The sequence below is a fragment of the Melopsittacus undulatus genome, chromosome 14 (assembly GCF_012275295.1).
Source record: "Melopsittacus undulatus isolate bMelUnd1 chromosome 14, bMelUnd1.mat.Z, whole genome shotgun sequence".
Taxonomy (NCBI): Eukaryota; Metazoa; Chordata; class Aves; order Psittaciformes; family Psittaculidae; genus Melopsittacus; species Melopsittacus undulatus.
Window position 1 is genome coordinate 5142357 of NC_047540.1, and position 107220 is coordinate 5249576.

Below are 107220 nucleotides of genomic sequence, written 5' to 3' on the forward strand. Positions count from 1 at the left end.
ATATTTTCCTGTGTTGCTAGGTAGTATTACAGTAGGTATGAATTTTCCAACTTCCAAATGTGTTTGAAAGATTGACATAATTCTCAGCAATGGAAAAAAAGCCCAACTTGCATTTAAATGAACTTGCTTGCTGACGGTCTGTTTTGCAACAAATGGATTGCCTTAAAAGAAAGCAACAGGTGAACATCAGGGGACCAAACCCAACAGCTTTCCTTGGCAGAGCTGCAGTGAGATTAAGCGAAGAGCACATCCTCACGTCAGAGATGGGCTCTGAATAGAACTGTATTCACTGAGGATGCAAGAAGGTGCTCAGCTTTGTAGAGGTGATAGCATTTCCACATTGTGGTTCATCCTCAGAACACTAAGGGCTAGCTCTCATAAGGCCAGGTGAATCAGAAGTGTTTTCTAGATAGGGTGAAAAGCGAGGCAGGGTGGTTTAGCCGAGGTCAGGGAGGGAAACCATTTCAGAGCCAGCACTGAGACCAGAGTTCCTGGCCAGATAACTCATCAGTATCTCAAACCTGCATCAGAACCAACCTATTTGAAAAACTCTTCCATTTTGGTCTGAAAACTCCACTTTTTTAGCAGCTTTAAGCCCAAAGGAGCATCTAAGGACACGGGTACTCACTTGAGCACAGCACACAGTCTGTAACAGCCTTCCCTCTCCTAGTACCTCGGTATCAGAGGATGGGGGATCTTTTCTCCCCTCGTACCACTTTGCTAACCCCTTCCATACCCCAGAGACCATGTGGTTTTCTACAGACACCATTACCCTCAGCTGCTGGCAAAACTGGTTCCTGAAGGATGATGTTGAATCCTCACCTCTGCATTCCCACACTTAAGCACACCTCTGTTCCCTGACATTCCCTGCACAACATTCTTCTTGTCCTTACAGCTACCACAGGGGAATGGGGGGAAAGAAGCAATGGAGTGTATGGAAAGCTGCAGGAGCATGGTAAAGAGTGAAGACATTACTGGACAGGCAGCATTCAGATAAAGGCAGAATTAATGATTCTCATTAGACAGAGAAACATGAATTGCAAGTCTACCAGGAATTACGTTTAGTTGATGACATTACTCTCCAGAAGCCACTTCTTTTAAAGGCTTCTCCTCTCTGGGTAGTTCTAATCCATAAGTAATTCAGGGCTCACTTTGATTAAGTAATTCAACACAAACCCAACTCCATCCTGACCAAGGACTTCAAGCTTTAAAAACAGTTCAAGAATAATACTAACCATACTGCCAATGCAAACACAAGTTTTCCCAGTCTGTTCTTGATCTAAAAAGGCACATGCTTGCTCTCAGTGAGCTCAAGTCTGACACCTCAGCTCATGTTTGATGTTCCCATTGATTTCCCTGAAGTGGGAAAATCCTGACATCCACCCAACTCCTACCCAGTCCTTTATTTCTACAGGCTGTTGCTTTCATCGCTATCACACCTCTCCCACATCCAGAGCTGATTCACCTTCCACACAGCCACAGCATCCTCCACACGGCTAGTTCTACACAGGCAGTAAGGGAGAGCATCCTGCCTCAGGGAACAGGGAGGTAGGTAAGAGCTGAGGAAAAGCAGAGCAACTGTAGTGCTACAGCAAAATTAACTCTACAACCGCCTGCTGCTGTTTGTCTCAGTAGCCAGGCACACTTCAGTGTGAACTGCATGAAAACTGCAACCAGAAACCTACCAGAGCATCTGTGTTGTTTGGAGGGGTCAGCTCCTGCTCACAGACCCCTCAGCTCTGCTGTTTCAAATAGCACCGATCTGCTGGAATCTGCGTCTGCTTCAAACCAGGTAAGGTAGAGTCAAGGTTGAGATACAAAACACAGTTTGATTTAGTTATACAGCTGTTACAGGCACTGCCACCTGCTTCTCAGCACTGGCCTTTTAGGAGGTGAACAGGCACTCAAATACAGGAAAATGCTTTTCCCCTCATTTTTCCCCTTAGTTTTTGAAGTAGTCATGTAAGGTCTTTCAGGGTAAACTGTGGGTACAAAGACACACGGTCACAAGGCTTTAGCAGCATGAGGTTTTTGCAGTATATCCAGCTTTTTCAATACACAGACAAGTTTTCTCCTTGCAGGTTTAGAGCTTTTTACTACTGGTTTCATAGCACAGTCACCGCTACCACTTCTCTCCACAAAACACACAGCTCAGTCAGCTTAGCTTCAGGATTAATCCCAGCACCATCTACTGTGAGTAGCATCAATTACAGCAAATCCTCAGTCTCAAACTTTGCCAGGAAGGGGGAGTTAAAACTATCCATGTGAATTAGGTTACTGGGGATTTTTTGGTTTGTTGTTTGGCTTTTCTTTTTATATTTTAAGTATTTTAAGAGAGTATCTACATCTTCAGCAGTTTATTAGCTTGTATTTAAATGGGATACTTTAAATCCCCATGTACCCTCCAATGACTTCAACAGAAACATACAGAACATTTCTACCGTGATTAAACCCATGGGTGCTACAGTTCATCATCACCAAAGCAAGACTTCTAGGAGGAGATCCGTGCCCAACACAAACCAGCATCATCAGATGCAAAGGCCACTTCATTTCTTTTGTAGAAAGAAGAGGCAGCAACTTCCTTCTAAATCTCAACAGCTTCAGGTGTTAGCTAAATGTAGATAGAAAACAAACTGGTTGATAGGCAAGGGAAGAGAGTATTGCTGCAAACAAGCTGATGGTGCAAGATTTTTGGCCCTTTTTGTCTAAAAGATAAAAACACCTACTACTAAAAGGGACAGAAGACAAGAGTTTTGGCTCAGACTTTAGACTGAAAAGATGCTTTCTAAATCCTAGCCTAATAACATTAAGAGATCAGGAATATAAAATAATTTAACATCATTGCAAGCTTAAATACCAAGTGGCATTGGGCACTGTAGTAAGACAAGAACGCTGGTAACAAACTACAAGAAACATCATTTCTCTAACTTGAATCAGAAGAAATCTACACAGCAAAAATACTTGATCCGTAGTCTCGGTGGGTAGCGGGAGTGCTGAGCGTCCCTTTCACCACCGAGGTGTGGGTCACTGCCCCACATGGGGAATGCCTACCCCAAATATTTTATCCATCAAATTAAGAGATGTCAAAACTCTCTGCTAACTCCTAGAAATAGCCTGGACATGAACTTCTTCCTGCCAAGATGCCACTTGCAATAACAGGGGGAGTTTTGCGCTTAAGCTCCTGATATCCAACAATATCCCGCCTGACATCAAGTTATTCCACATGTGAAATGCCCAATACTGTATGAACAGTAATAAAATGAACCTAACCTGATTTCTGTTTTAAAGAAACAAGGTACCAACTGAAGCAGTCTGTCTAGGAAGGTGTTTTATTGTCTCCTCTCAAACAGGACTAGTTAAGCTGGCTTTGGAGAAGAAACCCCAAACATTCAGAAACTTCTCCCTCCTAAAAATAAGTGGTAAAAGCAACACACAGAGCAGACACACAGACCCATGAGCTGCACAGAGATTACCAATAAATATACAGGAACATCACAAGAAACGACAAGGTTCATCATAAAAGAAAAGAAGTCTGATAACTGCTGTTAAGACCGTTACAAAAATGAAAGGTGTGTATTTTTTGCAGGCATGTGCAAGCACATTACAGTGTAATCAAAGCAGAACTTTGCTATTATTATTACTTTATGCAGCATTACAAGGTTACTGAGGTGCAGTGTTTAATAGTCTAGTCTACAACTTTTCCTGACCAGAGGAATGCTCACCAAACTCACCATGGACCCAAGCCCTGAGTGGGGCAGCACTGCCCATCCCACCCAGTGTATCGGTACCCCCAGGCCCATCGATATATGGCACACCACTCCTTTAACCACCCAAGCAAGCTTGCTTAGGACTGACCATCTCCTAAGCCTTAGAGACAGCTTTGAGTTTGTCTACCTCTTTGGGAGCACGTTACATCAAAGAGATGACATCCTTCAGTAGCTATGGATTCCCCTTCAGCACTGATTACATCGCCCAGAGTCCCGTGCTGCTGCTTCTCCTACATTTCCATCCCCAAATCCCCTCACTGCGAAGAGGTGAATTGCATTGACCAAACCAAACCCAATCCTAGCCTACCAGCTGAATTTGGTGATCGCTCCTCAATGCCTCGCCCTCCAAAGGAAAACATCTTCCTGGTTATTCTTGGTCCTGACTCAGAGAAGCTGATGCTTGAAAGTACCTGAAAGATACCATCAAACACTTGGCATTTTCAACAATTTATCTTAGATTTTCAGCCACGTACAACTGGAAAATAAAAATCTACAGCACCATCTTCTAAAAAGGCACTTTCTGAGGACTGTCTTGCTTAAAAAAAATAAAGATCACTCCAAGTTTTAAACAGTGGAACTGCTTGGTTTTAAAAGGACCCTATGTTAACTACCCGTGTTAGGTGAGGGGGTACCTCAGACAAGACAGGAAAAGGCCAGGGCACAAGGATGGCATCTCTCCATCAACACCCTTGTTTCTGTAAAACCGATGCTTCGAGATCTTCCCTCACAAGGCTCTCCCTTAAACTCCTTCCCCTCCACATGCACCTTTGCCTACCTGGGGACAACAATTTGGTTTCGTTGTAGTGTCATAGAGATCAGGATCCTTGAGACTCTGCTAAGAGGTAAAGTGGAGGATCCTGTACCCATCTCACAACTACCAACAGTACAAAATCTTCTACTAGCAGAAAGCATTGAAAAGCTCAAGCTCTAACCATGATCTTTTCAGGTTTACAAAAAACAATGAGTGAATTGGCTAAATGAAGCTTTATTTAAACATGGGCCAGAACAAAGATCATATCTGAGTGCCCAGTATCGGTCTACATTAGAAAAGCCAGACAGGACTCTTTCCCTTTGATACCCTAAGAGATTTTCCCCACTCGATCCAATCAACCTGCCAGTAGCAGCCACGAAAGGCCACAGCATGGAAAGGGACAGTATCTGCCTGGTGTGACCAGAGCCTGGGGTGGCCAGCTAGAAATAATGCTCTCTGAAAACTGCATGTACAGTTTCAATGTACATAACCGGAGCTTTTGATTCCTTGCTTATAAAAGTGCTTTGAGGAAGGTTCTAAACCCTCAGTTCACAAAAGGGAAAATATCGAAAGAGGACAAGATATGAAGAAAGTACATTATATATATATATAAAAAAGGCCTCAAGCTTTTTTAAGCGTAGGCTGAGCTTGGAATTTCTCCACAGTGGATTTCAAGACTAGTAGAAAACCAGTATTGGTAGCTGGAATTCGTACAGAAGTTGACTATCCAGTATCTTACATTGAGCATTTTATAGGACAAAAAGTCATACACAGAGAAGTGAAACTACTTTAGGACCAATAGCGTCTTGAAATAGTTTGACTGACAGCTTCCAGAAACCCATTTTACTCCCAAAAACCATTTCTGTGGCCAAACAAACTTCCAAAAGGATGCCAGAATGAACGCTAGAAAACAACTGCTGGACACGTTTAACCAGATCCCACACTGAACAGTAACACAGCGATCCTGAGTCAAATGGCCACAGCTGAATTGCCCTACAAAGGAAAAGAAAGCTACTTTGAGTGGAGTTCCTCCTTCCGATAGCAGATGTTGCAAGCTGAACACCTCAACCCCAGAACACTCTACTTTCCTCTCCAAATCTGCATCTACAAGTCGCCAGAGCACAGGTTTTGGCTGGCTTTCTGCTAGGTCACAGAGCCCTGCACCGGCCCCAGGGGCAGTTCTGGCTGCTGGCACAGTACCAGTGTGGCTGATGCCCAAAGGCTCCCCTTCCCCAGCCCAGGGCTGGGCCCTTGTGCGTGCTCCCACCACAGGAGCGGTTAGTGGCACTTGTTAGGTACAAGCGAGGTCTCCTGCAGTAACTGGTACAGCAGCCTAGGAGACAGGAACCGTCTGTCTACATTGGCATAGACCCGAGGCCGGGATGTCTGCAAAGGAAGGAGAGAGCTATCAGCCATCACCCACATCCCTCTTTGGACCATAGACAGACAGCTCCCAGGCAGAGGGGGGTCTGGGAATCTCACTCAAGATCTCCCCAAACAGCACATAAGCTTTTGAGATTCATTTTTTTTTCTATTTTTTTAAAGGAGAGCAGGTACAAAAATAAAAGAAATCCATATACTCTGAAAATATACTGGAAACTGCCACCACAGATGAGGTACCATTTATCCCTTCCCCCCACCCCCAAACTGCAAACATCAAAATATATATGTTCTTAAACAAAGGAAGAATATCTGGCTATTTAATCTCAGTTAAAATGACAGCACCCTTTGTTACACTTGATATTTCACACCATTAATTCTCTTCGGAAAAAACAAACCAAGATCTCTAACTAACCTTGATTCCTTGCTTATTCTCCTCATTCCTTAGTGCAGTAATTGTCCATCTCCATTTAAATAAATATAGCAGCTACAGCATCATAAATGTGTGGCCCTCACAACGTCAGTAACTTGATATTGTAATACAAATAAGTATCGGCACTTGACGTAGATATTTGCAAAACCAAGAGTAGAGATTAAAACTTCCCAGTACTCTTCACATGAAAACCAGGTGAAACGCTAGCTCAACAGGTCACCGAAGTCACTTCCCCACTGAAGTTTCCTTAGTTTAGGTTTTGGTGCAAGTAGCAAGCCAACAAGCTTCTCAGATGGTAGTCACTGAGCGTGGGCAGGATGAGAAGCAGACGGTGTCTTTGAAAGGAGCTTTAACAGACTGTTTAAAAAGGAATTTTCATCTGAATGCCAGAAATGCACAAGAAGCCTCTGTAAAATATTTGGTTTTGTTAAAAAAAATACCTATCTCAAAACAATTTTCTGTAGAAAGCCTAACCTGGCCCTTTTCCCAACGGAACTACAAGCTCGAGTGCTTCTGCAAGAGAACTGTCGTGTCACAGACGAGGCAAAACCTCTGAGAGACTGCCTCAGAAACCATCCTGCTCTAGTCCTTTCCTTCCACCAACCTCCCTGCAGCAGCTTTATCTGAAGGGGCTGAAAGGCAAGTGCATTAAGAGGTCAAGGAGCGTGGCTGGGGGTCTGCGGGAGCAGCCCATGAAGGCACACGGCTCCCCAGACCCCAGGGATCCCCAGACACATCCTGGTCTGCTGAACCTCCCTGGATCCTGTCCTGCCTTCTCTCGGAGGCTCCCAAGCTGACTTCCCACTGTCACAGCTATTCCAGTGCAATTTAACGTTGCTAAGTCTTTTTATATGTACATACACTAATTGTTTAGTAAAGCTCTTTGAGACAGTGTTGTGAACAGCATTACGTACACTTCAATACAATATACAAATGCACAAAATACAGTACTTTTGGTTTCTGGCAGAAAAAAAAGGGGGGGGAGATTCATGCCTGTTGAAGCAAAATGGGCTCAGATTTTAGGCTCAAAATACAGTATATTGGCAAACAGCGGATTTCATGAGAATGACAGGAGAGGAGCTACTTAAACCGACCCACTGGTTTTCATGTGGAGAGCAGGTGGAGTTCAGAAGGGCTGGGATAACAGCAATGCCCATACAAAGGATCTGCAGTATATATACTATGAACCAGTGCAAATAAAAACAGTCAAAAATGCAGTTCACGAGTTTACAAAGTGCAAAACTCCCCAGTCCCCTCGCTGAATAAATGCTTGTCTCTGACATCTTAAACATTGTTTTACCTTGAAAGTGGAATGAAAGAGTCCTGTTAATTTGATTCACATTTCAGTGATTTAACGTGTTAGAACTATCCCAGCCCTCTTTATTTGCAAAGTGAAATGAAGTTCCCAATAACTTAATTTTAAAAGGAAAGTCATTATCAAAGAGGAAAAAAGCCTAAAAACTTCTATTAATTCCAGACATTTTAGTGATGTCAAATAGATTTAACTACGCATGTAAAAACTTAGAGCTTAATAAAAAACTCTTTCCATTTAATTCAAATACCCTCCACTTTCAAAGCCAAAAATAAGGCCAATTCCTTTGTTAAATCAAAATCCTGCAGTGACGAGTAAAGCTTGCAGAGGTCTAAAAGCATTTTTGCTATTGTTTTTGATTTAAAAAAGGAAAATTCAAGATTCCTTCTGACTATAAAACTTTCCTTTCAAAATTAAGGCTTTTACTTTGTCCTTTTAAAAGCATGGAGGTGTCCATTCTTCCACAGTTAGTGGTACAAACACTGCTTCAGCACAGCTCAATGGACACGGTTTTCCTTTAGAACGCTTATTGCACTAAAAGATAGCAAAACAAGTTGTCAGTTTCTTTTAAAAATAAACATGGTTACATTTCTAAAAAATAAAAGTTGATGTTGACCATATGTTCTGTCATCATTAAATTAAAGCATTATTATTACTCTAATAAATATAAAAGAAACAAAAGGAAGCTAAACTTCAAAAACACATACATATGAAATCACATTAAGGTGTGAGAGGCAGCAAGTAAACTAGCATTTCTTGGTTTTCCCAGAAAGACCTCAGCTCTAAAGTTTCAGTTCTGGTGTTTAGTAGATGTCATCCCAGGAAACGTGGGACACTGGATCGCACGTGAAGCTTCACCATATTTGACTTGCCAGATAGAAAAGAATTGAAACTTTTGGACTAGGTAAAACAGCAGCTTTAGTAAATTCACCAGGGAGCAAGACGAGTTTGGATCACTACTGCCTGCACATAATACCACTAGCTTCTTTGTTTGCTTTTAGAAAGGGAACTATTGGAGCCCAGAACTCCAAAGCTGTGAAGAAAGACACAGAGGCAGCAGTTGGCTAAACTAGGTTTGAATTGCTGGGTTAGTGTGCAAAACATCTTCCCCCCAATCAGCTGTTTCTAATTAGTGATGTACATTCAAATGTACTTGGATATGTTGACATTCGAATGCTTAATGGCAATATTGAAAGATTCCTCCATGCAGTGGGGGTGTAAAACTCGTTGTTTCAGGGGGTTTTTTTGCACACTTCCCAAACAATCCTTGGGATTGTTCCTCGAGAGATGCTTTTTTAAACTACACCATCAATTTTCTCCTGATTCTTTGTTGGTTTTTTGCAGTTGTGCTGCCGAGCAACTTGAGGTAAAGGCATTTTAAAGAGGGTTAAACTACGAGAGAGTCAAAAAAGAAACGAAACTAAAACATGATGGTGGTGCTGCCTACAGGAGCCCGCACCAAAAAAGCAGTTGGCTGGTTTCATATTGCATAATAGTGCTGTGTTCCTCAATGAAGTAAACAATCTTCCTTGCGTCAATTTAAGGGTTTAGCCTCTCACCCCTGCACAGCATCAACTTCAGCACAATCGGAGGCACACCCCCTAAACCAACCCCACTGGAAACATACATTGTATGTGGCTTAATTGTTCAGTTCTTCCTTTCAGTGAGTATGCTCCCCGTCTATTGATTTAAGCGAAGTACATCGTGCGTAAGGTGTCTTGGTGAATTTGTACAGCCTTCGCGAGGGCCTGCGGGTCTCTCCCATTGCTTTGTCCTGAAACATGGCTTCCTTCAGCACTGCCACAGAACGAGACAAAAACAAGCAGTGAATCGCATTAATTCGGAGCAAAAAGCTGCCTTTACACCTCTGCTTTAGGTGAGCAATGTGGCAGTAAGTCACAGAACTGGATACTGAGCAAAGGCTGCTTTATTCACCCAGCAACCCCAAGGCTTTTGACATACCCCTTTACCTTAGCTGCTCCGTTTGTTCATCTCAAAATAAGCCTATTACAAATATACTGATGGCTTGAAACATATAAAATACTTCTGCTGTACAAAGCAGACTGAGGTAAGTGGAAGGCACTTAACATTGGCTTCATTTGTACATACTCTAATTATATAGCAAAAAAGCCCCTAGATGCGTGGCTTGTTCCCTCAGACCACATTAAAGTAATAACAGAATTCTTCATTAAACTAAACTTCATTCTTTTATTCTGAGTGTTTTTCAGTGGAATCCACCAACCCACTCTCGTCTCACCCTGAACAGCAGCTGTCAGGAAATGAGTGCCTTAAGATTCGTCTTAGAGGTAACAAAAATTAACTGCAAAACAAGCAGTAATTACCTGTAGTCAGGTGGCTTTCTGCCTGACAACGGAGCAAAGACCAACCTCTGGCACATGTTTTCATTTACCTGTCATGTTCTTTGTCCACGAGATGGTATCGTGCTCTGAATGCTACCAGGTGAGCATAATACGCTGGTGCAGGTATAGAAACTGATCGTGTACAGCGCACATATGTGTGGCAGAGCTGGTAAGTCAGCAGCTGGAGTTCATCTGCAGTAAAACAGTTATCATCCCACAAAACATGATAGTGTGACGGACGGCTGGTACCCTAAGGAGAAGGGAACAGCAATTCACTTAGCTGGTTTTTCCATACAATCAAGTCAGATGTTTAAGTTCAGAAAGGGCCAGACTATCGAGTCTGAACGCCTGTGTAACAGCAGAGAGAGAAAATACAGTCTTGGGTCAGCCCTAAATGTGTTTATAAAGGTGAATAAGAAGTCTAACATTTAAATGATTATGTTACCCCTATTATCCTTGTCTGGAAAAAACCACATGCCTTCTAGATAACCCTCAACAACTAAAACCTGCTCCCAACATGACTAAGCCATGATTACACCAGCTCTTAACTACCTTCAATTAAAACTGTTTCTCACCAAAACACATTTCCCAGAGAAATAACTGCTGCTTTTAACTCCTTACAATTCCTTAGGGATTTCTTTTTCCATTTTTAAGCCATATCTTAATCGAATTTGTCATTAAGTTGACTTTCCACTGTACTGCTGGCAATACCACCACACTGTTGGATTGAATTCCACAGCTGGTAATTCACCAGTGTGCATTTAGTCAGCAAATAAACACTGCCTTCAGCCTTTCAAATGGTTTACATCTGAAAACTTGATTCAATGTTAATTTCATTATGGCTATAAATGATAACAGTACTGTGATATCCCTAATAAAACTGAGCTAAATGACATTTCCCTATTAAATAAGTGTCTGTAGACACAAGTGTCACAAAAGGGAGAAAAACATGTTCTAAATTCACATTCACTTCCAAAGAAACAACCGTACCTGTATTCCAGCATGGCTACAGAGGTAAAAATCAAACTCATATGGATGTGTAATGTCTGTGTCTACAGTTGTTCCAGCTGGAATATTGCCACTTCGTCCAACCTAGAGAAAAGGTTTTGTTAAGAAGTACAGCTAACAACTGTTTATCCATCTCACCGTGATTACAAATACAAGTTTCTATTCAACCCACGCAAGGTTTCCAGGAATAAGCTGCCTCAGTACAGTCTGAAGTGCGTCAACAGTGCAGCCAGGAACGTCTGACAAGGACACTGTGTGGCACTTACCATCTCAACACAGAACACTGCACTTAAAGCCCTTTAGAACCTCCAGTCTCAGAAAGGCAGAAGAACTGCACCCACATTTGTATCTGGAACTGTCACCTTGAGTTTGGGCTGACTCGCTCAGAAGAAAAGTTATTTTTCCCTTTTGTATTTTCTTCTCACAGTTGCTGCAGACTTGGTTCTAGTCTGTCCCACACATGTTAGCCACAGTTCACTGACAGAGAAGGGCAATGTGACAAAGCCTGCTGGGGATTATGGGGCTTGTGTCTTTTGGGTTTTTAGCATACTGAAGGTCAACCAGTTTTCAGGTTTGGGCTGCATTTTGTGCTTATCTATTCAACCTTTCCCCTCAATGAAAAGACACTCAGACTCAGAAAAGCTCACACTAATATCTTCCCCAGCAGCTTAAGTGCTTGACATCAAGCTTTTCACATAAGGCTACTATGAGAGAGGGCAATGATTACCCTTTCTGTTCTGTCAGCACAGAACAATCGTGTATGATGTCGCTTCTGCACCACAATATAGGTTATTCCAGGCTGGTAATCCTTCTCCAAACTGATGCAGGCTTCTCTAATGGCTAGCAGTTCATAATACAAAACCTACAAACACAAGAACGGAATAGTTCAGGCTTTCTTTCCATTGTATCCTACACACAACACCAAATAACTAGTTTGTAGTTAATACCAAGTGCATCTTTGCCACACAGTTAGTAAGCTTAGGAAGTAGTTTGAAACATATTTTCCCCAAGTTCTAAGACTTTGCAGTCCCAGACAGGAAAGAAGTTGGAACTTTTCTTACCCAACATGCTTAAGAAATTCTCTCCTTAAGTCTCAATTATTTTGTGGTACCTTGGTGTAAATGTAAGCACCAAAAACAGTACAGCTACTCAAACACGAGAACTGGAGTTGTTCTGTAGTGACAAAGTCCTTGAAGAAACCCACAAATGAACCCACCTGTCGAAACTGTCCTTCAGAGACCCCGTCCCTATAGAAGATGATACGTGTGGGCTTGAACCGTGTTGACTTGTAGAACTGGATGAGGAGCTCTCTCACCATGGAGGCTAGGTCTTGGATGATCTCCTGCCGGGGTCGCTGAACTCTCACTGTGGCACAGTACCGGCTTGGATGAGCATCCATACTACCTACAACCTTCAGGGGAAGATTACATGAGGAAAGGCTTCAGGATCAAATCTATACCCATTAAAATAGCCAAGAAGAGTGATTGTCAAGATATTTATGTTAAAGGATCAACCACAGTAACATGTTTAACTGGGACTTCTAGTAGATACAGGTTTAACACTTTCTGAAAACAGGTATAAAACTTGCTCTCTAAGCACCTCAAAATGAATCTGTAGAATTGGAGTCTGGCATCAATGGCAAGTAAAACACCAAGGGACAAAATAGGAAGGTACTGACCATGCATCCAACCATCACCTTGACCTCCTGAACCGTACCAACACAAAAGGTAAGAATTATAGAAACCAGTCCTGCCAAACCAGGCCTTTAATGACAATTTTCTTCTTTAAAGATTCAAAAGTGTTATTACCTAACATGTGTACAAAGAACTGGCATAAGCCCTGGAAGACACTGACACAGCCACAGTCCCTGAGTTGCATTCACTGTCCTAACCTTTACCTAAGATGAAAAAACAATGCCAATTTAATATAACTTACAGCAGCTATAGAAGGCTTCTTCCCATCTCCAGCAGGAGGGTGAGTGACATCGGCTCCCAAAAAGATCACTGGCTGCTGGAACACAGAAGGTCTTCAAAAAGAAAAAAGGGCTAAGTCACAATGGTAGGTGAACAGTTGGTGCAAGGTTATTGCTCACTGTGGGGTTTTGATTCTCTTTCAGCTAAGCTGCATGGAGAAGCCTCCTTACCAGGTCCTCTGGCCAAACCTAGACAATGAAGTCTTTGTGCACAACACGTGAACTTCAAAACACCACCCTAGCAGTCATTCCAAAATACACTGCCATTTACTGTGGCATGATTCTAGTGGAGAAACACCACAGAGCTACATGTGCACAGTACAAACAGCTTCTTGCAGAAGCTATCATTGTACAAGATGATTACACTAGCACTTGGAGGTTGGCTAAGCACCACCGAGGTACTGCCAGGCTTACATTTTAGGTGCTAAGTAGCCTACGTAACCACATCTGTTAAAGGAAACCCCATATCAGTCTCCACGAAGTCTTACCGTTGATGAGGTACAAGGATGTTGTTGATTCCTCCCAGTTTAACATTAATCTTCAGGCACAGATTTGATAGGGTCTGTGGAGATGTTTTAATGACGTTCTTGACTTGAACGCACTGTGTGGCCATTCCCAAGAGTGTATCTCCCACACGTTTCACCTCCGCTGAGAAGCAAACATCAGGATACAACTTGAGTCCCTTTGAAATTATTGCTCTGTTGTGGGCTTAGCTTAAGTCACAATGATTTAAATGTACATACTCTGCAAAACAACTTCCAACTTCTCTACCTGCTTGCAAGTAATTTTATTTCTGGACACAAAATATTGGTTTCTAATGCCCAAAGAATGATCCTGAAGAACTCTCTAATGTTGCTGGGCAGCAAATTTCTCAGAACAGTACTTGACCAAGAAGGTAAAGACAGAAGCATTCCCTTACCATACACTGGTGTTTTCCCTGGCAGGATGACAATGATGAGCTGCAGCCCTGAATAAGTGTTCTTGAGGTGTCGAAACATGGGCTCCACACTGTCGGCACCCTGGGCGTATTTGCAGAAGCAGGGCTGGCCTTGGATGGGCATCCCTGCATCCTTGGAGATCTTGCGCAGCTGGTCTGTGAAACCCCTAAGGGTGAGAAGTGTTCTGAGTTTTCACAATATCACACAACAATCAAAGCAGAAGGGGACAGAAGAACTGTGCTGCTCAAATGAAGACAATTCCAAACAGCTTTAAAGGCCAGAAGGTGACAAAAAAATAGAGTTCAGAGACATTTAGTGCTTCATTCAAGATGCCAAAAGAAACTCTACACAAAACAGCAATATCACAGGACCAGAACCTCACACTGTACTTGGGTACAGAGTTCTGACTGTAGCGTCCAGTGAGGAAGCAAACCAGAACGGACTCTCTCCCTAATATGTTCAATGGTTAAACCCAGATAAAACACTCATTAGAAGTTCTACATTCATGTTTTTACAAAGATGGCTTCTTCAAAGCCTGAACCATGACATGCCTTACTTCAATATTTCTTCTCTGCATTGTCTCTGTGTTGCAAAGCAAGCTATGGCCCACATTTTGATCTCAACACCAGTGTGAAACTGCTTCCCTCTCATGTCCCATACTCCATGGCTTGGGGTTGCCACTGTTCGATTCTGTGGAAACAAAAGCAACAGATGTATGAGTGAAAGAGGAAAAAACCTACGTGTGTCGAGTTTCAGGATAACAAAACACAAGTTCTACCATTCAAACTCTGATCCCTGTATTGCACAATGCAACTAAAATTGTCAATGTGCACAGAAAATCACTCTTCAAAAGGGAAATAGAAGAAGGAGCAAAAACCTCACCCGTCCTCCATACTGCAGCATGGGAGCTGGGAGCACGCGCCCCGTCACGTGGGCCATCTCATCCCGGACTTTGAACTGGAACTCTTGAACAAATGGATCTGCATCGTAATTTGCACTTCTCACCTAAAAGAAGAGTTTTGCCATGTTACAGAAGTATCCACTTCCAATGCATGGAATAAACTAAAGATTAACAGGATTGCTGCGGAAGGGTTCTACAACCATTCCCTGCTATTGAACAAGGCTCAGATTTAACTGCTTAACACCATCAACCAATTTCCAGTGAAAATAATTAATACCATGAGATACGATACACTGGAAAGGTATTTTTTGTTCCCTTAGTTACTCAAGTGCTCATCTAGCATGCTTATTCAAAAGCATTTTGTCTACTCACAGGACAGATCAAAAAGCATCCTCCTTTACAGACAAGCAAACCCAAGACAAATCAAATCAATTTATTCTATTACTGCACAATCAGGTCTTCTGAATTTTCCAGAACAGCCTTCTTTAACTGAAAAATTATGGCTAATTTGTCAGCTTAAAGCCAGACTGTTTCCAATGAGAGCTACCTGTTTGTAAGAGTATTCAACCAAAAATATTCAAGTTTGATAATTCAAGATAGAAAAACACTGATGTCTAGTGTCTGGATTCAGCACCAAGAAACAATATTGGTGAAAATATGTAGTGTTTACTGAAGAAAGCAGGCAAACATCTCAAGTACAGAAGATGCCACCACCTTCAAACTCTTTTAAGAAGTAATTAAAATCTATTAACTTAAGGGCTGGAAGGAATGCAGGGCCAAGGTTGGTCACATCAGAAGGTTTTGTATACATGTTATCTAGTGCGGTGTCATTTAGTGAGCAGTACCACACCAAAGTGAAAGCAAAGAACTAACCAGTCTGCTTATTTCCTCCTGCCTATCTGGAGCAGATCTTGCTGTGGCCTTTATCATAGTCGATGTTTGATTGTCTGTCAGTTTCTTGATACACCGCTGGCCCGCTACAATATTACATACCTGAAAGGAAGGCAGAAGCATCAATACACATTAGGAGCTCTTAGCAACTGATCCCAACATAACATCAATACACAACACTATCACTACAAAACACATCCCAATGTGTTTAATCAACTGCATAGTCTTGCTTTAAAGCACTAAAGAAGTCTTCAGTGAAACAGAAGAACGAGCATGTAAATATGGGAACATGTTTGTACTGCAAAGCACAAAACTTAACCTCTTGCAAAGTGATACAGCCTACCAACAAGCTGATTTATCAGAGTAAGTTCATTACTTCTAAAGGCAGGTAGGTGTGTTTCTGTTCTTGTCCCACTTGTAGGCAGGGAAGATGAGGGTATTTCAGCTGGAGGTTGTATTTCTCTCTGAAATACTGTGCTACTGTTCTCTCCACTGTCTGGCCATTTTCTAACTGTAAAGGAAAGCTGAAAAGACACACATTTTAATAAAATAGACAGAAATCTTAGTTGGCAAAACACCCTCCAAATTCACACAGTGTTAGGCCCTGTTACACATTCAGTGTTAAGCTATCACAGTTTACACTCTGACAAAAAGCATCTTACGTTTGGTGACTTGCAGGCCTTCTCGTTACATTACAAACACGGTATTTCCTTCTCATCGTTCCACAGTGAGTCACTTCTACCTTGAGACCTGCAGAAAAGTAGCACAGAAAAAAATGTCCTAACTACACCAAAATCTCCACAGGGGACAAGGTTTCACACAATAGAGCATGTTCTAACAGCTTTGATAGGCAGCGTCAAATGGCACAACAGGAGAAATGATGTTCTCTAAGCATTTTACTTTCATTATTAATTGATTTCTGACTAATCGGGCATTATCCTCAAAACCAAATCATAAGGTATAACATTTAACGTTCAATGTCATCTGAATTGCTTGTAGCAGCTTCATTTAACAGGCATGTGACTAATCTCAGACACAGACACTGTCTTCATCATCTTCTTTTGTTCTCGTTCTCAATGCTGAATGTCTCTTAAAACTAGCAGTTCCCATATAACTGAAATTAAAAGGGCAAAACCAGATTTCTACCTTATTGTTCACTTCCCCAACTTTGTGTCCTCATTCAGCCTGTAATTGTCTTTAGTTTCACTGACCAAATTTAACTTCAGCCTTTGAGCAGCTGAAGATCTTGCCTAAAAGCACTCAGCTTTCATACCAGAGGCACGCCAGGCTTATCTCCCTCTATCCATGATAATAACAGCAGCAGCAGCAGTGGCAGCTTCAAGAGGCTTTCAGTGGCTCTTTCTACTGACTGGGCACTCACTGTCTGCACTGTACACAGCAAGTAGACTCAACATCTGCTGGGAGTGCTGAGCTTATCGCACAAGTGCTGCATAGCACTGATGCACTGTTATGACTTTCCCCAGCCCATGGAAAAGAAGGCAGTTAAAAACAAAGCCTTGTTATCCAGAAGATCCAAACTATGGTCTACTAGTGAAGGCTTTTGAGAAAGCAGCTGGATGACTTGTCCTGTTGAGACTCATGTGGACTGTGGGCAATGGACTAAATACCCCACATCAAATCAGGTCCCAGAGTACAAGAAAGCAGATACTGTGTTCAGTTTACCAGGGACACGGACATCCCAAAGACATATCAACAGTATTCCATCGATTCCTGACAACATTAACACCAGCATTAGAGGATGGCATAATCAGAAATAAACTACAACTGCCCTGATAGAGCGCGAAGAGAAAACACAAAAGAGACACCATGAAGGCAAGGAAAAGAGGGTTGTGAATACAGAGCTATCTGGAACCATTCACTGCTCTGTCATTAATTTGCTGTGACACTACAGAAGGCACTACCCTCCCACAGAGCTGCTCACAGACCGCCAAGTCTTTAATGCAGGGTTTGTTTCACTATGAAGATCACATCTTGGCTGGAGTTCCCAAATACTACAGTAGTAAAACCAAATATTGACAGCAAAGGTAACCTCTTGAGGTTTTCTGACTATGGTAACACAGTGTCTGAGGCATCCAAGATCAAGCAGAGACAGCTTCCCATTCTCCAGAATGAAGACTGATGGGCAGATATAAAAATGATGCATGTGAGGACAACTACAAAAGAATTACATCTTTTTCCCCCAATGACTGTTCTATTTCTAAGTTTATTATTTCTAAATTCTAACTTCAAATTTACTTTTTTGCTGCCCAGCATTTCAATCGAATCTAACCCTGCATCAAGTAACACAAGTATTTAAGAGCAGAGCTTTGGAGAGCTATGCCCTTTCAAGGCTTTTCTCTCTACAAATTACACTGGAACAAAAAGAGACGGGAAAACTCAAAGTAAAGTAGTGTATATGGAGTAAACCTACTCCAACCAGCAGCTTATGCAGTTTCTTTGGAATGCAATTTGGCCCTCAGCTGCAAGTGGTACTTGTTTCTCCATAAAGCAATCAGTTACTTTCAAAGAATCAATGATGTTCGCTTGGAAATCAATTTTCTCATTGCCTTGGCATTTAAACAGCAGGAGCTCTACAGAACAAAACCATGGCCTCAGTGACCCTCGCTTATATAAGGTTGGTCATCCAGAGAGGCAGGAGCACTTACCTCTACCCAGGCAGTAAACAACATGCTTTCCTTTGCCCTCTTAAAGCCACTGGGAACATACAGCATTTTTAATCTCTCTGTAGAGCTGCATTGTTCCATTCAGGACAAGAACCACAGACAGGGCACACTGCAGTTCTCTTGGCAGTTCAGGGCTCTTCTGATGTGTGCTAACCAGGGTTCCAGTTAAAACAAACCCCTCAGAATTAGCCTGATTGTGTTACCTGGGACAGAACAGATCTGTTCCTACTCACCCTTTATCTCTTTGGTGAATTTTACCCGATGAGAATCAGTCAGAGGTCTTGGCTGTTCATCAATATTATGAATGTCAAGAACTTCACACATAAACTGAATTACAGGTTGTGCTTTGTAGAAGGCAGTGGCAGAAACTGAAAAGAACAAAACATTCGGTGTCAGAAAGCCCAAGTGAGACTGCTGTGCAGCAGTACATAAACGAGTGCTTTTTAACATCCCACGTGACCCTCAAGCAGACGTGCAGCACACTTTCTTACACAGATTAGCAAGCCTCGCAACAACCGAGTATACAAGAGCCAGCGTGGGGCCCCAGTGAATCAGTCTCCAGCACAGTCATTCTGCAACCACTTTGCATTTCAAGGTTTTGAAAGGCTTTTTCCCCAGATAACATTTATTTCTAGAGAACTGTAATGCCCCAGAGAGACGTTCTCTTTCAACTCGGTGTGGAGCTGCAAGCAGAGGCATTATTAATGTCTCTCTACTGAAGAGTTCACATGAAATGCTCAGATTATTCAATATGCAATATCATTTTGTCAATGATATGATCTGCTAAGTTACTAAAACAATATTTGGTAGGAACACGAGCACTATTTTGACTGTGCATCAATTATGTTAGTGTAGTGGCGAGTGCAACCGTTGATCTACTAAAATCTCTTTCCCTCCCTGCATACTAATGACACATTAAGTGACAATATACTGCTTCTGAACAGGGCAGTTAACTCATTCCATGGCAGGAAGACCATAAACGATCTGCTTGACAAAGTGACAAGCAATGGAAACCGCAGGAAAGGGGAGGTGGCACCAGATACAGCTCAGACCCAAGCAAACTGCTCCCTACTTTTAAAGCTTTAAGTGGCAACAACAAAAAAGAAACACTTGACCAGCATTTTCGGAGCTTTGCAGATCTCACGTCCCCAAAGCACCACATCCCTGCACTGATACACAAAACATTCTTCACACATGTGTCACTTCAGGAGGCTGCCAACTTCGCATGATGCACCCTGCCCACACCTCCGGATGTCGATTACTGAATGAACAGCAGCAGCTTCCCCCCCAGCCCTGGCAGCGTGTGCTTTGTCTCCCACAGCAACATGAGGGACACAAACACATTCTGCACAGAACCTCATACAAGTTAAACAACTAAGCCAAAACTCAAGCACTGGGATTTGGAGGTGATCTTCACAGCCTCAAACCACAATGTGAAGCCAGTGCTCTGTAAACCACAGCTTACACAGGTCTGAAGCTTCTCATTCACAGAAAGGACTGGAACATTACTACTGCAAGAGTTCCTGCTATGCTTTCTAATGCTGGTAAGACACACTTGCTTCATAGAAAGTAATAAATTGATGTAAATGAATACTCTTGTCCCACCTGAACCGTAGTTATCGCAGTCCCTACCACACAGATACAGGTACTAGTTGTTTCTCAGGTAAGATTTCTACATCCATTTCCAAACAATAGCTATGCCATAGCTGCTGACTGAAAGGCAATTTTACACGAACTATAAAGCCACATGGGTACCATCCACAACTGAAGTAAACCACAACACACGGACTTGGAAATCAGCCTGAAAGCTCAGTATCACCTGCACCATGTTATTATGCTCCAAGACAGATGCTAAGCGCAACCTGACAGAATGCTCAGCCTCATGCAAAAAAGACAGACTGTTTACCTTGGGTTTATAAAGCATTTCAAACAGACAGCGAGAACAGCATGTGAATTGGAGAAAACTTTATAGGCAGCACCTGCATCTCAAATGCTGGCATTTTTCAATAGGGGTTTAGCAACTAAATAGACTCAGAGCTCTTAGAGAGCCAGGGAGCCTGACACACGCACCAGTTGATTTCAGATGCATTCATCTGGGGCTTAATAAAGTGGAGCAAAGCAGATCTGAGTTTGCATAAGAAAGCCCTTCTCAATTAGCCCGATTCACAAAAGTGTTTGTGATCAAGTTTACAGAGTTTTCTTGCCAGTATTGAACAACACCTCCTGTGGGCAGCTGCGTGGAGACACATCTTAAGCAACTGGCCTGAACCACTGTGGATGCAGCAACACAGAAATTCAGTAAGGAAAACAAGCTATGCCAGGCTTTTCCTTCCTATGTAGGATTATAGGGTTATTGGGTTTTTTTAATATGGCAGGTAAAATTCTGCCATCACTCACTCAATGACAAATCCAGAGAAAAAGACTGGGATTTCTGGGTAGCCTTTGTCATACTGGTCTGGTCTGAAGGGACTGAACGGGAAGCCAGTGTAGGCATCCTTACACTTCATTATTGCAATCTCACTCTACTACTATCATTACAACCTCTGCAGAAGGTTGACTTCACAGTTAATGTATTTTATAAGGCTACTAAATCTCCCAATTCAGCAATGAGACACGGATTTTTCAAGTGAAAACCCCTTGTGTATAATGCAATTAAGTTTTAAGGTTTTCTTATTCTACTATAAGTTCTAGGAAAATACCCCCGAGCTTCTTTAACTCTTCATACTCTAACTCTTCTAACTCTTACAGTATGAATGAAGAAATCAATGTAGAAGGTAGTTCCTAGTTAGTAAATCCTCTGCACCAATGGCACCAAAAGTTATCACCACACAGAAACGTGGTACCACCAACTCAAGCGAAATGACTGAATGCTGAGATCTTCAGGGCATGGTCACTATTACCTTTATTCCTAACCCTGAATCACAACTTACCATCAATATTGAGCATCATCTTCCACATGGCAGGCCGAACAGACTGATGGAATCCAAACCAGACCTCCCTACCCCCACCCAAGGGGTGATCATAGCCTTCAGGAGCTGAGAAGAAGGAGCGGCCCACAGGGGTATACCTGGCGAAAAAGACAAGCACATGGTCATGCTATGGCTTTCCAAATAAACAGTTCTATCATAAAGATTAGAATATGCAGCATTGTTATTCTGGGTGGGGATTCTGTGCACCAGAAATCCGTGCCAAGAACCAAGTTTAAATGGTAACACTTCAAATGCCTCCGTTCCTGTTGCAGTGCTTTTAAACTGAGACTAAACATCTACTGGTTTCAGCAAGCACTTTTAGTTTTTTTTACAACAAATCAAGGCCTAAGTTAGCTTACCCTTTCTGATCTTCCACTTCAAGAAAGTATCATCTCCATCAGAGCAGATTTTGTACAACAGTGTTGTATACACTGGACTCAAACCTCGTTCTGTGTGCTTTAAAATGTACTCTGAGAAATGGAATAACTATGGTGGAAACAAGAAGTTCCCCTTCTCTCTGACAACAACTGCTAAGGAACCTTTATGCCTCATTAACACCTCTGCTGTTCCCCCAGCATCGTGGGAGGTGAAGCCAGCAACTGAGCTTTGAGAGCACCTTTCACTGACCAAATAAAGCAAAATCACTTTGGCCTTCTCTAATGTTTCAGGGTTCTGAGATAAAGAATCACAGATTTTGTTAGGACAGGTATCTAGTCTCAACTGTGTATTTAAACCATGAGAAGCATGCACCATTTGTGGGTGTTATGGATGAATTAAAGACTCGTGCTTTCAGACAGTCGCTGCCATCAAGTCACCCTACTTGGCTCGAGTTGAGCCAAAAACATCAAAGCAGTGCTACAGCCCCTATTATAAGTGTCTCCTATTTCTTGAGCTGTTCAAATACATCACCTGCTCCAGAGCCTACATGTCTACAGAAACACACACTTGTACATAATTGGCTTTAATCCCCTCAGTCAGTCCAGCTAACCAGCTGTGCTGCATACGGGGAATGGTCATTTTTGTCTTTTCACCTGTGAAGAAACAGGGATGAAGGTCTCCCACTGGGGATACTTCAGGTATAGACAGACTGCAGGAAGACAGTGAACCTACTTCATGGAGGGTAGGTGTCGTAGCACCACATCGACAGCATGAACAGGGTTAGTGCTGATAGGTTTGTCTAGTTCCAGAGGCTCAGGCAAGGTTCTTCCTGTCAAAACTTCATGCAGCAAGTGCCAGCTCACCCGAGAAACAAACTTTATTGACACTTTGAAGGGACGATCTTTTCCACCTTCTCCTGGCAATGTCACATCCAAATCCACCTGCGTGGGAGAGAGGGAGGAAAGAAAAAGGCAGCTGCTTAATCTGAGCCTGATGGCCTTGAGATTCCTCTCCTTCCAAAACTGGGCCAGAGACTCAAACCCTCAGGTATTTAGGACACAGCACATCTGATAAAAGTATGTTATCAAATACACAAAACAAAGAGAAGTGGGTCCTCACCAAGCAGAAGAGGATCACATAACTTTTTGCCATCTCGGATCAGAAAACTCTTCATCCCAGAGAAACTGTGGTTTGGTTTTTTTAATAGGACTTCATAAGATAAAGTATTAGTCTGTAAAACTGAGCATTTGATAGATTTTGCTGCAGAAAGAGGCTACTAAATTCTCTCTCAATGCAGCTATTGCATGCATATTTACATACACTGGTAGTCGCAGGAAATACATCAGAAGAACTCCATTTCCACACGGATGCTGTAAGTCAACTCCAGTTTTTCTGAGCTCAGCAATACTGGAAGTTGGGTTTGTTGCTTTTTCTTTCCTACGAAGCTATTACAAGTACATTTTTGTTTCTAGTTCTTACCCCAGTAGTGGCCACAGGCAGTGGATTGGCTGTATAGAGGCTTCTTTTCCCATCATAAACTGGTCTACGGTCCCCAAATATTGTCACTTTAAAATGCTGCACCATTGAGTCCACCACCTCCCTGGAAAAGTTGATATTTACATTGAAGATGTTTCCAAAAACGTGTCAGAGTGGAACTGGCTCATTTCAACAAACATTACTTGAGTGAACTACAGAACACCCACTGGTGCTTCAAAAAGGGGCTTCACATACATCAACTAAAATCACAGATAAACACTAGAGAATTAAATCAGAATCAATGCAAATGGCTCCAAGACTGGAAAATATTCTTACTGAAATAATTTCAGAACGTCCTAGAACTGAGACCTTCATGTAACCTTTATTATAGGAAACAAGGACACACTTACCTTGGAAGAAAACCACAAGATAGCGTTATGAAAAACCAGTACAAACTCAGGACTGAAAGCTCTGCCAGTTCATGGATGCAGTAAATTGCTATGTCTACCTAGTAATGTCCATCTGCTCTTCCATTAAGTTATGAATTCTGCCCACATTGTATACAAAAATGAGGTACCCTAAAATGTCTTGGCTTCAAATCCTTAACCTGAGTTTTTACTTCAAAATCAAGTAAACGCCTGACCAAATTTGCACGTAATTACAGATTCTCCTAAATCACTTTAGTATAGGCTGATGGCAATAAAGAAAATAGCAGGTTTGCTGCCTGCATCCAACCAGTTTTCTCAGTTAACCTTGACAAAAACCAGAGGACTGCTTGTACCAGTTGATAACATGAATACAGAAGACAATGTCTTTACTGGTAGAATAGAAAGTTGGTGAGCTTCTGGACAAAGTTACATGTGCATCTGAACTACATCTATGCTATAGCAACCAAATCTAACAATAAGAAACCTCAAAAAGCACTTAAAACTAACTCTGGTCTAGGGGAAACAACCAACTGTCACACAATCTAACAAAAGCCTAAAGGAACAGTTAGAATCTCAATTGGAGGCTCAGAAAAGGCATGCAGAGGTTTTATCAGCTGTAAACATGCTCTTCAGCAAATGACCATTATTTAGGTGAGCAGAACACTCAGCATTTCACAAAGAGTTACTTTACAAACCCAAACCAAATGCATTGAAAACTTCAGAAGATGCAGGCTTTATCTAACGCATACCCAACCAAAGCAAGCTGTGAGGAACAGCAGTTCTGGGTCTGGAAGCGAACTGGAAATCACCCAACAAATGGCACCACAGAGGGATTTTTTTCCTGCACACTTTCAATAAAATCGAGTTGCCATTTTAAAAGCAACTTATTTCAAATGCTCTTTCTTTCAAACATCTGTAATTTCTCCCACTGTTATGGAAACAACTACACAGATTCACAGACTGCAGCTGCTGGAGCTCTCTTCCACCTTTGTCTCCCTCAGTCTATTCTAATCAAGCATGGCCATAGAACAGACAAAAAATGGGTTTAGATAACTGATTGTAAGTGAAATGATACTGATCTTCATTACAAGATCACACTAGAAAAGAATCAGGCATACAGATCACTGAGTTTAGAGCAGTTGATACTCTCTTTGTATCCCCATGGACATGGCTTCACAAGCATCCCTCATTTAACAATACAAGCGTAAATGAACCCTTGAGAACTGTAAGATTATATTAAGTATTAATTCACACAGAACTATTCTATCCCAATTTTAGCAATTTATTACTCTCCTTTTAACAAATCAGTTATTTGAACAGCCTTCATACCTGCAGCATGCAGGGGAAAAAGAAATCACCAACCAAAATCATCAACCATGTGAGATGATATTGTTAGAATGTAAAAGTTAGAGATGAAAGAGGAAAAAGCTGCTTTTCAGCTACCCTCAACTTTCACTGATGAAATGGATTTCACAATACAGGAAATACAAAATGTTGTAATCTTTCTGAAAGCAAGAAATATTTTATCTCCAATGTCAGGTTTTCAGTTAACTGCTCTTTCTGAGGTTTCTCTGGCTCCCAAAATGTGTAAGGTTTAGGACAAAATACACAAAGACCATACATAAACAGCTGTACTGGCAATCCAGCACTCACTAAATGATCAGAGATACAGAACATGACAATATTCTCTCCATTTAACCAGCAATCTAGACATAAAGTGGCCTAGCATGGGATTTAACTGATCCTGATATACTCCAGACATGAAAATAAGATGAGATACAATGTGCTATATGGAATGGTATAGCAGAAACAGGACATTAGTGAAGCTTAAACCCAGTCTGACCATTTCAAATATACTGATTGCACAAAATATCTATTAACAAAGGGAAAACCAGTTTGTTGCTCAACTGTTTCAATATAACTTCCGATGCAAATGCCATCTTCTTACCTGTTCACCCTCCGAGGACACTTATCTGGTTTGATATCCACCTCATAGAGGTAGACATCAATCTTTGGGATTTCAACTTGGAAGCAGTTGGCCAGCAGTTTAATGGGTTTGCCCATGGTGCCATAGCCGGGACGTCTGGGCACCATGAGGAGGGGCTGGGCCCCGACGGGTCCTGTGGAAGACAAAACCAGCACTGCTTAGAAGGGAAGGACAACAGAAGCTGGGTTGCAAAGGCACCACCTGCTTACATTTCTGCAGGTTAAAATACATAAGGCTCCTTGTGTTTGCAGGGACACATACTTGCACCCCATTGAGCTTACTAATGTATCCCCTTTTTCAGTCTCAGGCAATTCCCTGAACCAAGGCATTGGACAACCAGGAAGACACCAGAGCCAGCATGCTGGAAGAAGGGAAAATTACCTGCATCAAACAGCACACATCAAACAGCATGATAACCTATTACGTTCCAAGCACTTGCCTATTTTAACTCCTTGAGCCTCCACCCACATCTAGCCTGTTTTCTTCCTGAGGAGTTTCAGCTCAGATTCAGATTAGCATGAAGAAAACCACATTTCCCTAACACACAAAAGCAAGGTTGCTTTTCCTTGGAACACTTTACTATTGTGGAAAGCCATTAAAAACAATAAACGTGTTACAGATCTCTCCTGAACACCCCACTAGTAACAGCGCTGTGCAGAATAAAGACTGATGCACACTGTTGTGATGAACTCCTCATTTCATTGTCATCATTAGCTTAGTTTTGGAAGTCAGATTATTCCTGAACTTTGCTGGTTGAAAACGGATGCAGAGTAAACCCATTGCCTCCTGAATAACCGCACGGATAAAGCCGACTGGCCAGAAGAGCAAAGACACAGATTAAGATACAGGATTGTAAAACTCTTGATTACTTCTAAATTAGGGAAGAATTCCCACATCTGCCTAGAGAAACCAGCAACATCTGCAGTAAGGGACGGGTATTTGAAAGGCAGCTAAACCCACTTGCCCTGTAATAGATGTTACATTCTCCTCTGGTTATCTGTTTAACTCACTTTGCATCATTCAGATGAGGATGCTCAGCTCTGGGTTCCTTCTGCCTCACAAGACCAACCATGCTAATAAACGTAGTCCACTCTCAAGAACTTCTTCCTGGTATTTCCACTTTGGAACCTCGCTTTCCAGACCAGAAACAACAACAACAGCAAACTGCTTTGTAGCCTGAGCTTTCACAAAATTACTCATTGTACAAATGCCATGATTTAGAGAGCATTCGATTAAGTTACTTGAAAGTTCTCCCCTCTACTCCCACTCAGTGACGCAGACAGCAATTCCACCCCCTCATTTTCCCGGAAAAGTTAAAATGTCAAGTGCTGTAAAAACGTTGGATTTGCCTTTTTATTAATCCCCATTCCCGGAAAAAAAAAATCCCTGCCTTATCTTGAAGGAAACCACATCCTGAGAACAGGTGAACAGCAAAGCTAAGTGGGAATCTGTCTGGCTTTACTCAGAAACCTCCCCAAAACTGGTGAGTGAGCTTGGCTTGGAGCCACGAAGCAAACCCATGAATCAAGCAGCATGGTTTAAACCTCCCTCACAGCCCATGCTTACACTGAGCTTGTTCCAAGCATCTGTGCTTTTCAACTTTTTCTCCATTTTAATACTGTCACCCGAGTAAAAGCAGCTCGACAATTTACTCCAGATATATTTTCAGAATATAAGCATATGCAGAAAGTTACTACTAAACATTTGAGTGACACAAATGACTCAATAGCTTATTTTAATACTACGAAGACATACAAACCATGGTTTATATTTAGTTCGTATCTGTAGGAAATGCTAACAAACTGCTGGGACACAGGTAAGGTGAAAAGGATGCTGTAGTCTCTGCCCTGTCTACCCCCTCAAGGAATGAAAAGTGCAAAACCAGTTGCTAAAATATGTAAGCACAGAAGAAACTAAATTCAATCTTCATGAGGGTTAGGGGACGCAGAGCATGGGAACCACAGTGTGGCTGAAGCCTTCCTCACCATCTTCCTCTGGGAGCTGCATCAAGTAGAACTTATTAACTGGTAAGGTCTTTCCTGGGAATGCTATCCCGTTGTTCACCCCTCGAACAGAACCCTAGCGATCAGCTGCACAGTGGCAAGATCCTGATCAGAGGCACGATGTGAGGCAATGCACTTCAGAATCCTGGGCCACAAAAGAAACTCTCTACCCATAGCCAAGTACGTGAGCAGGCTCCTTGGCAAACAGCAGTGAGCTAAACTCGAAAACACCAGGAGTGAGACAAAGGCTTTCTTCAGCCTCCCGTGTTCAGCTGCACCACACAGAGCTCCTCAGGAAACAGCTCACCCTGGAAGAAGCCAGAACCCAGACTGTGGCAACCAGGGCTGAAATGCCCAGTAAATGGGGCAGAAGTGCAGGTCCACACACCATTCAGGAAGAGTTTTTAAGCATTAATCTGATTTCGCTATCATTCTGTGTGATGCACACGCTTCCTTGAATCAGCTATCTTAAAACCCAAGGAGTTTGTTGTTAATCCAATTCTGCTCTCACTGCCCAAATCCACTAGCGCCCACTCGGAATATCCTGCTTTCAGAGCACACTGCATTGCCAGATTGTACATTGTGAAAGTCTGTGTCACCGGCTTCAAACCTGTGACTCAAAGCCCAGGAAAACATAAATAACAAGCGATGCTCTTCAAGGCCAGCTACTGCTCCTGTATCGCAGCAGTGACTCACTCACCCTCATGCCTAAGTCCTGTGTCAAGCGAATGGAAATAACCACACCACCCAAAAATACTAAAAGTCGTATTATTCTAACTATCTCAGGCTATGATTGGCAGCCTCATTAGTCTGTATTATTTAACCACTGCAAATCCAAAGTCTCTAAAGCCCAAAAGCACCTTTGCAAAAGCATTACAGCAGAGCGTGCAGCCTCCTGATGCCTTCGGAAGAGAAGCCTTTCACTGCTGAGTGGCCCACAAGTTTTAGAGGGGAAACGCCTTTGGCTTTAAGAAACTATTGTTAGTCTGCCATTAGATGCCTAGTGTGTTCTTAAAAACCCAAGATAAAACATAACCCGAGCCTGTTCAGCCTGCCAGAACAGCACTTAATGCCTAACACCAGTTAAGGAAAGTCCCCAGTGTTGACAAGTCAACTGATTTATAACACAGAACAACAAATACTCAGATAGGAACTACAATGAATGCTTCACATTCTTGGAAGGCAGAGAAGTACGTTTCAAGAAGATACAAGATCCACCACTAAATAACTTGAACCGTCTGAATTTTATTCATTACAGAACATACTGGAAAAACCTGCAATGGAAATACTGAACTAAGCATTTAAATCGGTAGTAACATAAGGCAAGAAAAAATAACCTCTTTGGGAACTAAAGGTATATCGATTTATAAATTACCATTCCTAGCATTTGCTGAAGTTATTCATGGAATCATAGCGCAGTTTGGGTTGAAGGGACCTTAAAACTCCTCCAGCTCCAACCCCTGCCACGGGCAGGGACCCCTTCCACTGGAGCAGCTGCTTCAAGCCCCTGTGTCCAACCTGGCCTTGAGCACTGCCAGGGATGGGGCAGCCACAGCTTCTCTGGGCACCCTGTGCCAGCGCCTCAGCACCCTCACAGGGAAGAGCTTTGTCTAATACCTACCTAATCTAAACCTACTCTCATGGGCATCTACCTCTAAGTTCATTATGAACACCAATCACCAAGGCCAGAAGACTTTTTTCCCTCACAACTCAATGCTCAACAGGCAAGGAGAAGCAAAAGCACTTACAAGATATCAGCAAAACAGACAAATACTAAACCAGGACTGTTCCATCTCCTCCATTTACCAACAGCACCAATGATGTACTGCATGACCATGCGCTATTCCCTGCCACACTCTAAGTGGGTATCTTGAGTCCCTGTTGCATATTGCAGGGGATTCACATCGGTATTTCCCATGGGCGTATATGGAATATTACTGCTCCAGCCCAACACACACAGGACCATGATCTGTGCTGGTCATTTACACATCAAAGGTCTACATCCCACAGCTGTGTGGCTTGCTGCTGAGAGAGGGAAGATATTGCTCTGATTGAATCTACCATTCCAACAAGACCCAAAGAGAGAACAAAAAAGAACCGTCACTTTTCGAGGGCTTCATCAGGAAAGTAACGTTTCAAAATGGTAAAGAACACTTCCTAAAATGAAGTGGATTGGTTATGAAATACATCCTGAAGGAAACGCTCATCCCAATGCTGCTTTTTCAAAGAGCTGAAGTTTGGAGCAACATTACTAATACATGGACAATGAAACTCATTTCAACCATGACTATGTGGCACCTCCACCAACAGACCCATTTACTCCAACAGAGCTTGAAACCAGTGGGGATTTGCAGTTGTCAGTGTTCAGACCCACAATTCCCATTTAAAACTGATAATATTCCAGACCAACATGGAAGTCCCTCTAATGGTTGAAATAAGCTTTGAATCAGATCCTGTTCCTCCATGGAATTATAGATGTTATAATAAAGATTAAACACAACAAAAATTGACTGTAATCTCTATGGCAATGCAGCCAGCAATATAGAACACATCTGGCATGCATCCAACACACAGGCTTGAATCTACCTAGCAACCAAACGAAGCCTTCATCGGAATAAAGCCTGAACAGAAAGAGAAGCACAGAAACCTGCAAATACTTTCAACGAACCGTTTTACAGCAAACTGAAGCTCTTGGCATGCAAGAGGGTTTTACAGCATGAAGCAAAACGCTGATTTCTAACAAGAGGCTAATAGGAAATACAGATTTCGTTCCATGAGCCTTTCCTTACAGAGACAGCACCACACTTCTAGAAAACAAAAATCCTCTCTCCTACTGTGGCTTCAGCGTTATAAAACCCCAACATATGAACAGATGATTACTTACAAGTTTTGGGTTTTGCCTATAAACCAGTTCTAAATCTCTAATTGAATGGGTGACTGAGCAGCCCCGAATGCATGATAGAGAACTTCACAGGTGAAATAGTATTTACGCTCTGGCTCAGTAACACAGGCAGATTTTGTCTATCAGCTCCTGTCCTCACTCAGGCTGGAGCCTGCACATGAGAGAAAGCTCTCCATGGAGAGGATGGAGGGGGAAAAAGAGTGATTCCCTTTCAGAGGGCCCCTGGCCTCTGCTTGGGCTCAGAGGCCCAGGCTGTGGAGCTCAAAGAAAACCCTTTTGCTACCAAAAAATCATTTGAGATTAAAAACATAGATGGGGAAGATGATATTTAAACATTGGTTTCAATAATGGCGCTCTTCCTCATGCCAGAACTCATAAATTGCCTCGCTCTGTAGCTGCAGCCTCGCTGGGTGGCATTACATTATTGATGAGCAACGCAATCCACGTTTCCTCAACATTCCTACTCGCAAGTTGGACACTTTTTGCTTTGGAGGTTTTAGATAATAAGTCATGTTAAACCCCATCAAAAGCCAACATTTTGCTGCCATGCTCAGTAACAGCCAACTGCACAAGTAAATACCAATGTGCTGCCTTGCTCTGGCCTAACGAAGCTGAAGCGTTCAGGAAGGATTTACAAGATAATAAATGCTTCTGAACCATTGAAAATCTTGTCATAAATAACTTTAAGCTCAAAAAAGCCACTTATCTGCTCCTTGTAAAGTTAATGGGTGAAGAGAAAACGCAATGCTTTTCCCTTGAACCCATTTCCACACACCTAACTCAGGAAGTTAAACTGACACAATCTTTACTGTTGTGCGTAGGTATACCACATTTTACCACCAAATGAAACCTTTGCAAATGCACTTGCATTTACACTAAAGAAAAAAACCCAAACCACTTTATAAGTAAATACACTGATTTTCATGCACTCATTTGTATTTCCCTGGTTTCGTATTTACTGTTTTGAAAACTACATAATTCCTTCCTGTACTCACTACCTCTGAACTGCTGCTCTGCAGAGTGAAATGCACTGTCCATAGCATCCTGGAATGGTTTGGGTTGGAAAAGACCTCAAACCCATCCAGTTCCAAGCGCCTGCCATGGGCAAGGACACCCTAGGCTATTTAGGTTTCAAGATTAAATGCAAGCAGTCCCCTTGTTTTCAGTTTACTGCCTGAGAAATATCTAAGAGCAGAACATGGGGATCTGAGACACAGCCATAACACTGAGTTTAGAGAGCGTCTTGCAGCATAAAACTCAGCTTTCTGTTATCTAAACATAATACTAACATTCCCTTTAGCTTCCAACAAGTTCTGCATGTGAACAAACTTGAAAGAAACAATAAATTCATGGCAAATGTCATCTTCTTCAGAGGAACCCACTGCAGCACAAGCAAATGAGATCCTGTGACTGAAGAACCCGAAGAACCAAACTGACTTGTGTCCAACTAGAAACACTTCTTTAATTAAGAGGCAAACACTTTGCATGACAGTTTGGTTATACAGTCTAATGAGAGAGAAAAATGTCTTCAGTTATCAAGACATCTCTGATCACTTGGCAGCTCTCCCCGTCTGCTGCTGCTTCTCGCTCCCAATTCAAGCCAGGTCTTTGGACTCTCAGTTGAATTTTCCTGTTACCCACTGAAACTGCAACCCATGGGCTTCAAGCTGACCCTCAGCTCCTCACTGTAGGAACTGCCTGGAGTTAGCTACAGTGGGGAGCTATGAGTCGATCAGTGTTGTTTAAACATGTACCAGATTTGCTGAAAAGTAGACAACCACATAGTCCTGTCGTTTCCTTCAGTTTCTACTGGAAATCGGCTCAAGAAATACCCCAACACCTTCACCACTGAGGAAGTGAAGCAACAAGGATGAAACACTTGTAAAGTTCACCCTGTGAGTCAAACAGCTTCCATCACAACTCCAGAGGAAATCTTCCATTGTATCTCACACCACACAGAACAACTTTTGATGGCTTCTATGAATCATTCCTCTTCCCTCCTCTACCCCACCCACAAAAACGTGGCTTTTAATGGTCCTCCCAAATCACTACTTTTTGCATGGAAAGAGAAAAGCAAGTTCTCAGTGGTTCATCTGCCCCAGGTTTGTATAGAAAAGCAAACAGAAGATAAATGGGTCTGTAGTGCTTCGTTAAAGCACACCACACTAGTAAGATAACCCAAGCACAACAGCTTGACACTTGCAACACAAAAAGCTATGAACACTGATGGAACAAGCTATGAAACCCCAAGGAGGACATACAGAGCACTCTTATTTGACCCATTTATACCCCAGAGCATCCACAGGCCCACTCTTTCAATGCACCTGCCTTTTGGAGGCTTACTCAGCACTCTCCTGGTGGAAGTGCCATGCATGGCACTGAATGGAGCTCTTACCAAGAGCTGCTTTTATTGCACTTCACCTTTTCGCAGTGAGCATCTTACAGCTGTTCCTCAGTTTCCTTGACTTCACCATCACCAGCTCCCCAAACAGTCAGCTTCACATCCTTCTCCTACTTTAACTATGTTCAAGGCACACGGACTAGAGGAGGCACACTGCCTAGATTGCACAGACCAAGCCTGCCACACAAAGAGGAAGACACACACAGCCCTGCTTCACCCAGCACATGCTTCCATTCTCTGCTCCAGGTATACTCACAACCCTATCCTTGTTTCACCACTCTAATTCTACCCCATATTTTCCCTTCACAGCCATCAATGCTGTTCTCCTTCCATGACAGAACTCAAACCCTTACTTGCTCCGCCAAGGATGATCTGTGCTCCCCTGTGCCAACACTGTAGGTAGGTGGTTCCCCAAGCCATGGAATGTTAACATCCATGTTAACATTACCTTGCAACACAGCAGATGTGGAAGGACCATCCATGGTGCTGGACACGGCAGTGAGCAGGCTGGGCCCCTCCGGAGCACTGCTCACAACCTGCTTTCCTAAAACCTGGTGCACTGTAGCCTAATACAGGTGAGCTCACATCAAAGAAAACCACAAGGTTTACAGGCTACCCTTGCAAATCTCTTGCTTATGAGTCAACCAGAACCGCACCAGTCTGAATTAAAAGTTTATTTAACAGATGAAGTTTAAGGCTCAATTCCACCGGAGTGCTAAAAATCCAGCGGCTTCCTAAAACAGTTCCAACCCCAGCACAGCTTAGGTGGCAAGTTTCTGCAGGCAAACCATCATTTACTTCAATCTCCGTGTGCCTTACAGAGGTATCTACACAGGAGGAGGTGAAAACGCACGACCTGCATCGGCACCTTCAGTCTCAGCTCTTGGAGTGACAGACACAGAACCCCAGGGAACCCTCACCCTTCCCTTCGCACTCAGCTACATCCCCAACACTGCCCAAACCTGAACTCCCCTTCCACTGCTCCGTCAGACACGGACGGAAATCCTCTTGTAACCTTAAGTTCCGACACTCAAAGCACGTTTTAACCGTGGTTTGTGACTACCGGACGCTGGTGTCCCGTACACAGGGCTCAAAGGACTGCAGGGAACCCCCTGAACCCCTCAGGCTGGACACGGTGCAGCCTGAAAACCCCCGTGCCCAGGGCCCGAGCGCACAAGGGGCAGGTACCGGGAGAGCTCCGGTGCTCAGAGCGGCATCTCCCAGGTACCCTCACTCCCCGGTTATGCAAGCGGGCCTGCAGCCGCCGCCCGACGAACGCGGCTTGCGAAACACGGGCAAACCACGTCAGGAGTCCCCTCAGCACCGGGCCCCGGTGACCGGATCCCCCCGACGGCAACAGCGGCTCCTCCCGGCCTCGGTTCCCCGCTCACCTGCGCTGCCGATTTCCATTCATGGAGCTGGGCGCAGCCGCCGGGGGCTGCGGGCTCCGCTGCTCGGCCGGGCCCGGCGCGTCCCCGTGCGCGGCCCCGGCTCCCCTCAGGCGGCGGCGGCGGCGCGCCCCCGACCGGAAGTTGCGTGTCCGCCCCCGCGGGCCGCAGGCGCCGATCGGAGCCGCTTCCCCCCCCCCCCCCCCGCCGGAAGTCCCGCCCCCGCACGCCGGGCAGCGCGCGCGCGCGCTGCCCGGCGTGCGGGGGCGGGGCTTCCGGCGAGGGAGGAGGAGGCGGGGCCGGAATTGGGCGCGGTTGCCTGGCAACGGGAGCGGGGCTGGCACTGCGGCTGCGCAGGCTCCGTGAGGGGAGAGCTGAGGGGACTGTAGGGACATGGAGAGGGGCTTGGGATGAGGGATGGAGGGACAGGCCAAGGGGAATGGCTTGAACCTGCCCAAGAGAGGGGAGACTGAGCTGAGCTCTGAGGCAGAAGCCGTATCTTGTAAGTGCTTTTGCTTCTCCTTGCCTGTTGAGCATTGATTTGTGAGGAAAAAAAGTCTTCTGGCCTTGGTGATTGGTTCTCATAATAAACTCAGAGGTAGATGCCCATGAGAGTAGGTTTAGATTAGGTATTAGACAAAGTTCTTCCCTGGGAGGGTGCTGAGGCACAGGGTGCCCAGAGAAGCTGTGGCTGCCCCATCCCTGGCAGTGCTCAAGGCCAGGTTGGACACAGGGGCTTGGAGCAGCTGCTCTATGGAAGGGGTCCCTGCCTGTGGCAGGGGTTGGAGCTGGAGGAGCTTTAAGGTCCCTTCCAACCCAACCCAAGCTGTGGTTCTGTAACCCCCCCCTTCAGCCTCCCAAACAGACTGATCCGGGCACACTGAACCAACCCAGCCCCGATAACCGCACACTTCATCACCACAGCAACCGAACCACTGTTTGTTCTCCTGTTGGGCAGTGTTTGTAACCATGCTCAGCACCGCTTCACCACAGCCCTGGCACACAATCTGCCAGTGAACACGCAGAGCCTGAAACGAGCAGTGCAACTGAGGGATGCACCAGGCTCAGCACCAGGTCAGGCACTGGCACCCTCTACCCCAAAGCATCACTTCTGGGGTAAGAGCTGCCCATACAGTCCAAGCAGGTTTGAACCTGGTACTTGGTATGAAGAAATTATATCCCCTCCTGTCCTGGTGGTGAAAGGGGCATTTCCCCATACAAATAGCTGAGGAGCTACTAAAGAGCTGGGACTTTGGGCCAGCAGAAGAGGAATTTGAGGTTCATTCCCTAGGTTTCAGAATCATGATTGAGAAGGATCATCCCAAGACTGCCCTTTATGAAGAGTCAATGTAGTTATGGGTTCCAAACCCACGCAACCTGAAAGTAAATGACTAATATTCATTTCCTGTCTGGAATCCTGAGAGGGAAGGGGAAATGTGATCCCCGAGATCAAGCAGATACAGCAGAGGGAGGCATCTCTGCAGAACACAGACTTTGGAGGCAGGTGAGCACCTCTGGTTCTGCTGTAACCAGAACCCCAGGCCGGGGCTCAAATGCCAACTTAACATCCGAAACCCAGGAGCCCGACCTGTTTTCTGGTCTTCAGACCCGGCTGCACAAGGCACCTCTCACAGGAGCTGCAGGAGATGATTTCTGTTCTATGGTAAGACTCAGTTTACAATAAGCTATAAGGTATAAAATAAGCTATAACCTCAAAACCAGTAGCAGGATGTGTGTGGAACCCATACAAGTGCTCGGTTTGGAAGCACATGTTCTGATGCTACAGTGCAAATCAGCAGAATTGGCTCCCATATTCCAAGAAGTTTTAAGAAGTATTTGTTCACTGAAGTGTTTCCCTCATTATGGGATGGGGTTTGGATCCTCTGCAGTACCTGACGCAATCCAGCTACAGTCAGCGCTTCCCTCTCCGTCCCCAGGCCTTTCCCAAGGGCCGGGGCTGCTCATGAACCTTCCCCACGCAGTCTGACTCAGGAGGGTCACCCCAACGTGTTCACATTGCTTTTATTTAGGTCTTCTGCCAACAGTTACAGGGTAACAGACACTTGGGACTGCGGAGTCAAAGTTGCAAGCAAAAACCAGGACCAAGGCAAAAAAGAAAGAGAAATCCACAAAGGCAATCAAATCAAATCAAACCAAATCAAATCAATATAAATACAATGTTCTGGAGCTCTTGAATCATACTGTTTTCTTTAATAAAGAGGTGGTTATGATCTTACAGCATTTTCGTTTGGCCTAATCCAAGGATTTTGTTACTCTTCACCAGTCTCAATTCCACGCATACAAAAAGGAAAACTGAGATTTGACCTTTCAAATATAAGCCGTATTTTCTTAATAAAATAAGTTTTGTGCTGCTGCTTGTTCAGTAAGCACTGTACATCAACTGGTCACGTCTATTGAACAAAGGGACCATACAGAGCTCAAGCGAAAGCCAAAACAAAGTAACCCACAAGGAAAATAACAACCCAAACAGAGCGTCTCGTAAACACCCTATGTACAGTTCAACACTTGCTTGTATAAAGGAGGTACGAAAGGGGCTAGAAATTGAACACAAAAGCACTGGAGTCCTGCAAATTTTCTTTCACAACTATTGAAGTGCAAATCACTCAGGCAAGATATGGATTTCACTTGGTTATTGCTCTCCTGCTGTCTGGCTTTCTCTTCCTGAAAGAATCACATTCTTTTATGTCACACTCATTTTTCCAAGAAGAAAACTTTCCACGAGGCAACGTTGAATGCTTGGGCTTTTGGACACTCAAGACATCAGGTTTATGCTTGTGAATACCAGAACACCCCAACTGCCCCGGAAAGCTTTCCCCCCCCCCCCCCCCCATTATACTCACACAGAAGATAAGGGAATCAAACAGCATTCAACAGCTGATGGGTAAATCAAAGTTACTCCTCTTCCCACAAAACGGCAGGCACCCGGAGATGCTTCCAGTTGCAGAAGGAACACGTGCACATGGAGAAGGCAGAGACTCGGGAGCCATCTGGGATGTCCATGTGGGGTTTGTGACTTTGTGTTTGCAACTACAGATCCTGATATGTATCTGGGTTAACATCTATCCGCTACGGGTAGCAAAATGCACAGCACCTCAACATGCAGTTACTCGTTTGCATCTTGGACAAGAAAAGGGCAGAAATGCTGAATGCTGGAGCCGTGTCGAAGGTACAGTGCATAGTCCATTATACAAAACGTGGGTAACTCAAACCCCTTCTAAATGTCTTCAGAATGGAAACGGGGTTTAAAGGGCACAGCAGCTACTGAGTTTGGCTTTTTTGATTCATTCAAACCCATGAAAACCCAACGCAGAGGGTGAAATAAGGGCAGAACACGATCTGCAAGTCAACAGCTGCGTTTCAGAAGCTGTGAAGCTGTCGCGTAGTTAAAACGCTGTTAAAAGTAGGTGCTACATCAGCAAGTCTTCATTCATAGTTTCCTATGAACCGCCACCTTACAAATGAGTGCAAATCTTAAAGGTCCATTTTACATTTCAAGTCTCAAGGTTACAAAAAATTGTTACAGAGCAAGAAGCTGTTTCTGTAAATGCCCGCACTGTCTCTTCAAATGGTTAAAAATGGCACGTGCGATGCCACAGCTACGAAAAGACATTTCAGAATCCTAGACCCAACTAAAACACAAAAAGAAAACACTAGAACCCAAAATACCTTTGCCCCTCGCTGCCCAACAGCAGCCAGGGGCTTTCCATTGTAATGCTGGTGAACAAACTGATTTGCAGTGAGAACCTTGACCTCAACCCCGATCCTATCCTTATAACGAGGAGCTTTCTAACAGCAGGTGAGTGGGTACAGCCCCTCTGGGATCATTTTGCTTGCAAGGAACATGAGCCAGAGTTCTGAGGATGAGATGGAGAGGTGCTGAATTTGTGTCACTATGCAGGCACTTGTGTACAGGAATGTAGGCTTCTCATGTTGGTGCTTAGTGTTGATGCGTTCCCTACTCTCTAAAAGCCTTCCTAAGAGTTCGCTACCCTACTGACCACAAATAGTTCCTGGTCTCCTCCCCGTCACCTTGCAGATATACAGCAGTGGAGGTTGACACAAGGTGCAAAGGAGAATACAAACAAAATACTGTCGTCTTGAGGCAAAAAACTGGACTGTGCTAAACGTAGGATCTTCACAAAACGTGGCATCAGTGGGTCAGCACTTAGTTTGCATAGCATATTGATGTCTTCACTTCTCACAAACACGGTGCCCGAGAAAGAAAACGGGTCGAGTCAACTCCCACTGCTGGGACAGATCAAGGGGCCAACATGACCAACGTGGTTCTTTTCATGAAGGCAAGTTTAAACATCAGAGAGTACAAACCAAAAAGGTGTGCTTCTATACGCGCGTACTGACATGGGGCAGTGCTGTAGTGGGTCTGCCTCGGAAACGTGCTCATGGCTGGCAGGAGAGTGATTACACTTCAAGCTCTTCCCTTGAAGAGCGCAGGAGGAGCATGCCCATCATTTGCTCTCTTGCAGGGAGCGCTGTGCACACGTTCATGGAAAGAACCCAGATAATCTGCCCACATGGCATTGGGAATGAGTTGCTACTACTGCCCCACTGTGCACAACGGCCATTCTGTGCGGCAAAACGAGTCTGAAAAGCAGTCACTACGTTACTGTTGGGGAAAAAGGCTTTTTTTCCTGTTACAGACACAACTCAGTAGGAGTTTCCCCCATGACAAAAACAAGGATTTCATCATTCTGACTAAAGGAACAACCCTGGTGTGCTTTCAGAATCAAACAAAACCCCTGTGCATGAGATCAGTGACACCGTGACATGAAGAGCAGCAAAACCTAGCAGCAGAGGGGGGACAGTTTGGAGGTGCTGGATTTGGGGTACATGGTACTTCGGGAAGCAGCCGACCCGGGCAGACACGTGCTGAACGCACATGGGAGGTGGGTGCTGAGGAGCACCCAGCGCTGCACGGACTGTGGTTGGTAACACTCATGGGCCAGGGAACGTTGGAAACCTCTGGTGTGAGCGCAGAGCCTCGGGAAGCGTGGTGATGTAAACTCTGACAATGTGAATGACTCGTGTAGTTTGGCAACAGACTCGGTCTCGTAGAAAAATAATGTTTAGTAAAAAAATCCCGGTGTCCATTGTAAAAATTCAGGGAAAAAGAAAACCAAAACCAAAGGGGGGAACCAACCGAGAGCGATTTCTGTCCTCATGGGATGGAGATGCCCCCATTTGTCAGAAACAGTTTTAAATAACAAGTAGTACATTGGAAAACAAAAAAATGGGTCAGCAGCCATTAAACGTGTCCTGTATGAAAGTGCAACATCTTTCAATGGAGTTTAACCACCATGAGGTTGTGATCTAACATAAACTGCAACTTAGGACCATAGAAATCAACTCCTTCCGATGGAAATATGGACCACCATCAAGACAAGATTACTGTTTTCCTCACAAGATTAAAAACATGGAAATTTTGCAGCATCATAGTAAGGCACTCACCCATGGAAAAGTCTGGACTGTTGCTTCAAACGGCAGCAGCTAACTAGCTTTTAACACAAGGAAGACAGTTCTCAGTTCCGAGCTAAGTGCTAGGGTGCCTTACATTATACAGGGGGGAATTATTCACGGGGCGGGGAACCGTTAGTGTTAGAATTCTCCTATAAACTAGTTGGTTTCTTTCCCCTTAACCCATTAAAGCATCTCATATTCTAAAATATTAGTTTTATAAATCTACTCTTCTGTTTTAAGGCTCTAAAAATCCCCTCCCCCCAACCCACACAAAAAATACCTACCAGCGCCTGGTGGGCAACGGAGGACCAAATCCGCCAGTTCACAGTCAGGAGTCTATAGTATTGCATCTCATCAGTGCCAAGGCGCGTGGGCCTCGCGGGAGGAGCTCTCCCTTCCTCCAACGCCTTCGTGTGTTTGGTCAGGTCAAAGTTTTGCAAAGCCAGAAAAAAATGATCAAGAACATAACCCCCGGTTCCTTGCGATGCTCCAGAGGTGTTGGCTCTTCCCTGCCCCGTGGTGCTGGTCTCCTGCCTCGACTCGACGCTGCCTGCCCTGCAGTGAGCTCTCATTGGAAAATAAACAAGGTGTCCCAATGCTTCCTTTTTTGTATGGCTCCTACAAATCTGAAAGCTTTCTTGAGTGAGGTAACAAAAGGCTTTCAAGCAAAGTACATGGTACGTAAAGTGTCCTGATGAACCTGCACAGCCTTCGCCAAGGCCTGGGGGTCTCTGCCGTTGCTCTGTCCAGATATATGGCTGCCCTCACCACTGAAAATCAAGGAAACCAATGTGTCATTATTTCCCTTTGCCCCAGGAACGCTGAGAAAACCCCTTGGAGAGCAGAGCCTGGCAGCACAGGAAGGCATCTCAGCAGTGTACAGGGATGCGGTGCGTGCCAGCTACTGTGCTTGCCACTGCAGAGATTCCAGTACCCCGAGGTGGCTGGTAATGCTCGCACACCCCAGGCCGAAGCTTAGCTTGGGATGGGATTTAACCCTCCTTTAGCCCCAGTTCCCCCTAGGCCAGGAGCTAAAAGGATGCAGTTAGGTGCAGATTTCCCCTCAAGCGAGGGTTTGCTGCAGCACTGCTTGGATTCAGGCACTTTTGAACACCCCTGCAGCCTGAGAGCCCCTCACCTATCGTGCTCCTTGTCCACGAGATGGTACCGTGCTCTGAATGCCACCAGCCGCGCGTAGTAGGCCGGGGCCGGGATGGAGACGGAGCGGGTGCAGCGCACGTAGGTATGGCACAGCTGGTACGTGAGGATCTGCAGCTCATCCGCGGTGAACCGGTTGTCATCCCAGAGGACATAGTAATGGGATGGCCGACTCGTACCCTGGGAAGGAGAGGGGGCAGCATGAGAGGTGCTGCCTTGTGTCCCCATCATCCCCTCCCCAGTCAAATCAACCCATCAGACTGCCTGAGCAGGACAGATGCCTGCGCTTCCCTAATGTGAGAACCCCATGTGCACCACAGGGCAGGAAAGCCCTTAGCACTGATGTGCAAACCAGCATCACTGCCACTGCCCCGTGCCCATGCCCTGCCGCTGCACAGCCCATGGCATCGCACCAGCTCCCTGCTGTCCCTGCAGCAGGAGAGGAAGCCAGGAAGCCTCCCCTGCGGAAGCAGCTGTGGATTAAATGAGTGCAGTTTTTGCAGTACAGTCTGACTAATCTTGGCTGCCTGAAGAAAGGCAGCTGCAAAGCAAACCAGCTCTCCCGCCCACAGCCAGACAACAGGTCCCTGCTGACAAGCAGGCGCCCCAGCGAGCCCGGCACGCTCAGACACCAGCTGACAAGCTGCTGAATTGGCCACTCTGAAGGAGGAATATCTCATTAGAGAGATCCTTGGCTCCAAGAGAAATCAAGTACGTGCCATATAATGCAGCAGCAGGGCAGTCCCAGCACCGGCTCGCCAAAACCACTGCAAGGGCAGTTTGGATGGAGCTGCCCATGTCTCTGGAGCTGCAGGGAGCTCTGACAGGGCTGGGTCAGATGCAAGAGAGCACAGCCTGCAACAACAGCCAAAGAAAACCAGCAGCACCACAACAGCCAGCTCTGCAGTGCAGTACCTGAATGCCTGCGTGACTGCACAGGTAGAAGTCGAACTCAAAGGGGTGGGTGATATTTGTATCCACTGTTGTTCCTGCTGGGATGTTCCCACTCTTTCCAATCTACAGGAAATAGAGAGAGAGATCCAAGCACTGCAGAGTTTGGTTATTTCCAGCTGCCTAGAGCACCGTCCATAACGCACTCGCCCTGCACCAGGGCCGCAGTGCAGCATCCCCATCTCAGCATCTCAATTTGAGAGCACTATGCAGAGCTGCTCCCCACGTGCTCCTAACAGCAGGCAGCAGCAGCTCATCCTGCTCTGCTCCCTGCTCCCACAGGCTTGCTGGCATTTCCTGCAAGCAGTAACAGCAGGCATCACCTGGAGACAGAGCAAACAGCATCAGAAGGAAAGCAGGCAGCTGAGAGCTGGGCACAGGCCCATCCTGCTGCAGAAATGGGGATCAAGTGAGCAGAACTCCAAAGATCCATGCAGAGAGTGCCAGAGTCTCTGCCAGGAAATACTGGGGCTTCTGCACTCTGATCAAAACCTGTCCTCAGTTCCCAAGATTTAATCTTCATGCTCAAGTAGAGCCAGAGTTTTGTTAGATTGGATCTAACCACTAACTTTAGATCAAATCTAGGAAAAGCTACAGCAACTGATGCTACTGCACAGCACACACGAACAGGCTGTGAGCAAGCAAGGGGTTATTCATCCTGTCACGTCAGTGGCTACAGCTATCACCAAAACAACAGATGTTTTCAAGCTGACAAGGGCTATTTCCAGAGAGCCACCGGGATCATCAGCACTCAGTAACTCATCATAACAGCAAACAGCTGTTTGGGTTTCTGGAAGCAGCCTAATCCTCATGGATGCAGGTCCCAGCTGAGCAGCACGTTTCAGTCAAGCAGGAGCTCTCTGCTGCCACTGGTGAGCTTTGCCCTCAGCACAGTCAGGGCTGGCTCTTCCTAAGGGATGTGGATGAATCGGCCTCCTGCAACCCCGGCACCCCATGGCACTCACCCTCTCATTCTTGTCTGCACAGAAGAGACGGGTGTGATGCCTCTTCTGGACAACGATGTAGGTGATGCCGGGCTGGTAATCCTTCTCCAGTTTGATGCAGGCATCTCGGATCGCTAGGAGCTCATAGTGAAGGATCTGGAGAGACGGTGGGCATGCAGGGTGAGGGGACACACTGGCACCCAGCTAAGGGAGCCGACAAGGATCTGAGGGGTCCTCACCTGCGGGAGCTGTCCCTCAGGAACACCATCGCGGTAGAAGATGATCCTGGTGGGTTTGAAGCGGGTGGATTTGTAGAACTGGATGAGGAGCTCCCTCACCATGTAGGACAAGTCCTCAATGATCTCCTGGCGAGGACGCTGCACACGCACCGTGGCACAGTACCGGCTGGGGTGGGCGTCCATGCTGCCCACAACCTGCAGTGACAGAGGCCGAGGTTACAACAGCAAGGATGGAGGGGACACGGGACATTCCCAGCCTCTGCACGCTTCCAACACCCACAGCTGGCAGTGGGCAGAGCACCCGAGCTCACAAGGGATGGGACAGTGAATACTGTTCAGGTAACTAAAGCCCAAAAGGGACATCCCCAGTCGTGGCCACATCCTGCTTTCACCTTGCCAGGCCCTTTGCAGCATTTATGGGAATTTCCAGGGAGATAACTTGGCTGGTGCCATCGAGCGGCTGTGGGGCTGCTGCTGCTCTGCCCCAGCACGACAGGGCAGGGCAGGGACCCCTTCCACTGGAGCAGCTCACTCCAAGCCAGCCTTGAGCACTGCCAGGGATGGGGCAGCCACAGCTTCTCTGGGCACCCTGTGCCAGCGCCTCAGCACCCTCCCAGGGAACAGCTTCTGCCTCAGAGCTCAGCTCAGTCTCCCCTTGGGCAGGTTCAAGCCATTCCCAAATGGAGCTCTCAAGTCTGGGCTGCACCATCGGAGCTCATGTGCACAACAGAAATGTTTCCTTTGGCTTCAGCCACAGACCCCCTCCCATTGCCCAGTTAACAGCGCAGCGAGGACGAGACGAAGGCCACGTGAAGGTGCTGCCCTCCTCCTCCTCCCCTGCAGCTTCAGAACAGCCCTCACAAAAACGAAGATAAAGAAAGCCCTGCCGTGGTCCTGCACAGAAAACACCAAAGATGTTTGCAGAGCAGCGCTGCGCCAGGAAACAGCCTGTTCTGTCCCACCCACACCTACAGCACGCAGTCAAAAGCCATTCCCAACCCCTGCTAATGAATCAAAAACCCACTCGTTCCAAAGAGGCATTCGCATGCCAAGGAAAACCTGAGCTGGGAGCCCTGGAAAGTTAAGAACTTAGTAGGAAAATGCTGACGTGCTTAATTAAACCTGACACTCTCCCTCACTGTAACAACGTCCTACAGCCTGGCGAAGGGCACGAGCTGCCACCCAGCCCCACCAGCATCCCAGTGGCACTTCATGGATGGATGCTCATTACTCGGTTGAGGTGAAGGCAAATCCTTCTCCCCAAAAGGCTCAGAAGCAGCTCAGCTTCCCCCCATCTCCAAAGCCCCAGTTCTCCCAGCTGGGGAAGGTCCCTCCTAGGGCTGCACTGAAGGATGGGGATGCCCAGGGATGACTCCAGGGAGCACGGTGGCCGCCCCCAGCTCCCTGCACACCCTGGCCCTGTCTGACAGCACTCATGGGGTCTGCACATCACCAGCCCCATCTGCTGGCAGCTGCCAGCTCTCCCAGTGGCTCTTCTGCAGAGAGGCAGGAAGGGATCAGGGACCCACCTCCCCGAGAGTGGGATCAGAACACCCAAAAGAGCATGGAACCACCTCAAGAGGTGTCACCACAGGGACCTCATGGGACACACGAGTCCCACTCCAGCTCCTGCGTCCCTGCAGGGCTCTTGGGCACCAAGCCTGGCTCTGGACAAGGAACTTACAGCTGTTATGGAGGGTTTCTTCCCATCTCCTGCCGGTGGGTGAGTGACATCGGCCCCGAGGAAGATCACCGGCTGCTGAAAGACAGCAGAGCTGGTGGGAGAGAAGAGAAAGCAGCAGTCAGGCATCTGGGGCCATGGCAAGGTGAGGCACAGCCTAATGGAGATGAACAGATCACACAGATAACACCTCCCGACTTCCAGGCTCTGGCCTGAGCACATCAGTAACTCATTACTAGGCGAGACAGGCTGAAAAGCTCCATTTCAAAGAGCTACTTCACACAAACACCCACAGGCTCCCTCTTGCCCACATAAATCCAAGCAGGCAGCACGGGCAGGGACTTGGGAATCACCCATGCGAGGCAGGAGCCATACACACCGCTGGTGAGGCACAAGGATGTTGTTGATCCCCCCGAGCTTGACGTTGATCTTGAGGCAGAGGTTGGAAAGGGTCTGCGGGGAGGTTTTCACCACGTTCTTGACCTGGACACACTGCGTGGCCATCCCCAGGAGGGTGTCCCCAACACGCTTCACCTCAGCTGCGGGCAGAGGAAGCAGATGAGCACAAGGCAATCAGCACTGTGCCCCTGCCAGCAGCATCCTTGGAAACAGGGAGAGAAACCCCAGCAGGAGGAGCAGAGGGGAGAGCCCTCTCCTGTCCCCGCTCGCCCCAGCCCCACACGCACCGTACACTGGTGTCTTCCCTGGCAGGATGACAATGATGAGCTGCAGCCCTGAATAAGTGTTCTTGAGGTGTCGAAACATGGGCTCCACACTGTCAGCACCCTGGGCGTATTTGCAGAAGCAGGGCTGGCCTTGGATGGGCATCCCTGCATCCTTGGAGATCTTGCGCAGCTGGTCTGTGAAGTTCCTGTGCCAGGGAGGAGAAGCAGTGAGCCCGGAGCAATCCTGCACAGCACTGAGTGAGGAGACCCCCGGCTGGAGCGGGGCAGGACAGACACAGGGACATCACCTGTGGCTCTGCAGCATCCAGCAAGGGCAATGGTGCAGGAAGTGCAAGACCAGCACATGTTAGGGCTGACCTGTCCCCTCTTGGTGCCTGCCTACCCCAGCACTGACTCTTCCTGAAGTGATGGGGCCATCCTCTGTTTGAAGGCTGGTGAAGGGGGAGCAAACCTGCTCATCTCCAGGTGATTTGCAAAACCAAAGTGTTCAGCCACCTTTGGGGTTTTGGATTACCAAGGATAAATCGGATGCAGAGAGAGCTCAAGGGAGAACAGGGCTCCCAGCTCTGCCCCAAAGGAGTCAGAAGAGGAGTGCAGGGTCTCTCCCCACTCGGTGTCACTTTGCTAACAAAGCAGAGTATGTCTAAGCTACCAAAGCTTTTCAGAAAGCCTCACAATGCTCAGTACTAAAAACCCATGGCAAGTTAGGATGCTTCCTACATGAATTATGGTATTTCAGACAGAGTATGGGGAAATCTAATTCAACATCCCTCACAACCCCATCTCTCTGAGGGGATCCAGCTTCAAAGAGTGCAATACAGCTTTTGGGCTGGCAGTATCAGATCACAATGCTGCAGCTACCTGATGCAAAGAGCAGATCGAGGAGAGCCTGACTGTCAGCTCACACATGCCAATGTGCTCACCTCACCCTGGCAGGCTCTGTAACGGCTGTTTGCAGCCAGCATAAACAGTCAGGCTCCCTGGATAAACTAACAGAGACAAGACTGAACACCCAAGTGTGAACCCAGATCAAACTGGTACCACGAGCAATTAATGCAGCTGCATACACACCAGGTATCAGTGACAGAGGATGCACAGCCCCGGGCTGGGAGCAGCAGGGTGGGACCCCACGAGCCACAGCTCCCCCCACCCCACAGGCTGCCCCTTTCCTTACTTCAGCACCTCCTCTCGACACTGCTTCTGTGGGGCAAAGCAAGCAATGGCCCAGACTTTGATCTCAATGCCGTTGTAGAACTGCTTCCCTCGCATGTCCCACACGCCCTGGTTGGGAGTTGCAATGGCCCGGTTCTGCAAGGCAAACAGACAGTCAGAGCACTGCCCCATTGCCAGGCCACATGCCCTCACCAGCTCCCTGCCCTGCCAGGGTCGCCCATGGGCAATTCCCCAGCTCAGCTCCTCAGCAGAGATGGAGAATTCACCCAAGCTGCTTGCCCTGAGCATCCCTCTCCCCTTCAGCTCACACTTCTGACTCTTGCTTACAACTTCACAACACTTGTATTGATAAAACAACCCCAAACCCCAAGCCCTGGGGTAAAACACTCCTGCTCTACCCCACACACATGAAGGCAGCACAAGATTTGCTCAGCAACAATGTTTTCTGGTGTGAAGGCCTCTCTCTGCACAACACAGTTCAGCACCCAGGCACTGCAGCCCTGCTTACCCTGCCTCCATACTGCAGGATGGGTGCTGGCAGGACCCTCCCCGTCACCTCTGTCATGTCATCCTTAACCTTGATCCCAAACTCTTGAATGTATGGATCCAGGTTGTAGCTGGCATTCTTCATCTGCAAAGGGAAGGAAAGGCCATAGGAAGGAGTGAGACAAACTGCTGCATCCCACCCAGAACCTCAAGTCCTGCTCCCTGCAGAGCTGCAGACCTCTCTGTAAGGAGAGGGCAGGTGGTTTAACACAAAGGGTCAAACCAAACTGACTCATGGGGACCTCATTTGGGAACACACTGACCAATGCAGAGCAGAGCTAGGTTTGCTTTCCCCTGCCTTGCCCCCGGCTGACCTGCAGACAGAGCTCCCGTACCACAGCCCCACAACACAGCCCCACATTCACCCACAGCCAGGGTCATTTCTCCAAGTTGTTTTCCTATTTTTAGTTCCAGCTGCCTTTGGATCAGGTTCCATTAGCGTGAATCTGCTGTACACGAGTTTCCACAGTCACTTGGGGCTGGGCTCCTCTATGCATGTGTCCATTACCCCCATGCAGGCATCTCTGACCAGGAATTTAGTGGGAAGAGGGGAATAAACGCAAGCCATTAATCCCACCAGCATCTCCTGAGCCAGCTGCAGCGCTCAGCAGCTGAGGAGCAGGACCACAACAAGGTGCATCACAGACATGATGCTGTACCCGCTACCAGAGCCACAGCCCAAACACCAGCCCTCCCATCCCTCGTGCCACGCACCAGGCGACTGATTTCCTCCTGCCTGTCTGGGGCAGACCTGGCTGTTGCTTTTATCATGGTTGACGTCTGATTGTCTGTGAGCTTCTTGATGCACCGCTGGCCTGCCACGATGTTACACACCTGCATGGCAGGGGAGAGACAGCAGCTTCGTGTTAGGGACAGGCGAGACAAGGGGGACCACCGCTGAGCTGCCCCATGGGCACAGCACTCAGGCCCTGCAGCGAGCCCAAAACCAGCCTGAAGCTCTTGCCAAGCCAACACTGAGGTAACTGGTGCTCCCAACACATGAGCTGATGCTCACCTCTAAGGGCAGGTAGGTGTGCTTCTGCTCCTGGCCAACCTGGAGACAGGGGAGGTGTGGGTATTTCAGCTGCAGGTTGTATTTCTGCTTGAAGTACTGAGCCACTGTGCACTCCACTGTCTGCCCACTCTCCAGCTGCAGGGGAAACCTGGCAGGGGCAGGACACGAAGGGGCACCTGCTCAGAACAGACACTTCCAGAGCTCAAGCACTGCTTGCTCTGGCTGGGAAGAGAGGGAACAGGCTCCCAGCCTGAGCTACCGTGAAAGAACAAAGAGCACACCAGTGGTGTTTGCAGAAATGGAGTCAAGAATACTCTGACCCCAGTGTGGGACTCGGGTCCCAAATAAAGCTTTCCCTCACTAATCCAGCTAATCAGGGCAAATGTTGACTGCAGGACATGCCCCTGTCAGGTACAGCAGTACAGCACACTGGCACTCAGGAGGACTTCTGTGCTTGGTGCCCTCCCTGGGAGCCGAGCTGAGCTCCAGGTTAACCACCCTCTCCTGGTACAGGGCAGCAGCTCCAGGGTGGGCAAAGCTGGGGGGGCACGAAGCCTGTTAGAGACAGCATCCTCTGCTCTCCCAGTGTCCCCTGCATCCTGCTCGCCTTCACCACAGCCCACACTGGCTGCAGAGCCCCAGACACATCTCCTTCTGCCATCACAGCCTTTCCCTAATGACACCAGCAGGTGCCAGAAGGGAAGAGCTCAGGTTTTTCCTTACGTCTGGTGGCTGGCCGGCCGCCTGGTAACGTTGCACACGCGGTACTTCCTCTTCATCTGCCCACAGTGGGTAACCTCCACTTTCAGACCTGATGGGAGACAGGGAGACAGCAGAGTAAAGGGCTGTTCAATGTGCAGCTCCTGTTCCCCTCCATCACTGCAGGGGCTGAGCAGATGAGCCACAGGCAGGGTCTGGGCAGCATCCAGCTGGGGACAGGTCCCCACTGCTCTACCTTTGATCTCCTTGGTGAAACGCACTCTCTGTGAGTCCGTCAGGGGCTTGGGCTGCTCGTCGATGTTCCGGATGTCCAGGACCTCACACATGAACTCGATTACGGGCTGGGCTTTGTAGAAGGCGGTGGCCGACACTGCAGACAAACACCACGATGTGTCTCTGCTCTCCCGCAGCAGATGGACCTGGCCAAGGCTCGGCTGGATCCAGCCCCCCTCAGTGCACCCGACCCAACCACTGCGGTTCCCCAGCATGAATGAATACATCACCATCAATGTTGAGCATCATCTTCCACATGGCAGGTCTGACCGACTGGTGGAAACCGAACCAGACCTCCCTGCCGCCTCCCAGGGGGTGGTAGTAGCCTTCGGGAGGGGAGAAGAAGGAGCGACCCACAGGGGTGTACCTGCAAGCCAGGGCACACCAGGTCAGACAGCACTCACCAGCAGTGACCACAGCACCCATCGCCTGCTGCATCAGCCTGGATGCACCTTCTTTAGCAGGAGCACCTGGAGCAGCACAGCCACCTCCTCCCAAAGACCATCAAGGCCAGGCCCAGCCACAGCAGCAGCCAAGAGCAGCCGGTTCCCTCCCTCTATGCAGGTACCTCATGGAAGCCAAGTGCCTCATGGCAACATCCAGCGCCTGGACAGACTCCAGGGGGACGGGGATCTGCCCGCTGACCAGGGCCTCGTGCAGCATGCGCCAGCTCACGATGGCCATCCATTTGATAGAGACCTTAAATATCCTGTCCTTGCCTTCCCCCGGGATCGTCACCTCAAAGTCAACCTGTGTGCAGAAGGGAAGAAGCGATCACAAGGGTCTGTAGGGTCAGGGCAGGGGGAATGGCTTGAACCTGCCCAAGAGAGGGGAGACTGAGCTGAGCTCTTAGGCAGAAGCTGTTCCCTGTGAGGGTGCTGAGGCGCTGGCACAGGGTGCCCAGAGAAGCTGTGGCTGCCCCATCCCTGGCAGTGCTCAAGGCCAGGTTGGACACAGGGGCTTGGAGCAGCTGCTCCAGTGGAAGGGGTCCCTGCCCGTGGCAGGGGTTGGAGCTGGAGGAGCTTTAAGGTCCCTTCAACCCAAACCAGGCTGGGATTCTGTGATCATGGCATTCCCACAGGCACAAGGGGAAGGGATCAGTTTTAGCTTGTCCCTCCCAGCCTGAAGGCAGGTCACGCTGCCAGCATGGGGCTTATCACCCCTTCTTACCCGCTCGTTTCCAATGGGTAAGGCTGTGACAGTGTAGATGTTCTTCTTCCCATCGTAGACTGGCTTTCGGTCACCAAAGATCTGTGGTTTGAAGTGCTGTACCATGTACTCCACAACTTCCCTATGCAGGTGAGGGGGCAAGGAAAAGGGATGGGGGAGAGAAGGAACAGGTTCATTTTGCTGGTTTCTTTACAGCCTGGTCCCTTCTCATGGCCCTGCTGAGCCATGGGGCACCAGAGAGCAGAGCTGATTCCCCCTGGGGCAGGAAGGCCTTGCTCTTGCCCTGCTTGGCTCATTGGCTTCAGCACACACAGGGTGGGAGGGGACAGGCAGAGAACAGGACATCAAAAGGAAAACAAAGAACAGAGAAGTACATCATGACCCGAGGTCTGAGCTGCTATTTTTAAACTAGGGATCACTGCCAAAATAGCACAGCTGCTTTGAAGAAGCAGGGACAGGAGCTCCGAGGCTGCCAGGGGCAGGAACCAGCACTGCTGCACACACACGGCCGGTGGGGACCAGCCACACGTGGGCACTGGACATCACTGTGGCCCTGCCACAATGCCACCCTGATGGCTTCCACTGGTGAAGACAGAGACAGGCACTTATGGAGCCTCCACGAGGAAACTGGAAGCAGGGAATGAGTGCCAAAACCTCTAATACTTGCCTTACCTGTTGACTCTGCGTGGGCATTTGTCTGGCTTGATATCCACTTCATAATGATACACATCAATCTTGGGAATGTCCACTTCAAAGTAGTTGGCCAAGAGCTTGATGGGCTTCCCAACAGTTCCTATCCCAGGCCGACGTGGCGCTTGGAATACCTGCTGCAAGGGGGGCAGGTATGCGCCTGCAGCTGCAAGGAGAGAGCCGGTCAGGAGGACAGATGGACACTGCAGCCCCAGCGCTCTGCATCCCTGCATCCGAACCAGCTCTCCCACTCCCTGCTCCTGGCAGCAGGTGGTGGTGGCAGAGTTTGGACCAGCACAGCTGGAAACAGCTCCCCTGGCACCATCTGGCAAGCGCCGGCCCCAGCCGAGCTGTCCACGGCAGTGCCAAGGCCTCTGCTCCGCTGTGCTGTGCATCACACCATCCTCCAGCATGGAAGTAATCCCTGCTTTGCCTCACCATGTGTGGCAGCAGGACAGACCTTCAGAGGCCAAGGGACTCCTGACCACACACACCCCCATGTCCTGGTGCACCTCCCTATGAATGATGAGAGGCAGCAAAAAACCAACCCCAAATCCCCACCTCAAGCAGCACGGCCCCAAACCCATGAAGAGGGAAGTTCACTTTTTTCCACAAGGCCCATTATAGACTAAGGAAGCTCTGGAGACGCAGGGGTGGGTACCAGTGCCCAGCCCTGGGGCTGAGCTGTTTCTGACCTTACAGCACCTGTGCACTCAAAGGTATCTTACAGAATAACCCCAAAGAAGCTCTCAACACTGCTGCTCTCCGAGGTGAGATCTGCCCTTCCTGCGCTGGTCCCATGCTTCCCATCTCCCCCTATCCCAGTTCCCATCCTCTGCTGTCTCTCAGAGCCCATGAGGCCTCAGCCAGCTGGGCTGGGTGCGGGGAGCGCTCCATCGGGTTGGCCACCATCAGCCCCGAGCAGCATCCCGGCTCCCATTCAGGCTCCTGAGCACACAGTGCTCTCAGCACCCCCTGCTCCCATCCACTTGCTTTTGCAATCCAGACTTCAGCTCCAGGCTAAAACTATCAGAAGTGGAAAACCAGAAGAGCAGCAAACCTGAGCCTCGGAGCTGCCTTTTGCTTTTGCACCCCACCTTTCCCTGCTGACGGAGGCCACCAAGGGGCAGGACACCGAGGGGATAGGATGAGCCCTGGGAGCAACAATGACTTTTCCCTTCTAATTCACTTCCAGATCCAAAAGGCACAGCCTGGTGCAGTGCTGCCTACCCAGGACATGGCCATGGTTAGAGTGGTGACATGGGATCAGCCAGCACAGGGAGGGGGACCAGGGCTGATGCTCAGTGCCTGATGGGAGCTGCAGGATGCGACTGCAGCTCTGGCCTGGCTTTGGCTGCTTTGGCCCAGGTGGGAGAGATCCCAAAGCCCTTTGGTGAGCAGGCAGGGTGGGCTCAGCCCTGACCACACCGGGATGCTCAGGGTTCCCCAGTGACCTGCCTCAGTGCAAGTCCTCCCACAAGCCACCCTCTGCCTGGCTCAAGGATGCTGTGGCAGGCACAGCACAACAAAAGGTGCTGGTTCCTTTTGGGAGGAGAAAACTCCTTCAAACCCACCCAAACCACCCATAGACGGGGGGGGGCTCCTGCATATCTGGACTCTCCATGGCAAAGCTGCACAGGCTCCCACTTTGTCATGTAAATGTGTGGGGCCGGGGGCTGGAGGGGCAGCGCGGTTCCTGCGCACAATGCGGGCACTGAGCAGGATGAAATCTGCTGCCATTAGAAATGCAGCAGCTCGGCAGGAATCACAGACTCTGGCACACAAAAGCCATGGCCTGGGGACGTGCCGGCAGCAGGAGCATCGTTCCCATCACTCCATGGCTGGGAAGCGCCATCGGGCAGAGATGCTGGCGAGGGCAGCACTGCCAAGGGGCAAGGAGTTAGCTCTGGAAGATGCTTTGTGGCTGTTCTTTATGGCAACAGCTGGGGAACAGGACCCACTGCCCAACAGCTGCCTGTGCTTACCATGCCATTGAAATCCTCGCCAGCGCCGCATTCAGGCGAGGGGTCACGGGAACAGGGTGAGACAAAAGGGAGTTTGAGTGCGGCGGCGGCAGCGGGTCTGTGATGGCCCCTTCCCCACGCACCCAGCCCCAAAACACAGCCAGGAACCGGGGGGAGCAGCACAGCAACGGCACCGGACACACAGAGCTCCCTCTGTGACTGACCCGAGCCACCTCCAGCCCTAAACCAGCCCCTGGAACCCACCTGAGCAGTGAAAAGCCCCATCAGGAGGCAAAGCAAGCGGCAGCACCAGAAGGAAAGGCAATGGCAAGCGGGATGAGCAATTGGCTTGCCCAGTCTCCAGGCTCCACATCTTCAATCCTGCTGGCTCCAGGTGACTGATGCTGTCCCACAGAGCCCAGACTTCCAAAAGCACCACCTGATCTCTGCCAACCCAGCCATTGCAGCGGCCGCCTGCTCCTTCCCGAGTCACCCCAAGCAGGTTCATGCAGCTGCAGGGGCTTGGTTCAGCACTACACTGAGTTTAGGTGGTTCATGCCCACATGGGGCAGAGGGCTCTGACTGCGTTAAATCCATCCTGTGCACCAGAATCCATCTCCTAAGGGAAAACTTGAGCTGCCCAAGCACTGCTCCTGCCCTGGTTTACTACAGTACTTACTGCTGAAAACAAGATAGCTCTTCGTACCTTCAATGCCAAGTGCTGCAAAGGGCATTTCTGTGTGTGTCAAACCTCAACTTCCCACTTGGATATCATGGGTGACAAACTAAAGTGTCAAGTTATAAACCTGCCCTGACGCAGCTGATGCTGGACAATGGAATGACCCCACGGATGCTGTGACAGAGCACAACACAGCAGCAAGAGCATCACCACCTCCATGGCACCATTCCCTGGGATCACAAACAGCACCTTTGGCTCCAAGGGAGAGCAGTGCGGCGATGCCAGCAGCACGGGCACGGCTTTGACCCATTGGGATGAGCCCACATTGGGATGTGCCCAGCAGCTCCATGTCCCCCTTTCTGGTACCTCTGATAGGGTGCAAGAAGCCCCCAGCACCGTGACTGCCACCTCTGGTGGTCACCACAGGCTGTGTGACCCTGCACCGCAGCAGTGCCCAGCCTGGGTGCAGGCTGAGACCCCTCCTGCATACCCACAGGGTCTCATTCTGCTCCCACACACATCCAGGCAGCAGCCGGGGCTGTGCAGAGCCAGAAGCACCAGACAAAGGCAGCCCCCGGTGCCAGAGGGGCAGGACAAAGGCAATGCCAGCTCCTCTCCATGTCCCCACACCATGGGCAGCCTGCAGAGCCCAAGGCTGGGGTCTCCAGTGTTAAACCCTCCTGTAGCCCCACCACAGGTCACCCTGCGGAAAGAGCAGCACTTCCTTGCCTGCTTTGGCTTCTTTTTAGTGTCTGCCATCTTAATAATGTGTCCCTGTTTTGTTCATCCTGGGGTTAAGAGAGAGGCTGCAGAAGTGTGTAGAGATAACCCATATGTGCCATGTCTCCAGGCAAGGTGCTTCTCCCAGCTCTGTTTCTTGGTACAGCCCCATCCCATTCATGTTTCCTGAAGATAAAGAGATCCAACAGACGGAACAGCTTCGGGGGCTTCGCAGGGTTGAGCACAGGAAGACATCGGTTAGGATTAACAGCATGGAGGAAGTTTGGGAGGGATAAAGAAAACTAAAAGCTGAGGGAGGAACTGAGTTTAGTTTTAAAGCCACTGCACACACGTGTGCCCCTGAGCGGTGCCTGTGGGTCACAACATGTCCCACGTTCCTCCCCTGCCTTTCCAGGCATCTTCAGGTCAGGCACATGCTGGATTCCTGCTTTATCCCAGTCCTGCATCATCAGAGCTCATCCAGGAGCCTCAGCCCTGCACCTGGAGTCCACCAGCAGGCAAAGGGATGCCAAGGCAGGGTGGGATCTGCAGGAGCTCCTGCAGCACAGGGAACACATCTCCCCTGGATGCAGAGGAACACGGGTGGGAGCAGACATCCCACAGGCAGATATGGGGAGGAAAGGGGAAACTCCAGGAGAGCAGAGTCCCTGCTCCCAGTACAGCCCCATCCGTGGGACTGAAACCCAAACCCAAACCCATCCCCATCCCACCCAAGATAACAACATCCTACAGCACCCGAACAGAGTAAGCCCAGGCTGGCAGGAAGGTGCAGGCAGCGTTATCTCCATTGCCCCACGCAGCAGCTCCACTATCGCCCCGAGGCACCAGCAAAGCCCATGACGCCAAATCTCAGCTCCCCAATGCCAATAAATCAGCCCCAGGCACAAAGCGCCGGCAGGCAGAAGGCAACAGACACGACGGGATCTCCGTGCTGCCCTCAGGGAAGGACCGGGTTCGGTTGTAAACGTGCACACCTCTGTCAAACCCTCCCGCTCCAGCGCGTTACAGCCGGCAGCAAACGCACTGCACGGCAGGGCCGAGGCCCCGGTGCCCACCGCTCCCGTCGGCCTTAGTGCAGGCACCAGATCCCGTCCGCAGCACCGGTTTGTGATGCTCACACCGGGCACAAGAGGCTGGATTTCGGGGAGCAGCGCTCCAAGCCCCACACAACGAACGGGTGCAGGGGTGCAGGCAGCGCCGTGGCCGGCCCCGCTGCAGCCGGGGGTGTGCGGGGGCACCGGGGGTGACTCCGGAGCCCGGCCCCGCCGGCAGCCGCCACGCACGGCCCCGGCTCCGCGCATGCCCCGGCGCGGGGTGAGGACCCGCTCGGTGCTGTCACGACGCGAGCATCGCCGGCCCCACGCCCGCTCCCGGCCTGCGGCCCCAGCACTGCACCGGGGGACAATGGGGAGCGGGGGGGATGCTGCTGCTCCGCGCACCGGGGCCGCTGTGGGGTACCCGGGACCGCTATGGGGTACCCGGGGCCGCTATGGGGTACCCAGCACCCCATCCAGGCACGACCCCGGCCCTGTGCCCCCGCTCGGCCCCGCACGGGCCCCTGCGCTCCCCACACCAGACCCCGGTACCGCACCACAGCCCCCCCGCTCCCCACAGCATCGCCCCCCATTCCACACGCCCCGACCCCCCCGGCTCTCCTTGCACCCCCATGTCCCCGTTCCCGACCCCCGGCCCCGCCGCGGGGCTCCCCGGCCCGCCCCTCGCAGGCTCCCTCAGCGCACGCTGCTCCCCCCTCACCCCGGGGATCCCCCCCCCAACCCCCGGTACCTGCTCCCGAGGGTCCCGCTTCCATCCCATCCACGCGGGCGCCGCTCCGAGCCGTGGGCCGCGGGCAGGGGCCGGGGCCGGGCAGGGCCGGAGCCGGGGCCGGAGCCGGGGCCGGGGCCGGTTCCTCACCGCCGCCCGCCGCAGCCGCCTCTGGCCGCGCCGCACCGCGCACGCGCCGCCGCCGCCGCCCGGCCCCGCGCCCAACAAAGGCGGCGCCCGCCGCGCCCGCCGCCATCTTGGGCCGCCCCGGGGCTGTCCCCGGCGGGCGCCGGGCACCGGGGGGGGGACGGGAGCGGAGCCCCACGATGGGCCCCGCACGGACACGGACCGGGGGATGCGGGACCGGATCGGACGAGCACCGAGAACCGGGGCCGGAGCACACGGTCCGGTGCGCACCGGGACTGAGGGGGCCATGGGGATGCTGTGAGGGCTGGAGCAGCTCTGCTCTGGAGCCAGGCTGAGAGAGCTGGGCTGGGGCAGCCTGGACAAGAGAAGGCTCCTGAAGGGGAGACCTGAGAGCAGCTCCAGTGCCTAAAGGGGCTGCAGGAAACCTGGAGAGGGGCTTGGGACAAGGGATGTAGGGACAGGCCAAGGGGAATGGCTTGAACCTGCCCAAGGGGAGACTGAGCTGAGCTCTGAGGCAGAAGCTGTTCCCTGTGAGGGTGCTGAGGCGCTGGCACAGGGTGCCCAGAGAAGCTGTGGCTGCCCCATCCCTGGCAGTGCTCAAGGCCAGGTTGGACACAGGGGCTTGGAGCAGCTGCTCCAGTGGAAGGTGTCCCTGCCCGTGGTTGGAGCTGGAGGAGCTTTAAGCTCCCTTCCAACCCAAACCCATTCGGGATCCTATGAAATCTTCCCATGCTTTGTGATCTCCTCAGGTTGGGCTGAGGCTCACCCAGCTCAGTTCAAATGAGTTAAAACCTGGGAGCTGGGGGTTGCTGCAGACAGGTTATTTTAAGCAATTGCATGTCCTGAAGTGCAGTTGCAGCTCATCCAAAGCTTTCTCTGTCCTTAGCATCATCCTTATAGTGACTCTGTTGTCTGAGTAAACCACAAACCCCCACCTGCAACAGAGAAGATGAATAAGCAAACAGCTCTGGTTTATTAACTGGTAACTCACTAAGCTGGAACTAAGAGGCTGTTAACTCTACACACTGCCATACACTTTGTGAGGACATTAAACACCCATCCTGCACATCTGCCCCTGGGCAGCTTAATCCCTCTCTTAGCATCACACGGGAGGGCACCCATGGGTAACTCTGGCGTTCTGCACCCTAGCACATCAGGAATGAAGCTGGTGTGGCAATGAGGTCCACAGCTTACACATAGTGTACAAGGTTTAATTAAAAGTTAAATAATTTAAGACATTTGTTTACAGGCAGCAGTAGCAGTTGCTCACTCTGTACATTGCATTTATTAGACAGCAACAAGGAAAAACAACATTTGGCACAAGAATGCCTTTTTTTATTCTTATTCTTATTCTTATTCCTTTTTTTTGGACACATGAACACAAAATATCCCTGCAGGCTAAAAAAAAATACATTGCAAGTTGTACACGACCAGCATCTTAGCGCAACGTGGGGCTGTCACCTGCCCAGGACAGTTCAGAAAGAGTACCTCGTATTGCTATAGACATACATCCAGTCCCCATTTAGTAAAATACAGGTTTCAACATTACAAGTCCAACAATATAGAAACAAAAAGAATTACATCGTAAGTCCAAAGGAACAAATGCAAACATCTTACATTGAAGTTTCAGCTCTAGACATAGAAATATGAAAATGTCAATAGCAAGGTATAAGAAAATCTGTGATATTTCAAGGTCTTTCCTCCAGTGCACAAGGAAGAAGCCTTGTAGTCAGAACAGGATTGATACAATGCCCTCCAAACCCTGCCTTCCAAAAATGAAAGCAGAGCGACTCCCTTGCTATTGAGCAAGAAAACTCCTACAGCACATCCACAAAGGGAGCTTGGGGGTGGGTTGTGTTAAACACTGGATCTGAACAAGGTCCCCAATGCACAGAATAGAGCTGCTGGTGGGGTTTGACCTGGGAGCAGAGCTGTGCTGCGAGCAGCCACCTCCGGTGCCCTTCGGATGCAGCCAACTGCAGTACTTAGAGCACAGATAAAGCACCAGGCCCTTCAAAACCATCACCAGCGCTTGTTCAGAATGCAGCTGTTCACAAAGCAAGCAGAACTGCTTGAAAACAGGATTTCTGCCCCCCTTTTGTGGTTTCAAACACCAACCACCCCCTGCCCAACTCGTTAAACATTGCTACATTTAAACTCTTTCACACCACAGAGCTAAACAGTGGCCAACAGGCTTTATTTAGTTAAAAAAATAACAAAAACCAAACCCAAAACACCCTAAGAACTACATCTACAGAATGCACATCTTCCCATTGATTGACACATGCATAACGATTCAGTCAGGCCCAAGGGGCTAATCCAGATGTCAAGCCCAACCTCCATTTGTGGCCTCAGACCTGTGCAGGAACTGCCGCAGTGTTGGTCTTACCGGTACCACCATGCCACAGTCCTGACTCTCCTCCCAAGGCGAGGTCTAACAACCCACCTAGCCTGAGGTTAAACATCGAGTCCGGTCCCAGGCAAACAAAGGAGAGGCTCTCGCTTCACTCAATCCGAACTAGGAGTGCTTGGCACTGGACAACTACAAACTACATCTTCCTTACGCACCCTCCATTAAACCAGCCACATTCTTGCCTAGTGCACAAACTCAAAATAGTGATCCTTGATCTTACCACCTAAAAAGGGCGCTCAGTTTCTTTTCAAGGTGCCAAAGTTCTCTGGTTTGTGTTGGGTCAGTCAGAGTTCATTCTAACAAGGGGGGTTTTTTGTGTTCTCCCTGAACGAGTACTGAGAAAGCAGCCATCCAGCTGAAGCAGCGGTCAGTCTCCCACCCACGTCCTGATTTTATTACACAAGTGAGGTATTCTTTAAACAAAAAAGAATTAAAAAAACTTCAAAAAGAATCTTTTTTCCTTTCAATCTAACCCTGCCCTCAGCATGTGCCAGGAGCAGAGTTTGCTTCAGTCCCATTTGCAACAGAAAGGAATAAAAGTTTCAACTTAATTTCATGAGACGTCCTACTTGAAAGGTGGTTATAAAACTGTCTGAAGTCTAAGTTCAGTGTACTCTGGTACAACTGAAAGTAACCCCCAGCGGCTAGAAATGTAAACTTTCATTTATTTACAAGCTTAAAGATTGAAGGAAACAGCATTTCATATTGCTGAAATTTTGAGGGGGCTGGTTCCTATGCTTTGGAACAGCAGACAACTTAGCAGCAAACCCCACACGAGCATCAGAGCCCACAGTGCAATCCTTGGACTTCAGCTCCCGTTACTGAAGTAGTGGTGTCGGCTCTCCTCAGTTTAGGAAGAAGGTTTTAATCTGCACTAGCTCAGGTTAACACTAAGGGGGATCTAGTCTTAACACACCATGTTCACGGATTCCGAGAGCATCCGGTGAAACCGAGCCCCTCTTCTTTATTCTACACTGCAGCTGAAACAAAGCCAAGCAGATTAACCAAAACCCTAACTTCTAGGCTGGGACAGAATCAGTAGATGAGAGTTACGTTGGTTAAACATGCTGTTGGATGCAGTTGTGTGCGCAACCTAGATTTCCAGGGGAAGAGAAAACCAAAGAGTTGAAAATGCTGGTAGCAAGTAGGTTGCCGGTCACACAATACATGTAGACTGTACAGATTGGCAAGCCTTTCCTACACGTAACACCCAGTTTCCAAGCTTATAAAAAATGCTGTAGACAGGACACCAACAGTGAATATAAAACAGTTAAAAATAAGTCTTAAAAAAAGCATGGAAATGCATCTTTCCCAATTCGTTACCGAAACTGCCAAATTGTGTGTTCAGAAAAACGACACGAGAATGTCGGTTCGACTCATGCACAATCCTCAGCTAGAAAATTACACTGTTGGGGGGGCTTAAAAAACAAAGATTTATTGCCAAAGTTAAACCCTCTAGGAGAAAAAAGTTTTAAAATCCCTTAGATTTATCAAACCACACAGCAGCATCAAGTGGGCACTTCTGTAAAAGTCTGCAAAATACCTAAAAGCTAATTTTTTTGTGTTTTCTTTTTTTTTATCATTTTTAGAGGGGGGAAATGATGGTTCAGTACTTGTTACGATACCATGGCAGTATTATTTATAACCATTAGAATTAAGATCTACTGACAGGCATCACTATCTGTTTATATTACACATTCACAGAACAAGAACCACCTAGTCGAACTCGCAGTATAGTGCAATTGCTTCGCAGCCGAAGTCTGCAGAGATTAAAAAGATACTTAGTAAAACTGACAAAAAACTGCAATACCTGTGAAAGTTACGTTCCATAAAAGGCATTTACAGTAGTGAAGTCTAAAATCTCCATTAAAAAATCTATGGCCCCACACAATAGAACAATTACATTGAACCGGAGAAAAACATTTTGCCATCAATATGCATACTCACTAAGCAGGGCGTGAAGACGGGGAATCAAGTCGTCATGTTAAGCTCATGGGATGAGAAGAGAACTCAAAAACGATAGCTAGCAAAATATTCAATAGAAACCTTTCGTGCCAAATCCTTTAAAAATGTCAGGATGATCGGCCTTTTACACTTTTGAGGTAAAAATTCAGTCCAATGCATCAGAAAAGACAAGTCTATGAATTTCTATTACAGAAAACAATGAAACAAATGGCTCAATTATGTTGGTGCATCAGACATTGCTGTGAAGTACAGATTCAGTGCGACTGGTCAGAGCTGCTGGTAATGGGCAGCCTGAAATCAACTGGGCCCCAGCTATAGCAGTAGGCATTCAAAACATTTCAGGACTGCACGGGTTGTTGGTTTTGCCTCATCTTCCCAGATGCTCTCAAGCAAAATACATCGTATGCTGAGTGTCATGGTGGATCTGCACTGCTTTTGCCAGAGCCTGAGGATCACGGCCATTGCTCTGTCCTGACACATGGCTGCCTTCAGCACTGTGGAAATGCAGGCACATACAGATAACCATGAACAATCAGGCAAAGCAGGATGTAATTCCAGCTATCTGGCTACCAAGATGATGAGGCAAAGTTCCTTACCTGTCATGATCCTTGTCCACAAGATGGTATCTGGCTCTAAACGCTACCAGCCTGGCATAGTAGGCAGGAGCTGGGATAGAGACGGATCGCGTACAGCGGACATACGTGTGACACAGCTGGTATGTCAACAGCTGCAGTTCGTCTGCGGTAAAGCAGTTGTCGTCCCACAGGACCTGGTAGTGAGAGGGGCGGCTGGTTCCCTGTGGAGAACACACGAGCAGTCAGCTGGAGAGCATCAACAAAACCAGAGGTCGTACCTGAAGACCGGACCTTCTGTCAGTGCACTGAAGAGCAAGTGCCAAACGGGCACCGAACACACACGACTGTAAAGCTGCCAAGCTATAAATAGAAGTGACATTACTCATGGGGACAACTATAAGGACTTAGTCCTATAGCCTGAGCACAGCAGAGCTGACATTACCTGAATTCCTGCATGGCTACAGAGGTAAAAGTCAAATTCAGAAGGATGTGTGATCGTGCTGTCCACAGTAGTGCCTGCTGGAACGTTGCCGCTCTTACCCACCTATTGAGGAAAGTTTATTATTAGCCCATGGGGTTTTTTGGAAGTGGCCCAAAAATACCTCCTAAGGTAGGCTCTACTTAAAGCTCTTTGAGAATTTACTGCTTAAAAAGGTGGAAAAGTATTAAGGTCATTTACATAGGAGGGATGAAAATGTTCTCAGCGAGCTCATTTTTGGAACCGTCACCAAATCCAACTGGTGTGTCATCAGAGGGAAATAAAACACTTGGCAGTACCATTAAAACTGCAGAGTGGGAAAAAGCCTACACAAGGAGTTCAGGATCTGAAAACGCAGGGTTTCTGAAAGAAATTCATACCCTTGTTTGCACTCACACCCCAGGGCTCTGAATTTTTGAGGAGATAAAAAACTCTCCCCTTAAGAAGGTTTCCTTCGTTGGCTTGTGGATTTGTGCCATAGGCAAAGCTTACAGACATCAAGAGACAGAACAGGCACCAAACTGACCAACTAGTTCAGTTTACAGCCAGGAATCCCAGGCTATAAAAACCCCAGCTGCAGCTCCAGGTACACAAATACAGGGATACAGAGTACGCCTACTCCAAAAGGAGCTGGGAACAAGCTGTTCCACCCTGACCACTTGGTCTAGAGCAATAAAAAAGGGGAGGAACTCATTATTTTGGCAGAGAAATCCTGTTACCACACCAAACTGCTACGGCTCGTACAGATAATTCCATTTTAGTGGGCAAGACGGATACCACCCCACTTAACCAAACAATCTTACTTTCTTGTTGCCATCACCTCTTTCTTATGTAGTCAACATTACTTGCCCTTTCAGTTTTGTCAGCACAGAATAGCCTGGTGTGATGCCTTTTCTGCACAACAATGTAGGTTATTCCTGGTCTGTAATCTTCTTCCAAACTAATACAGGCCTTCCGGATTGCTATAAGCTCTGGCCAAGCTACCTAGAAGTAGAAGATTTCACTATTAGGTGCTGAATTCAGTACACGTATTACTATTTCCCTTCTTTTGTGTGTGTGTGTGTGGGGGGGGGGGTGTCAAATGCCACATTGCAAGGAATATGATCAGACAGGATAACTATATGTTGTGCTTGCCCAGGAAATCTCATTGAAACTGTTCACTGTCCCTGTAATGAATGCAATCCAAACCAATACATATATATGTTTTCAAGGGCCAATCCCTTTTCACAAGCAACAAGGAACCATTAGACAATACCTGCTTCATCTGTCCTTCTGATACTCCCCCTCTGTAGTAAATGATCCTTGTGGGCTTGAAACGAGTGGATTTGTAGAACTGGATCAAGAGTTCTCGCACCATGTTAGTGAGGTCCTGGATCACCTCCTGACTGTAGAGCAGCTCCTGGGAGGTCTCCTGGCGCGAGGTCTGCACGCGCACTGTGGCACAGTAGCGGCTGGGGTGCCCGTCCATGCTGCCAACCACCGCAGCGATGGAAGGCTTCTTCCCATCCCCAGCAGGAGGGTGGGTGACGTCTGCTCCCAGAAAGATCACTGGCTGCTGGAACACCGAGGGCCTGTTTAAATATGAGTAAGGTTCATTAAGTAACAAATCATAATACAGAAAAGAGGGGGGTGAGGAACAACAACAAAAGCAGAAGTTACAACCAAGGAAGGGATATCCAAATCATTCAACAGAACTAACTCCCTGTCAGAATCTTCAAGGACAAAGTTCTCTGCCTCAGCCAATTCCAGTCCAGAGAGAGCAGCAAGTGAAAACGACCAAAAGCAAACTAAGTTACAAACACTGATCACAAGTCACTCCTCCTCGCTCTTCTAAATCTCAACTTGAAAGGAAATGTATTCCTAAGGAGGTGGCAGGAGGAAAATGCAGACTGAGTAAACCCAAAGGCAGGAAAGAGAGACATGGGGAAAAAGCCTTTGTGAGCTTGTTTTTACACTCTGAGGGATGGCTTTGACACTAGAGATGATCCTTGGCTTATTAGGCAGCCTCTGGATGCAGAGGCATCCTTCTCTGCCCATTTCAGACTGTGGGTACTTCTAAAGCACGTAACATTTTGAAGGGTATCATTTTAGCATAAACAAAACGACACCATTTTGCTTGACAATCCAGACTTCAAGGAGAGCTTTAGATTTAATCTCACCTTTGATGAGGTACCAGCACATTGTTGATTCCTCCAAGCTTTGCATTGATCTTCAGACACAGGTTGGACAGCGTTTGTGGTGAGGTTTTTACCACATTCTTTACCTGAACACACTGCGTGGCCATTCCTAGGAGAGTGTCACCAACCCGCTTCACTTCAGCTGGGACAGAAAAAGAAATCAGTGGTTCCAGCTGAGCAGTCAGTATTTCCATCTGCTTTCTCTTATTTAAATGATACTGTCATTTAGAGCCTTCAAAGTTCACTGACAAAGGTTCCCTTCACTCTTTGGTAATATGCAAATGCTCTGATGAGGCCCAACCAATCCATCTCCAAAACCCCTTTTGAAACAGAACATGCTGCCTGCCCCATCTCCTTTCCTACTCTCAAAGTGCACAGTGAGATGCCCACTCTCTGTACTACTAATTAACCCTTCACAGCCTCTTCTCCATACCATACACGGGTGTCTTTCCAGGTAGAATCACCACGATCAGCTGCAGACCAACATAAGTGAGTTTTAAGTGTTTAAACATGGGCTCCACGCTGTCGGCACCCTGGGCATATTTGCAGAAGCAGGGCTGGCCTTGGATGGGCATCCCTGCATCCTTGGAGATCTTGCGCAGCTGGTCTGTGAAACTCCTGTGAAGGAAGCACAAATGGGTTTGTCCTGATCTTTTGCCATTGGTTTTATCAACAGCATCTGAGCTATTTCAGCTGTTTCACAGCACTGCCGATTTGACACTACAGTAGTTATTTTTTAGCACTTCTATCACTGTAAGGAGCTCACAAATATGATCCTAATCCTGACTGAGGAAGCTCCATAAGCCTCCGTTGCTGTAATTTTACAAGTCTGACAGAAACATACATTTGAGTTGAACATTTTGAAGCACATTCCCAAACTAATACTGATGCTTTGATTAGTTTTTACTCATCCACCAAACATACTGGAGCACTACTGCAACCACAGAATCAAACTGGTTTGGGTTGGAAGGGACCCTTAAAGTTCATCAACTCATCCAGTTCCAGCCACCTTCCACTGCTCCAAGCCCCATCCAGCCTGGCCTTGAACACTGCCAGGGATGGGGCAGCTTCTCTGGGCACCCTGTGCCAGCGCCTCAGCACCATGAGACCTGACTGTTGCCAAACATTTCAGTGGTTCACACAACCTCTATCTTTAGGATTCTGTAATTTGAAGGACAGAGCTAAAAAACGTGGTGTATGTATGAACTCTGTTGTAGTTTCCTCCCAAGCTGTACTTATTTAAGACACTGCAGAACTGTCTTTTCCTCCTTTTACTATTAGATGCATTAAATTCAACTTTTACTGCGTATCACCTTTCAGAAACATGAGGAAAATAAACCCTGAATGAATATGGAAACACTTACTTTAGTAAGTCTTCCCTGCATTGTTTCTGAGGAGCAAAACAGGCAACAGCCCAAACTTTAATCTCAATGCCAGCATAGAACTGTTTGCCTCTCATGTCCCACACACCTTGGTTTGGTGTGGCCACAGTCTTGTTCTAGGTAAAAAAAACCAAAGGCAAATTAAAAATGAAAATAAAAAGCTGCTTTGTTTCAACTCCAGCCAAAGGAAGCCTTATGAGAAGATACATGAAACACTTCAATAACTCACCCTGCCTCCATATTGCAGCATTGGTGCTGGCAAAACTCTGCCTGTCAACTCTGTCATTTCATTGTGGACAACAATACCAAACTCCTTCAGGTAGGGATCAGGTCCACCAACCATACTGTTACTTTTCACCTGGTGACAACAAAAGTATTCATGGAACTACAGGAAAAGCTTCAGGTGGCCACAAACAGGCTTTCCCTTTTAAATTATTTGTTTTAAAGTCTGATTTTTTAAGCAGTTCTTGGTCATTCTGCTTATCATTACACACGTTACAGTGCTTGTGAGGGGCTGTGAGAAGTGACAAACACAGAGTGGAAAAGACACTTACTAGTCTGCTGATTTCTTCCTGGCGGTCAGGTGCAGATCTTGCAGTTGCTTTTATCATAGTCGATGTCTGATTGTCCGTTAGCTTCTTTATACATCTCTGGCCTGCCACTATGTTACACACCTACACAGGGACAGCGAGAGGTGGCACGATGCTGTTTGGCAGAGGATACACCACAGTGCAAGAGAAAGATTCTTACCTCAAGTGGTAAGTACGTGTGTTTCTGCTCCTGCCCTACTTGGAGACAGGGAAGGTGAGGATATTTCAGCTGCAGACTGTACTTCTGCTTAAAATACTGAGCTACTGTGCACTCCATAGCCTGCCCATTTTCCAGCTGCAGAGGAAACCTACAAAGGACATTTGTTCTGGTTAGGCTTTTCAAGATTATTTCTTTTAAAGGAAAAAATGGTATGGGAAATGTATGCCAGACTAGAAATGCTGCAAAGGTTTCTTTTCCTGAGCTGCTTGCTCGCTTCTTTATAAAAAGATTTCTCTATTATTTCTATTGTATATTCCTGTAGACTGAGTTTTTTCATAGCTATTTTAAAAATTACAGCCTTTAAAATGTAAAAGCCAGGACACAGCTTGAATTGCCCTGTGCTGAAAGAAATGAAGCAGTGGTCTAACCCCACACTAGTCTTCCACTCCATTAAGATTACCCATTCTTGTCAAGCCACACAGCTGCTTCACCTCCAGAATCAACTCATTCTTGCATAAACAATGTACCCCCTACATCTAATAGGTTCAAGAGCTTAGAAATGGACAGAAAATGCTTGTGTACGTACGTCTGATGACTAGCTGGTCGCCGAGTAACATTGCAAACCCGGTATTTTCTCTTCATCTGGCCACAGTGGGTAACCTCTACTTTCAGACCTGAAAGCCCAACACAAAAGTTCCATAATTCAAGCCTATGAGTCACCTTGGAGAAAGACGAAGGCATAAAGGAATAGGCCAGCTTCCCAAATGCCTTGCCTATTTTCATCAGCACAACGTGAGCAGGTTTACAGTATTTTGTTGCAACAGCTTTAGGACAAAGCTTTTACCTCTGATTTCTTTGGTAAACTTGACACGCTGGGAGTCTGTAAGAGGCTTGGATTGCTCATTGATGTTCTGAATGTCCAAGACCTCGCACATGAACTCAATGATAGGCTGAGCACGATAGAAAGCAGTTGCTGACACTAAGATAAAAAGAGGAGGACATTTACTTTAGAAGCAGAAAGAGCTCTGTTACATTAGCGAGACAGAATTTCCCACATACCATCAATGTTGAGCATCATGTTCCACATGGCAGGCCTGACTGACTGGTGGAAACCAAACCAGACCTCCCTGCCACCACCCAGAGGGTGGTAATAACCTTCAGGAGGGGAGAAAAAGGAGCGACCCACAGGAGTGTACCTGAAAAAGGTAAGAAAATGAATACTTCAATCATTTCTTTCCAATACACCTTTTTATATTCATCCCTATGGTGTTTAAAGCACAGTCCTACAGTACGTCAGAACTGTTAGAGCTGACTTATGGCAAGCACACTATCTACCACCAGTGCAGCTGGAAAGGCTATTCCTGTTAGAAACATGACCAGCAGGTACAAGTCCTGAGTTCAGATCAGATTTCCCTGTTCTAGGGCAAATTTGTAAAGCAGGCGTTGAATTACACAACTGCATCCCTCATCCCTTCTACTGCAAGCATCTAACAGCAGCAAGTAATAACTAAGACAGATGTTAAGACACACAGAGGATGGAGCGAGTCAGGAAGCACCACAGATACCCACCTCATGGAGGGAAGGTGCCGTGTGATCACGTCAAGTGCTTGTACAGAATCTTCTGGAACTTCATTCAAGTGCCCTGCCAGAGCCTCCAGCAGCAACTGAAGGCTGACGACTGACACCCACTGAACGGATACTTTAAATGTCTGGTCCTTCCCCTCTCCTGGAAGCGTCACCTCCATATCCACCTGGCAGAGCAGAATTAAGCCCAAGCTTTTGTTATGCATTGCAGACTATCCCAACACTAACTAGTGTTATGTTTTTCTCCTCTTTTGAATCTATATTTTTGCGTATTAGTTTGTGTAATTCTCTTAGAACATTACAAATCCTTAGGATTTTGAAAGCTTGTAATTTATTCATCTGAGAAACTGCACTGAGGTATCTTTAAATGTAAATTTGAAGCAGCAATTAGTATGGTGACATCAAAGCTCTGGAGAAATGTGAGTCATTGTATTTTAAGTCAGCCAACTAATAGCAAAGATGTCTTCAGAACCAAATGGAAGGCAAGAAAATCTTTTGGTCAAAAAGAAGACTCAGTGGGAAACACAAATCTCAGTTCTAGCACACTGCTTGTGATTATTCTCACACACTGTCAACCCAAAGGGTAAACGTGAACTCATCCTATGTATTCCTAGGGTAGGGGTTAAATTTTATATCAGGACTGCTCAATACAGGTTGCAATCTGTTAGGAACAGGGTGCCAGCAAGCAAGGCCCAGAGCTTGCAGGGCCAATGCAACTGATGCAGTTGCTCTTAAGGAACAGGAGGACATATCTCAATAGTGCAGACAAACCAAACCAGTGTATTGATCATCTACAATTCCTTTATCATTTAGCAACAGAACAAGGGCTGGAGCAGAGAAAAGGGAAGTTTCTATCAGGGTGGGAAAAAATTGAAATCTCCTTGCAGCTGAAGGAGCACAATGTATTAGTTCACACTATCACAGACAAATTCACCAGCTGAAGAGCTGCCAATTAGAAACCTGAAGACGACAAACTTCAGCAGCACACCAATATGTTCCTAGAGATCCCCAACTGGTGCTGCCTGGCCTTTCCAAGTGTGTACTAATACATGTGACAGCATTTTGGGTTTATGTCAATAAAAGAATGCTTGTCAAATGACACAGGAACTTAAAACTGCTCATAGAAACACTTACTCTATCCCGGCCAATAGGTAAGGGGTGTGCTGTGTACATGTTCCGTTTCCCATCGTATCCAGGCTGCCGATCACCGAATATCTGCATCTTGAAGTGTCTCACCATAGTATCCACCACCTCTCTACAGAGGGATTTAGCAAGTTAGGTAGGAGAGCAGAGTCCAGCAATGGTCTTATACAGTTTTAAATCCCTTTTTCATAACTTAAGTGAGCAAAGTATGAGAAAGAACAATGCATAGACATCAACACCAGGAGCTTTAGAAGTCACCTCCAGATGAAGGCACCTAAGTTTCAACATAGAGGTGCCTACACACAAGGCAGGTATCTGTACCATCAGCAGAGATACAGTCAAAACCGGCAGTGGAATCTGGAGAGCTGTTCAAACCCAGACACAAATATAAGCATCTACCATGGGGTCAGCTCTGTGCATCAGTTCTACTGACAAGAGGGTGTGTGGACCCTAAAATGTCAACCTGCAGCTGAATTCCCTCCCCTCAGCTGCTAACACTTGTTTGTATAACAGACTGCAGAACAAGTACCAGGAACATTCATTTGCAGACTGTGAAATAAAACCAGCTGTAGTTCAACACTCAGCACATTTCCTAGAGCTTTCCAGATTACAGGCCAATTGCAAAACATCTTCATGAAAATAAGGAGAGCAGCACATTATAGTTCACTGACAAGCAACTGCTAATCATAGCACAAACATCAACTGGCCTTCAGCAGATGAAGGATTTCTAGGATGTAGTTTCTTAAACTGAGGCAGGTACATTGTGTGGCTTGGTTTTCTCATTAAACAACTCGTACCTGTTGACTCTTCGAGGGCGCTTTTCTGGTTTAATATCTACATCATAGTGATAGACATCAATCTTGGGGATCTGAACCTGGAAATGGTTGGCCAGGAGGCGGATGGGTTTCCCAACAGTTCCCAGGCCTGGGCGACGGGGTGGCTGGAAAAGGCTTGTTGGGGGCCCTAGGGAAGTCAAATAAATATGTATGAGATGTAATCGATCCTCCAGCACAGTATCCTTCCAGGTGTTCTTTAGCTGACTTCCTGACAGGGCAGAAAGAAGCCTTAAATAGCTTTCTGAGGCTGCAAATGGAGGTGTTCCAAGTGGCTCAGCCTTCCAGTCACTCGGAACTTCCAGGTAAAAAAAGATGTTCCCTAAAGCATGGTCCAGGTTAGTGCCATAATCCACTCAAAATTTCTGAGACATGGATACACAACTGTGGTTATGAACTTCACAGAGTCCTGAGGTGGAAGGCACACACATGGTATGCATTTTTATGTAATGTAAATATATTCTTACCACCATTTCTAGAACTAGGAACAGCCACAAAAAGCACATTTTGGTGATTGTTTTCACTACAGGCTTAGAGTTCAGCTGTTAATGATTGTCACTCCTGGCATACTGAGGACATATATCCCCAGTTTTTATTTGAAAATTGATATTATCTAAAACCTGGTAAGGGATATTTTTATTCTAAACTAAAACCAGATTTCTATATAGGATCTAAAGTTAGGCTGTTTCCTTTACATCATGAACCCATCGCTTTTAACAGGGAAATTCTTTTCCCCTACAGAACAGTTCCAGCCAATTTCAAATTCCAGCACAAAGAAAGGAGTGAGGAAAGGTTTAGGCCTTCTTCTGTAGAGTAAGGGAGAAAGCACAAAGACTCTTAACAGATTCAAGCAGATAGTTTATTTGGACAAAGATAAGAGCTTCAAGAGCAGCTCCAAGGAGGAAATCATTAGAGGCTTGCGAGAGTGCTCACACACAAGCTAGTCTCTAGTTCAGTCTTTAGTTAACTTCCTCAAAGTGTTAAGATCTGAGATACCATGTTAACAAGATTAAACAGACTTTTTTAATCACAGCCTCAGTTGACACTGCACATGAAGCAAATTGAATTAGTGTATTTTCATGGGTTTTCTCTCTCTCTGCCAGTGCTCAGCATGATCCAAGTTTCTTCTCTCTGTTCTAGAGTAGCAAAGGAGAGGGGAAACAAGACTTACAATACAAGAATGCAATAGGAAACCCATCATAAAACATAGGGTAAATTCACTATCATAACCTGCCAGTATCCACTGAAGTCAAAGGCTCACAGATTACATCAAGAGGGAACAGAAGCAGATTAATCTGTCAAGAGGATGAAACTCAGATTTTGGAATGCTACTTTAGTACAGTCATAAACTAAACCCAGGACCAGCTCCAAGGAGCCTTCCACACCAGGTGTTTGAGCCACCCCATGCCTGACACTTTCCCAGTTAGAATTACTGCTGCGAGGACACTAACCCTAGCACATTTCTAAGCAGAAGCAATACCGAGAGCACGTCAGCAGCTGCAGCCCACTCGACACGTCAGCTCCCCTGCTGCAGCAGCGGGGTGGCTGCTGGGGCCACCAGCATCCCACACAACACATCACTGGCGCCGCAGCTCCTGTGATGCCTCCACGAGGAGCTGGCCACGCACAGATAAACCGGGTGTGGGGTGCAGTTAGCACGGAACCAAACTACAGCTGCCTTGACAAGAGGAATCATCAAGGGCAATCAAAGTTTGCTGTGCTTGTTTGGATAGTAGAGAGATGATCCACTAATCCCGTGCTAATTAGTCTGAAGTAAGTGCAGGCACTGACCTCTTGCAAGAGATTAAATGACAACTATATTTACCCATTTTCCTCCCCCAGTATTGACAAGTTGTTTAAACAGGCAGGGCAAAGCTGACCTCCATCAGGTTTGATTACAGCAGATAAAACTTACATCTCCTTTTCAAAGAATTCCAGAGAACAAGCTAAAACCCTGGTTTTCCAGGCTGTCCTGCAAGTCACACTTATTTTATCAGGATTTCACCTGATCAGCCTGACTAGGGCTGGTTACATGCACTGTCAGGCTTTTAATTTCTTCCACTCTGTGTCAGTTATGTACCAGGCACCTCCAACCAAGTTACTTCAGACAGGAAGCAGTTGTACAGAACTAAAAGAGGATCTGCTGCTACAGCTGGAAGGCAGAAAGCACAGGCTGCATCAGCCACACAGACAGCAGACCTTACCAGTCAGCCCTCCACTGTCTTAAAATCTGGATTCTTCTGGAATAGTACCTTTGTGTGAATAAACATTACCCACTGCACCACAACTAACGTTACTATGATACAGAGTGGGAACGTGATGTCCAGAGCACTCAAGTCAAGGAATACAACTTGCATATATTTGGTAGAATAACGATATTGGAATATGACACAATTAGGAAACCCCATGTGCAAAATACCACCAGTATTTAACCAAAGTTTGTTAAAAACATTAAAAAATACCGTCTGTATTTTCAGAAAGTATCACCTTATACTCTGGGTAACAGCTCAATGTCAAACCAGAGCTGATTCCAGCACGGCTCCAGGGCTGGTGTGCGGGGAGCGCACTGCTGTGAACGCACCGAGCCCCGAGGCCACGTCCCGTTCCCTTCGGGGGCCGGGTGCCGCAGGCCGGGCAGCAGCTCCCAGGGCAGCGGCTGCAGCTCTAAGGGCAAAGTTTCGGGCCCGGCTGCGGCTCCTTGTCAAGACGCCCCAAGCCGCCCGCTTGTCAGCGCACTACCGGCGGCCTGCTGCAGGCTCACCGGCGGCCCGGCCTGCGGCACCAACCGGACCGGCCGCCCCAGGCCGCGGCGGCACCCGGCCCGGCCCAGCGGCTTCCACCCGCGGATGACGGGAGCAGCCGGGCCCGCTGTCGCCCTCCCGGCCGCTGACACGGCCCGCAGGGCCCGGTAGCCCCGTTGCCAGGCCCACACCTGACAGGGCCGGCGCTGACCGCGACCCGCCAGGCCTCGACGAGCCGGGCCCCCGCACCGCCCCCTCCGCGCCCCCGCGGCTCTCACCGGGTCCCAACGCTTCCATGGCGGCGGTGGTGGCCTCGCTGCGGTCACCGCCGGCCCCGACAACCGGCCCGGGCCCCACCGCCGGCCCCGCCGCCGTGGCCGCGTAGCGCTTGATCTCCGGAATATTGGCTGCGGGGTGGGGGCCCGACACGGAAACGGGGGCGACAGCGGCGGCGGGGCACGGCGAGGCGGCGGAGGAGGAAGGTGATGATGAGGGAGGGGGGAGAGCGGCGGGGAGGGACCCCGAGCGGCGGCGCAAACAATCCCCCCGCTGCGCCGCCACCGAGCCCGAGCGCGCTCCCGTCAGCACGCGCCGCCTTCCCCCCGCGCGCGCCCGAGGACGAGGAGGAGGAGGAGGAGGAAGAGCAGGCCCCTCCACGCTGCTCGGGCACCGCCGGCTCGCGCACGCGCACCGCCCCCTGCAGGCGGGAGCGCGCACGCCGCCCGCACCCGTTTAACGCAACAGGTGACGGCGCCGCCCCTCCCCTCGGGGGAGCCACGGCCCCGGTGCCCCCGCACGGGACCCGGCACGTGGAGCTCACCCCGGTTAATGAACTGCACCCTCAATTAAGGTGGCTTAACAGCTGATGCCCTAATGAGACCGAAAACACCTGAAATAAACAGGGGAACCAGCGGACAGGGGTACCTGCGGGATAACCTGTGGGGACAAGATGGCTTGTGAGGGTCAATGGCAGATGGGTGACAAGCTGCTGGTAGCTGGCACTGAGGTACAACGATCAGTGGACATCCATCCATCCATCCATCCATCCATCCATCCATCCATCCATCCATGCTTCCCTTCCTCAGGAGCAGCCAGGAAGGCACTCAGCCCCTAGGTCACACCTCACTATGCTCCCCCTCTTTTCAAAGAGGATCCCCCTGCTTACAACCACCACCAGCGAATGCTGGGCTTCTTCTAAAAGCCAACATTTCAGGCCACAAGTAAAGGGGTTACAGACGTTTTGCCTTCTGAAGCAGCTATTTAAGCAAGCTGCTCCCTTGGACACCTCCTCGGGTTCTGTTTAGCCAACAAGTCTCAGCTGACTCACAACAAGGTCAGAAGTCAAAACATTTGATAAATAATAAATGCCCAGTCCATTTTATTTGCCTTTTTTAACCTGCAGGGTTGATATTTCCCAAGTTGAAACATCAAAAAGCCTATTTTAAATGAAATGAAATCTGAGATTCTCATCATTGCCTGACAGCCATTGATGAATACTTACAGGAAACACCAGTTTTACCAGACCAGTAACCAAACCCCATGATGTCTGGCAACATTTTCATGCTGTCACTCAGCATTTGTACAAAATATATATATGAAGTGCTACACAAATAGTACTTAAACAAAGATACAATCTCTACTTCACAAAATCAGCAATACAAAGGCTTGGTCCTGTAACATGCTGAGTATGGCAACTCAAACCTATACTTAAGGCATTATAAATTCAGAAAAGTCAGCAAACCAATTAGCCTGATAAATATTATGGACATAATGAGGCACCTTAATGCCCAAACAGTCAGAACTTTACTTCTATATCTTAATCCACCCTCATATTGAAAACAACTCCATGTTTCCAGTGATAAGACCCAATTTGGTTACAGCAGACAATAGTTAAGACAGGCTTAGTCCAGATTTGCTTTTAAACATCTCACCTGCTACAAATTGTGGAAGGAGTATGTTATTTACTGAAAAACAGATTCATAAGCTAGCTTTTAAGATATGAATCTGTTAATATGGTATTTTATCCAATGCTAAAAAAAAAAACAAACCTCCTGAATTTAGTCTAAACCTTCTTAATAGCAAACATTTATCAAGAGTCACCTATTCCAGGAAGCTGCCTCTTTATATCAGGTGTAACAGAACACAGGATCAGAAATAACCTAAGAGCAGCTCATCTGTTTGACACCTTTTCCTTGCCACCTGACTCTCAAAACTATTCCTAACATAGCTCTAATCTGTAATAAGATTACAGATTTGAGTAAGTCCAATAAACTGTTTTCTGGGTTTTTTCTTTTTAATGGCAGACTACCAAGAAAGACCCAAAATTCCAGGAATTTCTAGTACAATATCACCACCCTTTTTGCATTATTCATTAGCAGTTAGAGAAGGGCATCAGGAAGCAAAGGTCTGCAGAGTTACTGCTTCTATGACAAGGAACACAGTGTTCTGGAGACAAAAAGGACAGATGGTCTTAAATATTGCCTAGATATGTTTTGTTTACATCTGTACAACTCTGAAAGCTTCAAGGTTATTTATTCACAAAAGTGGATACATGTTTTAAACCAGGTAATTTCAGTTGTTGCTGAAACTGAGGGGTTTCTTTTCATTATCTAGTAGGTTAGAGACAGTATCTTAGTTCTATTTTTAATGGTGGGTTTGTAGAGCCCCCCTTACAAAACAACAATTATTACATTACTGTAGCTCATGTAGTAGCTACAGGAAACCAGAACTGTTGTGATGTTTGCAATGGGTTTCACAGACATTTGCTTTTTTCACTTCCTCCCTTCTCAGCCTTGTTGGCACTACACGAAGTATCGTAGCAGATCAGTCCATCTGCTCCTTATCCCCCACGAAGCTGTGCCTTACACATACTTCTTTTCTGGGCTTTGCCTTCAGTGGCAGCAGATTGCTGCTGTGTGACTTGGAAGAAAAACACTGCTCTAGCAGTATGTTCTACAAATGGTGAACGTAATGCTGAGAGAGCACCAAACATCCCTAATTCTAGTTCAGAACAAGGTCCCAAACACTCACCCCCACCTCATTATGCTTCCTCCAGTTGCCAGTGGTAGGAAATGGGTTGCAATCACCCTTTGAAGTTCCACATTCTAGAGAGGAAAAGAAGAGGTTGAAACTAGATGACCTTAAGGTTCTTTCCAACCTTAAGTATTCTATGATTCACAGCTGCTTACACAAAATCAGCTTTGTGTTTTTCCATGACTTCCTATGGCTCTATAGAAGCCTCTTGAGCATCAAGGCTGAGTTCTGACCTGCCATCCTTTGATGGTTTTTAGGCCTTATATACTGCAGGCTTGGTAGTGTTATGTGGTGGTACCACTTTACATGGATAAACAGGTTCAGGTCTAAGACTTACCTCTGTTCAGACTAACCTGTACTCATCAGCCCCAACTATTCAGGGAAGGATTTTGCACTCCCACTAGCACATACCTGCAAGGTGCCGGGAACAGGCCCACGGCCTCCTGAGGTAACACAGCACCTGACACTGGTGTTACCTCACACTGGCACTAGGAACAGGGCCAAGCTGCCCTCACGAGAGCCCCGCTGTAGAACACGGCCTCAGCTCTGAGGAGAGCCACAAGACACCCACACAGCCTAGTACCGCATCGGGAGAGCTGCTACCACCCAGCAGACCCCAGGACCCACAGCCAGGCATGAACAGACCTAACGCAGAGACCACCATCAAGCCGAGCGCTGCCATCACAGTGCAGAGCCCGCTCCCTTCTGACAGTGAGGTGGGTTCCCCCACAGGATGCTCTTATAAGGTGCGCGGTGGCCTGGAACTCGAGCAGTGATTGGGCCAGGCAGAGGGGGCGGGGCTACGTGGCGAACCCTCCCAATAAAAAGGCGAGGGGTGGGGCTTGTGTGGCAGCCATTGGTTATCTCTAGGGGTGGGCGGGGTTATAGCAGGGCGCGAAGACTCGAAGCGGGTCCGGCCGCAGTTGTGTGGCGGGAGCGGAGCGATGGCGGCGGCTCCGGCGCCCGCTGAGGTGAGTTCTGGCCCTGCGCCTTGTTCCGGCTGCCGGCGGTGGTGCTGCCGGTGATGGTGATGATGGTAATGGTAATGGTGGTGTTGGTGCTGGTGCTGGCAGTCGTAGCAGCAGCTGCAGCAGTTTATTGCCTGCCTGCGGCCTTGGGGCTCTGCTGCGGGTGGTGCCACGGAGCTCTGGATGAGGCGAGCGGCAGAGGCAGCGGCGGCAGCGGAGCCTCTCTCCCCCGTGCGGCACCGGAGCTCCCTCGGCCACCGGCTCCCCTCCCCGGGCTCCCCCGCACCCTTCCCCGGGCTCCCCGTTCCCCCTGCAGCCTGCGCTCCCCGCACCCCCGTCCTCTCGCCCTTCCGCCTTGCGGCCCGCGCTGGGAGGGCCGTGCTCGGCCTGTCCCCGCGGGCGCGGTGCATGCTGGGCGCTGCACGGGTGTCGGTGTCCGTTCTCCCCGGGGGGGTCTCTCCATAGACCCTGGGAGCGGCCGTTCCCCCCCAGAGGGAGCCGGTACATGGGGCTTGGGCACCTGTGGAGGAGCCGTTCTAAAGAGCCTCCACAGGTGTCTTCTAGTCCCTTTTAATGGGGTCAGGTGAAATGCGGGAGTGGGAGAATGAAGCTTGCGTTGTAGTGGCTTGAAGTAACCAGAGCAGGTCAGCTGGTTTGTGAGTTCTCTTTTCCCTGTGTCCAAGCTGGCCTGAAGTATTAATAAATTGACATTTCCTGTAAATAGCAAGCAATTATTACAATACAATAGTAATGTGTGTCTATATTATTGCATGTAAGGGGTTAGCTGAGGTTTTGGAATGCAGTTCAGCACCAAGAGTCATTGCTCTGTATGTAACATGAAGTAAGGAAAACCTGATTTTTGCTTTGTAGTCTCCATTAGAAGATTTGAGTTCCCACTTGCAGAAACCCTTGGACAGTGACTCTGACAGCGGACAGGGCAGCTGTGAAACAGCCTCTCCAGGGCACCTTGGCAAGGGGACAGCATCTCCTGATGATAGAGGTCTGTAGTACTTCTGTGAATTGCACCTGGTTGTTGTTACCTTCAATGATGTGTTTTCCAGTTTACAAATACCTTTTTAGGATGTTGCTGTGGCTTAACCTCTAGGAACCCAAAATGCCTCTTTTGTTGCTTAGAAGTCTGTAAATCTGTGAAAACAGAAACAGCAAATTGGATGTAGGTCTTCTAATTGTTTATTCCCTTTATTATTTGCTTAATGTGTAATCACTGCTGGCTTTACTAGTGTTTGCAAGCATTTACTAGCATTTCAAGACAAGTCACTATCAGTGAAGGGTTTTCAGCTTTGCCCTTTTCTAAAGGTTAAAAACCTGTAAACAATTTGAATCTATTATATCCTGCCCTACAGGGAGAAGGGGATTGTGAAAACTTGAGTACAGGCTGATTTGCTCACTGATGTGTAACTTTATGTTGAACTGGTTGCTAATTAACATGGGTCAGTTTTCTCCCTGTACCATACATCATATCTTTAAATATATCTTATCAGATTCAGAGGAAGAGATTTTTGTACGTAAAAAGACAAAAAGCAAGAAGGTGCTTCAGGACAGTGAGAGTGAAGATGGAGAGGATGGTGGCTCTTTTGTGCAGAATGGAACTCCAGGCAAAGACAGGGAAGATGAGGAGGAAAAAGAAAACATTGAAGCCCAGAGGAACAAGAAACCCCGTCGGATTCGCCAAGGCCTGTTGGATAGTGATGACAGTGACACTGGTGACCGACTGCAGGCTGAAGGCCTTGAATCGAGGATGAGGTCTGGCTTCTCTGAGAATGAGTTGGAAGAGGAAAGACCCCTAAAATCTGGGAAAAAGTACAGAAAACATAAACCACCTAAAGGGGATTTTGAAGAAGAGACAGCAAAAAATGCTGTAGGAAAATCAAGAAGAAAAAAGGAGAAGGAGAGAAGAGCTGAGTCCATTAAAAAGCTGAAAAAAGAGAAGCAGCCTAGCACAGAGGTGTGTATTTTGGCAGAAAATCTGAGAGATTTTCTCAGCTAAGTTACATTTATTACTGCATTTGGTTATATTTCAGTGTTTCAGTACTGCTGGTGTCCACATGACTACAGCAGGTGTGGTATACACGGTGCACCACAGGGAGCGTACCAGTTTCATCCACAAAGTGCAAATCCCAGCACTTGATAATTTAATGTCAGGCAGAAACTCTTGGAGTTCTGTGGGGATTTGTGCTGTGCATATACTGCTTTGATTGGTATTTCAGCTTTCTCTGTGTTCCTGTGTTTCTGGAGGAAGCTTTGGACTACTTTCAAATTGGAACTCTGCTCTGAATAAACCTCTGGTTGGGAGGTTGCATATTGTTGCTATTTATAAAATGCATATTTCAAGTGTTAATTTATTCTCTGAGCCATTTTGGTCTTCAGTCATTATTGAAGTTCCCTACTTACCCTACATGCAGGGAATACTGCTCCAGTAGTGAGTATGACTTGGCCTGCATGGCACACGAGATGCTAGATTAAACACAACATGAACTTTTTCCTATTTTCTTTCATCATGACCTTTTGAGAATCAAATTAATGTTAAAGAACTGAAAGGGATCTTCTGAAATTAATGATGTAAATATTTTATTCTTATGACAAGCAGGTAGATGGTGGTGAGAGGTATCCTTTAAATGACAGTGGGTGTCTTCTTGACGACAAGGAGCTCTTTGATAATGGCTTAGAAGAGGAAGATGAGGATGAAGAGTCAATAGAATCAATACGGGCAGCAGTGAAAAACAAACTGAAAAAACACAAGGTAACATTTGCTAGTGATGCAAGATTATTGGTTATTAGTCTTGTACCTGAGCATGTGCTAAAACTTTTTGACAATGGTGGGCTTCTACTGGTGTGACAGAGGAGAGAATAGTCCTTTGCTTTTTGTCCTTTGAGACATTGTCTTGGAAAGTCATAAAGATAATGCTATAGCAGGAGCTTTGGAGATCTGCCATAACTATTGTGTGGGATTTGGTTTGGTTTATGAGAGTACTTGCTGGGTTTGCTGACCAGTGATGATTCAGCACAATTATTTCTTGCTTCTGACTTGTTTGCCTTTGGTAGTGCCTGTGTATCTAGACAACTGAATCAGTCTCCTTTTACGCACTGTAGAACAAAGAACGGTTTCCTGAGGATGAAGGCTACAAACATGTACTTGATGACGAAGATGAGGAACCTGTAGAAAAAGAACCAAAAAGAAAGGTGAAGTATTCTTCTTTTTAAAGCTGTCCATTGCTGTAGCAACTCAAATGTGTTTTGTATGCACACTGCCCAATAGTTGTTGCAGTTGACTGGCTGGTTTTAATCTTCATTTTTTTTAACTGGCTGCTTTATTCTGACTCATTTCTCTTTCAAAGGAAAAAATAAACTTAGTCCCATATTTTCTTTTCTGACTTCAGAAGCTTTTCTTTCTTTAAGGAACGGAAAGCAGCAAAGTTGAGTAAAGAAGCCATTAAACAACTGCATAGTGAGACCCAACGGCTTATTAGAGGTAAAACTTTTTATGGACAGGGGTATAAACTATTAAAAATGGGAGAAATTGAAAGGATTTACTTGAAAGATTACAAACTTCTTTCACCTAGCATGAGTTATTTAAGGTTGAAGGGGGCAAAGACCCTATTTTTATTCAAAGGTCTGTTAAAAGGTGTCTTTGTAACTAATGAACAAATGTAGTTCTGCAAACACTTGGACCTGTCAATTTGTGTAAAGGTAGTACAATATCTAGCGCATGATAGGAATGCAGTAAAATTAAAACTGGTCTTGCCATCCTGATACCAACATCATAGTTAATTTGATAATGAATCCATGGACATGTTGCATATTTGGTTTTCAAACCTGTTGTTATTGGCACCCCTTCCCAAATCACAGTGTTTGCTGGATTCAAGTTTAAACTGTGCTGTTCATGCCTAGTAGATGTCTCTACTGCAAAATACTTGTGAAGCTTCTTTGAATTGCAGAGATATCATATAAATGCATTGCATTATGTTTTAAATGTTCTTTCACGTCCTCTCTCTGATAGAATCATCAGTGTCTCTTCCATATCATGTGCCTGAGGCCAAAAGTGTTCATGACTTCTTCAAGCGTAGACCTCGACCAGTATATCAAGGAAATGCCATGGCGTTACTGAAGTAAGGACTTAAACCTTCCTCATATCTTTCTATAGGCTAACCATGCCAAAGGTACTGTACAGACTTACACACCTGGAAATTTGGAGTATGTCACTGTTAACATAAGGCAGTGCTCCTCTCTTGATACAGTTGTACTACTAGAGTAATCAGGGTATAGTAGTAACTCCAGATGAAGTAACTTGCTCACGCAAAGTTACTTTAATGTGGTTCAGACTGAGCCCCAACATTTTTCTTGGACTATTTCTTCTTTTGAGTAATGCATACTAAAATACTTAAGCTACTATAGTCACTAAATCTCTTGGGGAATTTTGTACTGTGATAACCAATACCACCCATGGATGATATGTTTTTGTTATTGTTGTTAGGTCTGCGAAATACCAGCTATCCCTAAATGAAGAGCCTGCAGACAGTAAGAACTTCAGCACAGATTGCAAAGATGGGCAGATAGAAAGTGATCAATCAGTAGCTAATGAACCAGAAGCAGTTCTTGGCAAAGATGTTGGTATTACTGTGAACAAGCCTCTTGCTGATGTAGCGAAGACCTTGACAGAAGACTGTGCTGAAAAACCCCAGCAGGACAGTGACGATTGTCAGACAGTTGGGGCTGCAACAACTGATAATACAGAACAGCACTCTGATTTCGTAAGCACTGATCGTCATGAACAAAAAGAGAATGAAATACCTTTAGCAGTTGATGGAGCTGCCCTTGAGCAAAGAGGTGAAACAGCACCAGATGTACAACGTGAAAAAAGCAATCAACAAGAGGAGCCTGGAGTGGTGGCACAGCCTGAAAAAGTGAGGAAGTCCAAGTTGGATAAACTTCGTGAACTGGGAATAGACCTGTCCATCAAGCCAAGAATCAATTCTGGCAATGAATCCTTTATAAACCTGGATGAATCTGATTCAAGTAAAGGTATCGCTTTTCTTGTTGCAGTTCTATCTCATCTGTCCAAGTAAGCAGAGTTAATCTGACTATAACTAGGAAATCTGATGGCTTTTTTTTCAGGCCTGATCTGTTCTCTTTAGGTGATAGGACAGTCAGGCACGTTCACTTACTGGTGTGGATTCTTTGCTTAATGTTGGTATCCCTTTTCTTTCAGCTGATGCTTAAAAGGGAAGTTGTGAGTCGTTAATACTTGAAAGCTTGAAGGACTACTCAGTGATAACTATTTAAGGAATAGTTTATTTCCATGTCTCCATCGTGAATTACATTGGCAGTTAAAGCATGTGGGAGCCTATTTTCAAATGGATTTAAAATGAAACATGCATTAATTATCTGCAAAGAAAAACTGGCCTGTGTTCCAGAGTGTTTACCACTGACTTTTGCAGCCATCAGTCTGGTTTTAGATACTTGGGTTAACAGAAATTTAGAACTGGAAGTGAATTGGTCTTGTGGATAAGCCATGGTTAATGATAAGGTAGTTTAATATTAGCTAGTAGCAGTTAAATACAAGTTACAGCAGAAATATTCTGTAATGGTTTATTGGTTTAGTAGTTAAATATTGTTTGCAAATATTAATAAAGAATTGAAGTTTTTAACCAACTACCTTGGGGGGGGATCTTGAGGCCTACCTTGACATGTTAATACTCAGTGCTTTTAAATGCTATAAAATGAACAAAATTTGCATTCTAAAGTGTAATTAATATGTATTTAAAGAACTGGAAGCCTTGAAAGCACGTTTCTTGAAGCACACTCTTCAGACATCAAAATCCAAAGTTGAACGGACCATAAACGTGAACATCATCCGTAAGGAGACTACATCTGAAGGAAAGGAGGAACTCAAGGCAGATGTGGTCCCAGTAGTGTTAGCTGCAGAGAGCTTGGATGAAACAGTCCACACCAAGCCAGGTTGGTGAGAGAGAAGTGATGATGATTGAACTGGCAAACTGTCTTACACTTATTTGTCCTTTTTCCAGTGCTGCCCTATGAAATACAAGTGAAGGGATATTCATCTGTGAAATTAGGGTGTTCCCTCTAATGGATAGCCCTGTTTTAAAAAGGAATCTTGAGTAGACCTCGTAATTAACTGACTCAATCAGTGCTCAGACTTCTGAACTATTAACATTTATTAGATCTCTCATACTTATGTCTATAGTGCAGCTTCTAATAGAATTGTGTGTGTTTGCAAACAGAATTTGCATGTGACTCTTGCATAGTATCAATTGAAATAAATAGATTCTTTGGCTGGGTTTATGAACATGTGCTATTTTTAGCTGCTCTTATTTCCTGTGCTGTAGCACATCTGCCCATGGCAATTGGATGCTCTTGTTCCCAAAAGAGACAGTGAAGAGTAGGATTCTATTCTCAGAGTGCTGTGCTAGTGGAATTTAGGGATAATGAGGAATCTTGATAATTCATGAGGATGTGTTGTCTCTAAATTGAGCTCATTGAAGCTGCTCCAGCTCTTGCAGCTGCCAGATCAATTCATAAAAACATTTATACCCAAGTAACTTTTCCCTTTTTATGCATGTAGTTACACTTGATTTGGATGCCGGAAGGCAGGGAGGTCAAGGCTATACTGTTGTACATCTTATGGGTTCATTTCTTCACTTCTGTCCAGGTGAAAAGCTCCAAGCACTGAAGGCTAAACTCCAGGAAGCCATGAAACTCCGCAGGAGTGAGGAGCGCCAGAAGCGGCAGGCATTGTATAAACTGGATAATGAGGAGATGTTGGAGGAAGAAGAGGAGGAGGAGGAGGAAGAGATGACAGATGAGTCTGAAGAGGAAGAAGGCAATCATGAGGTTTGTAGGCAACATTTTTACAGAATGTACAGCTTCTTGATTCTGCTGCCTCCCTCCAATGAAATGAGACTTTTTTTAAGTTAGTAACAGGGAAAATTGCCAAGAATTTTTCCTAGAAGCTGAAAAATTGCTGTTGTGGACATGTTTCAGGATTTGGATTGCCTAAAACTGAATTTATTCATATTTTCTTTTCATATTTATTTGCTTAAACAGTGCTGAAACCAAATATAAGTGTATAAAAGATTCTTTCTCTTCTTATATATTCTTGGCTCATTGCTAGAAGGGGATAATCTGAGTTCACCTGCCCAGTCTGGCGTAGTGTTTACCTTGGCCTTTCCTTCTGAAAAAGGATCAGAATAGCTTGGCTGTTTCAAGTACCTCTGTGTCAGTTGTCTGAGTGGAATAGGTCCATGTAAGAGCTGTGGATGTCCCTCAGCTTCATCCTCTGTGTGTTAAAATGCTTTCTTGAAAAGAATGCAGGAAACTGACAGATCAAAAAACCTCTGCTGTATTTGGGGATGTTTTTTAGAATGTGGAATTTCTGCTTGGTGAAGCAGAGGAGGATAATGAAGATACAGAAGAGAAACATGTTGAAGACTGTGATAAAGAAACTGACAAAGAATCAATCGATGGTGAAAAGCTGGAGAAATCTGTGCACTGTGATTCTGTTTTCAAACCACCTTCAACAGAGTCTACATTGATGCTTTTTAAGGACAGCTCCTCAAAAATGGGGTAAATAAACCAGGCTTTAAAAATGGTGCCGAGCAATTTAAAATTTACAGTGAAAATACACAGATATTCTTAAAGTACTTTTTATAGGTATTTTCTGGTTTGTTCCAGTAGTTATATGTGCATTCACATATATTTGCTTTAAGAAACTAAATGGCTGTAACTTGTTCAGTGGAATAATTGACCCCTACTAGATGTATTTGTGTGCTACCTTGTTTTTTGCAATTAGGTTTGACATACAGTCATGTTCATCTTGTGTATAGTGAAAAATCTATTTAATGAATTGTAGGTATTCTCTTCCTGATGAGAAACTTGAAATGGAAGAAGCTGCAGACAAAGGACCTACGAAATTAGGTAAAGTAGAACTATTTTGGTAACTAACACTTTTTCACATGGCACACACAAAAGCTTCTCCTTGAGATGGTGTCTGATGTCTTTGTTATTTCATCACCTGTATGGTTATATAGGATGATTATAAAAGTTTAGACTGGCAAAAAATGGGAGGGCTTGAAAAAACTAGTGAGGAATAAAGTTCTGAATAGTACTGGAAAACATAGAAACAGTCAGGAATGAATAGGATGAAATTCAGTAAAAAGTGTGATACGCATCCTTGGAAGGAAAAGTTCAACATGAGTAGAAAAGTGAACTTTTGGCAAGGTGTCAGTGTGGCAAAATAGTATCTTGAGGTTTTATTGGATCACAAAAGTTAAGCACTGTATTAATACTTCTTTTCCAGAGGATGATGATTCCTTTTCCTTGCCAACACTAGCAAAAGAGAGTAGCCATAACAGTAGCTTTGAGTTGATTGGCTCCATGATTCCATCATACCAGCCCTGTAACAAACAGGCATCACGTGGAGGGAACTTCTTATCTGCAGCAGGAGGTTTCAGGTCACCTTCCCCAGGTTTTTTCAAAACAAGCTTTATCAGCTCTGCTTCCAAGGTAAGCTTCTGAGGCCTGTTCCTGTCATATATTTACTCAGTGGGTAGTGAATAAATGTATTTTATTGTGCCTGTCTGATCTATCAAAGAACATTATACCAGAAGGCACTATCTAGCCAAATACTCTTGTGAGTAAGGTTTCAGAAAAGCAAACTGTTCCTGCACTTTAAAGTATTTCTGCATTGGAAAGGATAAAAATGACATAGAAACTTGTGTTCTAAAACATCAAAGGAAAGATGTCATAATCTGTTTTTTATATCTAAAGTGTGTACATTGCAAATAGTTTTTTAAGCGTATTTACATGGACTACCCAACAGTGAACTCCTATGATTTATCAGAGCAGTCTTGGACATACCTGATTCCTGCCTGGTGTTAATCCTTTAAAATAGTTTAAATGTTTTTTCCCATTTTTGGTTTTGAATTCTAGGCTTGCAAGACAAATGACTTGTATATTTGTGTATTCCTTTGACTAGAGCTCAGGAAAGACATCTGAGCCTTCTCTTCCCATAGAAGATTCCCAGGATCTGTATAATGCCTCTCCTGAGCCAAAGAGTTTATTTCCAGGGGCTGGGGAGTCACAGTTCCAGTTTTGTTTGGAAGATGACACTCAAAGCCAGCTGCTTGATGCAGATGGGTAAGTAATAGGTAAAAAGCATAGCGTTTTGTGCGCTTTAATGTATAATGTAGAAATAAGACATACAGACCAGCAGGATTTTTCTAACTACAGCCTTTCTTTCAGGTTCTTAAATGTTGGACAACATAGGAATAAATACCAGTCTTCCAAGCATCAGCTGCCTCTGGCTAGTATGGATGAGAATGCAATGGATGCCAATATGGATGAATTACTGGATCTGTGTTCTGGAAAGTTTAGCAGTCAAGCTGAACACGTGCCAAATACCAGCAGCAACAAAAAGCAGAACATGGAAGAATTGCTCAATCTTTGTTCAGGAAAATTTGTGTCTCAGAGTAAGTCTTGAGTTCTGCTTTCAGCTTTGCTGATTACTTGATTTCTAAGCTTTATGATAAGGGACTAAGGCCACATGTGGGACTTCTGAGAGCATTAACTATTACTCCTCTTTGTGGGACCACGCTGTTATTTATAGGGTGCTCTCTGACACTGGAAGAGTTAGAAGTATATCTGTCTGATAAGTTGCTATCTTACTACTTTCTGTAGCAGGTTCCCCAACATGGGCATCGTCAGTATCTTCCAAGGCAGAAAAAGACAGTGACATAGAAGATCCAATGGCAGAAGCTCTAGCACTTTGTTCAGGCTCCTTTCCCACAGACAGGTCAGCATTGTTCTTCCTAAAATCTACAAAAGCTTGTAGGGGTACTTGTCTCATTTCACTCTTAACGTGTTTTCATTTTCAACTTCAAAGTGCTGTAAGCAAAAATATGGTCTGTTTTGGGGGTGAAGGGGAGGAATAGTGCAAATTGCTCAATAATCACTCTCTAAATTGGCAGTATGTACCATTTCCCACAGCTACCATGAAGGGAAGGTCTGCTTTGTCTTTCACAAGAGTAAAAAGTGTTGAATAACTTTCCTGAAACTGAGAAAACATTGTTAGAAAGTAGGACTTCTGGATTCTGTTCTGGGCTGTTGCCAAGCTGCTGGAACCATAACCCAAATCTAAGTTTGGGTACTTGCTTTCTTTTCCACTGATAAACTAGAAAGGTGTATGGCTGCCTAACAAAAGAATAAGGAGGCTTAACAAATGGGAATTCTAGAAGGATGGAAGAGGAATTTTAGAGGGGGACAAACTCAGAAATTAGTACTTGTCCCATGGTTTCTGCAATTGAAGACCTGAGGTGTCTTAAAACATCAGTTCTAGTGGGGATTTGGGGCACTTAAAGCTAAATGCTGTTGAGAGACTGTAGCTCTTTGAGCACTCGCAGGTAATTGCCTGATAGCAGCTGTTGTTGTGGTTGAAACTTTGCCTTGAATGATTGCAAAGCCATCATTGGAGGTGAAATGAAAATGTGTATTTCTTTCATTTACTTTTCCCTTAGGGAAGAGGAGGATGAAGAAGAGCAAGAAGAACTCGGTGGCTTTCAGCTTTTAACAGATGATGATGCGTTTGAAAGTGAAGAGGTATGAACTGCTGGAGCAAGGCAAGCTGCTGCAGCATTCTGCCTAAGAGAATTCCATTTGTCTCCTTAGTTTTTTAATTATAACCTTCAATACAAGGTATTGATACTTCCATATCAAGCAACTGAGGGTATTTTAAGAACAATGTTTGGATTATTTTAAAAGTCTTCTTAATATTATGGTATGCTGGATAAAGCATTGTAGCATAGCAAATCCTCTCAAAAATCTCTGCTGGTTTAGTCTGTGTTATTGATTGAAGAGCAAAAGAAGCTGGCCTTACAAAGCAGTCCACTTTTAGAAATCTATTCATTCCTGAAAACTCTCCTTGACAGGATGAAAAAAGTGGAGACAGTGATGGTGAAGCAGCAGAAACGAGTGATGAAGAAGAGCAATTGCTGAGACATCGAAACAGCTTGAAGAAAAAACTGTAAATACATCTTTTGGTATCTTAATTGCCAGACAGAATAGAATATTAATAGAACTAGGAATTTAGTCTGTAATTACTCCATCCTCAGCATTAGTAGCTAATGATTGTGTTGTCTGTGGCTCCTTTTTTTGCTTTGGTGCTGTTGCATTAAATGAGTTTAACTCTGTTGCTGGTGTGTTATAGAGGATTTCCATTCTAATTTTCATTATGGTTAGAAATCAAGACAGCAGTGAAAGCAGTGCATCATTTTTATGCAAGAATATTGCTGTCATTACTCATATCTTAAGATATTTATTTGTTCTAGTAAGTAAAACATCTAGTTGGCAGTTATTACCATCCCAGTTGGTAGGCAACTGGCAAGGAATGTGGTGATGATAACTTGGAGTGCTGCATGTTGGCAGTCTGTGCATGTTAGACATTCAAGAACTAAAGTAATTTCTCGTTTAGGATATGTTTGGTTTATGTCAGAAGATAAATCTTGCTTTCAGAAGGTTTGTGTGATGACTATTGGTCTACTGAACTGAACTCTTAATGTTTTTATAGAAGACTGCAGGAATTCATGGAAGATGAAGCAGAGCTGTCGGGGAGTGATGTAGGAAGTGAGGATGAATATGATGGTGAAGACCTCAATGAATATGAAGAAGAGGTTATTGATGAGGAACTCCCTAATGAAGAGGAATTAGAAAGCCAAGTACAGAAATTACACATGTCAGTGACAGTATTAGCACATGTTTTTGAGTGGAGTCATGTATAGCCCTTGGATTATCATCTGGATTAACCTTCTCCTTTTCTCTGGTGTTGACAGGAAGGCAGTGCTAGATGATGACAAGCGCCAGTTACGCCTGTACCAGGAGAGATACCTCATTGATGGTGACCTGCATAGCGATGGCCCTGGCAGGATGAGAAGATTCAGATGGAAAAACATAGGTGCCTTTCTAATCCATAGTTAAGAGACGGGGGTTAGAGATTGGGAAGAGTGTGTGTGTAGATGAAATAGCTCTCAGTATTCCTCCAGAAGTAGGTAAGGTCTTTCAGAAATGAACTGAGGGGGGAGGATGTCTGGTTTTGGTTTTCCTTTTTTTGTGTTTTTACATATTTTATGCCTCTTTTAAAATGGGTTTGATTTTCCTTTGTCCAGATTATGCTTCACAGGATGACTTGTTCCAGAGAGACTCAGATAATGATGATGAAAATGAGCAATTTGATGACACAGAAGTGAAATGGAGGAAAGAGCGATTTGAACGAGAGCAGTGGCTTCGTGAGCAGGTATTAGTTACCTTCAAGAAAGGCATCTTGCTTAGTGTTTATACCATAACTAGATGTGAAACTGCTAGCTCCTCAAGTTTAAACTCTAGAAACAATACTGTTTCTGAATGTATCTTTGAGTTCATTGTGAATTCTACTTTTCTACAAGTATTAGACAAAGAGAAACTAATTCAGAAGGGAGAGGCCAAACAAATATGCTCTGAAACAAGTCAGCTTCAAAGCTGGACTAAACCTGCTGTCTGCTGCTTCAGGTTTTGGAAGTTTTGGTATTAGATCAGATCCATCAGCTGAATGTGATGCTACAGGTTTGCTGTTTGTGAATAGACTGAGATGATAAAGTATTTAAGAAATTGCAATACATTTTTACAGTACAAAGTAAATAAAAATGAGTATATATAATGAGAAGATTTAGTCTACTTACAATATCAAATGAAATGTTTGTTCTTAAGATGAACTTTTACAACTTTACAAAGTGTTTTCTCTCTGCTACAGAAGGAAAAAAATAAAGAGCAGGAGGAAGAGGAAGAAATAGGTGAAGACAGCCAATTCATGAAGCTAGCAAAAAAAGTAACTGCTAAATCCCTACAGAAGAAAGGTAAGCTTACTTTTTATTGAAGTGACAATCAAACATGAGAAAAAGCTCAACCTTCAGTCAGCAGTTGTGGTCTCCAGGGATCAGGAAACTCATGTCTAGTTTTCCAAATCTTTTAGAACTAGAAATGCTGAAGTTATAAGAGTATTGAAAATATGCAGCTGCAAGGTGGGTGATAATTGTATGTATTTACAGCGTAAAATATTATGCTTATTCTCGAAGCAAATGTTGTAGAATTGAAATACATCTCTGTTTAGTCTTTTAGTCTTCCTTTGCTTGTCTTTAAGTTGCAGAGAAGTGGACTGTTAGTAACATAGAGCCTAGCAGTTTCTCCAAATACCTGTGACTTAAGGAAACACTGTGTAATGTAGTGGAAGCAAATTTAAGTTTTCCTTGGTTGTGGCAAAAACATGACTCCAGAGAAAAGCTGTTTCCAGACCAAATTTTCCCTCTGACTGATAGAACTAATTGCCAGTCACCTGTTGTATGGCTCATAGCATAATTTGATGTAAATTCCCACATACATTTGTTTGTTGTCGATTTTTCAGCTTCATATAAAACTACAGCCTTTCAAATGAAGTTCAGAACCTGACGTTTTCCTCTCTGTCTCTCTTAGCAAGCCCAGCAGTAGTGGCACAAGACACAACACTGTTACCCAGGAACCCCTTTGAAGCATTCAGACCAGGCACTGATGTCCAGGTTGGTGATGGTTCTGCAAAATGGTATTTCCAAACCACATCTGTGGAACACAGCAGTCAGCTGCCCCTAGGTTCTGGTCATTTCTGGTTTGCATATAGGGAGCAGTTTTTCTATTAAGAGTAGCCTACTAGTAACTTTTGCTCATGTGAGTGGTTTAACACAGCATTTCTCTGTTCTTCAGATAAAAAGCGGGTCTCTCTTGAACAGACCTAAAGCTGTCCTTCAGAAACTAGCAGCAATGTCGGATCTTAATCCAAATGCACCTCGAAATTCAAGGAATTTTGTCTTTCATACGCTTTCCCCAGACAAGAGTGAAGAGGCAAAGGAGAAATCCAGACTTCAGGTAAAGATCAGTGTGGAGTGTGCTGCCAGTTGTGTAGATCACCTGAATGTACAGGCACAAAGCACTTGCCAAGCAGTTGAGAGCATTGCTGTTTAAATATTCTTATTTCCCAGGGTGTGCTTTTACACCAGATGATTCTCTCATAATTCAGAGTTTAAACTTTGAGGATTTTATACATTCCAATCTATCTTATTGCAGGTGAAGAAAAGAGGTCCTTCTGCAGTAATAACACCTCTGGCCAAGCGGTCTAGGGTGGACAGCACAGAGGAAACAAGTCAAAGCCGAAGCATATTCCAGTACTTGGAGAGCTGAGTATTCCTGCCGAGGGCCAGAGGTTGTGTCTGGTCTCTTTGCCAGCTGTGGTTTGCTTTGCAGATCTGCGAGCAGCCATCAGGAAGGTAAACAAGTTGCTGTATGCTCTTGAGCTGTCACTTACTTCACCAGTTCCAGTTGTTTCCAGGGAATGGTCTTGTTTATTCCCTTTTTAATCCATTCTCTGTGGCAAATGAGAGCACAAAATCCGTGCTTGGCTTGGAGGGAAATGCTAACTTGGCCTTTCCCAAGCATTAAGGAAACTTTTACACTACTTTATACTGTCCTCACAATCTCGCACATTTCAGTGGTATCAGTTCCATCTGAGAATACCAAATGACAGGTATGATGCAGAAATGCTGCTCTTTGCTTAAAGCACAGATGAGGGAGGTATTTCTGCAGTTTGGGGTAAGAAAAAGCAGTGTTAACTGGCAGAACATGTTTACACTCACAGTATGAAGCTGCCTATGGCTTCCTCCAGTGTCTTATTTTCTCTAATGCTAAGCATTTATTAGCTTGATGTTTTAAGAAGCACTAATTTATATTTTAAATGTATACTTTTAAAAAAGGTCCCACTCATTTATGAGGCAGTTTAATAATGAATTCTTTCCAAGTTTTTATTCCTGTTTATATTCACACACATGTGTGTGTGTGGGGAGAGGGACGAATGTGAATAATGTGGGAGAGGAAAAGGAGTTATGTTGGGGGGGGTATTTTATTGGTGGGGGGAGCTGCTTGGTTTATTTTGCCCAACTGAAGGCTCTTAAATCATCCATTCCTGCTGCACTCATCCAAGAGAAATCATCCATTTCTGAACAGTTAGTGAATGGCCCTCTCTTGAATGAGCAAATTAGACAAGGACCCATCTACAGGTGTTCTAAAGAAGAAAGAAACCTGAGACAGAATATAAAGCATTTCTGACCTTTCTTGTTGAATGTGTTAAAGTAGGGACCAGATTAATACTAATAGTCCTCTCTGTAAAACACCTTTAGGACTTTATGTCACACACTGAGGTGGTGACTGATGGATAAGTATCCTGAACTGTATATTTTGTACCATCATACACCTGGTGTGCCACATGTAAAATATCTTGCTGTATATTATGTTTATAAAGAATTATGGTACAAATTGGAGTGCAACTTTACAATAAAACCTGGTTTTAATTTTGATTGAGGCAGTTGGAATTAATTTATAGGATTTCACTGGGTTGTATGTATGGGGTTTTTTTCCCCCCGGATTTTTTGTCTCTTCTAGGCTTTGGGGGGCTTTTTTTCTTCATTGCTGCTTTTCTTTTGTAGCCACAACTAAGCCCTTCTCTAGGAACAGCTGCACTAGTACTGGAATACAACAAAAACACATCCCTGCCATGTTTATTGAAGGGTAAATTCTCAAGTCCTTCCTATTATGTAAGCCACTTAAGTTTACATAAGATTATTGACCTTAAGAATGTTTAACTGCTTCAGTAGTTTTGGTTTTGTTAATTCCTAGATAGAACTTCCTTTATCATTGGCTTGCTGTGTGCTTCTTTCACTTCCTTCTCGCAGTTCTAATAATTAGTGTAACCTGCATTTGAGGGGGGAAAGCTTAGGGAAGAGAATGGGGGAGGAAGGGTCGTTTATCAGATGTTTCTTGAAGAACACCATAACTGGTAGAAGGTATCTGACTATCCAGTTGTTTCTCTGTCATGGTGTTTGCATTGATTTGTAAGTTGTACTAATTTAGCACAGATTTATTGGGCAGTAACATTCGAAGCTGCAATTCAGTATCTCTTAATTTTGTTAGTAGTACCTGCCACTAGAGAGCAGCAAGAGAATGCTCTTCCCCTAGCAAAAGGAGGGGGAGGAAGAGTGAGTAAAGCTTAAGCTATACTCGACTGAAGGGGAAATACTTACAAGAGTTTTCCATACTCTATGGCATTGCAAAGGATTAAATTTATATGAACTTGTAATTGCTGCATTTTGAGGTATAAAATAGTATGTGATGAGCACCTTTAGAAGGTTGGCTTTGTCCTAGTGGTCTTGCTGCCCTCTCCTCAGCATATGCTAGCACAGGGATGGTATCTGTTTTGCTTTCCCTTTAGCATTTTCCTTTCAAAATGTGTTTTGTTTTGCTTCAGAACCAAGAGCAGAAAACCAGTGTTGGGCTTGAAGAGCTTATAAATAGAAATAGAATGGGAAGATTTTTGGCTACTGCTCAGAGTAGATGTCTCTTCCACAACAACCTTATGGTAGTTTGGGGTTTGTGAAATGCTGGTAAGCACTACATTACACACCAGAAATTACTTGCATGGGTGTATATTCCATGTTGTGTTCCAGTGGTAGGAAGCCAGGGGCAGGGTCTGTAGGACCAGGAATTGCAGCAGCAGGAGGGATTGGTGCTACTGATGCTTATTGTGCCAGACTCCATCTTCCCACCAGGGATGAGCACTGTGGGTTTTGTCCTGGCCCTTGCTGCTGACCTGTTCCCATCCATCTCATCACTCTGGCCAGCTCTTCCAGGGCTGCCCCTGCCCCACCTCCTGTCTGGCACATTAACTCAGCTTTGGCTTCTCATTTTCAGGTATTGATTCTGCTCGCCCCTCCTGGCACTGTGATGATGCTGCTGTGCTAATGGGGAGAAAAATCCCCCCTGTTGCTGCTGGAAGTGCCAAGAGTGGTCTGGGGCTGGTAGGAGGGACTGCCTGAGGGTCGAGGCAGAAAGGGGTGACATGTGGGTAAGGGGCAGCCTTGGGGCAGTGGTGCATTTCAGCCTGCATAGAAGTGGCCTCTGTGGGGCTGTCCTGGGCTGAAGGAAGAGCTCCTTGCCACTTCATTTGTGCTTTTCCCTTCTAATTGCACTTACAGCTGAGAGTTGGGACTGGTGCTGTTTGTTTTTGGCTTTGCAGGAGATGCAAAAGTGGCTCCATCTTTGTAGGCCACCAGGTTTTTGTCTGGGTTAGGCAGCTGTAATAATCACATGTCTCAGTGCCTCAGTTTCCCTTTCCTGCATAAGGGATGAGAAGAATAAAGACTTTTGGATCTGAGCTCTGGTCCTAGACTCACTGCCTTGATGAGAGGAGTGCTGCTAAACTAATTATGCACTATTACTTGCTGAGTGTGCAGACAGAATGAGCTCTTAGGAACCTAAATGATAGTGAAGAAATTAAAGGAAAACTTATTAATCAGAGGAAGGGACAGCCTTTGGTCTGTGTTAAAGGTTAACATTGCAGACACGTTTATAATCATAGCTTTCACCACCGCATGGCTCCTCAGGGGCTCAAGGCAGTCACTGAATTATGTTTTCTTCCCCTTATGTTGGTTTGGTTTTTTTCCCTTTTTGCTAAGAGACTGAAAGGGGGAGAGAAAAAAAACTATTTGTTTGTCTTGTCTAATTTAATTTATGTTATTTATCAAAGAGACAGGTTATTTGGGAAACCAGATGGACCCAGGCTAAAATCATCTGTATTTCTAACATGTGAAAAATTATCTCGGAGTGGACACATGAAAAGGAGTGTGCTGTATGTATGTTTTGTGTGCACTTATCACACGAGCTTCTGCACCTCATCTGTCCTGGACCTTTAATCACTCGTCCCAGACCCAAGTGTGTGGGTTAAAGGACAAAAAGACCCTCAGGCATCCTCCAAGTGTGGGGCAGGGAGGGTGTCTTCTAGAGCAGCCGTGTCACAATTATTTATCCTCTCTGGCTTTCATCCTGCTGGTAAGTTGGTGCATCTTTCCTCCAGGAGTGATGAATAGGGTCTTTTTGGGGCTCATGAAAACATCTTTAGCATGCACTTGGATTTGGAATGGAGCTGGTTGATGGTTTCAGTATCTGTTTCTTTTCCTTTGGTCCTCTGTTATGAAAGAAGGAAATATAGAAAACAGCAGCAGAACCAGGCAGGAATGGTTTTAGTCTGCCTGAAATGGAGTAGGTAATTCAAGAAGTGCAGAAATATGGCACAAGAATTCAGTAAAAAACCAAGAGGTGAGTGCTTTCTGCCATACAAAGGAAAAGGTAACAGCAGAGAGGAAAAACAACCTGTCCTGCAGGACTAAGGATGCAAAGACATTGCCTCATGTGATGGCAGAGCTGGAGCAGAGGATGCCTGGGCCCCTCTGGCCATTGCTCCTGCTCAGTTACCCTGCCAGGGCAGAGCCTGTGGAAGTGTTTGGATTGGAAAAGACCTTGAGATCACTTAGTTCCAACCCCCTGCCATGGAGCTTGGGACCTGCTGGACAGTGGTGAGGGATCCTGCATGAGTAGAACACCCCAACTCCTGCTTTATCACTGAGAGCTGAGCCTGGAGTGGGCTCCCCTCCCCAGCCTGCCCAGCAGCTCCTGCCATGGAAACTGGCTCCGAGGCTTGCAGCAGGATTGGGTTTATGTGACCTGTAAAGTGAAAGTTCCATTCTCTAGTAACTATTAGTCATTAATATTAATTATAACATTGCATATACTCCGTGTGGACAGATGTTCAGTCCTTAGGGATTAGTATTTTCTCTTGTAGCATCCAGAAGCCCAATTTATGGCTAACTCCAGCTATGCTTCTCCAGGCAGCAGAGATCTAAACCAGCTGTAATTAAAGAAAATGACATAAAAGATTGCAGCAAGGGGAAGGGGGAGAAGCAAATCTCGCAGCTTTGCAAGAGATTAATTTCATTTTTAGCTAATATTTTTCTGCTCCTCAAGGCTGTTTTCATGCAACACGCTCTGTGCTGCTTCCCTTCCACTGGCCTATTGATTTTCAATAGTTGATGATGCTCGTGCATGTGATGATGAGGGATCAGTACCTGAGAGGTGTGTTTCCTTTGCGTGGTAAGATGTGCACCCTTCACACATGTCCTCATGCTCACCCAGCACCCCAAAAGCCACTTGCAGCATTTAAGCTATAACAGCTCCTGAGGTGTTGCTGCCACTGACTGACTGCATCCCCTTTCACTGGAAAGGGAAGAGGAAGGAAAAGATTAGATGGGGTCAAGGCAGCTGGCGAAGACCCCCCCAGACATCTGCAGGGAGCAAAAGCAGGGCTGGGGGAGCTGGATTTGATACTCATCAGTCAGCCCCAAAGCCCCCAACCCTGTAGAATTTTGGAGCCAGTGGGATTTGTCCATGGCTCCTGTTAAAAGGGTGTGAGTGATGCTGCTGGTGTCTCGTTTCAGTTGAAACTGGTGATGTCAAACCCCATCGTGGTACATCATTCCTACTCCTACCCTGCTTCCCCCTTCCTCTTCCATCTCTCCATCTGCAGCAGGCCTAAAGGCAGGGCTGTAGCCTGACTTGCTGTGCTCCCTGTCAGCCCTTTGGCTTCAGTGAGATCCCAGCTGTGGCCAGGATCACTCCTGCTGCAGAGCCCGGCTGGGGCTGCACTGGGATCTGGGTTTACCACCTGGTTTTGCCACCTGGGCTCCCCTTCTCCCCAGGCAGGCTCAGCCCCTGTGCCTCTCCCAGGCCCGGAGCAGGGTGAGCATCACTTTGGCACTTGCCCATGTCCCCCCCGCCCCTTCCCCAAGTCTCAATGAATAAATCATTGTTTTATTAAGGAGAAGCAGCTGCTTTTTTCCTTGCCTTTTTTTCCTGACACTCCATCCATACCCACACGAGCCCTTTGGCACATGCTCGAACTCCAAAAGCCCCATTGAGGGCCCCTGAAGCATAGCAATTGATACACAGAGATCCCCAAATCCTATTCAGGAGCCGGCTTTTCTGCACGAGCAGCCTCTAAACAGCTAATTCACTGCTCTTTTTGTCGCCGGGGTTAAGTGGTTAAGTGTGTGTGGATCCCATAAAAGGCCTTTACTCCATGAAAAGCTATATTTACATTGTAATCACCAAAGAACTGTTTAGGCAGTCAATAGTGGGGCAGGCATGGTGGGGGCTCGCAATCGTGCCCCTCACCTCTCCCGCTGATCCTCCTGGAGCAGGACTTTTGTGGGATTATGTCCCTCCTCGCCAGCTGCCAGGAGCTGATGCTCTTTGTCTCTGTGTAGAGCTGGGGACCAGACCCACAGCACATCCCTGCCTCAGCATCCTGCATCCCGGTGGCCCAGGCATCCCTGGTGGGGACAGCACCTCCTGGTCCTGCACATCGTGGCTGTGGGCAGCACAGGGTAGGACCCCAATCCCACATAAAGGAACCCCCTCATTAATTAACCACCCATCATTATGAGGCAGGTCCTCAGTACCCCTGTGTGTGAAGTGCGAGCTCAAATTCTATCACTTTAACAAGATTAATTGAGCACAGCAAAGAATGGCAAAAGCTAAATTAATTCACCAAGAGCAAGGCGAGGGCTTCCCTTTCCACCAGGAGCCATTTCCATGTAATCAATTAGATGATGTTCCAACTGATATCCCCATCGGGAACCGCCTGCTCTCCCCACACGGGTGTGAATATTCATAATGGCTACACTGTGAGAGTAAACACATGAGAAATCCCTGCGAGCCCCTGTGGGGTTTGCTCAGGAGGGAATAGCACTGGTGTGGCCAGTGGGAATGGGATGCTGCATCCCACCAGGCACAGGGATGGGGATTGGGGTGGTGTTGGAGGTGGAGATGGGGATGGCGGTTGGAGTGATGATGAGGATGGAGATGAGGATGCTGCTGCCATCAGTGACATGCCAGCAGAGCTCCCTATTGGGGAGCAATTGCAAACCACACTGGGCCCATTGCAAACCGCATGGAGAGAACTGGCTGCAGCCCCTGGGTCACTGCCACCAAGCACTGGGTGCTGCAGCAGCAGTGCCAGGAGCTGCAGGGGATGCGTGTGCCGGCTCTGGGTGCTCCCTTCCCTGCTGTGTTTGTCTTGTCTGCGCTTGAGAAACAGACATGAAAGTGGTTTTATTGTCATCAATTACACACCAGGACCTGTGCGGTGCCTCCTGTGAGCTCTGTGATGGAACGAGCTTAGAAGTGTTTTACTGCACCCTCCAGCCCTGTGGAGTTGTAATTACGAGGCTCAACAGGCCGGTTGAGCAGAGCTGATTTTCCCCAGTGGGCAAAGCACCCCCATGGATGGGGCTCTTAACTCCAGGGTGGCCTGAAGGAGCATTCTCGTCTGATACAGGATGGGACCCGGGTGCCTGGTGCCCTGTGTGTCCCTATGCCGTGCACCACGGCCCTTCCCAGTGTCACCCTCTGCATTGCTGGATCCCATGTCCCGGCATCTGCATCACTGCAGGGTTCTGTTTCCCTCTGGTTTGGCTCCTGCCTGGATCTTCCCAAGGCTCTGGAGCAGCAGTGCCTCCCTTCCTCCCCTGGCCAGCACACGTTGTTCACATTAGAGCCTAAATGAAAGGATATTGTTGGTTCCTGTTCGGAGATAATAACCTCAGTAGCAGAGGGAATTTCACCCAAGCAGAGCATTTGCCAGGCTGTTCCCACCAGGAAAGCCCTTTGCTGGGGTCCGTCTCACTGGGATGATGGGAATGGACCTGCTGGGAAGCAGGGGTTTATCTTGGCGTCCTGCTCTAATTGCTGAAAACTCTGCTTTCTGACCTCAAAACTGCGCTCCTCATCCAGCACAGGCACCTGCAGAGCCCAGGATTAGCTCAGAAGAGCACTAGCTGCCAGCCGCCTGCTCTGCCATCCCTAAGGAGAAGTGCTCCTGTTCCAGAATACCCACAGGACTTTGGTTTTCCTTCTTGTTTTCCATCCTTTGCCTTCTCTCCTAGGGAAATCTGAACCCTTCACCCTGCCATGGAAAGGAAAGGGGAAGGAAAGGATCCATCCCTCAGAGCCGGACTGCAGGATGCAGAGCCTGGGCACCACTGTCCCACCCGGCTGCAATGTGGGCAGGCATTTAATTGTACCCTCAGAATTCCACGTTTCCAGCCGGTTTTGCTTGGATTGGGTTCTCGCAGATCCTGGATGAAGCTTGCTCGAAGTTCTCCACTGGAGCAGTTCCCACATCACAAAGTTCTCTGTGCAATCAAACATTTCATTTCCACCAATGCAATAGAAGATGATTCCTTCAGGTTAGAATCTGCTGCAGTTCTTAATCAAAGCAGGGCAGCTGAAGGAAAGCCCTTTATTGAATGTTGTGACAAAGGGATAAATTAAAGCATTTATGGAATGCATCAGATTCCTGTCCAAGACTGAAATGTCAAAATCCTGACGTTTTCCTGCATTATGAGGTCCAAATGCAGAGCTCTTCTGTGCAGCAGTTGGGGTGCAGGAGGTTGTGCTGCTGTGACTGTTTCATCCACAGGGATGGGCCCATCGCTGCCAAGAGGTCTGTGCTGCAGGATGGGGACCAGCACGGGACAAGGACAGCTGAGGGCACCCCGTGATGGGATGGGGACAGGGATGAAGGTGGAATAGGGCCAGGCTGGCAGTGATGCTCAGCTCCTGCTTCCCACCTCAAAGCCAGTGGCTTTGCCAGCCCATCCTGGAGAGGAGCAGGAGCACTTGCACAGCCTGGGCTTGCTTTTCTCTTCCTCAGCCTACAAAGATGACCAAGATCTATGAAAATAAAGCACCGTTTTTAAATGCAGTGAGGCCAAGAGGACAAACCCTTTAGAGCATCCTCCCCTCTCCATCAGGATGTGTCAGCGCTCCTGACATGAAGTTTTCCAGCCCCAACCCTGCAATGCAATGATCCCAGTGGCTCTTGTTCCCACCAGGAACATCAGACCCAAAGCCCTGGCCATGCCATGCCCTGCACAGCCCATGATGTGCCACGGCCACAACCCCTGCACCCATCCTTCCTCCACCAACATCCCCTATGGCCACATCTTCACCAGCAGCCCCAGTGCTCAGCCCCGCTGAGCAGCGCTGCTCCCATCCCACCACCAGCTCCTTTGTGTCCCCCCCTTTGCCTTTACCCGAATGTGTTCACAATTAGAGGGGAGTCAGCAGCAGGGCAGTGCTGGGGTCAGAATGTGCTGTTTGCTTTCATGTCTCTGGGAGCTTTTGGGAGCTTTCCCTCCTCCCTTATTGGGCTCAGCTGAGCCGCTGGGGAGGCCTCGGTGCTGAGGGCACTTCTTGTTCCCTTCTAGTGCAGGGCTTCACCCTTAACTCCTTCAGCACGGGAGCAGCGAGGACAGACACTGAGCCCAAGGGTGCCAGGGACCCGATGCAGTGCGGGAGCCTGGTGCCTCCTGGATGGGCTCCGGGGGTCACCCGGGGCCGCTCTGAGCCCCGAGGTGCTTGGTGCTCATCTGGGCCAGGATCCAGCCCTGCAGCCCCAGGGCCGGCCTCAGTCTGCTCAAATGGGTTTTAATTTCCTGCAGGGAGAGCTTTTGATTTCTTTCTGGAACAAAGCAGGGGAAGGAAAGGGGAGGGGAAGAGGACTCTGAAATCCATCACTAAGCCCCCTCTACCTCCAAACCTTCGCTCTCCTCCTGCCCCCAAAGGGATCAGCTCAGCCGTCCCCATGTCCCCACATCCTGCACCATAAGTTGGGGTTCCCCAGAGCCGTCCCCCCCTGGCAGTGCCCATGGGGCTCGCAGGGAACCGGAGCTGTTTTCATTGTGAGCAGCAAACCCCTCTGGTCTCCATCAAATCCCAGTCTGGGGGTGCTGGCCGGAACCTGAGCTGCACCAGTAGAACCAACAGAGCCCTGTGAATGCTGCTCCTGAGTCCATCCATGACCCTGGCACCAATCCGGCTCCTGCCATGGCTTGGGAGAGGTTCCCACCAGCACCAGTGGAGCTGGAGCCAGGGCAGGTTGGAGCAGGCTCCTGCACATCCACACCCTGTGGCCCCACCGGCATCCTTGGGGATGAGTAAAGCTGAGAGAGGAGCAAACCCCAGAGCCAGACTTCAGGTTTGCTTTGCTGTTGAAGCCCACGATGAAAGGGCCTGTGCCAGACCTGCCTCCTCCCAGCCAACAGAAGGTCCCTGGATGATGGAACCTTCCTCCTTGCTCTCAGTGAGGGCTGGTTTGCTTTGCTTTGAAACCAGGCCACAAACCAGCACCAAGCGCTGAGCTCAGGGCAAAGCTGAGCCCATTGTTTGCCCAGGTTCTTTCCTGCCCATTCACAGCCACGTCTGAGCCGGGTTCTGCCTTTCCGGTGTGGCAGGAAGGTTTTGTTTCTTTAATCTCAGGCTTCCCTAGGACTGCTGCAGCCCAAGTGCCCCAGTTACAGCTCTTGTTCCTGCCCCACTGATTCCTCCTTGATGGAGGGGACTGGAGCAGCCTGCAGCAGGAGAGGCTGCCTAGGGGCCTGCCAGGCTTATGGGAAGTTAAAAGAACCTATTCATCACTTATTAGCATTATTCCACTGCTCTGAACCCTTGCACATCACGGGGGAACATCAGCTTGTGCTTCAACCTCCAACAAGCCAGAGCTTCAGAGAGGATCTTTGTGCACCCTCAGAGCACCTTCATCCCCTTTCCTCCCGCTCAGGGTGGGTGGGAGGTGCTGAGCCCTTCCCTTTGGATGGGGCGGCCTTGGTCTGTGGAGCCCTTGGGATGATGGCGCTGGGCTCCCCTCAGAGCTACTGGGGATGCTGGTGAAGGGTGGACCAAGCAGGAGGTGAGCTCATCGCTGCTCGAGGCAGTAACGGGGGGGGGGTTCTCACTGCCTTCTGCTGCGTCCCCCCCACCCCAACACACAAAGCCCCGTTATCCCCTGCAGCACTCATGGTGCTTCATGTGACCCCTGCGGGAACCCTTTGATGTCGCTGAGCCTTTCCCATTCCCAGCATCCGGACACCCTGGCTCTGGGAATAAAGGCCCCACTGAGCACCCAGCACCCCCCCGTCCTCCCGGGACCTGCTGAGGGTCACGGGACCGACGGGATGCGGGTACCCAAGGCGCTGGGATGTCCCCGGCCGTGACAGGATGTACCCACACCAGGATGCACCCGCACCAGGACGCACTCACACACCCAGTGCATGGGGGGGGGGGTTCGGGGGGCTCCATACCCCCCCCCCCCAGACCCGAACCTCTCCTGCTCTCCCGTTTCCCAGCAGGCAGCAGGGCCGTTCCCACGGGATGCTGCGGGTGCTCCCGGACGCATCCATGGTGCTCACAGCCCCGTTCCCCCCACCCCAACGCGGCCGGAGGGGGGGGGGCCGCGGGCGCCGTCGGAAGTGCGGCCGTGACGCGTCCGCTTCCGCTCCCACCCGCGGCGGCGGCGGCAGCGAGCGGAGCCCCGGTGAGTGCTCGGTGGGGCGGAGCCGGTGGGGCCGGAGCGGGGTCACGGGGCTGGGGGTGCAGGGGAGCCCCCCCCGGGGTTGAAGCGGTGCCCGCAGCCCTGGCAGCGCCGGTGATGGTGCCCGTGGCCTCCCCCCCCCCCCCCCCCCCCCGCGGTTCTCGCCATCCTCCGTTGGTGCCATCCTTGCAGACAGCGGTTCCAGGGCCGGGTGCTCCTGGCCAGAGCATCCTGCACATCCCGGGTGTGCCCCAGACCCAGCGTGGGGTGCAGGGATGAGGGATGGGAGCAGGTTTGTGCCGTGCGGTGGAGCCTCTGCACATCCCTTCTGACAGCCGGAGAGCTGGGCGGGGGCAGGCTGGGGAAGGGAAGGGGAGACCTGAGAGCAGCTCCAGTGCCTAAAGGGGCTGCAGGAAACCTGGAGAGGGGCTTGGGACAAGGGCCTGTAGGGACTGGCCAAGGGGAATGGCTTGAACCTGCCCGAGGGGAGACTGAGCTGAGCTCTGAGGCAGAAGCTGTTCCCTGTGAGGGTGCTGAGGCGCTGGCACAGGGTGCCCAGAGAAGCTGTGGCTGCCCCATCCCTGGCAGTGCTCAAGGCCAGGTTGGACACAGGGGCTTGGAGCTCAAACGCTGCTGGAGCAGCGCGTGCTGGCAATGCCCTTCAACAGGCACCGAGGGAAGCCATTGGGCTGGAGGAGACATGGGAGGATGGGTCCCTGCCTCAGGCTTTAGCATCAGGTGAGAAGTCACCTCTGGATGATGCTGCCTGGGGACACACTGAGAGCAGCAGCCAAATGCCAGGAAGGGATAAGCCCATGACTTGGGGTCAGTAGCATTAAGAGAGGCAAATAAAGAGAATACTGCTGCTGGTCAGTGCTGGTTGTGCCAGGTGGGTACCCCAGGTGTGTTATGGCTCAGCCTCTCTCTTGCAGGCAGGACACCAGCGACATGTTTGCTGTCTGCCCTGCGGCAAATGCCCCGTTCCGGCAGGGCCGGGGGGGCCCAGTGCTGGACACGGGCACCCCAGGGGCCAGCCATGGACAGGATCCCAACTCCAACTTCGTGGGAGAGGTGTGTGACAGCAATGAGAACTGGAGCCGGGCAGCGCCAGGCTCTGTGCCCAAGGAGAGCTCCAGGCAGAGCGAAAACATGGCACATCCATCGGATAACCTGTTATTAACACAGAGACAGAGGGTCCAGGGCTGGCCTGGGGACACCCCCCTGGGCACAGTGCGGCCACAGCCCCCCGAGCAGGGGGTGCGCAGCCCCCCCGAGGGAGCAGAGGTCGGTGGGGCCGGGGGGCAGAGCGCTGGCACCGAGCAGGCAGCCGGGGGCTATGGGGGGTCCCCGAGCTCCCCCGTGGAGGACAATGGCTACGGCAGCAGCTCCCTCAGCATCGACAGCCCTGACAGTGCCTGTGGGAGCGCTTGGGACCCTCCTCCCTCTGCCCCCGTCCCCAGGAGCCCACCACAGGCTGGGGTGTCCCAGCCGGAGCCCCGGACCCTGTTCCCGGTGCTGGCAGCGGCCGTGCAGCACCTGCAGGACAAGGAGCGCTTCAAGGAGCAGGAGAAGGAGAAGCACCACATCCAGCTGGTGATGTACCGGCGCCTGGCCCTGCTGCGCTGGATCCACGGCCTCCAGCAGAGAGTCATGGACCAGCAGAACCGGTTGCAGGAGAGCTTCGACACCATCCTGGATAACCGCAAGGAGCTCATCCGCTGCATGCAGCACGGCCCCGTGTGCCCTGCCGGCACGGCTGCTGCCAGCCCATGAGGTGCCACTGGTGCCCTCCTGGCTGGCGCGGGGCTGGCTGGTGGCATCTCCATGCTGCATGCCAATGCGGGGTGCTGCTGGGCACCAGGGCATCCACCTCGTCCTTCCCATCTCTCTCCAGTGTAGCTGAGCATCCCCAGACGTTCTCTCTGCATGGGAATCCATTTCCTTCTGCTCCATGTCCTGCTGGTCTGGGGACCGTGTGGCTTGGACCTCAGGACCTTGGGGTTTGCTGAGCCCAGCATGATGAGGCTCATCTTTTACATCTCATTTGTGGTCCCTTGTATGAGCCCGGGACGTGTGCTGGGACAGGCCCTGCAGTGAGCCCTATGGGTGTCACCTCAAGGGCTTCAGGGCAGCAAAGCTTTTCAGTGTACCTGGGCAGAGAGCTCCACATGTGCTCGGGCACCAGCACAAGCTCACTTTGTCCCTCATCACACACCAGTGTGCAGGTACTGAACAGTGGTGTGGTGTGGGCAGGGTCTCCTGTGCTGCTCCTCCAGACCCACCCAGGTGCACTGGTTTAATGAAGCAGTGTGAAAGCTTCGCAGATAAGACCTAAACTGCAGAGAGATGGAGAGGGAGAAACAACCAAACTGGTTCTGAAAAGTGGCCTCAGGATGCTTAAAAGAGCATCAATGGGTTCAAATCCAGTGTTGTTTTGTTCTGATGCAGTGTTAGAGGGGAGTGAGTTTCGATCTGTCCTTACAGGCAGTGTGTATGTGCACATCTGCCTGTCGTGGGAGATGCTTTAACACGGTGCATGGTCAGGGAGCTGCTTGCAAACTTGTGCTGTTGGTGTTCTGAGTGATTTATCATTTGGAAGCAAAGAGAATCTGTTTCTAGTCTGCATTTTACCCAGCGAGGACTGAGTACACAATACAAAGAGCTGGGGATTGCAGTGGAGGTGCTGAGTTTGTCTGCTGTATTTACCTGTTAGCAGGACATGCGTTCTGTTCAAGGTGCTGGGCTGGATGGAGCAGCAGTGGGATGGTTTCACTGTCCCTGCCCCTGCCTGCAGCCCCTGTGCAAAGCCAGGCACTGATTTTGTTCCTCATCTGCCAAAGGAGGGTGATGAGGAATTGCTGAGGTCCCAGACCTCTTCCTGCCCTCGCAGTGGAGCTGAGGGATGGACAGATCCCGGCTTCCACTGACCACGAGATGCTGCTGCACCCCAAAGGAATGGCTGTGACTGGTAGGGCCAGGGCTGCACTGAGCCTTCTGCATCCCACCCCAGGGCATAGCCAGGCCCTGCTCCTGCCCGAGCCTGGGGGTAAACTGAGATCTGCAAAACTCTGCTTCCAGAAAGGACATTGTGGTGCCAAAGGATACCCTGAGCTCAAAGCAACCTGTGCTGGGCACTGCACCCGGTGCTGGGGACCAGAGGGATCCGGCAGCATCGCACCCTCACTGCTTCACCACCCTCCTGCTTCCTCATATCCAGTGCCTGCTGCCTGTGTTGTATTACCCCGAGTGTGTTTGTGGGCATGTTGCACACCTTAATAAAAGCCTTGTGGGTGAAAGAGCTGAGCCCTGGGTGGGTTTGTTCCTTCATGTGCCCTCCCTTTCCCTTCACAGACGTGCAGTGGGTCCGTGCATGCTCACCACAGGGTGCTCACCATGCACAGGTCTTGGCACCCTCCTCCCATCCCTGCATCCCTGGGCACACAGTGGTGCAGGATTGAGCCTCTAACCGTGGGAGAGCATGGCTTGAACTGGGGGGGACCAGATTCCCCAGGCACCTGAACAGCCTGCCCTGTGACCCGCTAATCGGGAGGGATGGGATGGAACGGGATGGGGAGCAGCTGAGGGCAGATGGGGATGGCAGATAAAAACACCTGAGTATTGACCCAAAGGTGACTTTGCCTCAGGCCCTGCAGAGATTAAGGAGATGAAAAACCCGAAGCTGTAGCAGCCTTTGAACCTTCCTTCACCTTCCCACCCCCTTTCCTGCTTCTCCTTTAGCAGCCTGGGAAGCTGGGGGGATTCAGGGATGCTGTAGCTCCTCTTACAGGCGCAGGGTTGGGTCAGCAGTTCCTGGAGGGCAGAGTGGTGGCATTTTCCTATCCTGACAGTGCCCTGCAGCTGGGGCTGCCTAAAGGTTCATCCCCAGCACTCAGTGGCTTCGTGCTCAGCTCCAAGCCCCATTTCCCACTGGGAACGTGAGACCTCGCAGCCCCATGGGGAGGCCGAGGGGGTCTCTGTTCATCTTGGTCAAATGCTTTGCACAAATGATGATTTCCAAGGTAAATACTGTGGAAATCCAGGTTATTTGCTCAAGGAATGAAAGAACAACTGCGGGAGCACATCAAAGGGGCAGCTCTGCTCCGAAAGCAAGAGGCTTCCTCCATGGGTATTGGGATGCTCATGCCCCGACAGAGGTGGGCAGTGCTGATGTGCAGGATCAGCCTCACACACAGAAGGGTTTTCCAGCCCCGGCTCTGGATCCCAAATGAGATTTGGGACTTGATTAAAAACCCGACCAACTGCAGGGGAAAACCAATGGAGACACAAACAGGCAGAGCCTGGGGGGAGCCAGGGCCCTGCTCTGCCCCCCTGGGCACTCACAGTCCAGGGTCAGCCAGTGCTCAGCTCCCTCTGTGGATCCGGAACCTTTGGGATAGGTGCATTGGACAGGCACCAGCTTGGGGCTGGGATAGGGATGTACCTGAGGATGACACCAAGAACGTCTCCATCCTCCATATTTCCAAGCCTCCACATATAAGGGGTTGGATTCCCATCCTGCGGATGGATACTGTGGCTCCAAACCTCACCCAGGTCTGGTGGGCAGACTGAGCACTGCAGTGGGGTCTGGATGAGGCCATTGTCCCAGCAGAAGTAGGGAGCCACACTGGGGCTGGGGCTTTGTGATTGCTTTGCTCTGGAGCCGGGGTATAGAGTTTGAAGTCCCATGCACACAGACAGGGCCCTTTGTTTTTAAGGTCTCCTCTGAGTTTATTGCTGTTATGCTGTTAAATCCCTGGAACACTGGGCTGGTTTTACTGCGCAAAGCAAGATTTGGCAAATGCTGCCTTTGTGGAAGTTAAAATAATAGCATTTAAAGAAAAGAAATCAGGTCTTTATGAAGCTTTGGAGGGAAATGTTTTACCTTGTACTGGGAATCCATCCTAACCCTCTCCAGCCTTCTGTGGGCTTAAAAAAAGGCTTTAAAAATAAAACCGAATGATAACTGATGCCATCAAAGCACCAAAGAAAATGAATCATCTCAGGCCAGTGATATCCAGAGATGGGACCCACTGAGAGCATCCCTGGATCTCCTGTTTATTGTGTCTTGGAGACTTCCAGATCCCTGTGTTTGGTTTGCAGGGGGAAAAGGGATTTCCTTTGGTCCTGACTGGCAGAGGGAGCTCGGCCAGGGCTGCTCTGCTCACCCCAAGAGCTGTGCCCAGGCTGTGCACCAGGACCTGACCCCCAGCCAGGCACCCAGCACAGCCCCAGCTTGGACACTGCTGTTTGCCAGAGCTCATCCTTTCCAGCAGCGATGGGATGGGCGAGAGCCCAAGTGCTGGGCTCTGCCACGGTATCTGATGAGAACGCAGTTTGAGCCTGCCTTCTTTAATGATTCCCTTTGAAATGTTGTTGCTTCCGCACATCCCCCTTCAGGGTAGAATATTAAGCAAGAGCAACTCGGCTGGAAATTCAGATTGTTTTCGTGTCTGTTTTCATTTACATTTTA

General features: G+C 47.4%; 5 protein-coding genes across 6 annotated transcripts; 2 read left to right on the forward strand and 3 right to left on the reverse strand.

Moving 5' to 3' along the window:
* Window positions 1-7799: 7799 nt before the first annotated feature.
* On the reverse strand, window positions 7800-34442 carry AGO3 (argonaute RISC catalytic component 3). Its single transcript, XM_005142537.3, has 19 exons — window positions 34333-34442; window positions 25597-25768; window positions 23224-23344; window positions 22477-22685; window positions 21328-21464; window positions 18631-18765; window positions 16376-16463; window positions 16090-16237; window positions 15696-15815; window positions 14804-14926; window positions 14478-14611; window positions 13903-14087; window positions 13472-13631; window positions 12947-13037; window positions 12228-12422; window positions 11739-11873; window positions 10994-11095; window positions 10054-10253; window positions 7800-9440 (listed from the first exon to the last, which is right to left on the reverse strand). Exons 1-19 carry the CDS (start codon window positions 34349-34351, stop codon window positions 9332-9334), a joined length of 2583 nt encoding a protein of 860 aa, XP_005142594.1. The 5' UTR covers window positions 34352-34442; the 3' UTR covers window positions 7800-9331.
* Window positions 34443-39933: 5491 nt separating this feature from the next.
* LOC101868458 (protein argonaute-1) lies at window positions 39934-56344 on the reverse strand. Its single transcript, XM_034069156.1, has 19 exons — window positions 56241-56344; window positions 51054-51237; window positions 50382-50502; window positions 49780-49961; window positions 49442-49578; window positions 49174-49308; window positions 48942-49029; window positions 48219-48366; window positions 47918-48037; window positions 47166-47288; window positions 46659-46792; window positions 45485-45669; window positions 45178-45337; window positions 44802-44892; window positions 43118-43312; window positions 42900-43034; window positions 41899-42000; window positions 40964-41163; window positions 39934-40595 (listed from the first exon to the last, which is right to left on the reverse strand). Exons 1-19 carry the CDS (start codon window positions 56263-56265, stop codon window positions 40487-40489), a joined length of 2574 nt encoding a protein of 857 aa, XP_033925047.1. The 5' UTR covers window positions 56266-56344; the 3' UTR covers window positions 39934-40486.
* A 1204-nt stretch (window positions 56345-57548) lies between these two features.
* LOC101868627 (argonaute RISC component 4) lies at window positions 57549-73031 on the reverse strand. The gene is made up of 18 exons (XM_034069159.1): window positions 72686-73031; window positions 69631-69796; window positions 68825-68945; window positions 67676-67857; window positions 67166-67302; window positions 66951-67085; window positions 66693-66780; window positions 66107-66254; window positions 65911-66030; window positions 65586-65714; window positions 65339-65472; window positions 64408-64592; window positions 63957-64116; window positions 63053-63368; window positions 62647-62781; window positions 61762-61863; window positions 61341-61540; window positions 57549-61238 (listed from the first exon to the last, which is right to left on the reverse strand). The coding sequence occupies exons 1-18, from the start codon at window positions 72702-72704 to the stop codon at window positions 61130-61132; spliced, it is 2586 nt and encodes an 861-aa protein (XP_033925050.1). The 5' UTR covers window positions 72705-73031; the 3' UTR covers window positions 57549-61129.
* A 3353-nt stretch (window positions 73032-76384) lies between these two features.
* Window positions 76385-91845, forward strand: CLSPN (claspin). The gene is made up of 25 exons (XM_031043243.2): window positions 76385-76411; window positions 77279-77408; window positions 77911-78374; window positions 79017-79169; window positions 79520-79609; window positions 79826-79898; window positions 80427-80535; window positions 80901-81448; window positions 82193-82384; window positions 83097-83278; window positions 83808-84010; window positions 84297-84361; window positions 84744-84949; window positions 85422-85582; window positions 85688-85914; window positions 86123-86237; window positions 86959-87040; window positions 87370-87464; window positions 88008-88172; window positions 88270-88391; window positions 88603-88730; window positions 89223-89325; window positions 89939-90021; window positions 90203-90364; window positions 90563-91845. Exons 1-25 carry the CDS (start codon window positions 76385-76387, stop codon window positions 90674-90676), a joined length of 3999 nt encoding a protein of 1332 aa, XP_030899103.2. The 3' UTR covers window positions 90677-91845.
* Window positions 91846-100990: 9145 nt separating this feature from the next.
* On the forward strand, window positions 100991-105048 carry C14H1orf216 (chromosome 14 C1orf216 homolog). Of its 2 annotated transcripts, XM_034069260.1 has the most exons (3): window positions 100991-101129; window positions 101566-101753; window positions 102683-105048. In XM_034069260.1, the coding sequence occupies exon 3, from the start codon at window positions 102699-102701 to the stop codon at window positions 103521-103523; it is 825 nt and encodes a 274-aa protein (XP_033925151.1). In that variant the 5' UTR covers window positions 100991-101129; window positions 101566-101753; window positions 102683-102698; the 3' UTR covers window positions 103524-105048. The 2 variants fall into 2 exon arrangements, with proteins under 2 accessions (XP_033925151.1, XP_033925150.1); XM_034069259.1 differs by lacking the exons at window positions 100991-101129; window positions 101566-101753 and adding an exon at window positions 102296-102488.
* Window positions 105049-107220: the final 2172 nt, after the last annotated feature.

What these genes read in the sequence shown, in the direction of transcription:
- AGO3 (XM_005142537.3), bottom strand. An exon ending in CGACACCTACCCTCCATGAA is followed by an intron (nt 21,465 to 22,476) that starts GTAGGTTCACTG and finishes CTTTTTCGCCAG; the next exon opens with GTATACCCCTGTGGGCCGCT. An exon ending in ATTCACCAAAGAGATAAAGG is followed by an intron (nt 16,464 to 18,630) that starts GTGAGTAGGAAC and finishes ACTTTTCTGCAG; the next exon opens with GTCTCAAGGTAGAAGTGACT.
- LOC101868458 (XM_034069156.1), bottom strand. Translation starts at nt 56,265, where the DNA reads ATGGAAGCGGGACCCTCGGGAGCAG. An exon ending in AGCGGGACCCTCGGGAGCAG is followed by an intron (nt 51,238 to 56,240) that starts GTACCGGGGGTT and finishes CTCTCCTTGCAG; the next exon opens with CTGCAGGCGCATACCTGCCC. An exon ending in AGGCACTTGGCTTCCATGAG is followed by an intron (nt 49,579 to 49,779) that starts GTACCTGCATAG and finishes CCTGGCTTGCAG; the next exon opens with GTACACCCCTGTGGGTCGCT.
- LOC101868627 (XM_034069159.1), bottom strand. An exon ending in GTTTACCAAAGAAATCAGAG is followed by an intron (nt 66,781 to 66,950) that starts GTAAAAGCTTTG and finishes TTGGGCTTTCAG; the next exon opens with GTCTGAAAGTAGAGGTTACC. An exon ending in AGGAAGAAATCAGCAGACTA is followed by an intron (nt 65,715 to 65,910) that starts GTAAGTGTCTTT and finishes TGTTGTCACCAG; the next exon opens with GTGAAAAGTAACAGTATGGT.
- CLSPN (XM_031043243.2), top strand. Translation starts at nt 76,385, where the DNA reads ATGGCGGCGGCTCCGGCGCCCGCTGAG. An exon ending in CAGCTGCTTGATGCAGATGG is followed by an intron (nt 85,583 to 85,687) that starts GTAAGTAATAGG and finishes CCTTTCTTTCAG; the next exon opens with GTTCTTAAATGTTGGACAAC. An exon ending in GGCTCCTTTCCCACAGACAG is followed by an intron (nt 86,238 to 86,958) that starts GTCAGCATTGTT and finishes CTTTTCCCTTAG; the next exon opens with GGAAGAGGAGGATGAAGAAG.
- C14H1orf216 (XM_034069259.1), top strand. Translation starts at nt 102,451, where the DNA reads ATGGGAGGATGGGTCCCTGCCTCAGGCTTTAGCATCAG. An exon ending in GCCTCAGGCTTTAGCATCAG is followed by an intron (nt 102,489 to 102,682) that starts GTGAGAAGTCAC and finishes TCTCTCTTGCAG; the next exon opens with GCAGGACACCAGCGACATGT.